Source organism: Solenopsis invicta, chromosome 6 (assembly GCF_016802725.1).
Source record: "Solenopsis invicta isolate M01_SB chromosome 6, UNIL_Sinv_3.0, whole genome shotgun sequence".
Classification (NCBI taxonomy): Eukaryota; Metazoa; Arthropoda; class Insecta; order Hymenoptera; family Formicidae; genus Solenopsis; species Solenopsis invicta.
The window spans coordinates 14,029,973-14,174,151 of record NC_052669.1 but is presented as its reverse complement, the minus strand read 5'-3'; the positions used below and the strand labels follow the sequence as shown (position 1 = coordinate 14,174,151).

Below are 144,179 nucleotides of genomic sequence, written 5' to 3'. Positions count from 1 at the left end.
TAGAAGTTTTAAGCTGTTCATTAGTCTCTAATATTTTTTCTCTTAAGAAAAATATTTGTTCTAGAGAATAGAATAATGAATTCCATCTAGTGAAAATTGGTTTTATTAGTGCTTTTCCTAGATTGTATTAAAATTTCTCTTTTTTTTGGAGAACGTAATTGTTTCCACAATACTTCACATCGAGTAATGGTTTCATTGTGCCGTGCAGCTAGTGTTCTCGTACTTTTTATGCAATTTGTAACATCTGTAGTCGCAATTAAATTTAATGTGTGACTTGTACATCGATAATGTACTGATAACATTGCATTTAATTGAAGATCAGGAAAATCTATTGGTATCGCCGGAATATTATTTAATAATTGATGTTCAATTATTTCTTCATCAGAAACACTTTCATTATCACTATCATCATTGTCGAAATGATCAAGTGTACTTTACCGAACTGTAGAACATTCGATACTGAGGCGTTTACGATATTTTTCGAGAAGTTATGTGAACACATAATATAGAGGAGAAAGAGGTCAAAGTGTTGTTTAACAGATTATAGACTCAAAACACATAAGTAATGTAAACAAGACAACAAAGTAGAGGTCACATGGCACATATTTTGGAGTCTATAATCTGTTAAACAACACTTTGACCTCTTTCTCCTCTATATTATGTGTTCACATAACTTCTCGAAAAATATCGTAAACGCCTCAGTATCGAATGTTCTACAGTTCGGTAAAGACGCTTCTTGCTCGTTCGCTTACAGTAATACGCGAAACATTTCTATAATTTCCCACTCGTTGTAATTGTAGTTGTGAATTCTTGTCCAGGTAAGATTAAAGATTAGAAATAGAGATTAGAAATAATATATTCTATAATTGAGATTGAAATTTTATTGTTTGAGCACAGGTAGTAAATATTTTGGAATATATAAAATGGATAATCCAATTGCTGTTGAAGAAGACTCTATTAATAGTATAGATGCACATGTTGATTCTTTGGATTTGAGTGCATCCGGTTCTACAGCTATGGAAAGCATCAATCAGTTGACAATCTTGAAGATTAAATGTCAGGAGACATCATATCTTGACGGTCAATATTTCGAATTAGATGCTGAAAATTCATCCTTGACAGGAACTGTTACAGGAATATGCAAATTATGCAATTCCGAAAAAAGAATTGAAGGTACGAATATGATACAAAGGACAATTCTTGTATACTTTATAATTATTTTATATATTTTATAATTATTACACGATGACTTCCCATACAATACCGAGCTTTTAGAAAAATTTTGAACTTTTCACATTTCATGTGCAACACTTCTGAAAGATTCTGTTGCAACGAAACGTTTCTGAAATCTATCACGTGCAATAAATTAAAAAATTGAAATTCTTAAATTTTGTTGAATTCAGCAAATTTTTTGCTTGAGTATATCAATATATATGCAAACAGAAAATTTGTTTTAGTGCTTTTGCTGACTGGCTGAGCAAAATATTTTAAGTCCATTCTCGGCGTATTGCTTTTGCTGAGTGGACGAGCGACGTGTGCTAAGTAGTTGGAATATACTTTAAAGTTAAGTATACTTTAGATTTAAAGTACTTCAGAAATAATTTTAAATTAATTATATTCATAGGATTACGATCACCAATATTTTAGAAAGATTTTAGAAAACTTTCAGCAATATTTTTGCAAGATTTTAAAAACGGACATTTTGATATCCTAGAGACATCGTTGTAGAGATATTTCAGGAATTTTTCTGTAACGTTTCATTTTTTCAGGTGAAATATTTATGAAAGATTTTGGTGTTGTATGGGCTGGCGTGGCTCTCATTGTCGTTTATATTCCTTTTTATTAGAATCTTATTTATCTGAGCCTGATATTGAGTTTTTAAAATTAAAGGTACGCTACGTTCACCTTCTAATTTTATTTCTCACTTGAAAAGAACACATCCATTTGTGTATCCAGATGAATATTTAAATTATGTGAAAAATAAGAAACAAAAATTAGATGATGAAAATACACAACAAGAAGACCAAAATTTATCATTACAACATCAATATGAAAAAAATGTAATAAATTATATTTTGGAGAGCATGGCACCTCTCTCAACAGTTGATATGCCTTCCTTTCGCAAAATGTTTGATGATCTCTTATTATCAAAAAGAGGAAACGTCTCTATTAACCATTTGACGAGACGTACTTTAGGAAGAAAAATAGCGAAACAACATTGCCAAAATATGAAAGGATTACAACGCATATTAAATGAAGAAGTTGACTACGTTTGTACAACAGCTGACATCTGGACAAGTAGTACTCGTCGATTTTTAGGAATTACTGTCCACTGGATCGATTCCAAAAGTTTAATTAGAAAATCAGCAGCAATTGCTTGCCGTCGATTTTCAGGAACCCATTCTTATGATCGATTAGCACAATTGATACATGAAATTCATACATCTTTTGGATTAAATACCAACAAAATTGTTGCTACTATTACTGATAACGGAACAAATTTTGTAAAAGCTTTTCGTGACTTTGGTATTCAATCATCTCTAAATTTATTTAACGAAAGTACACTTGATCATTTCGACAATGATGATAGTGATAATGAAAGTGTTTCTGATGAAGAAATAATTGAACATCAATTATTAAATAATATTCCGGCGATACCAATAGATTTTCCTGATCTTCAATTAAATGCAATGTTATCAGTACATTATCGATGTACAAGTCACACATTAAATTTAATTGCGACTACAGATGTTACAAATTGCATAAAAAGTACGAGAACACTAGCTGCACGGCACAATGAAACCATTACTCGATGTGAAGTATTGTGGAAACAATTACGTTCTCCAAAAAAAAAGAGAAATTTTAATACAATCTAGGAAAAGCACTAATAAAACCAATTTTCACTAGATGGAATTCATTATTCTATTCTCTAGAACAAATATTTTTCTTAAGAGAAAAAATATTAGAGACTAATGAACAGCTTAAAACTTCTAATCCCCTAAAAGATACAGATTTTCAATATATCGAGGAATATCTCATATGTTTACGACCAGTTGCAGAAACTATTGATAAACTACAAGGAGAAACATAATGTTCATACGGGTATCTACTTCCATGCTTAGTTTTTCTGCGCCAAAAATTAAGGCGCATTAGCAATCACAGTAATTTGGTTTGTTGTCAACCAATAGCAGAAGGTTTATTAAGCAGCATTGAAAGAAGGTTTACCGATTTTTTCAATATTCAAGGTAACGGATGTTTCGCAGCAATTGCAGCCATTGTACATCCAAAATTCAAAACACAATGGATTGGATGCTTGAGTGATACTGCTCAATCAGAAGCTTATAAAGCTGTGATGCATGCTGCCCGAATTGAAAGTAGAATTCAACCAATTACTGCTTCCAATCAAAATTTAAATGATGATTTTTTTGACTTTGGAGATGAACGAAATAATTCCGTTTCATCATTAGAAACATTTGAAAACTCTGATGCTGAAATGGAAGTACGAAGATACATATACGAGCCATGTACTGAAAATATATTTGCAATTAACGCATATCCAATTGTAAAGAAATTATTTATCAAATATAATACGCCGATACCTTCTTCTGCTCCAGTGGAACGATTATTCTCATATGCAACAATGCATAATTTGCCACGCTACAATAGACTAACGGATGAAAACTTCGAAAGACGAGTTTTAACAGCAAGCAACATAAAACAAAAATGGTAACACACGCGCGCGTATACACACACACACACACACACACACACACACACACACACGCACGCACGCACGCACGCACACGTATACGCACATACACATGTAATAAATATATTATATTAATAATTTTAAAAACTATGTGAACAGATAACATTTTTTTCAAATGATCCTTTACATTCTTGAGTTATCAATAAAATAACTTTAAATTATTATTATATATATCGTCAGTTAATGGTAAGGCAGTTATTTGTTACAAGCAAAATTAGAAGTTAATCTTTATTCGTTATTCAGAATTTATAGAATAAAAATAATAATAATTTCAGTCGTTTATTTTGTTATTCAAAGAGAATTGAATAGGAAAATAAATTTTTGTTCCTTATTCAAGATGTATTAAATAAAGGATAAGTGCTTATTCATTATTTCACAGAATGATTAAATAACTTTTAAATTTTTATTCGTCATTTTTAAGTAGCTTAATAATGATTAAATTTTTATTCATCATTTACAAGTGATTGAATAACGAATAAATTTTTATTCATTATTTATAAGAGGCCGAATAACAAATAAAGTTTTATTCATTATTTACAAGCAACTGAATAACGAATAAATTTTTATTCATTATTTACGAGAGGTTGAATAACGAATAAATTTTTATTCGTCATTAACAAGAGGCTGAATAACGAATAAATTTTCATTCATTATTTATAAGAAGCCGAATAATGAATAAATTTTTATTCATCATTCACAAGTGGTTGAATAACGAATAAATTTTTATTCATTATTTACGAGAAGCTGAATAACGAATAAATTTTTATTCATTATTTATAAGAGGCCGAATAACGAATAAATTTTTATTCATCATTCACAAGTGGTTGAATAACGAATAAATTTTTATTCATTATTTACGAGAGGCTGAATAACGAATAAATTTTTATTCGTCATTTATAAGAGGCCGAATAATGAATAAACTTTTATTCATCAATCGTCAATCGTTGAATGTCAATCATGCCCATCCCTGTATATATATATATATATATATATATATATATATATATATATATATATATATATATATATATGTGGGTTTAGAGATAGTTATCTTGAGTCGAGCTAGGGCGATGTACTCGCTTGTTACGGGCTTGAGCTTAGGTATGTAACGGTATGTAAGGGTTATAACAAAAAAGCAGGCGAAAAAGGAAGCGGGCAGTTGTTAACCGACAGTTGAATATGACGGTCGATGGAGCGTGCGTTCCTGAAATCTTGTAACCATGAGATAGCGAAATACATTTATATTAATTGAAGAAGAGTGTCTCCCTTTTAACCCTACAATATTGGGGGCTCGTCCGTGCCAAAAAACAAGCCAAAGAGAAAGTGCTAATGAGTGTTTAAAAAGAAGCGACGAAAGACGAAGAACGAGGCAATACGAAGAATAGGAAACGACGAAAAGACGAAAGACGAAGGAAAGACGGAAGACGAAGAAAAGACGAAAGACGAAGGAAAGACGAAAGACGAAGAAAAGACGAAAGACGAAGAAAAGACGAAAGACGAAGAAAAGACGAAAGACGAAGAAAAGACGAAAGACGAAGCAAAGACGACAGACGAAAAACGAAAGGACGAAAGACGAAGGAAAGACGAAAAACGTGAAGAAACAGTCAAGAAAACGAGTAAGCAAGAATCGAGAACGTTCGAGAAAATCAGGGAAAAACGCAAGACGAGAGACAAAGAGGAGCAGACGGAGTAGGGAAAAGAGAGACAAACAACGAGTAGGTAAGAATCAAGAACCTTCGAGAAAACGGGGGAAAGACGTGGAAAAAAAAACGGAGTAGGAAAAAAGAGAGACAAACGAATAGGCAAGGATTGAGAACATTCCAGAATCCAAAAAGAGAACATATATACGAACAACGCACGTGTGACCGAGAACATTCCAGAGCCGAACACAAGAACTCCAATTGCCGTTTGTGAAAGTAAAATCGATAGACGAAATTATGGAGCAATTAGGGCAAATACCTACAATAAAACAAAAAATTGCTACAGCATCTCGAGCAGTGATAGTGGTCATGCATAAATTTATTTTCGAGGAAGACGGAGATAGGAATAACCGGCGGCGGTTACGAGAGTTCCGCGGGTTTGAATTTAGCGACGACTCTGCCGAGTTCAGAGCTAAACTTCAATATGCTATGAGATTTTCAATAGGCGATTTAATATCAATTTGCAATATTCTTGACATTGCATACAACGGGAATGCTGAGCAATTAAGAGAGCGGATAGTGAGGGCCCTGATGGATATAGGATCTTTGCAATCGACGAGGACGAGGATGACGAGGAGGACGTTGACAACGAGGGTGATGGAAATAACGTCGAGAATGATACCTACGGGATCAACGATGAAGATAATGACGAGGATGCTGATGCCGACGAAGAGGGAGGAGGCACAGTCAGTGTGGAACGAGGAAACAATCGTCGATCTGAAAGAGATAGGAGACAAAGAAATGCGAATAATGACTCTAAACAATTTACTTTGAGCTATAAAGATGTTGAGGATTCGGTTCGTGCATTCAATGGAACCGATTCGTATCCAATTGAACGATGGATTAATGATTTTGAAGAAGCCGCTACCATGTTTGACTGGGACGACCTACACAAGGTAGTCTTTGCAAAAAGATCGCTAAAAGGCGTAGCCAAATTATTCATACAGAGCGGAGGAATCATTAAGACGTGGAAGAAACTGAAGAACGCGTTAATAGAAGAGTTTGCTACAAAAATCTCCAGCGCCGAGCTGCATAAAATGCTAGAAAAACGAAGAATAAAAAAGGAAGAAACCGTTCAGGAATATTTTTTTAGCAATGAGAGAGCTGGCTTCAAGAGGTGCAGTGGAGGTAGACGCATTGATTCACTATGTGATTAACGGCATCAACGACGAGATAGGTAATAAAATGATACTATATGGAGCGAAAACCGTTCGTGAGTTTAAGGATAAACTCGAGACCTACGAAAAAATAAGGAAAAGTCAAGCGGATAAAACATCGAAGTACACGAAGAATCGAGACGAATGGACGAGGAACGCGGGCAGGAAATTCTCGCGCGAGGACGGAAGAAAGACGACCGACAGCCGGGAGGACGGAGCGCTAATACGGTGCTTTAATTGTGGTATAAGCGGACATCACGCCAGGAACTGCGCTAGGAAAAAAATGTTTCAGTTGCAATAAGTTCGGGCACGAAGCGAAAAATTGTACTGACAAAAGAGTAAGCGGTTCTAATTCGAATGCGGAACAAGCGGTCAATCTGGTAAGCGTGTCCTTGACTAACGTTATCAAGCAAGTTGTTATTAATAATGAGAATTTGAGAGCGCTCATAGATACGGGAAGTCCAGCTAGTCTAATGCGGGAAGACGCGTTTACAAAGTTAAAAAAATTTGAACTGGTTCAATCGACGCGCGTATTTTCTGGATTTGGAGGTGGCGAATCTAAAGCCATGGGCTATTTTCAAGCTGTAGTTCTTATAGACGGTGACGACTTTCCTTTGACGTTCTATGTTGTACCTTATGAGACAATAAGTGTAGAAGTAATTATTGGTAGGGATATAATAGAACAAGCTAATTTGAATTTTAGTCAAGAAGGTGTGACTATTTATAAAAAATTGGAAACTGATTTTCTTGCCCATATTAATATTCCAGAAGATTCGCAAGCGGACATTGAAGCCATTCCGGACGCGGAAACAAAGAATAGAGTTAAAAAATTAATAATCGATTATAGGCCGAAAAAATGTAAAACAACGGGAATTAAACTTAAAATAACGCTTAAAGACGAAAAGCCGATTTTTCAGAGACCACGTAGATTAGCTTTGCCGAAAAAGATAATAGTTGAGAAACAGGTAGAAGAATGGATCCGAGATGGTATAATTGAGCCATGCTCTTCCGAATATGCGAGTCCGGTAGTTGTAGTAAAGAAAAAAGACGGTTCTCCACGAGTGTGCATCGACTATCGGCCACTCAATAGAATAATAGAACGAGATAGGCATCCGTTGCCATTGATCGAGGATCAGGTAGACAAATTAAAGGGTGCACTACTATTTAGTAAGCTTGACCTCAAAAACGGATTTTTTCATGTAGAAGTTGACGAAGAAAGTCGAAAATATACTGCATTTATTACACATGAAGGTCAATATCAATTTTTAAAGGCTCCTTTCGGTTTGTCTAACTCTCCTCCCGTATTCCAAAGATTTATTAGTCAAGTTTTTCGACCACTAGTTAACGACGGAATAATGACGCTGTATTTAGACGACATTATAATTTTTGCGGCCAATTTTAGGCAAGCGGCGGACAGATTAGAAGCCGTGCTAATAACAGCACGCGACTACGGGTTAGAGTTAAATGCTAAAAAATGCGAGTTTATGAAAGAACGTATTGAATTTTTAGGTCAAATAATAGAGAATGGAACGGTATCGCCATCCCCGGAAAAAGTAAAAGCAGTAACACAATTTCCAGAACCAACGACGATTAAAGAGGTTCAAAGCTTCCTTGGTCTTACGGGATATTTTCGTAAATTTGTTAGTGGATATTCAATGACGGCGAAACCTTTAAGCGACCTTCTGCGTAAAGATATAATGTTTCAATTCGGAGAAGTAGAAAAAGAAGCTTTTAATAAATTAAAGCAAATATTAAGCAGTGAGCCTGTGTTACAGATTTTTGATCAGACACTCGAGACAGAGCTGCACACCGACGCCAGTCAGGATGGATTGGGCGCAATATTATTGCAACGATCGCGTATAGACGGTAAATTACATCCGGTACAATATATGAGACGTAAATCGCGACAAGCCGAAAGAAATTATAAAAGTTACGAGTTAGAGGTGTTAGCCGTGATAGAGGCACTCGAGAAATTTCGTATATATCTACTTGGCTTAAAATTTAAGATAGTGACAGACTGCGCAGCGTTTACGCAAACCATGCGGAAGAAAGAAGTCTCTCCAAAAATCTGGCGATGGGCTGAAAAGTTGGAAGATTTTGACTATACATTGGAGCATAGGTCAGGCACTAAAATGAGACATGTCGATGCTTTAAGCAGGAACGCAGTCATAACGATAATCGAAGACGGCATCTTAGCAAGAGTAAAAGCAGCTCAAGCAGATGATTCAGAATTAAGAATGATAATAGAGACATTGAAATTAAAACCCGATAATAAGTATACGTTAATGGGAGGTGTGCTGTATAAATTCGTCGAGGGTAGAGATGTATTGGTAGTTCCAAGTCGTATGCAGAACGAAGTCATTCAAGCAGTTCATCACAGGGGACATTTATCGGTAAAGAGAACAGAAGATGCTATTCGAAAAGAATACTTTATGCCGGATTTAAAGAAGAAAGTGGAGAAGTTAATAGCAAACTGTATCCCTTGTATACTTGCCAATCGAAAGCAAGGCAAACAAGAAGGTGAACTCCATCCGTTACCTAAAGGTGATGTGCCTTTGCATACGTATCACATAGACCATGTAGGTCCCTTGGAATCCACCAGCAAGAAATACAATCACATTTTAGTTGTGATAGACAGCTTCACTAAATTCACTTGGCTGTATCCAACGAAGAGTACGACTTCACAAGAAGCAATTAAGAAATTGGAGTCGCAACAGCAAATATTTGGCAACCCGGCCTGCATCATTTCAGACAGAGGAACAGCATTCTCGTCGAAAGAGTTTCAAGATTATTGCGACAACGAAGGAATTAAACATGTCCTGATTACGACGGGCTTGCCGAGAGCCAACGGATAGGTGGAGAGAATTAATCGAACCATAATCCCAATACTCACGAAGTTGTCACTGGAAGATCCTACCAAGTGGTATCGCCATGTGCGCCAGCTACAGAATATCTTAAATTCTTCTTATCAAAGAAGCATTAATACAAGTCCGTTCGAACTGCTAACAGGAGTGAAAATGCGATGTAAGGAGGATCTACGCTTAAAAGAAATCCTGGAGCAAGCCTTACAAGAACAATTTAATGATGAACGCACTTCTCTTAGAAGCAAAGCTAAAGAGCACATATTAAAAATTCAACAGGAGAACTGTAAAACGTTCAACAAACATCGGAAGGCATCACGGAAATATAAAGTCGGAGAATTAGTTGCGATTAAACGCACTCAAGTGTGTCCAGGACGGAAATTACGCGCGAAGTATCTAGGACCGTACGTAGTAACAAAAGTAAAATATAACGATACATATGACGTTAAACGAGCAAATCCAGGAGAGGATCCAGGTTGCACTAGTACTTGCGCCGAATTTATGAAATCCTGGTCGAGTGTGTAGCAATTACTCGAGGCGAATAATTAATCAAGTAGGCCGAATTTTGGATAAATAATAATAATAACAATAATGATACAGTTAGTAATTATTCGAGGCGAATAATTAGTCAGGAGGGCCGAGTGTGGGTTTAGAGATAGTTATCTTGAGTCGAGCTAGGGCGATGTACTCGCTTGTTACGGGCTTGAGCTTAGGTATGTAACGGTATGTAAGGGTTATAACAAAAAAGCAGGCGAAAAAGGAAGCGGGCAGTTGTTAACCGACAGTTGAATATGACGGTCGATCGAGCGTGCGTTCCCGAAATCTTGTAACCATGAGATAGCGAAATACATTTATATTAATTGAAGAAGAGTGTCTTCCTTTTAACCGTACATATATATATATTTATTTATATACACTACCCAAAAAAAATAGGGAATACTTTCCAGACACCAAAAATTAGGCTATTTTCAAATGACTGTAACTCGGTGAAAAATCATCGTAGGTAAAAAATACAAAAAGCATTTTGAAGCTTGAAGATCGAGCTTTAACGTTCTACTAGCAGATTTTCAAAATTCTTTTAACTTCCTTGTCTTACGCAGTAAAAAAGCACATCTTGTTTTGTTCGTTAAAATTTTGTATCTTTGACACTTTGCAGATCGACCAACAAATTTTGTTCGAATAATTCAAATAAAATTTCATAAACTACAACATTTTACCTACAAAATGCTTTTTTAAAAATTTCTCTATGATTTTTTTTGACCGAGTTACGCAACTTTGAAGCTAAACCTGCATTTTTTACAAATGATATCCGTACTCCGTGAAAAATCATCGTAGATGCTATTAAATCGAACCTGTCGGAACTTTATTTTTATGCAGGACAACGCTCGACCTCATACGGCGAATATAACGCGACGTTTTTTTCAACGACACGCAATTAGACTGTTAAATCATCCCGCCAATAGCCCGGACTTAAATCCAATCAAGCACATTTGGGATGAAATAGAACGACGATTAAGGCGTCGCGAGGAACAGCCGCGAAATTTAGAAGAATTGGGAGAAATTTTAACGGAAATTTGGCACAACATTCCGCAAGATCGTATTGCAAGATGTATAAATATGCGAGAACGCTTGCAAGCAGTAATTGATCAGAAAGGAGGAAATACACACTATTGAACACTCATGCACGCGCACGCACACACACACACACACACACACACACACACACACACAGCAGAGAGGGTTTGGAGTCATTAAATACTGCAGAAGTGACGAACTGCGGGGTCCTTATCTCTGCTGTGATACATACATACACACACACACACACACACACACACACACACACACACACACACACACTCACTCACACACACACACGATGTGCAAAAGTCCGACCGACAACCTCCACGTGGTGCACATTGGGTAATGCTAATGTCGACGGTAAACGTCATTTTTCGGAAAAATGTACTGTAAAAAATGTATATATTCAAAGTCTTGTAACTCGGTCAAAAAAAATCGTAGAAAAAACTTTAAAAAAAGCATTTTGTAGAGAAAATGTCATACTTTATGGCACTTCCATTGGATTTGTCGAAAAAAATTTTTTTATTGAGCTACAGGCTGTTAAAAATACGTTATTTTAAGGAAAAAACAGTGTATCTTTTTTGGAACATAGTACTAAGAAATTGAGAAAATTTTTGAAAACCATTAATAGCACGTTAAAGTTGAAACTTCGAATTTTAAAATGGTTTTTGGATTTTTTGTCTACGATGATTTTTCACGGAGTACGGATATCATTTGTAAAAAATGCAGGTTTATCTTCAAAGTTGCGTAACTCGGTCAAAAAAAATCATAGAGAAATTTTTAAAAAAGCATTTTGTAGGTAAAATGTTGTAGTTTATGAAATTTTATTTGAATTATTCGAACAAAATTTGTTGGTCGATCTGCAAAGTGTCAAAAGTACAAAATTTTAATGAACAAAACAAGGTGTGCTTTTTTACTGCGTAAGACAAGGAAGTTAAAAGAATTTTGAAAATCTGCTAGTAGAACGTTAAAGCTCGATCTTCAAGCTTCAAAATGCTTTTTTTATTTTTTACCTACGATGATTTTTCACCGAGTTACAGTCATTTGAAAATAGCCTAATTTTTGGTGTCTGGAAAGTGTTCCCTATTTTTTTTTGAGTAGTGTATATATATATATGTATATATATATATATATATATATATATATATATATATATATATACTCTGATAGCCACCTGTCTGTGTTGTTGCTGTAATGTTGCCGAAAACAAAGGACATTAGTTTTCAGCAAATTTAGAACAAGGTGTGTGTCTCATTTGCCAACAACATGTGCTGAGTCATAAAGAACATGTCGAAAACGGTTAAATATACGTTTTGTACTTTCTTTTTAAATATATAAAAAATAAATAAGTTAATTCTTCTTTCTGCTAAATTGTCACCACCCTTCTAAAAATGTGTGATAAAACCGATAAAAAAAAAAGTAATCCAAATCGATCGAACTTTCTACACTAAAAATACGGTTTCAAAACCGATTGAAAATAAGATCGGAATCCAGATAGATTTATTAAAACAGAATACATTAATGTAAACGTAATAAATGTTTAGTTTACAAAAAAGTATTTCTTGTATCCTTTTTGTTAAAAAGAATTAAATTTAAATTAAATATTTAATTTATGTACAAAATTAAATAACAATACAAATTGTTATTTACATATAGAAATATAAAATTTTATGTGAACCAATGTTCCACACACACGTCACGTTTGAAAAGAATGAGAGCGAGTATTCGTCTCGAGCTTACAACAAGCAAGTCCTAAAAGCTTACGGAAGTATGAGCTGGGGTGTCCGCCGCGGTGGCACCTAGATATAACGCCTGTGGCCGCACTCGACTCACGAGAAAATCTCCCGCGGCGTGGTCGCCTAGCGGTGACGCCAGCACTCACTTGTTAAATCCATTTCAATCCGATTCAAATAAATAATTAATCCTTTTACTTCTGTTTATTTATTACATTACACACGCTCGCGCAAACACACAATCACATACGCACACGCGCGCACACACACACAAATCATTTTCGACATTTTATTTGGCTACAAGACAATAATTAATATATTTAATGTTTTTAACAAATACACGACAGAAGCACAGCATCATTATCTTTTTTTATTATTGTCACGTTGCTCTTATGTTGTTGAAAATGATTCATAAAGTAAAATGTTTTCCACAAATAGAAGTCATTTTGTTGGCAACAGAATAAGCAACAGTTGCTCTCCGTTTGCTTTGAATTTGCCGACATAAAATGTCTCAAATCTGCTCTCATGTTGTTGAAATGTAAGACTATGCGTTACGTTTTCAGCAAATACACAGCAACTAGTCAAAAATTCATGCTCAGCATTAAGTTGCCTGATTTTGCAAAACATGCATAGCTATCAGGGTAGAAACAACTCATTTTTGCAGTTATATTTATTATTATGTGCTTCCATGGATAATTAATGAAGCAATAAGATATAAAAGATTTATATTCTTTTTCTTTCCTTGTTAAAACATAATTTCCTAGAAATATGTAATGTATATTTTTATCCCAGATAAGATCTTTGGATAAATTTTCTGTAAAGGCAAACAAATTGTTTGGTTTGCTTTTGCTTAGAATTAATTTGAAAAATTTTTGGGATTAAGATGTGCAAGAAGCAAATTAGGTTAAGTGAGATTGATAAAATAGCATCATTGCAGCAATATAACAACACTAATGCTTTACATAATAGCTACATTGCATCAATGTAACAAAGTTACGAACTAGGTTATTGGTATATAATTGGAATATTATTATTACATAACAGCAATATTTTCCCTCAGTTACATGTTACGTTGATATAATGTAACTATAATATTCTATGAGTGGGAAATTATAACTAACATGGACGTTACATATAACAAACACGCTATATTGCGCGTTACCTTTAAGTTTATTGCATCAACATTGCTATTATATAGCTGTGTTTGCTGGGATATAATGTCACTTATACACGTCACAAATAATAAATAAATATATATGCAATAATAGCTATTTATTGCATACAATTTTACAAACATATATTTGGTGTACAACTTAATTCGGTCCGTTTTCTGCTTGAAAAATGCATTTATTTTAACGATAAAATAAATCAATACCTTATTCAAAGTATTGTCTATCGCTAGCAACTACTTTTTCCCATTTCTCTGGCAATTTACGGATTTCATCGCAGAAGAAGCGTCCCAGCAAACACAGTTGCATAACAGCAATGTTAATAGAATAAAATCGGAAATAACACGCAATATAACATGTGCATTACATGTAATGTCCATGTTAGTTGTAATTTCCCACTCATAAGAAAAGTAACAATTACATAACAGTTACATCATATTTTTATATGTATGTTATAAATTGTTATATAATAGTTATATTATTATTACATGAATATTTTCAGTTTGTTATAATTATATTATATGAATGTTTTGAATATGTTATAAATATATTATATAGCTATGATTAATGCTGTTTCTAATTTTGTTATATAACTGTTATTTAATTACTGTTTTATTTAATTACTTAGGTTTTTATATGAGTTCAATAATGTAATAAACTGTTATTATATAACAGTTTATTACATTATTGAACTCATATAAAAACCTATTAGGATGCCAAAATAGTATTTAAAATTCTGAAAAGTCATTGATATTACAATATACTTCCAAAATTTCAAATAATTTATTTTCAATATCCTAATAGATTTTTGCATGGGACAACATTCAATTATAAAACTGATTATATATTGCAACATTTATACTGCATCATCTACATGCGTTGTATATCCTATGTCGTCTTATCTGAAAACGTGCAACGTAAATTGATACTTGTATCTCTCGAAGTTTATTATTGAGACTTTTTTGCTGGTTGGTTCTCCCGCTGTTCTTACTTCATGAGCTACTGTCATCGCGGATATTGCGTTTTGACAGTTCTCGAGAGTTAATACGTACCAAGTAAATTTGTAATTCGTAATATTAAAAGCTGTGTAGCGCGCGTCTATTTTGCCAGTTGTTTTAAAAATAATTATAGATATATACCATACAAAAAACAACTATTTTGGTTTATGATTTACTTTATAAGAATAATCAATACATAATATATTATTATGATATACAACAACATTATAATATACAATACGTTATCACAGTAAAAAATATTGTATCTTTCTCGAAAAAAAAGGAAAACGTAATCAATTTTTAATCGTCTATAGAGTTTTACAAATTTTATAGTAAATTAAAAAAGATATAAGAAAAAATTGGAACATTACAAATTAAAATTTAAATATATTTTATCTTCCTAAAGAAAAACAGAAACGTTTATATTAAATTATAAATATTTCAGCAAATTAAGAAAATAAAGTATTATAAAAAAATTGTATTATTACAAATTAAAATAAAAAAAATTGTACCTTTTTTTAAAAAAATAATGAAAAATAGGAACTTTTAAACTATATAAACTATATAAATGTTTGAACAAATTAAAAAAATCATAAGTTTGCCATTTTTTAATTATTATTTACGGCTTCTTCTGCAGCTAGTGTTGCTGCTGCCTTTTGTGCTTGACGTCCAGCTCGTTGTTTGGCGAATCGAAGCCACTCCGAAGCTACAGCGTCAAATTCTGTTTCCGTAAATGTGCTGTATATTGCATATAATAACCTTGCATATTATTTCTACAAAAAAAAGAATATAGAATATATAAAATAGATACATACTATAATTTTTAAATTAAAACAGTAAAGTCAGTTTTTTTATTTATTTGATTTTCTGCTGCTATAATTATAAATAAAAATTTTCACAATACTTTTAATGATACTTAACATATGTCATTTATTTTTTCTAAGTATTTTTCCATGGTTATCACATATACAATATTATATATATATATATATATATATATATATACACACATAAACAGTTTATGGAGACTATATCTGAATTTTTATTTACAAAGTCTGCATACTAAAATATATGAAATCTGAAACACTGGATTTTAAAATATATGGTTTATGTTCAGAAAGAAAGTTGTTTGAACACGTAGCGATTTATACTGAACAAATATGTGATCAATAAAAGAAATTAACTGACTTTGCACACAAAGAATATTAAAAGATGTATAATACCTTTTATTATTTTCACCAATCTTAAATGGCATACTTTGAAATTGGCCCTCAAACCCTTCCAAGAACAATACATTGCACATTCATTGCATACAGTTCGATCAAAAGCGCGATGGTTACTATCCCTCGATGTCGTGCCTCCTATTTTTGAAATAATCCGTTTCTACAAAAAAAAAACAAACTAACTTTGGAGGAGTGCATAAAAATAATAAGTGTAAATGGAGAAGAAATGTAAGAAAAATGTAAGAATGGGCTTACAGAAAAAGGCATAAAAAAGAATAAAATTGTATATACTAAAATTATATTGTATACTACAGAATGCAAGAGTCAGTAACATAACTCATGAATTATGACATGTATTTTTGAAATAAAACATACTAAATGGAATTAAAATATTATGGAAAATATAAAATAAAAAAAATATACTGTGATAACTTTGTGACAACTTTCATTATTATCGTGAATTTATAAGTTTTAAAATAAATTTACTTTTTTTTTCATCATTATTTAACAATTTATTAAAATAATTTTATTTCTTTTTTGTTGTATGATTTTCAGTAGAAATTGCAAAAATTCTTAAAACGCTTCATGGTTTTCTAAATTACTTTACTGTAGTGATTTAAAAAAATTAAATCAAAAACTGTATTATTTATGTATTTTATGAATATCAATTATATTTATACACAATTTTTATTTAAGAATACATTTTTTTTTAAATAATTTTTATTTAAGAATAACTTTTATTTAATAATAAACATTAACCAAAGCCAATATTTGCACTAAATATATACCTAAATTAAGATAAGTCATATGCTAAAGATAATTACGTAATATGCAGCCAAAAAATAATGGTATTAAATTATTTCAAGTAGATAACTTTAATGATAAGTAAAACTGAGCTGATACGTAAATAATACAAATAGATAGAAAAAAATCTTATTTGATTAAATCAGAATCTTATTAATTAATAATATCTAATCTCTGTGAATTTATATATATTTTCCAATTCTAAAAACTGCAATTACGTTTTGATCGTCAAATACTGTCCTAAACTAAAACTAAATTAATATAATTAAATAATTAATTGGTAATCATTTAATTATTTAATACTGGCAATCAATTTAATATTTGACATATAATTTATAGAAATAAAAATTACACACACGTACACGCACACGCACACATAGTCAATGTAAATGGTACATATATTCACTCAGAAGTTATTAAGTACTAAAGTTTAGTTGCAATTCATTAAGGTTGTCTACTAATTTAAAGTTAACTTTATTTTTCAATATTTTGTTGAACTAGATTTGAATAAAATCTTATTGAAGAAATATTCATAAAAATGTTAAATTCACATCACCATCTTCAATTGTATTCAAACTTTTTCATTAAAATTTATATTGTATTTTGTATTATTTTATTTAAAATACTTATTTCATTTTAAATGCCTTTTATTTATTTATTTTTGTAAGATTATCTATTTTATTTGAAATATATATAAAATTATTTATATTTTAAGTAAAATTTACACGTAGCAAAATCATTATTACAAGAAAGAAAACTTACAAATTGTGATGCTGTTATGGCACTATCTGTGATTATTTTATCAAAATATTTTATTTCAACGATTGTCTTTAATGGTAAAAGTTCCTTCACCAAATCCTCTTCATTTTCATTAGCAACTGGCACGTTCTGTTGCTTGCGTTCTAATTTGGCAAGTCGGCGAGAAATGTTTTGAACTTCGAAATATGTCGCTGTTTGAAGTCTACAAATTTCTTGTAATCTGTCATCTGCTATCAAAAACAAATAATATAATATTTATGTATTTGTAAATAATATTTCATTGCATAATTTATAATATAATTTACTTAAATAGGATATATATATATATATATGTATATATTATTATTATTATTGCAATTTGTATAATTATAAATATTAAAATTAATGTCTCTTAGGCCCGATTGCACCAATGTTATTTTGGCTTAAAGCAAGACTTAAATATATGTCTGTCTTTATTTATTCAGAAAGAGAGACAATAACAAACACATATTTAAATCTCGTTTAAAGCCAAAATAACGTTGGTGCAATTGGGCCTTAAAGAATTAGAAGTTCATTATTAATCAGATTTCTATATTTTACAAAAAATATGTTGGCAAATGTTATTTCTATTTTTTAGAAATACATGTATTATACACATATGTATACGCTCGCACGCACACATATATGTACATTGTACATATGTATCTTAACACAACATGATATCGTACAAATATACATATGATATCATGATATCGTTCGAATTTTCGAAATATTCGTTCGATATTTTATGCTATTACGGTATGTATGTGTGTATTTTGTAATTTTCATTAATAAATTGTTTAGTAGTTATAAATTGTTTCATTAATAAATTGTTTAGTATACATACAATTAAAGTTTATCTTATTAACATTTTCGTTGTCGGTTATAATTATCGGAATATCAGTCAAGTCCAATGGAGTAACATTTAAATCGGCAGAAAAATTATGTATTGCATTTTGTTGTACCTTAAAAATAAAAACAGAACAATGAAAATATGAACGTCAATTTTTTTATAATAAAATAATGACAAATAGAGTTACCGTGTAATACGTCTCTTTTAAATTTTTTTTTCTGGTAGTTTTTTAGGAGTTACAATGCGTTTCTCTTCCTCTTCGCATTCAAAATCAGACTGTTCACGTGGCATCAATTTTTGAAAACTTTTTAATCTCTTTTTCTCTGATAGTTTCTTAGGAGCTTCAACGCGTTTTTCTTCCTCTTCATATTCGGAATCAGACTGTTCACGTGGCATTGGTTTTCGCAAACCTCTGCCTAAGCATCATCATCAGTTGTTAAGTAGTCGGACGCTGCTTTTCGCGCGGTTATGAGTGAAGCTATAAATACAGTAAATAATAATATTAAAGTCTAAAAATTATAAATATATCTTTAAATAATTAAAATACTTGTATTATTCATAACACTTACAGCAGTATTTTTGTATCTCAATATCGTACTTCATCCATGTCTTCTCTCGGTTGTACACGATTTTCAATCAATGTACTGACCTTTTTGTTATAGACCACCAACAAAAATTTGCTACTTCAGCTGAAGTACCGTTATTTTCAATCCAGTTGGTTGGCACTTCAGAAAAACTGTCTTCGCAAAGGAAACGGACTACTGCATACGGAAGAAAGCTACTTGTAGAAGGTATCTCTGACGACGCCATACTTTCACCATGTATTTTTGGACATTATTAACTTGAAAATAAATTTATTTATTGAAGGAAATATACAATATATTTGTTAAAAATAAAACTTGAAAAAGGCTAATAAGAATAAACGCGCAGTAGTTGGTGCGCAATAATTTTAATAACAGTCTTTTTTACATAACATCACCTTCTTCTTAGCCTGAACGTTTTGGTCCCGCTTCAAACTATTCTCTTCAGCATATATTTTTGACTTATTTCCTTTGTAGCATTGTGGACTCACTGAGGGACACTTGACGATTATTCCACAGAGGTAATAAGTCAAAAATTAATATATGCTGAAGATGATCCGAAGTGGGACTGAAACGTTCATGCTAAGAAAGAAGTAACTTATGTAAAAAGGACGTTATTAAAAATTATTGCGCATTAACTACCGCGAGTTTACTCTCATTAGCCCTTTTTAAGTTTTATTTTTGACAGTTTCGAGAGTCTAACATACTTAGTATTTTTAATATCTTTGTGATGTCAATTTTGTAGAAATGTCTGAAAAGTACAACATATTTACTAGAAATATTTTATTAAATATTTTAGAAGAAGTTAGAAGATATAAGATAAATGTATGTTCAATATTTTCTTGTATCCAATATGGCCTACTTGCTGTTTTTAATTAGTTGTATGATAATTTGAACAAATTATCATATAACTAATGATTATTAATCTCCGCAATTCATAGATATTATTGTAGTTCTATATTTATACTTCCAAACATTATATTTAATTTATACATTCATCAAAGTATCCTGTTCATATTCAAACAAAAAAAACTCTTTGTAAGGTACAACTAATATAGTCTACATTAATATTGAATAGACACATTTTCAATGTAATGTTTTTATTCATAGATCAAAAATTTTAATCCATCTACTAAACTCCGATTCATAAGTCAAGGTGTTAAAGTGTAAGAAGTTACGAAAATAGTTTTTTATGTACTTTTGGTATATGTCAATATATATTAGTAAATATAGTAATATGTTAATAAACTTATAAACTTATAAATGTAATTAGGTAACTTTTTTATCTATTTTTCTAGTAGTTTTTGTTAAAAAAAATTATATAATTAATATTTTATATTGTAAAACATTTCAAAATATGTATATTACGTTTTTTTACTAAGATTTAATTATGTCCATGTAATAAAGTAATTATTACATAAGTATCTGAACATGTAGGATGATTTAATTTAATACATTTTCTTTTAATATTTATTGCTGGTACTTTTATGATCTTAAAAGTACTTGTTGTAGAAAATGTGAATATACCAATTTGTCTAGAATCGCAAGATGTAGTGAAAAATGGTTTAACTTTTAGAATTTGTTTAATTTGTACATATAAATTATTATTTTCTTCGATAATCTTTAAAATTGAAGCTATAGTATTATCTTTCAATAAAGTATAATTTTCGCCTTTTTAGTAAACACTTTAAAACTATTAAATTCAAGGTGAGAAATTATTTGATTATTATTGAATTTGGAATAATTTACGATTGGATAGTGTTTCAAATATCGTTGATCTGGCGGAATTTGATTCAGTTCATTTAGTCGATTTGAAAATTCTTGCAATGGTTTACCGGAATTTTTAAGTTGTTTTTTAATTTTTTGCATGTGATTTTCGAATTTAAAACAGCTAAAATTGTCCAAGCATCCGAAAGTTTTAACGTCGTTGCACTACATTATGAACGTTATGCGAAAGATGTTCAGATCCATATAAATTACCATATTCCGACGCAAACCACACTAACAGCGAATGTGCATAATCATTTTTTTCATAACACAGTTCTTGATCAGCTAATATACGGAGAGCTATACTGAGAGCCAAAAAATGATTATAAAAAGTCGCCGGCAGAAATGGCTTTAATATGACCGGTCCAATATAAAGTATGAAAAGACGCATCTCAGTAGCTTTTCATTTGTCAATATGGTCTAAACTTCTGGGCTTTCTCGCAAATTCCAGTATAATAAACTGCTCAGTTTCCAGTAAAAGTTTATTTAAAGCATCTAATTTTTCGGTTGGTAATCTCACATCTTTTGGTCCTCTAATCCAAAATTGGCATAAACGTCTTAATCCTAAACAAATAAGATGCATATAATCTAAAGGTACTTGAGAAATCATGTCAATGTTGAGATTTTCTAACATAGAAGTCCCTGTGTGGTGTTCGGGTTGAGTACGCTGACAAAAAGATTCGTAATGGTGAATTAATTTCAGGATATGTCACTCTGATGCATATAAAATCTCCTTCTTGTATACATTTAGAACATGCAAAATATCCTGTATGACCTTTCGTATATGTTATAAATGATTTTGCGGGTGCGTCATACAATATAGCATTAATAACAACATTGCAACTTTGACCATTAATTAACCCATTTTGTAAAACCACACTAGCTTCTTCGACAAAAGGGCGCAAAAATTCATTTGCATCGTTTGGCTTGGACATGCCATGATACATACCTACTACAAATGGCTCAGTATACATCATATTTGTTTCAATAGAAATAAGAATAGGCCAAAATTGACTACCAGAACTTTTGCTCAATGGCAGACCATCAATATTAATATTAATTTTTATTTCTGTTGGCGGCAGTTTAAAATAGGTTTTCAAACAACGTATCATGCCAGGTACAAAACCGAAATGCTTATATTTTTCACCACTAATTAACTTTATATTTTCAGAAGCATTACGAGGTGTGCTCATCAGAGATCTACAATCGAGAGGTAAATCAGTGTGACCATGTTTGCGTAAAATTTGCAACATATGGTTAACACACAGTTGCCTGTAGAATACATCGTTCTGAAACCATCATTTGTAGATCTTCGTGCATACTAGTTTGTTTGAAATCATTATTAATAAATATTTCATCAATTATTGAATTAGATAAAGAATCGGATGTAGGTTCTGCCGAAAACATGTTATTTAAGAAAGTTAAATCGTTATTATTGTTATTGTCATAATTATCATCATTATCATTATCATTATCATAATTATCATCATTATCATTATCATAATTATCATCATTATTATCATTATTAGGATTTGATTTTGTGTTATTGAATTCGCCAAGAGTATTAATTTTTGTTAATGGTAAATTGTGTGTGCAATCAGCCGATATTCTTACATCATAATCGTTAGAAATTTTAGGAATATTATGATTTTTATCATTATTAATATTTGACAGTTTTAATTTAATTATTTGATTTTTACGTCTTTTTGATAAGTATTGGTAATCCTTAGGCATATTGATAAATAAAATGTGAATAAAATAGAATAAAATAAAAGAACAAGAGAATTAAAAAACAAACACACTGCAAGCATGCAATGAGCATCGAAAAATGAACTTTTCGAGCAATGCTAACGTATTGCCCGAATTTAAAACTATAATTGCTATTGGAGGTTAGGTCTAAGTTTACCTTACTTTCCTGTGTTAAAATAATTTATGTTCAGTCTGTGCGGAATCGAAAGCAGATCCTTATATTTAAAAGATAATTAGGATAATTAATTTCTATTTATCTGAGCTGTAATTCCGATTACTTCGATTCTACGGAGAATGCGTATGTACACGTTTCTTATTGTTAGTTCAATCCAATATATCATTGGTACACGTGCAATGAATAATCCCTGCAATGAATAATCGAAGGCATTATGATTAATCCTCGACAAAAATATACTTGTAAGCTAGATAATTAATTGCTTCTTACAAAAATTCTTTTTGTAGGTTATGCCGATAGTCCGTGCGTTGCGTGATCGTGTCCAGCGCATCCAGCGTTGCAAGCTAACGCGAGTCGTCACGAGCTTGACGAAGATCACGTGATCTTCGGCCAATCCACAAATACCAAGATTGATTCCGATATGTTGTATAATTAGAATATAATTTATTATACAGATAATATAAAAGGATTATATAACCTTATTATATTTGTGAAATAAATATTTTTGTAGAGAATAATTAAAAATTTGAAAATTACAACAATTGATACTCTGATCAAAGTAATATATTTTGCAAGAAATTTTTCGGAGTTAAGGGAGTTTGCAAATGCTAGTTTGCATATATATACATATAATTGAAATTGATCTATTTATAAAATAATTATATGATTAATATACTGTTCTAGTTCATTTTCAAAAGCTGTGTTTGAAACTAAAAGTAATGGCGCACAATTCGAATGAATTGGAAGATATGTGTAAAAATCGCATGAAATATTATTTTAGCACCAAAAGATCTTGTTTATATAATCGTCTTGGTCTATCTTTTATTTTATTTACAAAAAAAGCAGAATTTAAACTAAAAAATTATAAAATTGTAAAAAATATTAAAAACCTAAAATCGAAGAACTGATAGCCGCATGAATATATCGTTTTAAAAAATATATAGCAAGAGTAGTATTAATAATTCAGTTTTATAACAATTATATTACTGAAAGAAAATGTTTGTTATATAAACCTAATAAACGGTCGTTATATGACTGTTATAAATTATGATGTTGTAATATCAACAATTCAATTTTACATAACTGTAACATTGCTAGAATGTAAAAATTTGTTATATAACGTGAAACGCACAAGTTATATAACTGTTATTTTCTGTGTTTGCTGGGGTTCATCTTTTGAAGCTAATAATAAATCGAGCCGATTTTTGATACCCTGTTCTGAAGTGAAGCGTATTCTAGTCAAAGCGTTCTGCATCGATTAAAACAAATGGTAGTCGGAAGGGACAAGGTCTGGGCTATAAGGCGGGTGAGTCAAAACTTTCCATCCGCTATTTTCCAAATAATTTTTAATCGGAACAGCAACATTAGGCCGAGCGTTGTCATGTTGAAAGATTATGAATTTGTGTCTGTTCGCATTCTGGTCGTTTTTTGGCTATAACTTGCTTTAAACGGATCAATTGTTTGTAGAAGTCTCCCGTGATGGTTTAACCAGGTTTTAGCAGCTTATAGTGGATCACACCCTTCTGATCCCACCAAATACAAAGCATTTACCTTGGCACTATGGATATTCGGCTTCGGCGTTGATGTTCCCGGTTGGCTGGTCTTTACATACGATTTTTTGCGTTTCAGATTGTCGTAGTAAATCTATTTTTCGTTTCCGATGCAGAATAATTCGATGCAAAAAAACTTCCCAGCAAACACAGAACATAGCTGCATCATTGCATTGGAATAACATGTAAGGTAACAGGTGTTATTTCACAATCCTGTAAAGGCAATTTAAAATGTTATTGGGGTACAATATAACTATTTTATGCAACTGTTACATTTTTTTGTTATTTTCTTGTAATATTGAAATAACAGCAACATAACAAAACTTATATAACAGATTTTATATTTTATCTACATTGTTATTAAATAAAATGTTAAATAGTATTTATATTGCATCAGATATAACTATTACATTAAAATTATATTTAAATTTTGAATAGCTTTTAGTAGCGCTATTTTGCGACACCCGATTCACCTTTGATATTCGACTTATCCGAAGTACGACAATCCAGAATTTTGTGATACGTTCGGATTCCCCATTTGAATACTCATTGAATATGACTGCTAAGGTGGATTTAGCTTATCTAGAAGATCGAGAGATTATAAAATATCAGAGAGAACGATTGCTGGAAAGCATTTGGCTGTGGAATCAAATTAAATGCACTCAAAGCTCCGCTCGTAGAAGTTATGGCCATTATTTTGTAAATTTTGTTTATCGCGTGCTAACGCAGCTATCCCAGCAAACACATTGCATCAGCATTGCTATATAATAGCAATGCTGATGCAATGAATTTAAAAGTAACACGCAATATAACGTGTTCGTTACATGTAACGTCTATGTTAGTTATAATTTCCCACTCATAGAACATCATGGTTATATTATATCAACGTAACATGTAACTAAGAGAAAACATTGCTATTATGTAACATCAAAATTGCAATTATATACCAATAACCTAGTTCGTCACTTTGTTACATTAATGTAATGTAGCTATTATGTAAAGCTTTAGTGTTGTTATATTGCTGCAATGATGCTATTTTATTAATCTCAATTAACCTAATTTGCTTCTTGCACATCTTAATCCCAGAAAAGTTTTCAAATTAATTCTAAGCAAAAGTGTTACATCCGGAGGATTTCACGATTTCCCTTTTCGCATCCATTATATAAATTATGCTAAGGGATTGTCTGTAAAATTTACAATACTTATACCCGGAACTCCACGATTTCTCTTTTACAAATAACACTATCACCCGGCTATTATAAGAAAAAAAAATCAAACATTGTTCTCGGAATATATATATATATAATGGCCACATATTACATCCGGAGCAATAAATAGAAGCAAAAAAAGGAGAAATTGTGCGACGACAAAATTAGCAACGATGCTTATTTAATAATTCATATGGACGAACAAAGCCTGGACTCGAAAGAGAAAAAATCTAAACGCTATTAAAGTCTGGCAACAATCAGAGATAAGATTGAGTCGCGACGCCGGACGGAAACTATAAAATCAAAATTTACAACCCGGTTTTGTTTGCTCGAACCTATGTTTCATCACGAACGGAAAGATGATTCATATGGAAAGCGAGTCCCAAATAAACGGACGCGGCGATATAAAAAATAGGGACCGAACGTTCCAAGAAGAGGAACCGTAAGATAACGAATCCCTTAAGCGATTGGGTGATGCAACTGCTCGCCCCTCTTAGTGTTAAGAAAAATCGGGAGAAGATGGAAAATTAGCCAACGAGAGATCATCCGAGAAGATGATTGGTAGTGAGCGTTGGTAAACTACCCAACGAATAAGCTCAAAACTTTGACAACAAGGAATCTCCAAGGAAAGGGAAAAAGCTCAAAAGGCTTTACCCAATCAAATCCTCATCTCACCCACTAAACTAACCCCACACCCTTTTCCTAAGCCCTATAAAATGCGCAATTTCGAACGCCTTGGGCATTCAAAAAATTCCAAGTTCGCACTCACATCCACGCATTCAAGTCCGCACTCACATCCACGTGTTGCAAGTATCAAAGCTGTGCGCGTTATTTTCAAAATCGTTTTGAACTTAGAATCTGTGCTTAAGAATCACATACATTAAGACTCCGAGCAGCTCACCATTGAAGCATCCCCAGAGCGGACAGCCTGCGCTGCGTCAAGCACCTTTCAACCCGCAGATTTCCATAGTTCTTCCCTTTCTCTTCTTGTCTAACTAATAAGTAAGTTTTTTCTTTTTTCTCTTTTTCGGTTTTACTTCAATTTTCCATTCAACTCGCCAGGAATCAACCGCTAATGAGCAATCACAGCCGTTCATGTCCCAGCTCCTTGTTCCCAATATTATTATTTTTATTTCGGATTAATACAGCAATTCTCATTTTAGACAATTCCCGACTTTCTCTCTAAATATTTCTTGAATTTCTATGTAAATGTTTTACTTCTATTCTAAATCTTAGGTTTTGATTTGATTCAATAGTTAAAATATGAATCTCAACGCATAATTACGATTATCATAACCGAAATTAATTAATTCCATCTCCTCCTGTGTATATAATAATGCGTATGGCTTAAGTTTTCAAAAATTAATACCTATGTTAATTCAATATATATATATATATATATATATATATATATATATATATATATAGTTTCTAGATCAATTATTCAAAATGCACCGTTTAGCTTTTTTCAATTAAAATAGGTAATTTACACTAACATTAATTCTTAATTATTTGTATTCTTGATTATTAATCATGTTCCATCTTGTAAATCTCAATGTTTTCAACCCTCAAAAATAATGTTAATTTCATATTAAACATTGTACTTAAATTTTAATCTTGAGAATAATCATTACCTAATCGTTTTTATATTTTAAATAAACTAACTGATTACGTACTCCTGTTTGAGTTGATAATGATCACCTTGTTACACTGGTTTCTTTTTCTATTGAGTAACAATAACCGATTATGTATTTATTTGCTAATTCTTTGAACCTTTATGTATGTAAAACTTAAGTATCAGAATATATGTTAAATTTTAGTTAAGAAGAAGCTCCAATGTAAAAATTTTTATTTCATCAACCCATCTCGTACTCACACACTAACCTCCCGACTCGAAAAGATTGCACTCGGTCCGATCCCGAGTTATAGAGATTGAGTTCTCTGACTCAAATTAGGACCAACGATCGCACGATTCTGAAAGGGCGTTAAAGCGTGTCATTACACGTTGACGCATAATTTCGGAATCATCAAAAGTGCGTTCGGCTCGTGCCGCACATCCCACTAGTGCGGTCACGAGAATAAAAGAGTTTTTGTTGCATCCTTCCCTGCCTTCCTTTCCTTAAGGCTGGATGTAACAAAAGCAAACCAAGCAATTCGTTTGCTTTTACATACTATATTGCTTGATACCTTTAAGTTTATTGCATCAACATTGCTATTATATTACTGTGTTTACTGGGTTCTTTTTGTACCATTCAAGCAACATTTCGAACATACAAAATCGTCGTCCGATATCTCTCGGTTTCAATTCGTATGAAACTTAATGAGACTCCCCTCTTGACGAGATTCAATTATTTGAAATTTTGAGAGTCCTTCATCAATTCTAATCGAATAGATTTTCTCCTGGCTGAAGTATTACTTTTTACAATTTTTTTACAGTTTTTTTTAGGGGGGAGGGGAAAGAGTTTTTACATTTTGATGCAAGTTAGCATCATTAATTAGTAAATTGATTTTCAATTTAATAAAGTAATATTACTATTAATTCAACTTGGAGCTATGATCGAAAAATGTATAATTTAGCGTGCAGTTTAGTAAACAGATATATAAAATCACACAATAAATATTATAGTATGCAGCAGTGACCATTACGGCACTTTGTTTATATTGTCTTTCAAATTAATCGATCAAAAATTAGAAGGTCATGTTAATTTCCTTCATCATGTACCGTCATGTGCTTCGCTCTCAATTTGCCGGCGCCTCTTTCACTATTACATATATTAAATAATTGCTTCAGAATGTTTTGATTGGCTAACAGAATATAAGCACCGCCTCTATGTTTTGCACAAGCTGAAACAAAAATACTGAGAAGAAAAAGGACAATTCTAACCTTACTTGAACATAATTGTATATATCACAAGTTATTACACATAAAATTTACATATGTATAATATTTCTTATATTCGTTAATATTTTTATGCTATATTATTTAAAAAAGGAGGACATTACCTTGATAAATACTGCACACTTGAAAAACTGGCACGCAGGAGGCACACTGCACACAGAGGCAATCAAAAGGATGAAATCGTGGTGATCGCATGATGTCGCACGCGCACTATGCGTCAACTTTTGACTTTCGAAATCGACTTTAAGTCGACAATTTGAAGTCGACAAAAATCACCTAGAAATAGTCAGCTAAACGTCGATTTTAATAGCTGTCTTTAAGTCGGCAAAAAGTCAACTATTAGTTGACAGTCATTTGTGCTGTGTGAGATTTATATTATATATTAGGTGTGAACCTTCCCTATCAGCACAAGGACGTCCACGGGACGTCCTAAGGACGTCCTGTTACGTTGAGCAAGATATCGTAGGGAGTACCTGTTATAATCCTACGACGTCCACAGGCCGTCCCGAGGACTATCTAAGTTGCGCCTCACAATTTCCCATAGACATCCCGTGGACATTTCAATCAGGCGTCCCCAGGACGTCCATAAGTAATCATTGGGACATACCTACCTATTTCATGTACACTTCAGGACCGTTCAGGATTATTTCAGGATTATTTCAGGATTTACGAGGATTATTTCAGGATATTTCGGGATTATTTCAGGATATTTCGGGATTATTTCAGGATATTTCGGGATTATTTCAGGATAATTAAGGATTACTTCAGGATGTTCGAGGATTATTTTAGGATATTTGACGATTATTACAGGCCATTAAAATTATTTTTTAAAAATACACATATTGTATCTCAATCTTAATCTTTATTATTTAAATACAAGCTTACTTGTAGTATAAAATTCGCATCTTCAGGATTATCATCGAAGGAGTGCACAACAACAGGCGTCAATTCGCTTTAGTGCTTCCTTAGGATTCGAACGAAGTCGTCGCTGGCAGTGCAGGAACATTGGTAGCTCTAACGTCGAGCACAACAATTGCAGCTCGAAATACTTCTTCTGGATCTCCTTAGGACAGAAATTCAACCTGTCGTAATCCAAGTCCATCTCGCCGATCGCGACGATCTTGTCCTTGTTATTTAACGACAGGTCCGACAACGACTTCAGGTACTCCTCTGGATTGTCGCATTCCTCATATTTATTGCATCGCGTCGGATGACAACCGACCGTCGAATACAGCCTGTCATCAATTCGCGCTACTCCAAGAACCTACTTGCTATTTTTCTACGCTACCAGCGTGATGATGATCTTCGAGAGGTTGTTCTTCCAACTTCGCTCTAAAATAATCTTGTCTAAATCCGGCTGATGCTTCTGGGACCCGTAATAGATATCGAATAGAATATATCAAAAATAACATCAAACAACATGAATATTTGGCTTAATCCGATAAACTAGCGTCATCTTGGTCATCTTGTTCCGAAACATGTTCCACATTTTTCATTTTATTCACACTAAAAGAATTTATACTAATTAAAATTTCACAACAATGACATTATTATATATTTTTATACATTTTTAAATAATACTTTACATAACGTTTTATTCACGTAGAAATGAAAAAAGGAACTTACTTTCTTTCGTTACGTTCTGATGCATGTCTTAACCAAGACTTAACAGGCACTGAAATAATTTGTTCAGTTGCGTCGGGGAAATAAATTCGTACAGCACCTATAACACGTTAATATACAATAATATTTAAAAGTAACATATATTTATAGTTATGTAAGGTATTTTATATATATTGAACATATAAACAATAAGTACATTATTATTTTATAAAAATAATATGATGTAGTTATTGTCTATCTCTTTCTAACATATATAATAAAAAATACCATATATAACTATTTGATCCCTATTGAAAACGCGCTTATAAAAATGTTTGCACACTTTTTTATCATTCTATCCTTGTTTTATGTCTAATGAACAGTTAAGATTACTGAATACGAATCTTATTGTATTAGTTTAAGTAAATATTGGTTTAACTTACCAAATATAATACTTCTTAAATGCAAATCAAAGAAGGAACGTTTTTTTTTCCCACCAACGTAACTAAATAAGCTTGCAACTGGATCACTTAAAGTTCTTCGCAATATATTAAATGTAAGGGATTTGATGTCTGTTCCTCCTATTTGTGATAGTTGAGTAATCTATAAAGAATATAAATGAGATTAAATCTTTTTGTATGTTATTAGTTTAAAAAAATTATTTTTTTTAAATACATACCAACGCTTTACGATTGATTTTGTTCTCCACTATTAATTTGTCCATTTTCTCTAAGCGTTCCACAGTTTTTAACGGAAAAAATTCCGTGTAATCAACTTCCGAAAATTGTTTTTCTGATTCATCTTTTACGGTAAAAATTTTTATCTGGTTTTGTATATCATTTAATGTTGTTGCAATATTTTGTTGGTGAAATATTCTCGAAATTTTGAAATCTATATCTAATAGTTTTCGTACAATAAATTTTTGTACATCTGACGAAGCTGAAAGATTTTATAAAATTAAAGTTCTTTATAAAATATAAATATACAAATTGTTCTGAAATTCATGATTTCAAATATAGCAAGTTGTCGAAAAGATAAATAAAATTGTAATTTGCAAATTTTTATTTTATGCGGTAATTTTTGAGATATAAAGGTTTAAGACTAGCCAGTAACAAACTGCGCTTAGATGGTATGCATATCCATGAATTGCGCGTGTACCAATGATCGTATGACAGGTGACCATCTAAATCATCTAATCTGATTGACCGACTTTAAGCCTTTACATCTTCAAACTACTGTTTGAATTAAAAATTTCTAAATAACTGTTTCACTTTATTTTTCAAAAACTTTCTTGCTATACTATTTTGATTCGTAAATTTTGGAACATCGTCTATTACAAAGCAATATGATTAGTACTTACATGTGTTAACAGTATGAGTTTTAAAATGTTCAAATTCGAATACATCTTTTTCTCCGTCATCTGTGATATGATCAAAATCATATCCTATGAATAAAAATATAAAATGTTCAAATTATATGACTTTAATTCAGACGTAATTTAGTATTATTGTAATATGAAATATGTGTGTGTGTGTGTGTGGTGTGTGCATAAGTGCGCATGTGTGTGTGTGCACGTGTATAAATTTCTTACCTGTATTAATTTTTGAAGAACTAGCTTCTTCTATATAAGGATTTTTGGATTTATTTATCGTTTCATTTATCGTTTCCGACAGTTTTAATACGGGTTTGCCTAATTGAAAGAAAAAATTGCTGCATTATGAATCTTATGAAAATTGCATTGCGAACCAATACACATGTATAATACGAGGTGTGTTCAAAAAGTATCGCGAATTTTGAATTTTCGCGGGTTACGTATATTCGAATTTCGATCTTTTTGTGGCGTTATGTTGGTACTCATGTCTCTCACTTATGCCGACAAGCTCGGCCATTTTGAATGTTCACTTAATTGTTGACAGCTGCTTTGCTTGCACGTGTTTTGGATCGTCTTCGATTTTTACCTATTCAAAAAAATGGATCAAAGAACCTGTATCAAATTTTGTGTGAAAAACGAAATTAAGTGCGCGGATGCATTCCGAATGTTGACTGTGGCATACGGAGAAGCTACCTTGGACCGAAGCAACGTTTATCGGTGGTACAAAATGTTCTCAGAAGGCCGAGAAGATGTGAACGACGAAGAGCGTGCCGGACGCCCGAGCACTTCAACAACAGACGAAAAAATTAATGAAGTGGAGAAAATGGTATTGGCCAATCGTCGAATCACCGTTAGAGAAGTTGCTGAGGACCTAAACATATCGATTGGCTCGTGCCATTCGATTTTTATCAATGATTTGGGCATGAGACGGGTCGCCGCGAAATTCGTACCAAACGCCCCTGCTCACACATCGTTGCTTGTGCGCGACTTTTTGGCCAAAAACAACACACTAATGATGCCGCAACCACCGTATTCCCCAGATCTGGCCCCCTGTGACTTTTTCTTGTTCCGTAAACTGAAGAGGCCCATGAAAGGACGACGTTACGCTACGCTTGACGCGATAAAGACGGCATCGAAGGAGGAGCTGAACAAGATAAAAAAAAAATGATTTTTTGAAGTGCTTCGAAGATTGGAAAAACCGTTGGCACAAGTGTATAATATCTCATGGGGATTACTTTGAAGGGGACAATAGATATTCATGAATAAATAAATAATTTTTGAAAAAACACAAAATTCGCGATACTTTTTGAACACACCTCGTATTCTTAGTCCCATATTCTTAGTCCATCTTTAAGAAATAATTAAGGATTCCTTATTCTTATCTGTTTTTGTCTCGCGTACTACATTTTGCAATACGCGAGACAAAAACCGGACAGAGACGAGGAATCTTGATTTCTCAAGGAAAGATTACGAATACAATCGTGAATATCTTCACTTACTTTTACATGATGACGTTTTACATGATTTTTCAAGTACATTTTCAGATGTAGTAATAGGAATGCTTTTTTGTGGAATTTTTGGATAAGCGGGTACGTGAACTCTTTTTTCTTCTTCGGAGAAGCTTTCTTCGCTACTTTTGACAGTTTTCGCTCTGTTCTTTCTACTTTTTTTGGAAATTTCATTATCCTCACTTTGAGAATTAATATCTGATATATATTCAATTTTTTTTTAAATTTTCATTCCTTTATCATATGTATCTGAATAAAAGAAAATACGGTAAATAGTATTATTACTAGAAAATAATATTAAAACAACAAAAAATATTTTAATTTGTATATAAAAAATATTTGTTAATTATAATTTAGCCAAAAAGTATCATTAATTAATGTTTCTACAAAATTTCTAGAAGTCATATAACAGATACATACTTTATTAATATTTTTATTTTGACGATTATCAAAGAACAGATAGAAGTAAAACATTGTAGTTTATGTAAACGATTATTATCAATGTAATTATGTACTATTCTACAAGTAGATTCTTATACCTACTCGTAGTTGTCCAGAATTTTTTTATTTCATGCTGTGGCCAATCATCCATTTTTGAAACACATTTTTTTACTGCCTTTCTAAACTTTTCATTATTGGAGAAAGTCGGCCAATATGCATGTTTTTTATCTTCGGTTATCCAAGAGGATGATATCATTTGCACTCCATCATTAAATTCTATTACAGCGTATTGCTCCATAATTAAAACTGATAAAAGTAAACACATATATCACATATACTTTAAAAAGTCAAGTACATTTTACTAATGCAATTTGTGAACATAAAACATATTTAACTTCTAATAATGGTAACTTATATTTATTTTTATCATAACTTAGAAATTCTTGTACTTCAAATTCAATATATATTTGAGTTTGATTTGATTCTAATATAAATAAAGATAAAATAGATAAGTGTAGCTTTACCAAATGATACTAGAATTAATGATTCTGATGAAATTAATTTAAGTTAATTTCTATAAAAGATGACATTTATCAAGTAAAAAAGAAAATAGCTTGTATTCTTATTAGAGTAAGTTTCTAAATATAAAACAATAAAAATAAGGACAAAAATAAAAAATCTGTAATTTTTGTAGCATCGAAAATATATATGTAGTCTTTTAATATCAAATATTTTATAATATCATTATTCATTATAAATACATATACCTTTTAATAGAAATGAAAATACGCACGACTACTGTAATACATTTATTACAATAAACTTATTGTTTAAGTCGACAAAGCAGTTATAGAGGTTTGAATAGATTAATAGATTCTACACACAACTTACCCTTCTACTTTAACAATCTTTGAATTTCCAATTCTTGTACAGATCAATACCACGTGTTAAAAAAATCAAGCACTGACCAAGTAACTATCAAAGTACCATATAATGCTAAAAACAGTCTTTCGTTATCTTGCTATTATCCTCAGGTATCATTACAGATATCATTTCCGGTTGACACTTATACAGAAGCAGGCGGTGGGGACAAACAGGAAGAAAATACGTCGTCTGCAGAACTATTGACATTTATTTGGTTAAGATGCTGGTGCATCTGTCGATGATAACGGCATTCGCTGATTACAGATCCTAACCTCTAATATTATTGTAATATACATTATGTTGTTGAATTACCTTAAAAAATCACGCTGTCGAGAACACGCTTGCCACATCGTCTACAAAACGTTTCGCAAGCAGAAAATACATCGAAACCGGAATATACTAATAAAATCCCGCTTAATTAGAATGGAGTGTCTTCTATATTTTCCACGTGTGTTAATAATAATCTATTACTATTGTCCGTGTCCGGCATCCGGTTCTCGAAGTCTCGGTGGCGCTTTCCCCCCATTCCTCTCACCCCGAGCGCCATACGCCACGAGAAGTAGGACCGTTTAAGCGTCGTCTACAATAGAGACTTAAGCCTTTAGCCCTAAGAAATTGACCAATAATAGTTGACTTGTAGAAGAATAATCGATTGTGTTTGGCCAATTTCTTAGGGCTAAAGGCTTAAAGCCTGGTTTATGCAAGCAATAACCGCTAACCAATAGTAATAGATTATTATTAACACACGTGAAAAATATAGAAGACACTCCATTCTAATTATGCGGGATTTCATTAGCATATCCCGGTTTCGATGTATTTTCTGCTTGCGAAACGTTTTGTAGACGATGTGGCAAGCGTGTTCTCGACAGCGTGATTTTTAAAGGTAATTCAACAACATAATGTATATTACAATAATATTAGAGGTTAGGATCTGTAATCAGCGAATGCCGTTATCATTGACAGATGCACCAGCAACTTAACCAAATAAATGTAAATAGTTCTGCAGACGACGTATTTTCTTCCTGTTTGTCCCCACCGCCTGCTTCTGCATAAGTGTCAACCGGAAATGATATCTGTAATGATACCTGAGGAAAAAAGCAAGCTAACGAAAGACAGTGTTTTTAACATTATATGGTACTTTGAGGAATCATCAGCGATTTACGGTGTCACAGGTAAGGTACAAGATAAAAATGTTATTATTTGACTTATTAACGATATTATAGTCTCCTATTTTTTCATACAAACTAGTAACGTGTCATAAAGACATGTAATCGCATGAGCAGAAATAAGATTTTTTTTATTTCTGCTTATTCTTATAACATTTTTTATAAACATATATTCCAAAACATTTATTACGGCAAAGATATAAAACGTGTAATTATCCTTTAATTTTAAACTCTCAAATGTTTGCGAAATAACGCGACAAATTGTAAGGTTAGATATTAATTTACATATATATTTTTTAAGGGAACTAGATATGAACAGTAACTAGATATTTTTATAAAGTTAAAGATGTCACGTGAAAATAGATTTTATACAATTAATTCTGTAAGTCAAAGAAAAATTCGAAAGATAGAAGTTGATGTAATTAGCGAAGCATTAAATACATCATGTAATAATGTAACTGACGTGTCATCAGTATCTAATGAATCTCATATATATCCTTCGACATCTAATGAATCTCATATATATCCTTCGACATCTAATGAATCTCATATATATCCTTCGACATCAGGATTAAACGATAATTTACTTGTCGGAAGAGAGATAGATACCGATTTATCAAATGATACAAACAGTGATTCAGATGAAATTAATTCTGTATCAAGCAGTGAAAATGAGCAACAAATAAGAGACTTTCAGATTAATAATGAGAATGAGGATGTAGATATTGATTTCAAAACATTTCTTGCTAATTGGGCAGTCAAAGAAAATGTTTCGCAACAAGCACTACGTAATCTTGTACATGGTATAAGACAGTATACTTGTGACAATTGTCATTCTAACATACCATCTGATCCTAGAACACTTCTGCGTACTCCAAGAAATACTGATATTAGACAATGTGCTGGAGGAGAATATTACTACTTTGGATTACTAAAGTCAATTGAAAATATTTTGTCATTTAATTCCATAAATCCAACTGATATAAAAATATCCATAAATATTGATGGATTGCCATTATCTAAATCTTCACAACAACAGTTGTGGCCAATTTTAGGTTCCATAGAACAATCAAAGCAAGTTTTCATTATTGGAGCATATTATGGCAAACAAAAACCTTGTAATTTAGAAGACTTTTTACGAGACTTTATAGAGGAAGCAAAATTATTATGTCAGGATGGAATTGTTATTGATAATGAACACATTCAATGCAGTATACATTCTATAATATGTGATACACCAGCTAAAGCGTTTATCTTACAAATTAAAGGACATACTGGTTATTCCAGTTGCACAAAATGTACAACTGAAGGTGATTTCCGTTGTAATAAGGTTTGTTTCCCTGAAATAAATGCTCCATTGAGAACAGATCTCCATTTTAGATCAAAAATCGATGAAAATCATCATATTGGTACATCGATTGTTGAAGAAATTCCAAATTTTGATCTAATAAATAATGTACCACTGGATTATATGCATTTGGTTTGTCTTGGAATTACGCGACGATTGGTATATCTATGGCTATTCGGCGAATTAAAACATCGTTTGGAAAATAGAAAATGTCAAATGATATCATCACATTTAGAAAATGTATTAAAAAAACACGTACCTTCTGAATTTGTACGAAAACCTCGATCACTAACTTTGGTTAAATTATGGAAAGCTACCGAATTTCGACAGTTACTTCTGTATGTAGGACCTGTAGCTTTTAAAGATATTCTTCGTCGTGACATATATGATCACTTTGTAACGTTACATGCAGCTATTAGAATATTATGTTCTACAGAAGCACAAAATTTATTTAATTATTGTCAGGAATTGCTGGAACATTTCGTTACATCATTTGGATTGATTTATGGTACTCACAACGTCTCTCATAATGTACACGGTCTCATCCATCTTGTGCAGAATGTAAAAAAATTTGGTCCACTAGATAATTTTAGTGCATTTAAATACGAAAATTTTTTACAAACATTAAAAAAACTATTGAAAAAGTATGACAAACCATTGCAACAAATTGTTCGAAGATATATTGAATATGAAGAAAATAAAATACCAGAAAAATTAACGATAGAAGAAAATGAAAACTTTAAATTAGATATGAGATCTATTCACACATCTGGGCCATTAATACATGGTTGTTGCAATCCACAATATAAAATAATAACAAAAACAAATATGACATTACGAATAGATGTAACAGGAGATAACTGTTGTGCATTAATCGATGAAACTATTGTGCTAATAAAGAATATAGCATTCAATAGAGATCTTAATGCAAATGTAATTATCGGTCATAAATTTTTACATAAACAAGATTTTTACAAAATTCCATGTCCGTCATCATTATTAAAAATATTTACTGTACATGGTTTAAGCGAATTACAAATATGGCCAATAAAAAATATTCATAAAAAATATGTTAAATTACCATTATCAGAAGATAAATTTGTGATATTTCCATTGTTGCACTGAAAGAAATATTGTCAGCAATTGAAAATTATCATCCAGTGTCCAAAAAAGTAGAAAGAACAGAGCGAAAACTGTCATAAGTACCGAAGAAAGCTTCTCCGAAGAAGAAAAAAGAGTTCACGTACCCTCTTATCCAAAAATTCCACAAAAAAGCATTCCTATTACTACATCTGAAAATGTACTTAAAAAATCATGTAAAACGTCATCATGTAAATAAGTCCAAAAATCTTTATATATTATAGAAGAAGCTAGTTCTTCAAAAATTAATACAGGTAAAAAATGTACTCACGTGCACACATGCACACTTATGCACACACCACACACACATATTCCATATTACAATAATACGAAATTACGTCTGAATTAAAGTCAAATAATTTGAACATTTTATATTTTTATTCATGGGATATGATTTTGATCATATCACAGATGACGGAGAAAAAAATGTATTCGAATTTGAACATTTTCAAACTCATACTGTTAACACATGTAAGTACTAATCATATTGCTTTGTAATAGACGATGTTCCAAAATTTACGAATCAAAATATAGTATAGCAAGAAAGTTTTTGAAAAATAAAGTAAAACAGTTATATAGAAATTTTTAATTCAAACAGTAGTTTGAAGATGTAAAGGCTTAAAGTCGGTCAATCAGATCAGATGATTTAGATGGTCACCTGTCATACGATCATTGGTACACGCGCAATTCATGGATATGCATACCATCTAAGCGCAGTTTGTTACTGGCTAGTCTTAAACCTTTATATCTCAAAAATTACGGCATAAAATAAAAATTTGCAAATTACAATTTTATTTATCTTTTCGACGACTTGCTATATTTGAAATCATGAATTTCAGAACAATTTGTATATTTATATTTTATAAAGAACTTTAATTTTATAAAATCTTTCAGCTTCGTCAGATGTACAAAAATTTATTCTGCGAAAACTATTAGATATAGATTTCAAAATTTCGAGAATATTTCACCAACAAAATATTGCAACGACAACATTAAATGATATACAAAACCAGATAAAAATTTTTACCCTAGAAGATAAATCAGAAAAACGAATTTCGGAAGTTGATTACATGGAATTTTTTCCGTTAAAAACTGTGGAACACTTAGAGAAAATCGCAAAATTAATAATGGAGAACAAAATCAATTGTAAAGCGTTGGTATGTATTTTAAAAAAATAATTTTTTAAACTAATAACATACAAAAAGATTTAATCTCATTTATATTTTTTATAGATTATTGAACTATCACGAATAGGAGGAACAGACATCAAATCCCTTACATTTAATATATTGCGAAGAACTTTAAGTGATCCAGTTGCAAGCTTATTTAGTTACGTTGGTGGGAAAAAAAACGTTCCTTCTTTGATTTGCATTTAAGAAGTATTATAATTGGTAAGTTAAACCAATATTTACTTAAACTAATACAATAAGATTCGTATTCAGTAATCTTAACTGTTCATTAGACATAAAACAAGGATAGAATGATAAAAAAGTGTGCAAACATTTTTATAAGCGCGTTTTCAATAGGGATCAAATAGTTATATATGGTATTTTTTATTATATATGTTAGAAAGAGATAGACAATAACTACATCATATTATTTTTATAAAATAATAATGTACTTATTGTTTATATGTTCAATATATATAAAATACCTTACATAACTATAAATATATGTTACTTTTAAATATTATTGTATATTAACGTGTTATAGGTGCTGTACGAATTTATTTCCCCGACACAACTGAACAAATTATTTCAGTGCCTGTTAAGTCTTGGTTAAGACATGCATCAGAACGTAACGAAAGAAAGTAAGTTCCTTTTTTCATTTCTACGTGAATAAAACGTTATGTAAAGTATTATTTAAAAATGTATAAAAATATATAATAATGTCATTGTTGTGAAATTTTAATTAGTATAAATTCTTTTAGTGTGAATAAAATGAAAAATGTGGAACATGTTTCGGAACAAGATGACCAAGATGACGCTAGTTTATCGGATTAAGCCAAATATTCATGTTGTTTGATGTTATTTTTGATATATTCTATTCGATATCTATTACGGGTCCCAGAAGCATCAGCCGGATTTAGACAAGATTATTTTAGAGCGAAGTTGGAAGAACAACCTCTCGAAGATCATCATCACGCTGGTAGCGTAGAAAAATAGCAAGTAGGTTCTTGGAGTAGCGCGAATTGATGACAGGCTGTATTCGACGGTCGGTTGTCATCCGACGCGATGCAATAAATATGAGGAATGCGACAATCCAGAGGAGTACCTGAAGTCGTTGTCGGACCTGTCGTTAAATAACAAGGACAAGATCGTCGCGATCGGCGAGATGGACTTGGATTACGACAGGTTGAATTTCTGTCCTAAGGAGACCCAGAAGAAGTATTTCGAGCTGCAATTGTTGTGCTCGACGTTAATGCTACTAATGTTCCTGCACTGTCGCAACGCCAGTGACGACTTCATGTAAATCCTGATGAAGCACAAAAACGAATTGACGGCGGGCGTCGTGCACTCCTTCGATGGTAATCCTAAAGATGCGAATTCCATACTACAATTAAGCTTGTATATCGGTATCAATGGATGTTCGTTGAAGACAGAGGAAAATCTTTTCGCGATCACTACCATTTTCGCAAACAGACTCGTGAAAGAGACCGATTGCCCGTGTTGTGAAATCAGAGCGACGCACGCGTTTGCGAATGATGTTATCACGAAATTTTCGTTTGCAAATTGAACTTTATGATTCATGTGTAAGTAAAAGTTTTTGATTGTGATACAACAATATGTATGTAGTCTCTCACTGAAAGTCACAAGCACAACATCTATTCGTGAGATACGATCCAAGAAGAGCACGCATCTTTCCGTTTATTTCTTTTCCCTTCATCTGTGACTGAAAATCTGACCATCTTACAATAATCGTTATTGACAAGGAAATTATTTTTCACATCGGACTTCCTTACATTCTCGCCTATCAACGTAGAACTTGGACACAATAAAAACAAGACACCGTCACAGCATTTTTGTTTAATCTGTCATAACTCTTTTCACTTTTATTTATATTTATATTTTGTTATTTACTCACATTTTTATTTATTTATTCTAACTGCGTGTTCACTTCTTGGATCGAAGGCTCACATGAGGCTCCTGTAATTCGCGATATTATTATTTAATTTATCTATTTTTATTTGCGGTTTCTCGTTTGTTTTTTATAAGAAAATGTTTTTCACTGATGAAGGCTCTGTGTAGCACGAAACGCGTTTGATTTATGTATTAATAATGTTTAAAGGAATTTTTGACTCTTCGTTTGATTATAATAATTTATATGTATTAATCCTATTTTGAATAAACCTGCCCGTTATAGGCCTATTTGTCTTAACTTTCTTGTTTACTCATTGACACGAGCTTGTCACTACCTATTTTATTTAATATGTATTTTGTAAGAATAATTTTAATGGTTCTGTATAATCCTCAAACATCCTAAAGTAATCCTCAAATATCCTGAAATTATTTTTTTCAATGCATAATTCTGTATTTTAAAAAAATTCATAAATGGTTATCACGCACCGACAGCCCACGGATCCCGTTTGTGCGTTGCATTGGTTAGTATATGCTGAAATTATGTGTTGGACGTGTTTATAATCTATACCTCCTGTACAAACCTCCAAGGGGCGTCCAAAGGATGTCTTAAGGACGACCATGGGATGTTCCGAGGACGCCCTAAAGGTGTTTTTGGGATGTTCTTAGGATGCCCATGGGAAGTCCTGGGATGTTATAATGCCCTAAACCCGTCCCATTCACATCCCAGGACATTTAGGACGGATTTAGGATCATCCTGAGGATATCTTGTGCTATTAGGGTTAATTCCTGTCGCTCGCTACTAGAGGGTGCTGGCTTCAACGCTGGCGAGTTTCGACGACGAACTCTATGTCTTTTGTAGTTTAGACATTGCCAAAAATAATTCAATTCTCATAGATTAGATTTCTCGACACCAAAGACATTTTCCAATCGACTGAAAATGAATCGCAATAAGCTGTTTTTCCGACATGTGCTTCTTCACTACTTCGACCTAAAAAAAACCGCAGCTGAAGCACATCGCTTATTATCCAAAGTGTATGGTAACGAAACTCCATCGGAAAGAACTTGTAGAGTTTGGTCGGAACGCTTCCGAAACGAGAGCCGAAAAAATTTGAAAATGTCGAGCTGCAAGAATTGCTCGATGAGAATCCAGCCCAAACGCTTTTAGAGTTGTCGGAACAGTTAAATGTTACTACAATGGCCGTCTCAAAACGCTTGCATGCCATGGAAAAGATTCAGAAAGAAGGAAAATGGCTGCCATATGAGTTGTCAAAAAATGCCATTTTGAAAATGCCTTTTCACTATTGCAACTTCTTTGCTTGCCAGGCAAAGAAAAAAAAGTTTTTTGTGGCGCATCGTGACTGGCGATGAAAAATGGATTTATTTTGATAATCCCAAACGAAAAAATTTATGGGAACCCGGCCAACCATCCGCTTCAACGCCGAAAAGGAATATTCACGGGCATAAGACCTTGTTGTGCGTTTGGTGGAACCAGAAAAGTGTGCTGTATTACGAACTCTTCGGTCCAAATGAAACCCTCACAGCTGATCGCTACCAACAGCAATTATGCCGATTAAGTGACGTATTGATGCAAAAAAGATCATCCGTAGTCAACAATTGATGCAAAGTCATTTTGTTGCATGATAACGCTCGACCGCATGTCGCGAAAAGCATGAAGCTGGGGGTCTATTACGGTTCTCGGATTGGGTGAAAATGACGAAAGTGAGCAACTCACCCAATTACCGTTAATTTCACCTTGTGAAAATACAAAATTATTCACGTGAGCGGGTTCGGCACAAAATTTAGCAGTAAAATGGTGAAATGAGACAGAGATAAAAAGAAACATCTTGAAGAATATAGTAATCCCAGCATACGACGGATTATTTAATAATTGTGGTAAGAAATCGAAGAAATAATGTATTGTTAAGAATACGAAGAAAATTACGAAATGCTTCTAATCCATTTAATATACCGGAAAACGAATTTTGCAGTCTTTACAGGTACATGTAATTTTTTTGTATCTTTAGAGGTTATATTTTCATATAGATGACATACGTACAATAAAAACTAAAAATACAGTTGAGTAAAATAAGCGCATTGTAAACTTTTTTATAATTTTTCAGATTATCCAAAGAAGCTGTGCAATCTCTTATTGAAGATATACCACCTCTACTACCGAATCCAAGACGATGTCATGCAGTTTCTGTTGAATTACAAGTATTAAAATTAGAATATTATTTCAAAGTAATATAATTATTTTTTTTTTAGAAATTTGATATTTATTGTGACAATAACTTTCTAGGTTCTAACTGCATTGAATTTTATAGCTTCTGGTTCATATCAAAAGCGAGTTGGCCAAGATTATTTATCATGAGTCAACCAACAGTTAGTAAAATTCTACGCAATGTAGTCAATGCATTGAATATTATAATGAATGATTGGATTCAATTTCCAATCAAGGATGCAGAAATTCAGCATGTTAAAGAAATGTAACTATATATAAATAAATTTAATAAATTTATTTTATGATGAAATAATAACCCAGCAAACACCAAATATAAATGTAATATAACGTAGGAGCAACACGTAATATAACAGATGTTTTCCTATAATTATATTATAATTATGTAACCTTCCTTTAAATATACAATATAACTTGGTTATAAAACTATTATAAAACTCCGTTATTTACATGTAATACTACCGAATAATAACATAACTGCAATGTTGCGTATTACCTAACAATTATTACATTGACAGTATGATGATGTTATATAATTTGAATTACGCGGGATTCCAACCTAATAGCATTACATTGCACGCTTCCGTTCTTTCCGTTGGTTCTCATCATAGGAGAAGGACGCCTTTGCAACTCCTGAAGATAATCCAAGGAAATCTTGTCACTTTTTTAATCAAACTGTAATTCATTGAACGTAATGTAAAGGTACGAAGTTTTCCCATTTTTATTAATTTATATAATACTTATATGAAATATGAAGAGTACATTAAGATAAAATTTGCATAATTAAAGGTTAGAATCGAAAGTCGCATATACAATCAGAGATTGGCACAATTGTTTTCAAAGTAAAATACATTTTTCCCTTGATGTCCCACGTTAAATTGTTTTAAGTGTGACAATTGCAAAAAATTATACTAATATTTTTTAACATTTAAAATTTATTAATTCTTTAATTAATTTCATTTTCATGTAACATATTTTATTGCATTTGTTCTTCTTCATGTAACATTTAACAAAACTAAATTTATTTTACATATAACGTAGTTTTTATTCAACAGATTTGTGCTATCTTATCATGCCTAAAGATGTACGATTTTTATCTAAGAGATGTTATAATCAATTAATTAAAAACGTATTAGATTCTATCGATGTTTTTCCTTTACAATCAATTGTTTCGACATCTGGTTCAATAAGCGAATCAGCATGTACTTCTGAAAAAAACAATGTGTTACGTACTACATGCAATACATTGGATACAGAATGCCAAGTAAATGACGTAATAGAATCGCTATCAGAAAGCGACAGAGAACATAGTTTTGAATTAGAAAATGCTCTTGATTTGACAAATATTGATAATGCTCTTGACTTGACAAATTCTGATAATGTTCTTGACTTTACAAATATTGATAATACTTTTGGCAAAAATTTAAAAGAAGATTTCCAAACATTAGTTGTTGAGGACAATATTGCTCATAGTACTGTAAATAAGTTACTTAAAATTTTGAAAAAACATGGTCATTCTGATTTATCTACTGATGTTCGGGTTTTAATGGGATCACCGCGAAATGCATCCATAAATATAACATTTTTAGACAAAGGTCATTATGTACATTTTGGCATTTCATCTGGTCTCCAGCGAAGCATAAACATGTATTCTGCATTTATAAAAAGTAATCATTTAAAATTAAATATTAATATAGATGGTTTACTTATTTCCAAAAGTTCCGGTAGTCAATTTTGGCCTATTTTGACGTCTATTGAAGGCATACATGTTTATACATCACCATTTATAATTGGTATATATCATGGTATGTCGTAACCGAATGATGCAAACAAATTTTTAGCTGATTTTGTGAACGAATTTGTCTTTCTTTCTCAATGTGGTTTACTTGTTTCTAATAAGAGATATACTGTTAGTATTAACGCAATAGTATGTGATGCACCAGCCAAATCATTTATAACATGTACGAAAAGGCATACTGGATATTTTTCATGTTCAAAATATACACAAGAGGGTGATTTCAGATGTAATAGAGTAGTTTATCCTGAAACTCGTTGCACTTTACGTTCAAATAATACATTCAAAAATCGAGCTCAACCCGAGCATCATACTGGTAATTCTATACTAGAGAAGATTTCCATTGGTATGGTATCGCAAATTCCGTTAGACTACATGCATCTTGTTTGTTTAGGTGTTGTGAAACGATTGCTACAGTGGGTTAGAGGTAGTAAAAATATCAGATTATCAGCAGAAAATATCAAGAAAGTTTCCGATCATTTAATTGCAATCAAGTCCTGCATACCATCAGAATTCGCAAGAAAACCTAGAAGTTTATATGATATCGATAGATGAAAGGTTACCGAATTTCGCCAATTTTTGCTCTATACTAGCATTATCGTTATGAAATCAGTATTAGCACCTACGTTTTATAATCATTTTCTTTCTTTGAGTATTGCAATAAGAATATTAATTGATCCACAATTATGTATAATATTTAACGATTATGCACATTCATTATTATTGTGGTTTGTGTCAAACTATGGTACTATTTATGGTGATGAATATGTTTCACACAACGTACATAATTTACTCCATCTTTCGAAAGATGTCAAAACGTTTGGTTGTTTAGAAAACTTTAGTTGTTTTAAATTTGAAAATTATATGCAGAAAATAAAAAAAAATTACATAATTCTAGAAAGCCATTGCAGGAATTGTCTAATTGCGTATTCGAAGAATTACTAATTCCAATTCAACCGTGTCGTGTGGAACAGCATCCGATCGTTATTTACAAACCAAAATCGATGAACAATATATCTTGTGTGCAATTTAAAAACTTCAAAATTTCTACTAATGACATAGACAATTGCGTTTTGTTTCATGATGGATCTATAGTATTTATATCAGATATATTTGAAAATAATGACGTATTACTTATTCGAGCACGACGTTTTTTAAATCCAAAATCTGTATTTAGTATTCCATTCGCTTCGGAAAAACTTGGCATATTAGTAATATCAATGAATACTTCGGATATTATTCAAGTTCCAATAACATAAATACAAAAAAAAAATGTTTAAAAATAAAAAGCAATATCGACGCTGATTCGTATTTTGTAATTCCTCTTCAATTTTGTAATAATTAAATCAAATATGTAACAATTGACTTTAACATATTTACGTACATATGTTTCTGAGTATACAATCGTTTTTAAGATGAATAATGTACATTTTTTAGAAGGACAACAAATCTTTATATGGTAAGCAAAAGTTAACGATTTTATTAATATTTTTTAAATATTATATTTTAATTATGTAGTGATGTTATTTATTTTATTTTTTAATTTTTTACTGCTATTAAAAATTTCGAGTATATTTTTACACATTTATATATTAAAACAATTATAAATATTGATATGTATAATGAAAAATATTAAAGCAATATTTTTGAAAAATATATATAAAAATTGGTATTTTTGTTTAAGTAAAACTTATTAGCAATTTGTGTACATTATTGGTTTTTTCTAGATTTGTTATACATACAAAATGACTTCTTGTTCACAAAATAATGAATACGCAGTGGTCCGTTTTTTATCGGACTGTACATACTCAGAAGTGCCAAAAAAATGGCTTATTAAAAATGTCGACAGTTTTATGTGCTGGTGGCCACCACAAAATTCAAACACTGCAACGTTAATCGCTAATTGCGTAAATCCTAATTACGACTTGTGGAATAAATATGAAGTAGAGGTAGTAAAATATTGTTGTAAGTATGTCTTTTACTTCGGAGATACTTTTTTGTAAAATTTCAGTAATGTTATACTAAAATACTCTTTTCAAATTTTAATTGAAACCGCAGTATTGAAAATTATGTAGACTTTTACTGTGTAGAATTGAACACTCTTTACAAAGTATTACTGATTTCTTTTTATTACAGCTTCTCTTGAATCGGCGCGAAAAAACGCTGCAGACGAACTGTACCACACGAGAGATGAGGAACGATTTGGCCGAGGCAAAAGGCAGCACGTTCCTTATCAACCATATACAACAACATCCGACGAAGACTGTGAAAAGCAAAAAGAATACGAGAGTGCTGCAAGAAACAAAAGTACGTATGTGTCTATTAATGTGGTTATGTTTTACATTAAAATATAGTAATATAGTTTAGTAACTTTCAATATTTAGAAATCTAGTGTAAATATAAGCTAATTTTTTTATAATTATGTTAAATCTAACCAATTATTTTAGTCTTATATAAGTTTTTTTTTATAGAAAAACGATTGCAATCAAATTCTATTATGTCGAAAATACCATCATGTCCAGACAATTTTGGATCAATTGTACAAGATGGTACTGGCAAAAGTACACCTACAGAATTAAGTAAGTAATAATTGATACATTAAAATACACAAGTATATGCTGAATGGTTTTGTAGCAATTGAATATTATTGTTGTAATAGGCTTTTGTAGATTATAATTGTATAAAAATTGTAATTATAATTTTATATAATAATTATAATCATTAATACAGCTCCAAAAGAAGTAGATCCACTGATTATTCGTGAATGTTTACCAGACATGCAAGATCTGAACAAGAATTCAATATACCTATAATAATAGAAGGTATATTATATTAAAATCGACAAAACTAAATTTTAGCAGTAATATTACATAAATAAAATTATTTTAGACTCTGTTTCTCAACTTACGCCTGTCAACTTAAAGGAAAGCCTGGGTTTAAAAGGTACATATTTTCTTTATATATATTATTTTACTTATTTGAAATATTTTAATTATTTAGATATATGTATAATTAGATTATTTTAAAATATTTGTATCTTTTATGAGTAAAAATCTGTGTGTGTGTGTGTGTGGGTGTGCGTGTGTGCGTGCGTGCGTGCGTGCGTGCAATTTAATCAAGCTGATTAGAGTTGAATATTCTGAATATTTATTGATTGCCCATAATGTTATAGAAACTCTTAAAGATATAAAACGCATGGTAGCGGGATGCAGCGTGATATTAAGAGATAATAACGAACGGTTAAAAAAACTGGAGGATGCAATTAAAAACCGTACATTACAGGTGGCAAATGAGGAAAATTTTATTGTGCAATGTTTTCCTATCAGCTCAATTGAGAACATAAAAAATATGAAAAATATGTTGACAGATACTAAAGAAACAAATACACAATTCGTAAGTTTTTATATTTATGTGAATTTTATATATTTCCTAATCGTAACTTTACGAATAGTCATATAACAATTATCAGATTCGTATATGCCTTGCTTATATTTTGTTTTTTTTCGTACGTTTTTTGATATCTCAGACCTTACCATTGGAAACGAAAATTTACGTCAAAGTTGACACACATAAAATTCGCATCATACTATTCTAGAATAAGCAGATTAACAATTGCAAATATAAGATTACAATTTAACCCATAACATAATTTAATTTAATTTAATTAATTGTAATTGCAATTGTATTGTATTTGAGTGTACATTTTTACATGCGTCAGTACATTTAATATGAATTACTAATAAAAATGTGTTTTTATAGAAAAGATTTTTACTGAAAATTGGCGGAAGCAATCCACGGGATAACATCCAACGGATTTTAAAGAATATTTTTACAAATAAATGTGCTATGGATTGTTCATGGAAAGAAAGAAAAGAAAATTTAAAAATCTGTAATCTTCAGTTAACCAAGATTATGAAAAGTATGTATTCAGATATATAAAAAAATCTTAAATTAAATTTTATAAATAATTTACTTTAATTATTTTATCTCTTTTCAAGGAGAGGTTTTGTCGCGTCACGTCAGTCTCACGCGGAATTCGATAACATTGTGGCAGAATGGTTTCGATTTGCAATGCAACGCCAACAACGAGAAAATAAGGAAAATGTTGCTGATGCGCATTAATATATTATCGTATTGTACGTATTAATTAGCGTTATATTAAAATAACACTTCTTATTTAAATGTTAAAATGTTTGACATGATAATTAACGTTTTAAAAAATGTTATGTAGTTGATAATGACTACATTCTAACGCATTTTTATTCCTTTATACACATACATTTACAGATGTACATACCAAAGCATTAATTATTAATAATATTGATAAAAGTGTACTTTTTGAAATTAAATATCTTTAAATGGAGCTGCACTTTTTGTACACTTTGTTCGTATGAAGCATTAGTTAATAAAATCTGTATACAAAAGCTGATATCAAAATTATATATCAGAAATTTTGGTGTATGTGTATAAAGGATTATATTATGTTATTGTGACACATTAATTTGTAATTCTTGAGATTCGATTTAAATTTTATTTTTGCTCATAACTGCAAGATTTGCTATGATCTCAGTAGATAAAATATGCATTATACCTACAGCAAAAATAATTATTAACAAATTGTATTTTTGTTCTTTAAGACACTTTTGTTTTAATATAATTTCAGTAGAAAAAATATGCAGTATGTATGCAGTAAATATAATTACTTACACATTACATTTTTCCACGTGTTTCTTTTTATTATATTAATATATATTTTGTTAAAACTTTAATAAACAGAGAAATTTAATATATGTTAAAAAATCTTTTCTCGCAAGTGTTTTCCTAAAATTTCAACTTTTACATATTATTTCTAATACTAAATGCACATAATGATGCACATGTTATTTATATGATATGCACTTTCATAACTTGAATTTTGAATGTTATTGACAGATGCCGTAAAATAAGTCTTATATATAATTTATAACATAAATTATTCCATTTATGTGATAGAATAGATAAAAATTATATGTATACATATTTTTAGCATTCAAATGTGTAAAGCAAAATAATTATTTCACGTTTTATTTTAAAAAATATATATAAACGAGAATGTTAACCTATTACATCAATGATGCAAAAAATATATTAGGAGTACAAATTGAAAACCGCCGTTTTTTGTCAAAATTTGAGGATTGATTGTTGAAAAATGGTTACATACTTATTCTTGAAAGTATTGTCGCTGGCCACTACTTTCTCCCACCTTTCGGCAGCATACGAATCCCGCGTCGAAAAAACTGCTCGTCTTTTGCGGCGATCCACGAATCGACCCAGTTTTGGCCTCTTCGTAATAATGGAAGTGCTGCTCAGCCAGGCCATGCGCCATTGATCGGAACAAGTGGTAATCTGAAAGGGCGATGTCAGGAGAATACGGCGGATGAGGTAAGACGTCCCATTTCAATGTTTCCAGATAGGTTTTAACGACCTGGGCAACATGTGGCCGAGCGTTGTCGTGCAGCAACATCACTTTTTCGTGTCTTTGCTCGTATTGTGGCCGTTTTTCCTGCAATGCTCGGCTCAAACGCATTAGTTGTGTTCGGTAGCGAGCTCTTGTGATGGTTTCACCCGGTTGCAACAGCTCATAATAAATCACGCCGAGCTGGTCCCACCAAATACACAGCATGAGCTTCGAGCCATGGATGTTTGGCTTGGCCGTTGATGTTGATGCATGGCCGTGGTAGCCCCACGATTTTTTTCGCTTTGGATTATCATAATGAATCCACTTTTCATCGCCGGTTACAATACGATGCAGAAAATCCTTCCGTTTTTGCCGTTGGAGCAGCTGTTCGCACGCGAAAAAACGCCGTTCGACGTCTCTCGGCTTTAATTCGTATGGCACCCAGTGTCCATGCTTTTAGATCATTCCCATGGTTTTCAAACGATGTGAAATAGCTTGTTGAGTCACGCCCAATAAATCTGCAAGCTCCTGTTGCGTTTGAGATGAATCTTCATTCAGTAATCTTCATTAAGTAAATAAAATAAAGTTTCCAATTGTGCGTCTTCAAACTTTTTCACCTGTCCGGGACGCTCCTTGTCTTCTATGCCGAAATCACCACTTTTGAAGCGTTGGAACCATTCTCGACACGTTCTTTCACTAATGGAAGCCTCACCATAAGTTTTTACAATCATTCGACGCGCCTCAGCCGCAGATTTTTTCAAATTGAAGACAAAAAGCAAAACTTCTCGCAAATGACGCTTATTGGGCACAAATTTCGACATTTTCGATCACAAAAAAAATATATAACGCCGATAAAAATTCAGAACTGCAATGATAAGGAATTGTTGCCAGATGCCCAACCTTACATTTAAAATTTTTGATCTAACGTTTGGCGCCAGCATTTACCGCTGGCGCCATCTACTGGAAAACGGCGGTTTTCAATTTGTTCTCCTAATATAATATTGTTCTATTAAAGTATAATATATATTGTATACATTAAAGATACGAAATACTGTTTGCCAACTAAAATTAATTTTACTATAAAAATATAATAAAAAAGTATATATTTTTATTTGAGATGGAATGTTAAAAATGCCTTTTTTAATAAAAATAAATTTGTAATATCAATTATTTGTAATAAGTTCTTCGAACGTTTCTTGTTTATTATAGAATAAAAATACACGTGTTGCAGATCCTGATTGTTTTCTACAGATAAGGTCTTTTGCACATACTAATTCTAGAGAAGGTCTTTGAATTATTTCAAAGCAAAAGCAAATTTTTGCTTTCGTTTAAATTAATTCAAAAACATTCTCTAGAATTAGCATATGGAAAAACAAGTAAGTTCATTCAATAACAATAAAAATTACAGTAACATACCAGTAATATGTAACAGCAATATAGCAGCCATTAAAGTTATATTGCAGCAATGTAATACTGCAACAAATATTTGTTTAATTATATTAATGTTATATTACTGTTACGTAACATTTTAAGTACCTTATTATAGTACGTTACTATAGTTTTACAAGATTTTATATTTATGTTATATAACTGTAATATTTTGTGAGTGGGAAATTACAACTAACGTGAATGTTACATGTAATGGTCTTGTTATATTACTTGTTATATTCCGTTTTATAACAATCTAACATTTATATATCCGTGTTTGCTAGGAATCAGCCATAATACACGATAAGTAAATTAGTTTTACTTTAATTGTATAATAAATACATTTTGTTTTAATGTTACAGTTTCTGGACACGTACACAATTCCCTGGTGTTATTGGAGCAATAGATGGAACGCATATAGCAATTGTTCCACCAAATGCTGAGAGAGAACATCTCTATATTAATCGAAAATTATATTATTCATAGAATGTACATATAACATTACCTTTTAATATAACAAAACTATAATATATCAAAATAAATTATAAAATGAATAAGAAAGTTATATTGATATTAAGTATACTTATAGTACACGGTAAATTCTACGAAGTAATTTAATATATTTATAAATTTGTAGGTATCGGATTACGAGGGTAAAATTTTGGCCGTGAATGCTGCACATGGTGGAAGAACACACGATGCCAGAGTTTGGAGAGCATCTCTTCTATCTAATCATTTGCAAGATATGTATGCAAGAGGACGAAAAGATGCTTGGCTTTTAGGTAACAGCAAATTTAATTGTACAGTAGGGTTTCTTTTGTTACAGTCTTATTGTCAGCAATACATTTTTTGATGTAAAATAAAAATATAATAAATTGTATTATATATATGCTTTGTATACAGGTGATAGTGCTTATTTGCTATTGCCGTATTTAATGACACCTAAATTGAATGAACCTGAAGGTACACCATCAGCAAGATATACACAGTGCCATGTCCAAACTCGGTCTTGTGTAGAACGATGCATAGGTATCTTAAAGGGGAGATGGCGATGCCTCAGAAAAGAGAGAACTCTGCATTACACATCAGAAGTTGCAGGTATAGAAAAAGCATTATATATGTTCGTATAAACTTTCTTCATATAACTAATAATTTAAATTGAGCATATGGTTGAAAAAAAAATTCAAAAAGTTAACAGTTTGCACTAAATGATACATAGAATATTTTATATGTATATATATATATATATATATATATTAATTTAAACGTTATATACATATATCTATATAACACATATTTTTAGCTCGAATAGTTAACGCTGCCTGCGTTTTACATAACATCGCTATTCGGTGGAGGCTTCTGGAACCGAACTTGTACTACGATGAAATAGATGAAGAACTTCCAATAATGAATGAAGATGTGGCAATAGAAAATGGGAATGAAGTTCGACAAAAGATCATTAATACGTACTTTCAAAATGATATGCCATTACAATTTTGAAAATATTCACAAGGTTTATAACTTTAATGTATACAGGGTAAATAAAACTTTTAAGAATTTTGTATAATATAATGTATAGTATTTACCAATATTTTCTTATTGATAATAAGAACTATTATACTGCAAGCAGTTTATTGCAAAATCTTCATTATTGTTTATATAAATTAATAAGATTCTGTTCTGTTTGTCTATAATAATTTTATTTCTCTATACTTATGTTTGACAATTTGTAACAAAACATTGCACTATTATTACTTAAAACCGTATTATACTTAAATGTGAAACATAAAGTTTATAACATAAAAGTTAATTATTATTATTTAAACGTTGTAACGTTACGTCCCTCCGCCGCGCCACCACTCCGGTCCGAACGCCGAACGCAACGCGTAAGACCGAGCACGTGCACGCGCTCAGGGGGTCAATCATGTAATTTCACGTGGAACTTTTCACGTTTCACTTTTCACTTTTCACGTTTCACTTTTCACTTTTCATTTTTCATTTTTCACTCATAGAGAGTTCACGTGAATCTTTTCACACATAGCGATTATGTATGAATAATGCGCGGAAGTTTAGTTTAGGATCCGAAATTCACCATTAGAGACTCTATCATTGCAACTATCAAGCGATCGTGAAAAAAGTTTCTACCTGCTTTTACAGTATAACTTCTACTGTAAAAATTTTATTATATAAAAAAAATTGTAAAAAAAATATTCATAAATAAATAGCAATATTTCTTAGTTATATTGCATAAACTTAATTTACAAATATAATATATATTACATTTATTTTTAATGATCCATATATTGTAACAACTATTTTATTATGTAGTAATCTAATACTCAAAATTACATTGTAATTTAATTCAAACATTGTTTTTCAAAATTAATTTTAATTAGTTTTTTATGTGTGCAAATTTTAAAGTAAATTAATTTCATTAGTCATTAAATTTAACTTTGTTTAATTAAAAAATATTGAATAATTTAGAATACGACCTTGATCAAAACTGAATTCTCCGCTCACACATGTATTTTCCAAATTTATAAGTTATAAACACTTACATGATTGATTAATATTCTATTTCACAAGACGCACCTTTCTTATATCATTGTGTATCAAAACGCGTTTAAAGTATATTTTTATCTAAATTTGCATTTGATGAAACCTCATTCTATATAATTATCAAAATATCAATTTGTCAAATATAAATATCAAATCTAATTACATCACAAAAGCATTATTTTTATTTATGTATTTTATCCTATCAACGCAATGCAATACCAAAAAGGTTAACCTCTTCAATAATACCTCTTCAAACTGTTACCACACTTTCATTCTTATTTCAAAATACATACAATTTATTAATTCCCTAAATTTTCACCTTTTCGCCATCACGGCTGATGGCGAAAAAGTTCACGTGAAAAAATTCATATTTCCGCTCATGAGTGAGTTACATGATTCCGTGGAATCGTACATGATCGTGCAGTTCACGTGAAACTTTTCACTTTTCACGTTTCCGCCCTAGGGGAAATGTTACATGATAGACCCCCAGCTAAGCTTGCCGCGATCACGCGCTACCATGCGTGCCGCGCGTCGCGTTCGGCAAGCGTTCCTACTCCGGCCGGCCCAACCGCGCGCGCTGATTGGTACTTGCGACCGCGCGGACCGCTATATAAGCCGGCATCAGGCAGCCGAAATCAGATCGCTCCAAGCCACCGATCTCGAACCTACTCCGCTCCTGCGCCGGGTATTCTCGACGCTCCTTAGCTTGGGCATTCTCAAGCACTTCCTCGGGAATGGGCATACTCGTCGGTCCTAACGGCTGGGAATACTCGGCCGATCCCATCCTCCGTCCGCGACGGGAATACTCGTCGTTTCCGCGGCTGGGTATTCTCGGCCAATAGGAACCGTCCGTCCCGCAATTCCGTTCGCGGGGATTCTCGAGACCAGCACCGTCATCGGGAATGCTCGACGCCGTCCTCTGGCTCATTCCGCAAACCTGTTCCCTACGGGGTGACAACACTCCGCAGGGAGAGACCGCTTAGGTCTCTACCGTCGACCGCTCTCGCGTATCGCGGAACTGTCCGCTGCGCCGCGCACTGCCGATTCCGCGATCGCAACCATCAGTCGCGCGGGCCAATCACGGCCCGTTTAACCGTAAGTTAAGTTAGCCGCTTCACGGCAACTCCAATCATTGCTTCCGAGCGCCTGGCGCATAATGCCTGTCCGTCTGTTGCTATAACTATCCGAGTCCGTTCTTTAATATTAAGTGACACCGCGAATTATATATTCTTGTCCGCGGAACCGATGATTGTTTAACCGAGCAACCCCGATTGCTACCTCCGAGCGCATAGCGCATAACACGTGTCCGTCTGTTTCCAGAGTTTCTAAAATCCGTTTCTTCTAGGCTGCGTTCAGATTCCTCATCCGGGTGCACCCAAGCATCTTTCTATCCTTGTTTAACATTCGGTAAACAACAAAGATAAAACGACATTTAGGTGCACCCGGGTGGGGAATTTGAACGCACCCCTAAGTGTTTAGATCTTAAGTACGCCGCGAATAAATTGTGTCTGTTCCTTTTAGTTTCACGCGGGTCGAACTATCGCGCAACCGAGCACTCCGGTGCCGCATTCATACGCGTGTATTTCAGTGTTATCCAATAACGATATCGGGACTGTATAATTATTTTGTATTAAACCAACGTCTCAAAATATATTCAAACTATTTCGTTTCCACTACCAAACCACGGCGTTATCATTTGACACGAACCCGGACATCCGGCGAGCACATCCGAGCAACCGATCCTGAACCTAAATCCCGTAACCAACACCGAGAAACTACCAGCGTTACAACGTGTATTTCTAAAATGTGGAACATAAAGTTCATAACATAAAAATTAAATTATTATTAATTAAACGTGTATTTCTTAAATGTGATATAGGTATAAAGTTTATAACATAAAAGTTAAATAAAGGTAAAATAAAAATTTGTACTTTATCTTATTTATCACACCTTATCACATTCAATATTGATAATAAAGCATAACAAAAATAGATGTTTTAATAAGAATAGAAATCTTTGATCATATTTAGATTACGTAAAATATGAAAGCGCTATTTTTTCAACTTCTTCTCTTAAACGTAAAATATTAAAATCAACATCATGTAAAATATCTTTATAAGTAGAATGAATGCTTTTTAGAAATTCAAATTTTTCTTTTTTTAAAAGTAATTTTTCTTTCAAGAGTTTCAATTTTTCTTGTTTTATTTGCATGTTTTCACGCATTAATTGTATTGCTGTACTGGAAGTATTTTCTTTCTTACTGATAGCTAAAAAAATTAAAAAATTTAAATGTAATATATTTATAAAATTTTATATTTTACTTTATTCTTTACAATAACTTAAAAAAAAATAAAAGTAATCAATAATGATTAATACCTTTGTCTTGCACTTTACGTTTAGAAGTAACCTGTTCATGTGGTATATTTGTATTGTCTTTCAAAACAACTTCTTCATTGTCAGACTCAAAAATATAGTCAAATATATTATTAGTATTGCTTTCCACTTCCTGCAAATATTCATTTGTATTTAATTATCATTAGCATAGAAACATTCTATTTGTTAACAAAAATATACATATACAATATACAAGATACATAGACAACACAAACAAATTATACAATAATATTTTACTTACATGTGGAAAAAAACCTGTGTTGTTAAGAACTTCACTTGTTGAGGTTGACAACGGCACAGATCTCTCACGGACATCCATGGGATGCCCGGAGGACGTCTCGAGGACGTCCGTACGTCCTAAGGATGTCCTTGGACGTCTCCTAGATGAAGTGTGCTGCTAGGGGAATACCTGGGTATATCATCCATCTTGTACATTTTTTTGGAAGCCGATGTAGAAGTACATTTCTAAAAATATTATTATAATTACTAATTTATATGAAATAATTAAATTTATATAAAAATAATTTATTTGATTAATTGCATTATCTATTATTTATATTAAAAATAAATGTATTATTTTTATTTATTTTCCTATAAATAATAACGTGCTCTTAATCAAATAAATTGTTTTAATATACAAATTCAATACACACGCACACATACACACACACCTTTTTCATTTGTATAGATGGGAATTGTTCTTTCAATTCAACTTCTTGCTCAATTGCCTCACATAATTCATCGTATGTATAAGAGAATCCTCTCTTTACGATTGTATTGTTAGTGAATGTGGTAAGTTCTCTTTGTATAGTCCTGTTAAAATTTCCTCCTTCAGGTATGCCTTCTAAACCAGCAGCTTCTGGATCTATAATTTGTAATAAACTTTCTTGCAATTCCGTTAGCTCAATTACTTTTGGCGGTTCTCCTCCTGTTCCACCAGCATAACTTTTGTGCACACTTTTTCAGCACATTTGATTTCCAATCTCTCCACGTCTATGTTTAAAATATATCATTTTTTTATAATTGTATCAAAAAAAGAAACATGTAATAATTCTTCTTATAACTTATATACCTTTTGCCATTCCTTAGCTTGTTTCTGGGGTCCACTTCCTGTAGCATTTAAAGATGTGGTGATACAAGTCCACATTTCATCCTGCGTAAACAAAATTAATTTATTTGTCATTATTACATCACATTCATCTATTATTATAATAGAAATAAAATATTATAAAAAATTATTAAAAAATATATAATTTTAATGTATTATGATACATAATGTATAAGAGAAAAAGTATTTACTAAAATTTTTTTATTCCCACTGTTGTATCGTAAGCGACTTCTTGCAAAATCTTCGTTGTCCTTCATATAATTTAACAATATTCTTTTTTGTTTATCAGTAATGTTCATTTTCTTCTTTTCTCTTTTTCTTTTTTAATACCAAATTTTAATGTCGAAACGCTAAACGTGGATGCAAGCAATCCTAACTGCGCTGACTGCGCTTTTTCACGGTATTTCAATCACCGGTACGCGGTCGACCAATGACATCGAAATGTTTTGTGAAAATGTGAGATTACTATCTGGAAATGGCTAGTGACTTCATATTTTCACTCGACTTCCATAATTAGGTGACTAAAGTCACGTGAAATGAAAATGTCAAAAGTGAGTATGTTCACTCAAAAACCGTAATAGACCCCCAGGTACTCGCGAGCTTACGAGGTGTGTTCAAAAAGTATCGCGAATTTGGAATTTTCGCGGGTTACGTATATTCGAATTTCGATCTTTTTGTGGCGTTATGTTGGTACTCATGTCTCTTACTTATGCCGACAAGCTCGGCCATTTTGAATGTTCACTTAATTGTTGACAGCTGCTTTGCTTGCACGTGTTTTGGATCGTCTTCGATTTTTACCTATTCAAAAAAATGGATCAAAGAACCTGTATCAAATTTTGTGTGAAAAACGAAATTAAGTGCGCGGATGCATTCCGAATGTTGACTGTGGCATACGGAGAAGCTACCTTGGACCGAAGCAACGTTTATCGGTGGTACAAAATGTTCTCAGAAGGCCGAGAAGATGTGAACGACGAAGAGCGTGCCAGACGCCCGAGCACTTCAACAACAGACGAAAAAATTAATGAAGTGGAGAAAATGTTATTGGCCAATCGTCGAATCACCGTTAGAGAAGTTGCTGAGGACCTAAACATATCGATTGGCTCGTGCCATTCGATTTTTATCAATGATTTGGGCATGAGACGGGTCGCCGCGAAATTCGTACCAAAATTGCTCAATTGCGACCAAAAACACCATCGCATGAACATTGCTAATGAGATGTTGGACTCTGTCCGCGACGACCCAAATTTGCTCCAGAGGGTCATAACTGGTGACGAATCGTGGGTTTATGGTTATGACGTGGAAACCAAAGCTCAATCATCTCAATGGAAGCTGCCGCACGAACCAAGACCGAAAAAAGCGCGCCAAGTTCGGTCGAATGTGAAAGTTTTGCTGACAGTTTTCTTCGATTGCAGGGGCGTGGTGCATCATGAGTTCTTGCCACAGGGTAGAACGGTCAATAAGGAATATTACCTGCAAGTTATGCGCAATTTGCGCGAAGCAATCCGCCAGAAACGCCCGGATTTGTGGAAGAACAAAAATTGGCTTTTGCACCACGATAACGCCCCTGCTCACACATCGTTGCTTGTGCGCGACTTTTTGGCCAAAAACAACACACTAATGATGCCGCAGCCACCGTATTCCCCAGATCTGGCCCCCTGTGCCTTTTTCTTGTTCCCTAAACTGAAGAGGCCCATGAAAGGACGACGTTACGCTACGCTTGACGAGATAAAGACGGCATCGAAGGAGGAGCTGAACAAGATGAAAAAAAATGATTTTTTGAAGTGCTTCGAAGATTGGAAAAACCGTTGGCACAAGTGTATAATATCTCATGGGGATTACTTTGAAGGGGACAAAATAGATATTCATGAATAAATAAATAATTTTTGAAAAAACACAAAATTCGCGATACTTTTTGAACACACCTCGTAAATGGGAAGTTCTGCCGCACCCAGCGTACTCCCCAGACTTGGACGTCGGATTATCATCTCTTCCGATCGATGCAACACGCACTTACGGACACACACTTCTCCAGTTACAACGAAGTCCAAAAATGAGTGGATGAATGGTTCGCCTTGAAAGACACCGCGTTCTACCGTCATGGGATGGCCCTGTTGCCGGAGAGATGGGAAAAAGTAGTAGAAAATGAAGGAAATTACTTTGATTAAGGTATTCATTTATTTGACGAAAATACGGCAGGAATTAAATTTATCACCTAATATTTATGAAATATTTATTTAATCAAATTTATATTATTCTTGTATTTTTTATACAAAAATATTTTGCTGCTTTATTTGAAGAAAATATTTAAAACTTCTAAATAATATAACAAAAATTTTAAGTTTTTATATTTGCAATAATATTTTCAATATCTCTGCTCATATTATATATATATATATATATATATATATATATATATATATATATATATATAAATAAAATTAATTATGAGCATCATCCAGTAATATCTGCCTGTAATTCGTACTCTCAGTAGTTATTACACATACAGTAGTTGTTCGTTATTTGAACAAATTTAAAAATGTCGCAAGATTCCTGCCGTATTCGTACGGCTCTGTCTACTTCCTCGGCTTCGTCGTCGTTCTCGGTGGATCGAGGAGCTGGGAACGACGGGGAGACGCGGGAGCAGAGCTTCGCGGCTTTTCGCGCTCTCGTTAGCCGACGCTCGCGCTCTCGTTCGAGGACTGTGTTACGGAAAGCACGCGACTAACGACCGCGATCCATTTTGACTCCGTTCCGAGAACTACGATTCTTATATCGTACAGAGCGTCTTGTATTGCGTAGGCCCAGAGATCGTTGAGCTCTGTGCCGCAGTGAAATAAAGTGATATTGACAAGTTACTCCAATGCGTGTCTCTTAAGATACCTCCTTGTAATTTTCGTTTAAGCGCTCTAAGTCCAGAGAGTTTTTCTGGACCGAGGCGATATGCGAACAGTAGTCTTTCTAGTGATACCCAACAGGCGAGTAATATCCGTTTGTATTCTGTTGCTAGTAATTATTATAGAGGCAATAATATGCGTCTTGATCATTACAGAGCCACCAGTAATAATTACACAGCCGCAAGTAATAATCACACGGCCGACAATAGTTCTTTTTTGTAAGGGTATCATACCAGACTATATGTCATCGTTTACACCATCGAATTAAATTAATTTAGTACCAATATAATACTTGGTACGCGTATCAAACATCTAGTGTAAACTAGGTCTATCTGCTGTAGCTAGATAAAAACTCAAATTTTTCGTTTGTTTCGCAGTGTCCGTACTCTTCAATTAATTCAAATAACAGTGTCTGTACTCTCAGATCATTCAATTATCGTGTCATGACAGCAGCAGATAACAGCTACGTCACGGCAGTACCATGTCGTTTTTGACACTTAAGGCACCGTTTTGATTGGTCAAAGAGCAATCACCATGTTCAACTGCGCATTCTCGAGAATGGAATGATTTTGTTTTTATACCATGCTGTTTATTTTAGTTTAGTTTAGTTTCTTTTTACTGTAACGGACAACAACGCGAAAAGTGATAAAATCCAGTCTTTAAATAAAGATTATTTATTTGTTTATTATACATACGCTCTGAAGTTTTATGATATTCCTAACTGCTCACCATTCTTACCGTTATTGAACAATTGTTCAATAAAAAAAAAAAAAAAAAAATTTACATTCTTCAACCAGATCTTGCTCATTTTTTACTTTTCTTGATTTTTGCTATACCATCTATAGTTGCTTACAATTTGACCGCTTTTCTTCTACATTAAAGTTAACTTTATTATTAGGCTCTCAACTTTTTAACTGTTCAATTCTAATTAAAATGCATGTTTTATATATCGTATAATTGCATAATAGTTTTACGATAATGATAATTATTGGAATGTATATGATATAATGATTTTTATGGACTTTGTAAACGCACATACAAATAAACATTATACATTATTACAAAAAAGCAATATGACAAATCAAGCTTATATTTGATTATATTTAACTTACAAAAGGCATATAATGAAATATAAAAGCACATTTATTATGTTTTGCGCTGTATAACAAATAAAAAATGGCGTCGTAGAAGTGTATAACATTATTATCGACGTTGTAAATCATCATTCATTAATCGCATCCAGGGACGAGATGTTTATAATTGCAACCGTTGATTGTGGTATCGAAAGCTAATCCACTTGGACAATTGAATTTTTGTATGATGTAATCACCGTTGACATTTTGGCACAGATAAAATATGCTGCAATCTTCTTCATCGCGGACGTAACCATCTTTTTTGCAAATACCCTTGGGAGGTGCAGTAACCGGTGGTTGCGTCGTTTGCGGTGCTTGCGTCGTTTGCGGTGCTTGCGTTGTTTGCGGAGGTTGCTTTGTTGGTTTAGGCGGTTCTCCTCCCCTCAATCCAGCATTCAATGTTTTTAACAGAGGATATTTTTCACCACAATTGCCGAAAAAGTCGTCAGTCTCAATACTCCACAACATCGCGCCACCGAGACCCTTGGAGTTGATGTAAGCGGTTTTCTCAGTAAGAGAACTATGAACGCATGTGAAATGATTATATTATTATCACATAAACTCCAGTGAGAAATGACTTATCAAATCGATGTCGAATCGACTCATTAAATCAATATCAAAAATTTTTAAATTTACGTAAAATTTTGAAAAATTACTAGAGAAATGACACATTTTTTGTTTCATTATTTTTAACACGTTTTTTTTTTTAATTTTACTAACAACACTACGATCTGTACGATAAACCCGGGAAAAATTTTTCTCAAAATTTTCATACAAATTGAATACTTTTAAAAAATACTGAAAAAGTCTATATATCTTTCAATAAAATTGCTCATATTTGTAAATTCTGAAATACTCTAAGATTTGTATAAAATATCTGAGAACTTTTCTAAAAAATCATGAAATTATACACAAATTTCGAAAAATTTTAAAAAATAGTATGGAAAATTCTCCAGGGTTATAAAATTTTTCTCAGAATTTGCAAGTATTTATTAAGTATTTATTAAATATTTATAAATATTTATCAACTAAAACAATTAAAAACACAATTTAATTGAACTCTATAGAGTTGAATCATGTAATATACAACCAATTTGATAATTTATTATATTTTACTGGGAAATGCAGATTCAAAAACACAATTCAATCTTACTAGACCGAAGTTTTCTAGTAGTTTTCTAGTAGTTTCAATGAAACATTTTCAGCAAGTATGTCAAAATCTTGGCTGTGTTATTTTTGCAATAATTTCTTTACAATTTTTTTTCTGGAAGTGCACGGGATTTTACAAATGCTTGTTAGCATCAAAGTTATTAAATTGCTCGATAGTCAATTTAATTTCTTAATTGACTATTCTAGCTTCATGTAAGAATTATATTTCGAGGCCGACGAAAATACAGCGCGCAATTCGCATTACTTACATTTACTTACAAAATATGGTTTTTATTCTGCAAATTGCCTTGACCAATTTTTAATATAATCATACATACGTGGAAAAATCTTACTGAAGTGCTAGTTTCAGATTTTCTTTAGGTTCCCCATTTTAATAACTATTCAAATATTCAATCTTTTTATAATTTTTGAAAGCTTATAAAAAAAAGTGGGAGACAAAACATCTCAAATTTGTTGCTATATTTTTTTGTTATCTGATTCCCCACTATTCACATAAAAAAAATAATTGAGATATTTTGTCCCCTACGTGATAAAATTTTGGCTTAAACATAAGAAAAAAATAAAATTATTACCTTGGAAAAAATCTAAAATAACATAAAAATTCTTAATATTCAAGGAAAAAATTATAACAAAGAAAAAGTAATGAAAGAACTTAAAAGAAACAACCTTAAAAGAACAACATTTTAAGTTGAAAAGAATGGCTTTTTTTTTCATTAAAATTAAACTAATAGAGTATGAGTTATAGCAATTAACATCAATAATTTGGTTCTTAAGTCCATTTTTGGTAACATTGTAAATTGATAGAACACATTTAAATTTGTTTGTAACTTTTTTATTTTTGTAATATATTTTATATTTATAAAAGTTATAGCAATTTTAAAACACAGTCGGGCGTCTGATCATTTGAACGCTCCGGAATTACCCGAAAATATCCGAACTCGAAAATGACGTCACGATCATGGTGTAAAAATACAAGGTGAAACGTTCCCATGGATGCGCAATCGTCTAAAGTAATGGTGGGGGCTTTGACCAATCAGATGTTTGCCCCAAACTGTAGAGTTAAGTTAGTTACATTGATGCATATGTCATATTTTTTTTTACGTAAACCTGATATAAACTTTTTTTTATTTCTTTTTAATTCTCTGTGTTATCTAGAAATACTTTCAGTTCATTTTTATCAATAAATGTGCTTTTAAACAAATAAAGTTGTAAATGATGTTACAATTATTATATGCTTAAAAGCACATTGCAATAAAAATTAATTGAAAATATGGATCATAACGTATTCTAGTTCGTGTTAATTAACGTAAGTCTTTATTCTTTTATATTGATGTTACAAATGTTTATTAGTTATCAAGTTTTTTTATAAAAACTTTACATATTAATAAATTTATCTGTATTTTTACTATACATATTTAATATTGTGTCCAATACAAAATTTGAATTTCGCGCTAATTTTGGGGCAAACTTTGGATTAGTTTTTGATGCGTTGAGCCATCATTATGCGCAGCGTTTCACATTGTATTTTTATATGGTCACGATATTGTTGCCGAAAGCGCATAGTTGTACATACACCCATGGAATTTGATTCTGTCCATAGGAAAATTTTCCAAACTAAAAAGTCGCTATCTTTCTACATACTTACAGTTTATGATTAACGTAACGACCAATAAGCTCTACCCATAGAGAAATTATAAGTCGAATCGACGTCAATTTGACGTCGATGGCGTCTAAAACGTTTCCAAGTCGAGACACCAACGTCAATTTGACGTTTTGATAAAATAACATTGTAAATCATTTTACCTAATTTGTAAAATTGTTTGGAAACTATTTTTTTTCTTGACAGTTGTTTATTAACTGCAAAAAGAAAGCATAGCCTTCGGACAATTTTACAAATTTGTTAATGTGATTTATAGTGTTGTCATCAAAATATCTCTTTATTTAAAAATGGCATACAAGAATTGTCAGTGTCTTACATCACATGAAAATTCAATTTAATCATAATTTATGAAATCCTGTAATTTTGGATTGAAATAATGAATTTAATAAGTGAGTGCTGGAGCCATTGCTAGGCGGCCACGTTGCAATGGATGTTTTTGTAAGTGAAATGAGATTTTATATCTAGGCACCATCGCAGCTGACTCTCCAGCTCATACTTCAGTAAAACTTTTAGAAGCTACTTATTGTAACTTTGAGACGAATACTCGCTCTCGTTCTTTTTATACGTGACGTGTGTGTGGAATACTGTTCAACATAAAATTTTATATTTTTACATGTAAATAATAATTTGTATTGTTATTTAATTTTGTACATGAATTAAATGTTTGATTCAAATTTAATCTTTCTTTAATCTTTTTTAACAAAAAGAATACAAGAAATACTTTATTTGTAAATTAAACATTTATTACGTTTACATTAATGTATTCTGTTTTAATAAATCTATCTGGGTTTCGATCTTATTTTTAATCTTAATACCGTATTTTTAATCTTAATACCGTATTTTTGGTTCAGAAATTTCAATCAATTTAAATTACTTTTTTTTCAATCGGTTGTAATCGCACATTTTCGGCATATTGAATTTTTTAATCAAATGTTTTAACTTTTGGCATGATTTTTTCCATCCTTCCAGTTCATTAAACGATTTCTAGGAAATGATAATGGAATCGATGTTAACATCATTTTGACGTTGAAATTATTTTGATATAATTCGATATAGGTCATTTCTCGTTGAGTTATAGTACCAAAAAGATGTTAATATCATTTATTAACTGTTTTATACACGTTGATATTGACATCAAAATCGAAATTTGAACATTTTAACATCGATATCGACGTAAAATTTGATCTCATTTCTATCGTCAAAATGACGTCAATTTGACATCGATCTGACCTATCATTTCTCCCTGGGTAGTCGTTACATTAATCATAAACTGCAAGTATGTAGAAAGTGGTGACTTCTTAGTTTAAAAAAATTTCCCCATGGACAGAATCAAATTCCATGGATGTATGTATGTACATACAATGTCCCATGGACGTCCATAGGATATCCGTGTGCTATCTGGGGAATTATGCCACATATTTTTTCCTGTCAACTCGATAAAGAACAAACTGCAAATCATTCCTTTCATCTTACTGAGAAACGAAAACGTAAAGCAGAAGTTACTGATACTTTGGCTACAGAATGCTCTTCGTCTAATATTAGAAATAAATGAACTTACATTGCAGCTTTCGCATTCTTAACTTCAGCAGCGTTGAATTTGTCACTTGCCTTAATAAACTCACAAACCATAAATGCATCTATTTTAGGCAAATTTCTTGAGTCAACCTTAATAAAACCTGATTCTAAATTATTTGCGATATTTGAAGCTACTTTTTGTTTATAATTTGATAATAATTGTGCAAAACTATCACACAGCAGAAGGTTGAAGCGCGCGGAAAAGGAATAACATCGTAACACCAATAGCGTTGCGTTTTTAACCATTTAAACTTCTATGAATATTTGAACTTTATTATTAAATAAATATAAATAAAATAACTGATTTTATTTTAATAAATCGTTATCATAGTACTTATATTTTGATAAAATAATTAAATTTTTCAATATAAAAACTTATTTACGAACCCAATTGAAAATTGAAAAATCAATATACGCTGATTTAAAATGATCACCGCAGTCAAATATAAAATTTAAAAAATTTTTTTTAATTGATTTTAAACTCAAAATATATTTAAATAAATAATTACAACATTCAAATTTTTTAATTTATGAAGTAATTAATTAATTCTAAAGTGGTTCAAATAGAGTGAAATAAACCTATAAAGAATTTTTGAAGAATACTTCAAGACAAACTAATTATGATTAATTCTTTAAAAAATTCTTCAAATATTCATTTTTCTAATTTGGTATGTATTGTTTAAAATAAATTCTCAATGAACTACTCATCTCTGTGCTGCCTGGTTAATATGCAGAACACATTCACAATTGGTTGATATTTTTATGATGCATTATGATTATTCATAACACAGTTGCACAATAAATTTTGAAACATTATCTAATAATGTACGGAATGTTAATTATACATTAGCTTACAGAAAATTTAGCTTATGTATACTTGCAATTAACTCTTCGCGTCATAGTGTAGCCCTGGGACCACACATACCATCCAAGATTATTTTATCAATAAATCAATTATTTTATGTATTTCTTTAGCATGTTTGATATTGCTGGATAGCTAAAGATTTCCTCTAACTAATATAATAAGTTTTAGAATGATATTTTAAATAAATAATTTGTTGTTAATAAATATATAACAAAAAATTACCGTTTTTCCAGAATAATTTGTTTGTATAAAATGTTACCCAATAATCTATACCTCAAAATTACTATCTGGGGGTTTTTGAGGTCGCTGATTATAAATCCGATGTCAAAAATTCAAAACTTAAAATTCAAAATGGCTAATCCAATATAACGGACAAAATTATTAATAAATTATAGCGGACGAATTTTGCTATTTAGAAATTTTCGAGAGGGCGACACCCGTTTGGACACAGCTCAATTAGACACCAACCAATCATCTTGAATTATCTAACCTAACCAACGGAAAAACTCTATGCACCGGCCGCTGTGAGTGATGGTGTCCAATCGATGCTGTTTTTAAACGGGATCCTCCCTTTTCGAGATCGCTGATTATGAATTTTATGTCAAAAATTAAACATTTAAAATGGCGGATTTAATATAGCGGACAAAATTATCAAAATCAATTGAATTTGCTTTAAATTTGCTGTTTAGGGGTTTTTGAAATTTCTGATTACGAATCTAATGTCAAAAATTCAAAATGGAGGCTCTAATAGTGGCGGGCAAAGTTATGAAAATCAACCGATTTTGCTTGAAACTTATTATTCAGATGTTTTTGAGATCTCTGATGACAAATTTGATCTCAAAAATGCAAAATTCAAAATGACAGATGTAATATTGCAGACTTATATAAGAAATATATTTTTTAAAGTTTTAAGTAAATTTGGTTAATTTAGGAAAATTTAGTCCACCATATTGAAACCATTTTGAATTTTGAATTTTTGAAATCGGTTTCGTAATCAGCAACCCCAAAAACCACCGCATACCATATTTCAAAAAATTATATTCACTAGAAAAAAAGTGACGAAAAGAATTAATTCACATTCATTTAATTTATTCCTATATACACTGTCCACCGAAAAAACGGTACACTAAAAATTTAGAAAAAATTTACCAAATTTAAACGCTTGTAAAACAGGAAATATTTATGATACAGGGGTGTTTCAAAACAAGAATTAAAGCTTGAAACCAGTACTTAAGAAACTTTTAATGCCGATTAAGTGGCATGATTAATTTGCTAATAGCCGATGATAAAACAAAAACTTGCAAAATCGATAAATAGAACGTGCAGTTTTTAGAGTTGTGTGGAGTGAAACAGTTGACGTAACTTAATAAGGTAAAAAGCGCGTGAAAATTCGAATTTTTCCCTTCAAAATGCGCTTTTCGGAACTCGATACGATAATTTTTCGCTAAATTATGCCAATTTGAAGAAAAATTGATTTTTACGAGATAATAATGAATTATGAATTGTAATGTCGCCGTTATCAATGCAAATCACTACAATTCTGTCCAAGACATGTTGTTGGTTAAAAACATATCCGCGCGCGCGCGTGCGTGTGTGTGTGTGAGGTGGTGTCTCTCTCTCTCTCTCTCTCTGTGTGTGTGTGTGTGTGTGTGTGTGTGTGTGTGTGTGTGTGTGTGTGTGTGTGTGTGTGTGTGTGTGTGTGTGTGTGTGTGTGTGTGTGTGTGTGTGTGTGTGTAAACCATGGGATCCTTATCCTGGTTTCTAGTTTTAATTCCTTTTTTGAAACACCCCTGTATCATAAATATTTCTTGTTTCAAGCGTTTAAAGTTTGGTCAATTTTTCTTAAATTTTTAGTGTATCGCTTTTTTTGGTGGGCAGTGTATAATTATATATAATTATATACAATTATATTTGATTGTATAAAGTTATATACAAAAATCATACATGAATGTGTATAATTATATATAAAAATTTTTTACTGGGAAGGAATAGAGAGAAAATAAATTGAAATTAAAGACGCAGCGCAATTGAAATCATATAGAAAATTACTATACAAAAGAAAGAAAGAGAAGTTGTAAAATCAACAGTAAACAATACTTACGTTACATCATCGTATCCAACCCACTGATCACCCTTATAAGCATATGGAATACGATGTTCTTCATGACGAACAACGGTCCAACCACCTTGCTTAAGGAATTCGCAAATTTCGTTGTATCCAAGCATTCCACCTTCGCGTGTGTACGGACCAGCAGTAGCAGGTCCGGTGGTAGGGGCTCCAAGACCGTTCTGATTCTTATCAGCGAGAGTGAAGGCTCTACCATAGAATGGCACTCCAAGAATCAATTTTTCAGGTGGACAACCTTTATCCAACCAGTAGCTTACACATGCATCCTAATATAAATATATAAGTGTGCTCTTTTTCATTTGTTTCCAAAGATAGTAACTGCTAATACCTTATCTGAAAAGAAATGTAGAAAATACTTACGACATTAAGCTTAAGATCGTTTCCAGATTCGCCCTTACGCGAGTAAAGTGGAGCATTGAGACCAGTTGTTTTCTCCCAGGCACCGTGCAAATCGTACGCCATAACGTTGATAAAGTCAAGATATTTGGACATGGCAGAAATATCGTAGGACAGAGAGGCGGAAGACTCGGCAGCAGCAACGGCAGCCGTAAGAAGCAGTCCATGTTTATCAAATTCGGTTCTGAGTTCCTTAGTCAGTTGTACGTAGTTTTGTACGTCCTCCGGTTTTCCACCACGTTGATTTGGGTACTCCCAATCGAGGTCGAAACCATCGAAATTGTGTTTCTTAACAAACTCTACAACATTCTTGACAAATTTCGCACGAGTAGTCGGATTGCTGACGACAGTCGAATATTTGGCGGATCCCTCGTTCCATCCACCAATTGCGATAAGAGTTTTAGTCTCTGGGCTCTGCTCACGAAGCTTATTGAATCTGCCAAAACCGTCCTTACCCCAATTGTCGGGAAGATCTTGCCACGAGTCCAAAACTCGGACCTCGCCGTCCGTACTAATGCCAACAAAGGTATAAATCAGATGGGTGCAAAGATGCGGTGGAATGTAAGAGATGTCAAATTTCCCACCAGGGGGTCGGTAAACGGCCCAGCTACCGAAGTAACATACGATCTTCTCTGAAAAAGATAAAAGTCAGAAAAGTCTCACAGTTTCTTATTATGAATAAAGCGCTCACAGGGTACATGTCTTATCCTGTGAACGGAGCTACAGAAACGACTTCGTCTCTTTTTTTTATTGTTTTTCTTGATCAATACTTACTTCCCGTGTCGCCAGCCGAAGCCAAAGCAGCTAATGCTGCGAATACGAGTATCCAATGATTCATCTGCAAATTTATCATACAAATATGTACATGCAATAATTGTAATTAATAGATAAGTAATGCAGTAATTGTAATTAATAGATAAGTAAAAATGTCTATATGGTAACGTCGGTATTTACGCTGATTGAGGATTTACGCAGAATTTAGTCAGAAAAGAAAGAATAAGAGTAGTGAACAACTCATTTCTTGCATGCCTTTATAACATATTAGTAGAGGAAAAAAAAGATAATATGGCACTTATTTTTATTTTATTAAATAACTTTGTTTATAATCAATATTTTATATTAACACTTGAACAATTGTATTCGTCAAAGTGATGTTTAACAGATTCTAGAATCAAAGTAATGAAATATTTATTAATTAGGATGTGATTTATAAAAATGTGACGAATTGCATAATTGTTGGAAAAAAAAGTAATGGTAATATGGCTTAATAACCCAAAATAACCCCAAAAAAATTTGTAAAAATCAGTTTAGTTAAAAAAAAACCCACAATATTTTGTTACAAGATCATATATTTTTAATTTTCTATCGTTCAAAATTTTCTTGTGCTTAAAGATTTTAGAGATATTATATCCATGTTTAATATTAAATATTTTATCCATGTTTAATATTAAACAACAAACATAAAGTGACATTTCTAAATGACATGTTTTTGAACATCGTCCTTTAGAATAACAATCGAAGAAACATTACAATATAAAAATTTTTAGAAACTATATTAATAAAATCCTATGTTATTGTTCAACTTTGAATAACTCAAAATGTATATAGCTAAATGAAAAATTAAATAACAAAAGAACAATTGAGTATATATACAGTCGTGCAGTAATATGATCACACATTTAAAAACAATGAGAAAGTATGTGTAATCAAGTGCTAAAATAAACTTTGAAAAAGTTTAAAAGTGCTCAAAAGTAAAAATGTCTTATAACAATTGTCAGTTATTATGTTTTGGCATGTTAGCCTCAATAAAAAACGGCGAGTTACTAATTGAATAATTCCATAAACAATTTTTGGAATTCGTCACCTAATAACGAAAATAATGGGGATAACCATAATATCCACAGTAGCCATAATATCTTCTTCTCCTCTATTATATTATAATTTTAGTTTTTTGCTATCAATCTTAACAAAAACATGTTGAATCGATTTATTAACGTAGTATGTAGCGCAATCATGTAGTGTAACCTATGAATAATAAATTATTGCAAAAAGTGTAAAAAGCTAGGTTATGCGTTCACGCGTAATAAATATTCATTACGTGTTAACAATGTAAGCTTTGTAGGCTACATAATCTATATAAAATGTCATTTATATAAACTATAATATATGAATCATAGAAGATTTGAACTTGATAAGAAAAATAATGAAAATTTGATATAGGGCTATTCCGCCTAAAGGGATCAGGATCAGTCATATCTCAGAAATTTTTTAAATTTTATACATTTATAGTACTCTGAGAGATAAAATTTTATGCGAAAAGATTTTTTTAGTTGCAAAATTAAGAGATATAAGCAATTAAAAATTTGATTACCATTTTGCTAAAAAATTCTACATCCATGAGTTAAATATGAATACTTCAAAAACGTATGTTATTCAACGTAAAAATATATTTACATTTGAACATTTTTAAAATGTTCATCTTATGCAAATAATTTTCTAAGTCTGTATTGCTTTATTAACTGACATGATGCAAAATTTTTTTTGTGGCCGCATGAGAAGTTTTGTTTTCGTAGAAAGCGCGCGCGCAAATTTAATAAATTTTTGTTACCTGAGAGAATGAAATAGAATCCTTCATAATAATTATCTCACTCTGTTTAAATTACAAACTTCAGATTCACTTCGTATACAGAATATTTGATCGAGTTATATCCCAATGAGAAATAACTTATTGAATCAATATCAAAACGATATCAGTTTAATGATTTCGACGTTGAATCAATGTCGAATCGACATAGATTTCATTATCATTTCTAACTGGGACTGAAACAACAAGCGTTCAAAATATCACAAGTAATCTTCCAGACCCCCTAGTATGTTTAAGGGTTCATCACGTTTTAACCGAATAGATGTAGATTAGTTCTACATTTTGTCTAGCAAGTATTTTATGTACATAATACTCAAACTTAAATTCTTAAAACCTAATTTCTCAAAATTAATCGATTATTTCTATTAGAAATTTAGTTATAGCAACGTATCAATCACGTTTCGAACTAGTTGAGATGTCGCTACGATGTAAAATCCTACGAGTTAGCACGTCACAGTGACATGTTTGTTTTGCCTGATACAGGTAAAGTGATTATTTATAAATTATTTACGTGTCACATTTTCCACATATGAATGACCGTTTCTTTTTTTTCAAACATAAAGAAATAAATATTTCATATATCTAATTTTTTATAGCAGTAAATGGTATAAAGTTTTTATTGATATTATATTATTATTATATATAATTCCTTAAATATAATAACTAATATTTGATACATAAAGTTTTAAAGTTAATTGCACCGTTATTCTACATTATAAAAATGTTGTTGACTTGACTAAATTTTAAACTAGATTAATATTTTTCAGATCAAGTATTTATGTATTTGACTTAAATATATAAAATACTTGCACTTAAGTTTAAGCATTTATATATTTAATTTAACTGCATATACTATATATTTAACTTAACTGCATAAACACTTAGGACATTATACTAGGATAAAAATTTCAGGATTTCCCAAGAAATGTTAAATAAACTAAAGGAATTCTATATACAGTCTACATTCTAGCCACTGGACGTAATTTTAAGTCGCTCACATAGCACACTGTATCCAAAAGACGTCCTTGGGACGTCTAAGTCCTAAGCCGAGCTTAAGAACGTCCTTAGGTCGTCCAAATCCTAAGTCGATTCTAAGGACGTTCTTTGACCGTCTCTCTGTGTCATATGGCACAAACTAGGAAAGCTAAGGGAAAATAGAAAAATTCACGGTTATAATATTTTTCCACATTCCTACATTATCAAATAACTAACTCGTTTAATGTTAAAACTTTTATTTAATAAACATTTGAATTTGAACAAAGAAATTTGAGATTAAGAGATATTTTGCTTTAAACAAAAAAGACTGAAACTGCCTATGGAGGGTTAATCCAGAATATATATAATATGCAAATATGTATATAAAGAATTTAAGAAAGTTTTTATTATAAATCATATTTAAACTTATAAGATTATTCTAATAAAAGAAAAAAACATTTATATTGTATCAGAAAATTAAGTATATGTAAAATTTGTTTTTTATTGCTGCATTGGACTGCACTAGCTTTTTCTTCTTGCTTTCATCAAACAAACATACATCTAAATATTATTTTTAACGCAGAATGTGCACTACTTCAGCAATAAAAGCCAGGCCTATAATACATATGACAGCTACTCTGAATCATAAAGATCAACTTAAAATTATACATTGTTTTTAAATATTTAATCACATATTTAATCCCTTATGAATAAAAATAAAATAGAAAAATTTCTTTAATATATAATAGTTAAATTCTAATTTTACAATTTCATTTCAATTTTACAATTTTACAAAAACATATAGAAATTTAGAGCCGCTGCTCATATATCATCAAAAATTGGTTGCATTTAACGGAAAGTACAGCTTTGCAATTGTTGTAAAATTCTTCGATATAAATGGTTATATATTCAAACAGGAAAAGTAAGGGCAAATATTAATCGTATCAAAGAATTTTACAACTATCAATAGACAAAATTGATCTATGAATGAAGAAACCTCTATTTACATCCCAATAAGCAAACAATATTTTTTAAATGTTTTTTAAATGTTTTTTTAATAAAAATGTTTTCATACTTCATTTAATTATTGTATTATATTGATATATTTTCTAGTTGCATTCTTATTTAAACAAATAATAATAGAAAAATTATTACAGATGGTAATCCGCATTTGTAAAAATCAATAGAAAAACTATAATTTTATATATATTTATATAAATAATATGGTTCAATTATACATAATTCATCTTTTCGATAATATATACTTACTTAATCTATCAGTTATATATACATATTAGCATAAAGTGTTCACAGATCATTACGAAGGATCCAGTTCAAAGCGATCACAGAGGTCGAGCAACGTTCACTCGAGTTGCGACTTGGATGGGTAACCGTTTGGGAATTTCCGAGAAAAAATTCCCGATTTTTTTTGCAAAAAATGTTTTTAAAATGTTATTAAAATATTGTTTTGCTCATTGGAATTATGTAGTGTAATAGTATAATATATTTATGCGGATATTCTTTAAATCTCCTAATGGTTCTGAAATGCGTATGTATATCTCGAGGATTGCCAATGGACATCTTTAGGACTTCCGATCGGATGTCCATGGGCAAGAATGAGGCGCTCATTTGCTAGTGGACGTCCCGAGATTATAACCTGTTATATCCCTTAGGGACTATCCCTAGGATATCCCGCCCGTCCCGACAGGTCGTCCTTAGGACGTCCCGTGGACGTCCCTGTGTTATTAGGAAAGTTAAAAAATTTAGTCAAAGTAACAACTTTTTTTCAATGTATAAATTCAACATTAATTATGATGCATCAGTCAGTATATTGAATCAATTTTTATAAAATCAAATCAATGTATAAAGACGACCAATAAGACGGTGTACCAGTGCACAAATTATATTTCCAAATTCTCAACTTTGGACATCGACTCGCACGTATCGGCCGAACAAGAAATATGAAACGGGTTTCTTATTAAATTTTCATATTAGTAACGTTCCAGAACTTGAATGATTTATAAAGCGTTGAAGATAGTTCAAAAAAGAGCTAAAACGTACGTGAATCGCATGATGGATTAATTTTGATTGTAACATATGAAATATAATTTGTGCACTGGTACCCGCGCTTGACTCTTATTTGCTATTTTTTATTGATTTGATTTTGAATGTCAAGTGTTTTCTGTTGCGTTTTCAATTTTTATAATTATAAATAAGTACGCATAGTTATTAATAAATGGAAACACAAGTTAAATTAATACAGTATGATCAAAAATATAATGAAACCCATACGTTTTAACCCGTGACCTCTCACTAACACATAAAAATATTTTTACATATAATTATATATAATTAATACCGGTAGCGCGCAACATGTTTATTCAGTACAACAAAAGCTTGTAACAAAGTGGGGAAATCAGCCGTTTTTATAAAAATTTGTTGTAAATTTAAGAAATATACATTATTTTATGATTTATTACAACATATTATAATATTATTTGACTTTCTAACTGTAGAAAAAAACAAATTATATATATATATATATATATATATATATATATATAGATAGATAGATTTTTGGAATTATTATACTTTTTTATAAATAATGTATTACTTAATAAGACCCACTTATACATTTATTGTTATAGCCATTGCCATTTGTTTATAGTATGTATGTGGCTTACAACAGAGAATAATGATTTTTAATGACGCTAATTTTTCATAAGCTAAAACTGTACTAAATAGCCAGAATTTCTTAAAGTTAAAATATTAATTATAGATAAAATTAAAAATAATTGTGATGTTTTACAGTAAAATAGATCTTAAAGTATTTCGTATTTATGATTAATAATCATTTTAACAGTGAATTGGAAAATATTTTAATTAAATATGTTTAATTCCTCTGTTATTTTCAATTTATTTTTAATTTGGGCCTTATTAAAAGCACAAGAATTTAATGAGGTCCAATGTCAGAGTTTTAAAAAAATTTTTTTTTTTATTTATTTTTTTATTTAAAAACGTTTTATATAGATTATAATTTTATTTTGGTTGAAATAAACATTTTATTCTTATTTATTTCATTTTAATATCGTTGTAAATAAAATTTATAAAAAATAAAATAAGTTAGGTGAGCCTTCGACTTGGGTACCTTATATAAAAATATTTTATAAATAATCATACATAATTATATATAAAATATATATGTAAATTATATGATAATTATAGATTATTAGATTATAGATTACATAAAAATTGTTTCCAATGTGACTGAGTTTTCCTTCAGTTTCTTTTCCATAATATACAACTTATTCCAAAAAACTATGCGACATTTACATTAATTTCGACTTTCACTATGAGTATATCTGAATCCAATTTTTTTGGCATTATGGAGTAACTGCCGTACATTATTGTGTTTTGCCAAATTTTTGATACCCAAGCATTGAAGAGATTCCACTGTCGGAATGTATGCGTACTATTAAATTAATTTAATTTGCGACTTGATTTATTTATGACTTATTCATTTTTATTTATTTATTTATGCAAATTTATTTGTTAAAAAATGATTTAATATATTAAATACAAAATCATTATTCGCATTTAACTCACATAGGCATTCTCACTTATTAATATTGTAATTAATTTATCATTTTATCGCTTAATTATAATTAGTATCCTCGACAATATTTATTAAGTTATATAATGAAAGCTTACATAAAAAATTACAATTATATAGGTATATTTACAAAAATAGATGTAAAAGCATTGATCTTTTATAAAATATTAATAAGTATTAGCACAATTGATTTTGAATTTTGATATTTTATCAAAACTTTATAGAAATACATCTTACAATTAGTGATATATTTACATAATTAAATTTAGAAAAAAATATTGTTTAATGATCGAGGGAAAAAACTTTAATCGTATTTCTAAATGTTTTATACATAATACAGTAAAATAGCTATTTTAACTGTATAATGTATAAAATATTTAGAAATATAATTAATCTATATATTTATATGTTTATAAAAATGTGTAATTATTTTAAAATTATCATGTAGAAATATATTGCAACATGAAAAATTACTCATTCAACTTAGCAATATTTAAAATAAAAAAATCAAACGGTTAGTTAAAATCATTGTAAAATATTAATATCTCAAACTTAGATTTTCTCATTTTGGCAAATATTATTTAAAAATTTTATTTCTTAACTGCTACGTTAGGTCGTATTACTTTAGCACAATTATTGTGAAATTTTCCTCATGATGCTATTATTGTGCAATATTTGCACAATGTGCCTTTCGAGAATGTTGTGTATAATTAAGTATATGTTTTACATCCCAATCTTATGTACTTCTATCTTTACTTGCCAAAAATTACCATCAAAGTTGTGTCAATTTTTTCGAAATTAATCCAATTAATTATAATGTCCTTACCTTATAACTATAAACAATTTCTTCGATAGACCTTGGCACTGTGATACCAAAATTTTATTCGCGCTCGCGTTATATATACCCTATTAAAAGAACGATGCAATTTTTATCTGTTTGATTATGATAATGCTGATAAATATGAATGCAATTCACTTGTACATACGTTTAATTATTACCATGAACTTGGAAAAACATGCAGGTGCGTCACGCGCAACGTCATTATATAATTTTATTCGACACTTGATTCTACAATTTTTGATTCCGCAGATCTGATCTGAACACCTGTGCCATTCGTCAAGTTCAATTTGCCTGTGTTCTAAGAATAATTATTGGAATCTGGTCCAATTGAATTTGTTACGAGTAATGTATAATTAAAAAATAAAGAGACATTGATGAAAGCAACACTTAGCTCATTTTTACAGAAGAACATTGTTAACACATCAGCATTTGCTCAACATTTTCTACTGCTTCCTACTTCTTTTAAATAACGCTTTTACAACGCGTCTTGCTATTAAAATTTTACTATGTTATATTGTATCGTCTACATTATGTCGCTATGTCACGCAAATATCTCACAAGTGCAAAACATTAATTATCTGATATCATTGTATAAATTTACATTTGGTCTCTCAGCAAGTAATAGCAATCAAGATCGATAAATATAACGGCTGTAACAACAGGATTGGGAAGTAACGTGTTACTTTTTTCGATAACAATCATTATTTTCTTCTGTCTGTAACGGTAACGGTGACATATTTACACTTTTACAGAAACGATAACAAAGTTAATTGTTACTTTATCATTACTTCATTTCTTTATTAAACTGTTAGAAATGTTTTTAGTAATAACATTTTAACTATACATGAATTTAGTATTATGCGGATACCTGGAAAAAGGATACCTGGGATTTGGGTAAGGCAAAAGAAAACACAACAAAAATTTTTCTGGTGGCCGTACTAGAAGGACATGCGTTACGAGTCGTGCGTTTTAGTAACTCTGCAATATGGATCAGCGTGTAATATTAAGCGCTATAACACCTGTTTCCAGGAGTCGTGCAATCATCGGTCTGAATTTGAGTCAGAGGATCTAATCTCTTTAACTCGGGATTTGACCAAACGCGATCTGATTCGGAGGAAAAAGCGACGTGGGTTATTTTAAAAGATAAATTGTAAAAATTTTTCTAAATAAATTGTAAATGTTTTTCTGTAAATATTAATAAATATTTATTATAAATGTTTTTGATAAAAGGTATAAAAATATTTTATACATATGTTATTACAAAAATAAATATAAAAATCTTTATCCAAAATGTTATTAAAATGAGTTTTTCCTCCAAGTGATCACTACAACTATTCATTATTTCATGGCTCACACTATTTCCTTTCATAGTTTGAACATCATATTCGAGCTGAACAACTTGTTTTATATTAATTGTTACATCTTCTTAACAAGGAAGCTCTCTATCTCAATATCAGCAGCCACGATTATTACAACACCAATTTATTTTGAAGTTATTGTTATACTAAAGATTGCTCGAAATAAGAGCTAAAACGTCAAGATTTCAATAAGTTACTTATGTGATTATACTATTGATTTGAGATTGCTTCTCATTGCGCACTGTTTACCGCGCTCGACTCGTATTGGCCGCGTTATTTTCTGTTATTATATATTGACATTTTTACAAGTTTTAATTTTTTTATTTATGTTATTAAAAAATTTATTAATATTTTCTTAAATATTTATATTAAATAAAAAATAAATATTTACGAAAACATTTTATAAAATATTTCTGTAAATAAATATGATAAACAAAAAACAAATATTTATAGTAATATTTTATAAACATTTTCTATAAATATTTTGTTTATTTAAATTTTTGATCAGTACGCAGCACTGCCTCTAGGTGAACATGGGAGTTTTATAATTAAAAAAATCTTGTAATTAAAAAAATCATAGAACAGAGTAAAAGACCCCTGATAGTCAAGCGTTATTTCGCCTGTTAAGTAAACTAATACACTTTACGAGTTGTAAAGTTGCCGTCAATTTGCTGACACCGAAGTTCTGTGCAAACTGAGTTAGCAACATGAGAACAAATAGCCATCAATAGTTTATGAAATTTTAAGAGCAAATAGTGAGGATTAATAACGTGTCATGTTGATAGCAAGATGACAACATGCGATGATCTCGCATTTCATATACAGTATCGTGCTAACCTTTGACTATATACCTCTGGACTGTTAACGGCAGCCATTAGTGGAATCTAAGATCTCAGCGCCCCCGGGTCCGGAAGTTGGTCAAATTAAGAATTACCTAGCTACATTTCAAGTAATAATCGGTACAATCCTTTGACTCTTTGAGACTGTATAGTCAAAGGTACATACATACAACCGAGACGTGTTGAGGTTATTATTATTTGACCTATTTATGTTATAGGAACAAAAATATAAAATATAAAAATGGTTCGTTGTTGTTCTGCGGAAATGTGCAATAATAAAAACATGTAATACAATCCTGCAGAAGCAGCTTCAATAAAATCTAAAAATGTGTTATTTTACAAGTAAGTTAGATTTTATGAGATGTGACCTTACATCTCAAACACATTACTTTTTTTTGTTCAAGTAATAATAATTTAAAGAATTATGCTTCTGTAGGATTCTAATCTTACATTCATATTCATTTTATATTTATTATTATTATAGAGAATATTCTTTATTATTACATATTTATATTATATATATATATACACTACTCAAAAGAAAATAGGGAACACTTTCCAGACACCAAAAATTAGGCTATTTTCAAATGACTGTAACTCGGTGAAAAATCATCGTAGATAAAAAATAAAAAAAGCATTTTGAAGCTTGAAGATCCAACTTTAACGCTCTATCAGCAGATTTTCAAAATTCTTTTAACTTCCTTGTCTTATGCAGTAAAAAAGCACACCCTGTTTTGTTCCTTAAAATTTCGTATTTTTGACACTTTGCAGCTCGACCAACAAATTTTTTTCGAACAATTCAAGTAAAGCTTCATAAACTACAACATTTTGCCTACAAAATGCTTTTTTTAAAATTTCTCTACGATTTTTTTTGACCGAGTTACGCTACTTTGAAGCTAAACCTGCATTTTTTACAAATGATATCCGTACTCCGTGAAAAATCATCGTAGACAAAAAATCAAAAAACCATTTTAAAGCTCGAAGTTCCAGCTTTAACATGCTGTTAATGGTTTTCAAAAATTTTCTCAATTTCTTAGTACTATGCCCCAAAAAGATACACTGTTTTTTCCTTAAAATAACGTATTTTTAACAGCCTGTAGCTCAATAAAAAAATTTTTCTCGACAAATCCAATGCAAGTGCCATAAAGTATGACATTTTCTCTACAAAATGCTTTTTTTAAAGTTTTCTCTACGATTTTTTTTGACCGAGTTACAAGACTTTGAAGATATACATTTTTTACAGTACATTTTTCCGAAAAATGACGTCTACCGCCGACATTAGCATTACCCAATGTGCACCACGTGGAGGTTGTCGGTCGGATTTTTGCACATCGTGTGTGTGTGTGTGTGTGAGTGTGTGTGTGTGTGTGTGTGTGTGTGTGTGTGTGTGTGTGTGTGTGTGTGTGTGTGTGTGTGTGTGTGTGTGTGTGTGTGTGTGTTATGTATCACAGCAGAGATAAGGACCCCGCAGTTCGTCACTTCTGCAGTATTTAATGACTCCAAACCCTCTCTGCTGTGTGTGTGCGCGCGATCACATAAATTGGACCGCTAGGGAATGGAGAAATGTATATTTCTCCGACGAATCACGTTTTTGCCTTTATGGCAATGATGCTCGTATACGTACTTGGCATCGACGAAATGAACGCTATGATCGACGTTGCGTTATGCCAATACGATCCTACAACGGCGGTTCCGTGATGGTGTGGGGGTGTATATCACTTACAAGACGAAGTGATCTAGTGATCCTGCCACCTCCGGCAATGACGGGTGTTCGTTATATCAACGATATTCTACGACCACACGTTTTGCTATTAAATCGAACCTGTCGGAACTTTATTTTTATGCAGGACAACGCTCGAACTCATACGGCGAATATAACGCGACGTTTTTTTCAACGACACGCAATTAGACTGTTAAATCATCCCGCCAATAGCCCGGACTTAAATCCAATCGAGCACATTTGGGATGAAATGGAACGACGATTAAGGCGTCGCGAGGAACAGCCGCGAAATTTAGAAGAATTGGGAGAAATTTTAACGGAAATTTGGCACAACATTCCGCAAGATCGTATTGCAAGATGTATAAATATGCGAGAACGCTTGCAAGCAGTAATTGATCAGAGAGGAGGAAATACACACTATTGAACTCTCATGCGCGCGAGCGCATACACACACAGCAGAGAGGGTTTGGAGTCATTAAATACTGCAGAAGTGACGAACTGCGGGGTCCTTATCTCTGCTGTGATACATACACACACACACACACACACACACACACACACACACACACACACACACACACACTCACACACACACACACACACGATGTGCAAAAATCCGACCGACAACCTCCACGTGGTGCACATTGGGTAATGCTAATGTCGGCGGTAGACGTCATTTTTCGGAAAAATGTACTGTAAAAAATGTATATCTTCAAAGTCTTGTAACTCGGTCAAAAAAAATCGTAGAGAAAACTTTAAAAAAAGCATTTTGTAGAGAAAATGTCATACTTTATGGCACTTGCATTGGATTTGTCGAGAAAAATTTTTTTATTGAGCTACAGGCTGTTAAAAATACGTTATTTTAAGGAAAAAACAGTGTATCTTTGTTGGGGTATAGTACTAAGAAATTGAGAAAATTTTTGAAAACCATTAACAGTATGTTAAAGCTGGAACTTCGAGCTTTAAAATGGTTTTTTGATTTTTTGTCTACGATGATTTTTCACGGAGTACGGATATCATTTGTAAAAAATGCAGGTTTAGCTTCAAAGTAGCGTAACTCGGTCAAAAAAAATCGTAGAGAAATTTTAAAAAAGCATTTTGTAGGCAAAATGTTGTAGTTTATGAAGCTTTACTTGAATTGTTCGAAAAAAATTTGTTGGTCGAGCTGCAAAGTGTCAAAAATACGAAATTTTAAGGAACAAAACAGGGTGTGCTTTTTACTGCATAAGACAAGGAAGTTAAAAGAATTTTGAAAATCTGCTGATAGAACGTTAAAGTTGGATCTTCAAGCTTCAAAATGCTTTTTTTATTTTTTATCTACGATGATTTTTCACCGAGTTACAGTCATTTGAAAATAGCCTAATTTTTGGTGTCTGGAAAGTGTTCCCTATTTTCTTTTGAGTAGTGATATATATATATATATATAGTGTATATATATATATATATATTTATTTATTTGTGTATATATGTGTGTTTATATAGATTTCCAAGCGATCCAAAACTACGACAAAAATGGATACATGCATTAATTAATTTAAACAAACAGGAAAATGCATTGAACTTGCCGAAAACAGCATCATTATGTGCAGAACATTTTGAACCAAATTGTTTTGAAAAGATTGGCTTATTGCCTATTCATCTGAAGCTTCATTCCGTTCCAACAATATTTCCACATAGAAAATAAAAGGTTAATAGAAAAACATTATATAATAAAATACAATAATAGATTTAAAATGTTTTAATATTCTCCATTTTCTTTTATTTTTCGAATATATGTGAAAATTAATTTTTTTTAATTGCACGTTTGCATCATGGTTCTACATATTGAATTTGTTTCCTTTGCAGCCCAGTATCAGTACAGTTTTTAAATGAGACGATAATCACGCCTTCGCCTTCGCCTTTATCTTCAGATGAGATAATTATAACGCCTACGACTTCAAAAAGAAAAATAAGATATCCAGGCGATATCACAGATGATATTTTAGAAGAAATGACTCCGAGGAGATTGAAAGAATGTGTTCGATTGTTGAAGGAAACTTGTAAAAAAAAAGATCATGCAATCAAGCGATTACAAACTGAGAAAACCCGACAGAAAAAGAAGATTAAATCATTACAAGAACTTTTATCGGATTTAAACAAAAAGAATTTGCTTTCTTCAAATACTTGCAATTTGATTGAGGTATAGTTTTTTATTTTTGTCTTCCCTGAGGATTATTGTTCGAATATTGTACAATAATAGTATTACAAATTGACGAAAATTTTGAATAATTACGCTAAGATGATACGTTAGAACAAAGTAATTTTATATATATGATTAATCTCTAAATAATATTTATCAAAAATTAGACAAATCCAAATTTCAGATTTAAATAATTTACAATTATTTCAAAAACTATTTGATTCCTTATTAAAAATGTTACCATGCTGAATATGTAACCCAGCAAACACAGTTGCATAATAGCAATGTTAATAGAATAAAATCGGAAATAACACGCAATATAACATGCGCGTTACATGTAATGTCCATGTTAGTTGTAATTTCTCACTCATAAGAAAAATAACAGTTACATAACAGTTGTATCATATTTGTTATACAGGAGTCATATTAATAATTCAGTTTTATAACAGTTATATTATTAAAATAAAATGTTTGTTATATAAACCTAATAAATGGCAGTTATATGACTGTTATAAGTTGTGATGTTGTAATATCAAGAATTCAATTTTACATAACTATAATATTGTTAGGATGTAAAAATTCGTTATATAACGTGACACACACAAATTATATAACTATTATTTTCTGTGTTTGCTGGGAATATTTCTTACAGCATTGTTCCTACTTTAAAATTTAAGAATAATTGTACATTTCTGTAAACATTTATTTAGATTAATTATATTTCTAAATGTTTTACTTATAACGCAGCTAAAAATATTATTTTCAGTTTGAATGGGTCAGAATTGTAATCTTAAATATAACATATAAATTGTCTAAATACATTTGTTTACATTTTCTTCTATTTCTTTGTTTAAAATAAATGAAGCAGAAGAAAGTGTGAGTAAATATATGTATATAATTTACATGTTAAATTTAAGATTACGATCTTGATCAATTCAAACTAAAAATAAGATTTTTATCTTAATTCAATATGGTTAATAAAAAATTGTGTTATTTAGATATAAATATTTAATCAATTGTACATACTTAATCTTTAAGTAGTTGCGCCATCGTCATGGGTTTTAATGAACGTGAGTACTTAAAGGTATAATACAGAATCAATGTTTTAGGCAACATCAATTTTTTATATATTTTTAATGTATTATCTTATAAATTATTATTATGTACAAAATGTTAATTGCAAATAATTGTGAAATTTAATAATATTAAAAATGTACTTTTTTGTAATAAAATTTACCAATATAGGTAATACCTTAATTTATTTTTTTCCTTCTATAGTGTATTTTTATTTATGTTTTTATTATAGTGTCTGCCCGAAGAAAACTGTATCATTAATGAGATAGAAAAAGGGAAAGTTAACGGACAGTATTCTCCACAGTTACGATCTTTTGCGTTAACTTTACATTTTTACAGTCCAAAAGCATACAATTATGTACGAGAGGTATATAAAAATCAATTACCAGCCCCATCTACTATACGATCTTGGTATTCTAATACGAATAGATCACCTGGTTTTACACAAGAAGCTATCAATATTTTGAAAAAAAGAAGTGATACTGCTGGAAAAAAAAAATATACGCTACTTTGATGATGGATGAAATGGCAATAAGAAAGCAACTTGAATGGAGTCATTGTGAAAAAAAGTTTGTTGGCTATGTAGATTGTGGAGCCGTCATATCAGAACCCGACAATATGCCTTTGGCAAAAGAAGCACTGGTGTCTTTGCTAACGGGCATTAATGAAAGATGGAAAATTCCAGTCGCTTATTTTTATATACATGGACTAACATCACAAGAACGAACTGAAATTACCTTACAAGTTCTGAGGTTTGTAGCTACATCAGGAGTTGAAGTTATTGCTTTAACATCCATTCGATGGACTTCTAGCGAACATTAAAATGTGTACTGATGAGTTTAGTGCAGACGTGTACGACAAGCCATATTTTCGACATCCAACGCATGATCACTATATTGTGATATTTTTTGACGCTGCGCATATGCTCAAGCTCATAAGAACAACTTGGGCCATTAAAGGAATTTTATATGATAGCGACGAAAATCCTATAAAATGGGAATTTATTGAAAACCTGGTATGTCTACAAGAACACGACTATTTCCATTTAGCTAATAAAGTAAATAGCAAGCATATCCAGTGGCAAAAAAATAAAATGAGCGTAAAGTTAGCAGCCCAAACATTAAGCGAAAGCTGTGCGACTGCTTTGCAAACATTAATGGAAGACGGACATCCGGACTTTTTAGATTGCACTCCAACTATTAAATTTTTAAGAATGGTCAATAATGCATTTGATTGCTTAAATTCTCGAAGTCTGTTTTCTCATGGTTTCAAACGACCATTGCGGGCAGACACAGCTTCTCAAACGTTTGCATTTTTAAATGAAGTTATAGAATATTTTTCTGGTTTAAAATTACAACCCGATGGAAAATATATAATAGAAACAAAATCAAAGACCGGTTTTCTAGGATTTATCATCGATATAAAAAATTTGAAAAAAATATATCAAGAATATGTTGAAACAGAATATTTAAAATACATATTAACATATAAATTTTCTCAGGATCATCTTGAAATATTTTTTTCATGCATTCGAACAATAGGAGGATACAATAACAATCCAAATTGTATCCAATTTACTTCAGCGTACAAGAAGCTTTTACATCACAATGAAGTTAAATCATCAGTTGCAGCAAATTGTCTGCCGCTTGATAACACAAGCATCTTAACGATATCTCCAAAAAGAATCAAGAAGAGCCCCGAAGAACTTGACGAAGAAGATATTGAAGATGTAAGGGTTGACAACATTCCACTTCAATTAATAAATTCAACAGTACATCACGCTGTATTATACATCTCAGGTTTTATTGAAATGCGCATGCTTAAAAAACTTACTTGTGAGACATGCATCCAACTCGTGAATGAGTCGAAAGACGCTACTTCAATTTTTATTAAAAATAAAAGTCTTGGTAGTTTACGTTATCCAAGACAAGATACCTATTTTATAACGACTGTAGCAGAAAAAGTTTTTAATATCTACAGGATAAATAATAAATTACAAAGCAAAAACGCATTTCAAAAAATGACAATAAATGTTATGCGAAATTTAGAATTAAATAACATTTATAAAAATTTTAATAAGCACGTATTAGACAATGACATATTGAACAATCACAAGTATGATATAATCAAAACAATTATAGAATTATATTTAAAAGTAAAATTATATTATTATGGAAAAGAATTTACGCGGAAGTCCCATTTAACATATGTCAGAAAAGATCTGACTAAAACAATTTTACTTAAGGGACAATAAAAGGTATATATACTGCGCACACACACACACGCACGCACGCACGCACGCACGCACGCACGCCCGCCCGCCCCGCCCGCCCGCCCGCCCGCCCGCCCACCCACCCGCCCGCCCGCACGCACGCACGCACGCACGCACGCACGCACGCACGCACGCACGCACGCACGCACACACACAATTATTAGCTTATAGTTTCTTCAGATATTTTAGTTACATTTATTACTACCATGTTTTATTTTACATATATTTTATTTTATTGTATTATTTACTATGTACATACTTTATTTTATTATTAATTGGCCATTATTAAATTTGTTAATTTTTTTCGAATTAATATTAAATCAATTTATATTTTTCCCGGATTACATTTCATTACTCCTACAACTTTTTATCTCGTATTATTACATAATTTAGCGAAACAAGAACAAATTATTTTTTTATTTAGTAATACTTCTGGATCATTCAATTATTTATTCGGGGTTATTCGTACCGATCGTACCGATTCTTACTTGAAATGTAGCTAAGTAGTTCTCGATTTGGCCAATTTCCGAACCCGGGGGCGCTGAGATCTTAGATTCTCGGACCTCTCCTTCTATCTTATGGAAAAGTGGAGGTATTAGCAGTCCAGAGGTATATAGTCAAAGGTGCTAACAACATAGTAGCTAACTGATGGCATACAAGCGAGTGCTCGCATCGCCGTTATGCCCGAATTACACTAGCAATTGGCGATTGCGTCTGCGTTTGCGTTTGCGCTTGCGATTATTTCTGGACCAATCAGAAAGAAACGACTGACGATTGCGATTCGCGATTACTATTTAGCCGTCCATTTTTCATAATCGCAAACGCAAACGCAACCAATCACAGAACGTGCTAGTTGTCACGTGACCAAGTGTTTATGTTCGGAAGGCTTGGAAGAAAAATCAACACTTAAAATATTTGCAAATATTTGTTATCATGCCACCGAAGAAAGCTGCTGATATATTTTCGAAAGACATTGAATTTACGTTAATTGACTTAATTGAGTGTAGACCTATTCTTTGGGATTCTACTTCTGAACTCTACAAAAGAGCAGATTTGAAAGATGCAACTTGGGAAGAATTAGTTTGTTCCTTAGGACTTAATTTCTCAGGTATATATTAAATGTATTATGAAAAAGAAACCGATAGAGAATTTATTTTTATCAATAGCTAATATATGATATGATATATATAATTTATAATTGTGCATGAATGAAAATTAAGAGAGGTTATGTGTACAAATAAACTGCACCTTTTTAAAGTAAAGTTCTTTTTCTTTGTAGTTTCTATTGTAGCAAGTAGATTTAAAAGTATGAGAGATACTTTCATGTCAAATTTGAGGAGAGTAAAAGAATCCAAGCGCAGTGGAAAGGGCACAGCCGATATGTACATTCCAAAATGGTATTTGTACGATCGTTTAAAGTTTTTACAGAAGACACTAGTTCAAAGTGCTTCCATCTCTAATATCACTACTTCCTCGAAAAAATTTGATGATTGCATGTCACAAACAAAACAGATTTCAAGTGAATTATTGACACAATGTCTACCAGAACAAGAAGTTATTGAGGAACCTCCAGTCTTAAATATTTATTACAATGATTCTATGAAAGTAAGTTATTATTGAAATAGCCTCTGCTTTGAGTATATTTGTATATTTTATATGAGTAATTAGTACAATAAAATTATTTGTAATATTTCTTTATTAAATTTTATTCCTGAAATTTATTACAGAAATTTATGATTCAATCAACGGAAGAGTCGACTGATAATTTTACAGATTTATCGGGATCCTCTGTAAATGTTAGCACAGTAAGTTTTAAATAGTTGTTAATAGTTAGTAAATAGTTGTTAAATAGTTGTTATAAACTTCCAGAATATTAACTTTTTTTCATTTTAATCAGCATCTTTTGTGCTTTAATTTTTTTAGCCTGTGTCTACTCCTATCGAAACAACTTTGCAAAATCTAACTTCTATCTCAACAACATCAACTTCTACGAAAGCTTCTATCTCAACAACATCAACAAATTCAGTATTTACATCATGTTCCAAAGTGCAAGATAACGGGAATCAAATGTACACAAAACGAGGATCAGCTAAAAGAAAGAATAATGATCATTTATTAATGGAAGAAGCAGTTGGTGCTATTAAAAATTTGTGTCAACAAGATCCACTTCATTCACTTGAATCTAACTCATCTACTGACTCTGCACATACATTGGCGATGTTTATTGCAACAAGACTGCGTGAAATGATGCCTGATCAACGTAGACAATGTGAAAATGAATTACTAAAATTGTTGTCTCAGTTTTAATACGTATAATAATATTTTTATTATAACATAATTTTTATATTTGTATAACTTTATATACATATTACTCATACTGAACTTTTCATTTTCCAAAGACAAAATCCAAAGAAAATTAGAATCCAAATATTACATTTTATTTTTGTTTGCAATAACATTAAACATTTAATGCTTAATTATTTACTAGATTTAATATAATTAGATATTTTTATGTGTAAATATTTATACAAAAACATTTTAATATATTTAGTTAAAAAATATTTAATTATAATAAATCTTGTAAGTAACTATATTTCTAATATATATAAAATGTTATTTTTAGGTTTTGAATTTATAACATAGATTTTATTTGTTTAGGTTTGCAGAAAGATATAATTAGATTGAAAGATAGAAAAACTCTTTAAACATAGAAGTTTTTACTCATGTAAATTGTTTTACCGATATTTTTGTATCTAAAAGAATAATAAATTACTTTTTTATTCAAACGATAACAATATTATTTATTTATATGTATTTAATTTCAAAATACATAAACTATATGAAATAAAAGATGGAAAAAAATTCTACAAAACATATTTGCTACTGAATGGCCTGATCTTGCCATGGTACTCTTCCAACATTATTAAAATAATTGCATAAAGTTTCTCGCATTTGTATGGCAGCAGAAGTATGACGATTGCCTCCTTGATGTTGGAAGTTCAATAAACTGTGTCCTTGTTCCCGCCATTCTCCGTGTTGAATTTGACCTGTCATTTCACTTTCCATATCAATGTATCCTGGTGGAGTATACATTGCACGGCCTACACTGTGAGATCTCAGCATATTATGGAGACAACAAATTGCTAGTACAATGTTACGAGCATCATCTGGGTCATATCTCATAGGGGATCTAAGTATATTGAATCTGCTAGCCATAACTCCAAATGCATTTTCCGCGCATCGTCTAGCTCTAGATAATCTGCAATTATTGAATATAAATGCAATTAAGAATATAAAATGCACTTAATTTATAACAAAAAAATTCATTTCTTTACTTCTATTTACCTATAATTATAAATTCTTCTCTCCCTTCTACCTGTACATTGTTCCTTAGGAAAAGGTATAAGCACATTTGTAGATAGAGCAAATCCTTCATCTCCTACAATCACATAAGGAAAATCCTGATCGGTATCTGGTAGAGGATTTGGTGGAGGTACATGAATATCATTTTTTTCCAAATGCTGTTTTAGATCACATTTGTTCCATATTCCTTTATCAGATACTCGTCCATTTGTGCCCACATCAACATATATAAATCTGAGTTGAGCATCCACAAGCCCCAAAAGCACAATACTAAATTGTTCCTTATAATTAAAGTATGAGGAACCAGACTTAAGTGGAGGATCAATCAGACAATGTTTGCCATCCATGGCACCCAAGCAATTTGGAAAATTCCATCTGTCCATATAATCATGGGCAATTACTTTCCAAGACAATTCATTATCGGGAAATTTAAGATATTGTTCTTGTAAAACAGAAATTAGAGCATGAGAAGTATCCTTTATAATTCCTGATATAGTACTTTGTCCAAGGCGAAAAGTATAAGATAGTGATTCTTGAGTTTCGCCTACAAATGATAATAAAATTGTTACATAAAAAAAATAGGAAAAAACGGGAAAATAAACTAAAATATTACACTAGAATAAAATATTAATACTAAAATAATTTGTTTGAAATAGACTTGCTTAACAACCTGTTGCCAAGTGACGTAGTGTTACAGCAAGTCTTTCTGCAGGTGAAATGCTGTCCCGAAGATGAGTGTCTTGTTTTTTAATTAATGAACTCAATTTTTTCACGAGATTTTCAAACATTTCGGAATTCATACGAAGACACCTGAAAACATTTGTATTATTCATTGAAAGTGATTACTTAATAAAATATAGTAAATTTACATTCTTCTATTCTATTAATTAAATATAGTCAGAAGGAAAGCCTATTTTCCTTTATGTAACAATTCATATCTACCTTCGATATTTATCTGGATCTTCTAATTGTAACTCCGTAAAAAGGTTACGGAAACAACCTTGTTGTTGTCTTCTAGCTCTCCATGGTTTAATCCACAGTCTCTTTTGAGAAATCTTTTTTTTCCATAATGTAATTTCAAAATTACAAACATAAGAATAGGACACTTTTTTTTCCTTATGTATCAATCCATGTTTAAAAAAAACTCAATCGTTTGACGTTTGCAATAGCTAGTGTGATTGAAAAACGTCTAATCGCAAGCGCAAACGCAAACGCAGACGCAATCGTCAATCGCTAGTGTGATTCGGGCATTAGACGGTCCCGCCGTGCGTGGAAGGCCCCACGCGAACAAATAAGTGCTTGCGCTATCGCTAGGCGGCCACGTCGTGGGGGATCTTCTCATGAGTCGAGTGCGGCCACAGGCGTTATATCTAGACGCTATCGTGGCCGACTCACCAGCTCACACTTCAGTGAGATTTTTAGGAAAATTACTGCTTGTAACCTTGAGACGAATCCTCGCTCTCATTCTTTTCAAATATTACATGCGTGGAACGATGTTCCACATAAAATTTTATATTTTTACATGTAAATAATAATTTGTACTGTTATTTAATCTTGTACAATAAATTAAAAGTTTGATTCAAATTCAATTTTTTTTCAATCTTTTTTAACAAAAGATGCCGTCAATATGCTGTCAATATGCTGTCAATATGCTGTTAAACGCGGACAGCAAATCAATGGCAACAGTTGCCATCATCAAATTTAGAATTTATGTAAGGGCAAGATTTCACACATAGTGAGGAAGCACCTTGTCCCTAGTTTATTGATATCAGTTGCTGAAACGGTTAACAGTAACATAACGGCATTTTGAACTCACTTGGCTATCTAAGGCGTAGCATTATGTGACTTTTCACTTTTGTTTTAACAAGAATATTTTTTAAAGATGATTCTCCAACATTGGATTTCGGATTCAAAAAAAGACAATTTGAGCAATTTCATTGAAATTTAATTGAATGACCATCTTGGGTATTATGAAACTGGTCGGAATAAATTCCGATTAGAATTATTTGGTACTAAAAAATATTGTAAAATTTAGACAAAACAGGCGCACGCTACGCGCGCGCTATAATATGAATTATAAATTTAATGTTACACTATTAATTTCTTAATACACATAATTAAAATATGCTATCTCCAAGATGACAGCCGCTCACAAAGTAACCATTGAATGAGAACCAATCAGCATATCACATCAGACTAGTTAGTCCCCCTACTTAACGAAAATTTAATAAAAAAATTATATAATAATACGCTATTTATGCGCTTTATAAATTCACAAAAAAATAATTTTGTGCTTATGTCGTTTAGCCAAGAAAAATATTGTTTGTGAGGGGCTTAGTAGGCTGCTAGTGAGCCCCCTCCCCCACGGGTTAACAATAACAATTCTAGAAAATGAAATGTACAGGATTTATGCGCTATTTATGCACTCTCATATTAGAGTAATTTGGATTTTTGCGCTGCAACTCCTAAGGGACTCCTCTCTTGACATCAAAGACAAAATTGCTATAAAATGTCTTTAAAATTAAAGGACCGTTAGAACAATTATGTACGATTAATCTACGATTTATGCGCTTCTGTATCCACACTGTTTTGATTTTTGCGGTGCCATCCTTAAAGGACTTCTCTCTTGATGTCAGAAACAAAATCGCCATAAAATGTCTCTAAAATTAGAAGAACCGTTATAACAGTAACAGTTTGGAAGTGGAATCGCGATGATGTGTGAAGATTGACAAAATAGATGTTTGATTTGTATATATATTGTGACGTGACATCCCGTTTGGCTGTCCGTCACAGGGATCGTAAGATCCGAGCGAGGAGCGCACGCTGCGGCTTTACGTCCTCTCGGCTCGGAGACGGACGTGTCGGCGAGTGCGCTTATAATTCCGCGTTTTTGTTTTGTGTGCGTGTGTCCGTCCGTTAATTTTAGCGACGTTTGGCGGATCGGCGGCTAGCGCATATTCCTTTTTTTTGTATCGACAAGATCTCACCCGACGAGCAGACTAGAAGAAGGAGGAGGCTGCCGCCACTGGAGACCTTCCGGACCGTGCGCAGGATCGCAGTAGCGCGCACGACAGGTGATCTCTCTTCATTTAATTATGTTACTTCTTACCGTCGCGCCTGTACGCAACAGTGAAGCCGCTGAAATTGCAGGACGCAAAGAGGAAAGGTCCGGCGTAGGAGATGTCGACACTCCGCGCAGATCATCGCGGATCATCGTTCCGGACGTGTTCCCGAGCGCGGGGGCACCGGACGTCGAAGAGTCCGTAGGGATAGCCGTCCGGCCTCGGGGAAACCACGGGAAGAGTCGCAAGCTGCCCGAAGACACCGACCTACCTCGAATTGCGCGCCGCGGCGCGACAGCCTGATTAGAGGGTCGCGAGGACCGCGTTATCAGGCGGAACCAATAGCGCGGCGCGACGAACCCCCGTGCGTGGGGGCGAGAGATCCTGCGTGCCGCCTGCCGGATTTCCTCGCGCTATCGATCACTTCGCTGTGGATCGTCACCGGTGCGACATTAGGAGCCGAGACGACAGGAGCCGCTTTCGAGGCCAAGTCACATTCCCGCACGAGGACGAGTTCGGGCCCGGCCAGCGTCGTGGTGAGACGAACGACCTAGTGTAAAGCCACCGATTTCGCCGGCCGGATGAGTCGCGCGTGCGAGAGTCGTCTTTAGAGTTCACGTTCGCCGTACAATCCTCCGCCGGAACGGGAACACGCTAGTGCTCGCGTTCGGTCCGCGTGCTCAACCGCCATGCGCCTCATCCGACCAAGTCGCGTCTTCATCCTTTCGGTTCCGTTTATTGAGAGCGTCGCCGACACCACAGCCAAGTCGCGTTAATTGTGATGCATTCTTGTATGTCGTCTGTAGTATGTATGCGTTTCTGTCGGGCGATGCCCGTTTTGTTCGGCGTACTTCCGAACGCTTGCTTCGTACCGAATCGCCATCATTTTGCGTGAATTGAGAGTGCGTGTGTAGAGTGACGAGAGTGCACGGTGTTTGTCTGCCGCCGCTCGGAATGGAATTGTGCCTCTCTCCGTTCGGTGAGCTCGTACCGACGACCGCGTGATATTTTCCGCTCGCGTCCGGGTCGCGAAACACCGTCGCAGAACCTTGTGAGTAGCGTGATCTATCGGAAATATATTGTTCATTTCTATCGGACTGAAGCGTTGTCTCTAAGTTCCCTCGCTCTCCTCTGTCTCCTCGTCCGTCGCGAACCACCCCCTCCGCCAATTCCGTGGCTGAGCTGCCGGTTAAAAGAGCCCGTTATTGCCCGTGACGAAGTAGAGTATTTTCGCGTTTCCTTTTCCGGTATGAATCGAGAGATCGGTCACGTTCCGATCTAAGAGTGGCACGCTCGCTCGTGCCTGGCGCCCAATCGTATCGACTAACTTCGCGCTTTTGATATGAGCGACTTCGCGATTACCGTGGCTGCCTAACTAGCGTCATGAGCAATTAACGCAGTTGCACCACGCTCGTGAGTGCGGTCGCAATATATATATATATATATATATATATATATATATATATATATATATATATATCATATATATATATATACAGGGTGTCCCAGAAAGCTCGCATCCCATTTTAAGAGCAGATTCTTTAGAAAATTCTAAGAAAAAAATCCTAATACAAAAATGTTGAGGGTATAATGGTTTTCAAATTATTCGCGATTAAAATTTACGAATCACTGAGCTGACATTTCGCGCGCTCAGGCATGGTGACATGACAAAGGTACCACAAGAGTACCTCTTGATATTAAGATTGTCATATAAATACACAGTGACATTTATATTAAGAAATTACTACTATAGGACACATATTTGTACATTACATATGCACAATTAATGTTTTCAACAAAATATCAATTCAATAACAAGATGTTACGATAGCCGTTGGGTTAGCTGTCAAAATAAATTCATTATCATGTTCATATGATACGAACTTTTATGGTAACATATCGATAATATCAATAATTTATTTACATTTTTAACTATTAAAAATGTAAATCGCTAATTTAATTGATATAAACGCGATAATGTCAAATAGACATAATTTGATATGTTTGAATTCTACTTTATGAACATATTCAATCTTTTTCATATCATTGCATAAATTATCGATATTATCAATATGTTACCATAAAAGTTCTTATCATATGAACATGGTAATAAATTTATTTTGACAGCTGACCCAACGGTTATCGTAACATCTTGTTATTAAATTGATATTTTGTTGAAAACATTAATTGTGCATATGTAATGTACAAATATATTTCCTATAGTAGTAATTTCTTAATATAAATGTCACTTTGTATTTATATGACAATCTCAGTATCAAGAGGTACCCTTGTGGTACCTTTGTCATGTCACCATGCCTGAGCGCGCGAAATGTCAGCTCAGTGATTCGTAAATTTTAATCGCAAATAATTTGAAAACCATTATACCCTCGACATTTTTGTATTAGGAACTTTTTCTTAGAATTTTCCAAAGAATCCGTTCTTAAAATGAGATGCGAGCTTTCTGGGATACCCTGTATATAAGGGTGATTCAAAATAACCTATTGGTCCCGAAGCTTGCATATTCGTAATCGAATTCTGAGACGATTTTTCCTTTTGCAAAAATTTGTCCGAAGATTAGTTTTCAAGTTACAAGAGTTGGTTAACTAAGAATTAGTTAGCGTATGACGGGTCAGGTACAAGTGGTAGACAGGGGCGGCACGATTCACTGTTACACGCGGGTGTTTCCGTGGGGCATCTCCTGTGCTCAAATGACTGACAAAAGTACATGGACAGCACATTTCTATTTAAACTGTCTTTCTCTCTCTCTTTCTCTCTCTCTCTCTCTCTCTCTCTCTCTCTTTCTCTCTGTCACTTTAATTATGTTACATTTAACTTGTCAAATTTCGATCTGTCATCCGGTCGTCAAATATCGGGATGACCGTAAAATCTTCAAGTAAGTTTACATTATTATAATAAATGTACGCCCGAGAATAATAAAATTTAATGCAAATTAGATTACTTAAATGTACACTTGCAAGTTAAAAGTAGCACTTTTAAAACGCACAAAAAGGAAAGGAGAAAGAGAGAGAGAGAGAGAGTGAGACGGGGGTGAAGGGGGGCTTTAAACAAGTTAAAGCACGGTCATTCACGCACACGGCAATCAGTTTATTGTTTCCACGATGTGACAGTTCAATTTAAATTTGTCTTTTATCCATATCTATCCCTCGAAGTTGTTTCATATTTTACCACATTTACACTATTTACTCTGCACTTGATCGATAAACGCGGAACTACGCGACGAACCGATCGATCAACTTTATTAATTACTGCTCTAATCACTACAATCATTCGATTGCGTTAAAATTACTCAAAGAAACACGTGTTTACGTTACGATCACACAACACGTGTTCACTCGACGATATGAAGCAGTCGACTGGATGTTATTGGTTATGTTGTTATAAGAGTGTCGAACGATTGGTTAAAGCCATAAGTCAAAACACGGCAATTTAAAATGAAAATATTGGTTAATACGATTTACATCAATACAATTTATTAGAAAAATGTTGCAAATGCATGTTTATCAATATTTGCTAAAACTTGCATGATAGTGATTTTATCAAGATAATTATTATTCATTCTAAATATTCAAGAAATAATTTTATCAAAATCAATTTTTTCTAAACATTTTTTTTTTATTTCTTTTTGAATATTTGCGAAAACTGTAAAAATATTCCTCGAAATAAAATATTTGGTTGCCCTGAAAAGGGCAGATTATCCGTTGCTGCAAGGAGATTTCAAGAATTATATCCTTGAAGTTTTTTTTATAATAAACATTCTAAATAATTATCTTGATAAAGTCACTTACAATTTTTAACAAGTAATAATAAACATGCATTTGCTACATTTTTCTAATAAATTGTATCGATGTAAATCGTATTAATCAATATTTTCATTTTGAATTACCGCGTTTTGATTATGGCTTTAACCAATCGTTCGACACTCTTATAACGACATAACCAATAACATTCAGTCGACTGCTTCATATCGTCGAGTGAACACGTGTTGTGTGATCGTAACGTCAATATGTGTTTCTTCGTGTAATTTTAACGCATCAAATGATTGTAGTGTCTACAGTAGTGATTAATAGTAATTAATAAAGTCGATCGATCGGTTCGTCGCGTAGTTCCGCGTTTATCAATCAAATGCAGAGTAAATAGTGTAAATGTGGTGAACTATGAAACAACTTCGAGGGATAGATCTGGATAAAGGACAAATTTAAATTGAACTGTCGTATCGTGAAAACAATAAGCTGATCGCCGTGTGCGTAAGTAAACGGGCTTAAACTTGTTCAAAGCCCCCCCCCCCCAACGGTCTCTCTCTCTCTCTCTTCTTTCTATCCCTTTTTGTGTGTTTTAAAAGTGCTACTTTTAACTTGCAAGTGCACATTTAAGTAATCTAATTTGCATTAATTTTTATTATTCGCGGGCGTACATTTATTATAATAATGTAAACTTACTTGAAGATTTCACGGTTATCCCGATATTTGACGGCCGGATGACAGATCGAAATTTGACAAGTTAAATGTAACATAATTAAAGTGACACACAGAGAGAGAGAGAGAGAGAGAGAGAGAGAGAGAGAGAGAGAGAGAGAGAGTTTAAATAGGAATGTGCTGTCCATGTACTTTTGTTAGTCATTTGAGCGCAGGAGGTGCCCCACAGAAATACCCGCGTGTAACAGTGAGTCGCGCCGCCCCTGTCTACCACTTGTACCTGACCCGTCATACGCTAACTAATTCTTAGTGCAACTTGAAAACTAAACTCCGGACAAATTTTTGCAAAAGGAAAAATCGTCTTAGAATTCGATTACGGATATGCCAGCTTCGGGACCAATAGGTTATTTTGAATCACCCTGTATATATATATATATATATATATATATATATATATACACAGGATGTCAGAAAAAAAGGGTCACATATTTTGATAGCAAGTAGTATTGTTCAAAACAAAAAGAAAAGGTCTATTTAACATGGGTCTTAAAACTAATATCTTCAAAGATACAAGCTATTTTGTTATTCGAGCTCTTTGTCATTTTCTTATTAGTCGTGTCATCTTTAGAATGTCTCCTGATATTTACATTTGCAATAGATACTACAAGTCAAACGACATTGCGTAGGTCTTGACGAATGTGAGCAGCCCTAGTAAACAAAAGAGTGTTTACTACTGTTGCTATACGAGAGTTCGTCAGTACGAGATTAATCGTCTCAGTCAGCATTAAAATTCTTTGTTTTTAAAATTTTTTGTTTATAAAAAAAGGAGTTTTTATTTTGTTATCATATGTACATACATTTAGTTTCTTTTTTTCAGTTTTTTTATAGAAGATTAATGATTATATTTTATATTAAAATAAAAATTATTTTTTCATCTTTTTTTGTTTATTTTTTATTTTTTAAGGCACCTAGAAAAAAGATATCCCCATTGTACCCCACTCTTCCCTACTCCTTTGTTCATTACATTCTAAAGATGACCCAACTAATAAAAAAATGACAAAGAGCTTGAATATCAAAACAGCTTGTATCTTTGAAGATATGAGTTTTAGGACCCATGTTAATTAGACCTTTTCTTTTTGTTTTGATCAATACTACTTGCTATCAAAATATGTGACACTTTTTTTTGACACCCTGTATATATAATTTTACTTGCTCAACAATTATTTTCGTGGATTACAATATCAATATGCGACGGTGATGTGCTCCCGACCGTAGTTTAGAAAGATCTACTTTGCCTGGGTCAACGATTTCAATTTTAAACCGTTGCAGATCGAATGGGTTTGAATATGCTTTAACCCGAGAAATGTTAGAAAAATTTTATGACTAACAAATATAACCCACATAGAACAAAGACATCCAATGGACGTCTAATGGACGTCTGCCGTGGAGGTTCGGACATTCCAGTGGGCGTCCTATGGACATCCAATGGACGGCCACTAGGCATCCATAGTTCTGCATTGCACACGTCCATTGGACGTCCATTAGACGTTAACAATGGATGTCCAAGGACGTTACGTGGATCATTAATTAAGGGTTCATCGAGCTTTAGTGGATGACAAACTTACGTCACGTGGATCATTAGTAGAGGCTTTATGGAGTCTCAGCAAACGTTACATGGATTATTAATGAATGTTTGCCGTGAAGGTTCGGACCTTCTAGTGGACGTCCAATGGACAGTAAAAAAATTTTTTTTTTAAACAAATTTTATTATTTTTATAGCTTAATCTGCATTTACTGTTTCACATATAACATTTTAATTTACTAATTACAATTATGTATTATTTTATAAATTTTTGAAACGCATCGGCACGGGATTTAAACCTAAGATCTTTGGAACGATAACCTAGTATCTTAACATTGAGCTAAATGTACACTTATGAGATGGTTAATAAAAAGTTATATTTGAAGTAAAACTGATTTGAACAAGAAGAAACTGGCGTCTTGAGTATCGCGCGAACACTTTTACTAACTCTTTGTTTATTTAGCCTTAGATATTTTTAATATAAATTATATAAATAATTGAAACCTGTTTCTGCCCAAGGCCAAGTCAGTCAAAAAACAACAATTAAAAATAGTATCGGAGCATGAAAAAACATTAATGACATAAAAAGCCCGTTGCCAAAGTTAATTTTACAATTAATTGTTATACAAATTGTCAAAAATGACTGTAGAGGAGAACTGATTGCGCCAATCGATTCACCGGAAAAAATTACTAAAGAAACATATATGACGCTTTTTTAATTGTCATAGTTGTTATAATTGTTATAAATAAATTAGTTGCATAATTGTTTTGATAAAGAGATAATGACCAAATTCCATAAAGAGATCGCATGATGTACGTAATATAACATTTTATTCATATTTAACTTTCGGTGATCAACAAGGATTACGTCATGTGCATTATACGCTTTACGGAATCTATCTGACTTCTATGATGGAAATAAAATCTCATAAAGCTATAGAGATTTTATGGACTTCTAATGGACGTCCATCTGACTTCCATGATGGAAATAAAATCCCATGGAGCTATGAAGGTTTCATGGACTTCTAACGGAGGTCTGTTGGCCTTCCATGATGAAAGTAAAATTCCATGGAGCTGGGGGTTTCATGGATTTCTAATTGACGTCCATTTGACTCACATAATGGAAGTAAAATCTCATGGAACTATGGACGTTTCATGGACTTCTAATGGACGTCCATCTGACTTCCATGATGGAAATAAAATTCCCTGGAGATATAAAAGTTGGATGGACGTTTAATGGAGGTCTGTCTTACTTTCACGATGAAAGTAAAATCCCATGGAGCTATGGAGATTAAATGGATGTCTAAAGACATCCAAGTCAGAGATCTATCCGACTTCCATGATGGAAGTAAAATCCCATAAAGCTATGGATGTTTCATGGACTTCCAATGGATGTCCATCTGACTTCCACCATAAAGATAGACCTCCTTCCATGGAACTATGGAAGGGTAATGGACATCCAATGGAGGTCAATTTCTATGTGGGAAGAAATTTTATAACTTACATCTGGAAGTCATTCGCCCGGCTAAGGTAACTTGCTAACGTGTAAAAAATCTTTTTTTGTTCTTGGCGCCGAGTCGCGACTACGTATCTTGAAATTCTTTTTGACCGAGTGTCGTGGCAATTTGTCACAACAAAAGCAATCCAGTAACGCACAAAACCATAAGAAAAGCATATATGATCTTTTTTGTTCTTCAGTCGGTTTGGCTTGACAACTGTTCCAAAAAACAAATGAAACAGCTACTTAAAACACGTAACTTAAAACAAATATAAAATCAGTTAGTCGTGAAACTTGGTCTGAAATTTATCAATGTAACGGTACGCGTTTTCGGTCGGTTCGGTGCGGTGCGGGAACTTCGGGATCGGACCGGATAAGGCTCGTCGGTTGGTCAAGTGTCCGTAATGACTATACTCAGCGTTTTAAGTAGAAAAAGATAGCGAATGCTTTATTGAGAACATGATGGCAGTGGTGACAACATAATAATTGCGAAAAAAGAATTAACAAAATGAAAGAGAGAAGAAATAAAAGAGATAACAAAAAGAAAGAGAGCTCGTCGGCGTCCAGCCAATCGCCGGTATCGGATTGCTAGTTGCGCGGCGGAATGACTTCGGAGACTAAAGGTTTATTCACGCGGTTTACATTTAAACAAAAGAACTTAACTACTTATTTACAGATGTAGGCCAAACTAGTATGTAGTCGGATGCTATGCGGTGAGCTATGCGGGCTGCTCGCCCGTACGCTTTGAGAGTCGCGGAGCGTGGCGGGATTGGCTAACGCGGTGGTGTAAGCGCGTGCGCAAGTGCGGGTCGTTGCCGGCGCGGTCGCCTCCGCGATTCGCCCGAGCGCGCCCCGTGCAAGTGGGACGCTCGATCGACAGGTTGCTTATGCCCTGCTGATGAACAGGTTACGAAACGTGGCCGTATGTCGGTGCGGCAGTGAAGGTACTCGAGGACGACGGTTGGTCGAGAATGCTCGGCCGGTGATGATGACAAGAATGCTCGTCGAGGATCTCGGACGTGATTGGTCGAGAATGCTCGGCCGGTGATGATGACGAGAATGCTCGTCGAGGATATCGGAGTCGACTGGTCGAGGATACTCGGCCGAGGATAGCGACGGGAATGCCCGTCGAGGATATTGGAGTGCGACGAGAATGCTCGTCTTAAGGAGCGATCGAGAATGCTCGGTCTGTGGACGGGTCGGATAGTCGGACGGATCTGCCTTGTGCGTTTCCACTGCCGTTTATATATCCGAATGCGCGGCTGGGCAAGCCAATCCGCGCGCTCGGTCTGCCAAGCCGGAGTGGGAGCGTTATGGAACGCCACAGTCGGCGTGCGTGTCGCCGCGTGGTCGCACGGCAAAGTTCGGTCGTGCGTGCACGTGGTCCCCTGCTACGCTCGGCGTTTGTCGTTCGGTGGACTGAACGGAGGCTTACGGACGGTGGAGCGGCGTATCGTTACATCACCCCTCCCCGTTTAAGTGGCAAACTTTGGCCACTACACCGGGAATTCCCGCACGTAGTTGCAACGACCGGTGCGATCGAAGCGCAGCGTGTAGTGGCGTGTCGCCAACCGCACTTTATAGACTCGCGACACTCTTGCGGCGTGGTACGGCACGTGTATAACTAGGTCGTCACTAACGCGCACCGGTACGGACGGAAGGTATCGCTGTGCGGTGGTCACGGGAGTACGGACTATGGGTGTTGGTGTGTCCTTTGGAGCGGCTGGTGTTTGTGATGCTTCTTCGGCTGTCTCGGTAGCGGCGGGTGTTTGTGATGCTCCCTTGTTTGTGTCGACAGCGGCGGCTGGCTGGATTGACGGGGCGGATGGTGAAGTCACTTGTTCGGTGATCGCAGGTCTCGTTGCACTGGCTAATTGCGTGGTTATGGAGTCGGTGGCGGGTGCGTGGTCTTCCTCCTTTAGATTGGAGAGGGTCCCGCCGAACACGGCCAGTAGGGTTGCCCTAGCTTTTTGTCGTGCTGTCGGGTGATGTGGAGGTGGTACCGGTTTCTTCGGCCGGCCATGGTCTTTCGGCGCGGTGTCCGCGGGGTACTCCACCTTCCTGCCGATGGGGTCGTCGGTTGGCGTGGCCGAGATAGCTGCCGGCGCCGTTTTTCTGCCCGTCGGTGGTGCGCGGGGTCGGCTTAGCGGCGACGGTCAGTCAAGAGTGCCGCCAGCTTCCTCGCGTTGACAGCAGAGGATCGCTGCACTCGTATTCCGACGACCGGTGTGCTCTTCCGCCCGTTGGTGCGGCAGGCCGGTTGGGCCGGCTGCGGGCGGGGCTCCGTTTTCCTTGCTGCCTCGATGAGGGCATACGGCGGTACTCGTACGCTAGCGACTGGTTTCCTGTGCCTTTGGATTGGAGCTGCTCCGGATGATCGTACGGGTACTCCGTACGAGCTGGCGGTCGGCAGCGGTGCGGCTCTGGGCGCTCGGTGGTTGGGGGTCGGTGGAAATAGGTCTGGCTGTCGCGTAGCTGTGGCCATGGCTTGCGCCCACAGTTTTTCAAACTCCTCGTCGTCGTCGGCTGGTGCTGATAGTAACGCGTTTAGTTGCTCCATTGCTAGAGGTAACTTTCTGCGATTTCCTGGTTTGTCGGTCCGCCTTATATACCTCTCCGGGTCTGGGAGAGGGTGCTCCTTCCCTCGGGACAGCATGATTCCTGGACGTGATCTTCACGTGCTCAACTCCTGGCAGGGTCATCGGCATCGGATTCTGCCGTCTCATGGTCGCCGTGGGTATCGTCTGTTCGGTCGTCGTCTGCCCGGTCGTCATCCGCATGGTCGTCGTCTGCTCGGTCGTCGTCTGTTCGGTCGTCTGTTGCTTCGGTGTGATCGTTTTGTCCGTCTTCGTCATCCTCGGCATCGGTTTGTTCGGCAGCGGTTTCTCGTGTGCCAGGCTTAAGGTCTTGCACGTGGACTCAACGGTGCCATTTGCCTCGCGGGTCTCGGATGTCCACGATCACGGGTGAATGTATCTTGCGGACTTCGAACGGTCTTACGGCCATACTTAGGGGCTAGCTTGGCGTTAAACCCCTGGCCCTTATTAGATAGAAAATGTTCTCGCTTCCATACAATGTCCCCTAATGCCGGTTTCCATGCGCGCCTTCGTAGATTGTTATGTCGTTCTTGTCGGTTGAAGGCGCGGGCCAAGTTGGTGCGCACGACTTCGTAAGCCTCCTCTAGTCGTTGTTGATTGGCGGTTGGTGTTGTTGCCAGTACTGGTCGTTGATCGCGGAGTCCGGTTGGCTCCTCCAATTCGCGTCCGTGGTTTAAATAGGCGGGCGAGTATCCGGTGGCGTCGTGCGGGGCCGTATTGTAGGCGAACTGTAGTGCGCCTAGTTGTTGGTCTCACAGGCGGTGGTTGTTCCCCACGAACTGTGCTACCATCGTTTTAATCGTCCTGTTGGTCCGTTTAACGGGGTTACAATGGGGTGCGTAGGCTAGTGTGGTACGGTGCTCTATCCCTCTAGCTCCTGTAACAGGGCTTTCATCGGTCGCCCGATGAACGGCCTTCCGTTACCCGAAATGACTTGCCGGGGACACCCGTGCCGGTAGACGATACGGTTGGCGACGTTGCGCAATGGTCGCTGCGGTCGCTCGCCGGAGTGGGCTTAGTTCGACCCACTTCGTGAAGCGGTCTTGCATCACTAGTAACCACGTATGGCCACAAGTGGACCGCGGAAGGGGTCCCACTAAGTCCATCGTGACTTGTGCCCATGGTGCGTCGACGTGGGACGTGTGTAATAGTCCGGCTGGCCGTGTTTGGGCGTGTTTGTACCTTAGACAATTCCGACAGTTTTGGACGTACCGGGCGATGTCGGCGAACATCCCCGGTCAATAGTAGCGTCGCGCGGCTCGCGCAATGGTTTTCGCAATTCCCAGGTGCCCGACGGTGGGGGCGTCGTGCACCTGGGTCAGTATGGTCGGTCGCTCAGGTCGTGGGATGCACCTCTTCCACTGAGCCTCGGCCGGTTCGTCTTTGAAATCGGTCGAGTGAAGGATACGACGGTAGAGTCGCCCCCCCCCGAATCTCGTAGTCGGGAAAGTGTTCAAGGCGTCCACGTACGTGACGGAACTGTCGGCGGTACCAGGTACACGCGGGCAGTGTTCGGTTGCAACACACGGAAGGCAGGCGTGAGAGCGCGTCGGCTACGCGATTGAGCTTTCCGGCTTGGTAACGGACGTCAAAGGAGTATTGTTGGAGCTCGAATACTCAACATCCGAGTCGTCCAGTGGGAGAATCCATGCGGCGTAGCCACTGGAGGGCCTGGTGGTCGGTGATGACCGTGAATTCGTAGCCCGCCAAGTAGTCCCGCAGGTGTCGGATTCCCCACACTACGGTCAGGCACTCGAGCTCGGTGGCGCTATAGTTTTTGTCGGTTCCGTTCAGTGAACGGCTCGCGTAGGCGATGACGCGTTTGCCGTCTTCGAAGTACTGAGACAAGACGGCGCCCAGCCCGTGATGGCTGGCGTCCGTTTGCAGCAGAAACCGTCGCGAGAAGTCCGGACACGCGAAGGTGGGTGCGGTAGTTAACGCCTCTTTTAAAGTTTGGAAGGCGAGCTCTTCCTCTGGACCCCTTCCTCGGCCACCGAGCGTTTTTCCTCGTGAGTTGGGTAAGGGGTGCCGCGATGGTGGCGAAGTTCGGCGTGAATCGTCGGTACCATGAGGCCAGCCCTACGAATTGGCGGATCTGGCGGATGTTGGTGGTGGTTGGCCATTCGGTGACGGCCCGGACCTTGTCCGGATCAGTGCAGATACCTCGTCGGTCTACAATGTGCCCGAGGTACTTGAGTTCGGTGCGGCAGAAGTGGCATTTTTCTGGGTTTAGTTTCACGCAGGCGACGGAACACCTCCTCTAGGTGTTTTAGGTGGTCTGCAAAGGTCGGACTGGCGATGATAACGTCGTCCAAATATACGAGTTCGGGCCCCAAAATCCGGTCGAGAAGTCGTTGGAAGCTGGCCGGGGCGGAGTGTAAGCCGAATGGCATTACAGTAAATTGCATCAGGCCGCGACCCGGTACGGTGAAGACTGTGATAGGACGGCTCTCCGGCGTGAGGAAGATTTGCCAGTACCCCTTTTCTAAATCGAGAGTCGAGAGGTACTTGGCCTTGCGCAACTTGTCCAGCGTGGGTGTAATGTGCGGCAAGGGGTAAGCGTCCCGCTCGGTCACCTCGTTGACTTTTCTAAAGTCGATGCAGAAGCGGTGCCGGCCATCCTTCTTCCTGACTATGACCACCGGGGAGCTCCACGCGCTGTTGGAAAGTTCGATCACCCCGGCGGCCTCCATTGTGCGGACTTCTTCGTCGATGATCCGCTGCACCGTCGGGTTCCTCGATCGGTATCTTTGTTTGATTGGTTGTTCGGTTTTCACTCGGATATGATGCACGGCCTGGTCGGTGGGTCCCTGAACTCGCTCGAACTTGGCGAGCTCGGTTGCCAGAAACGCCTGTAACTCCTGTTCCTCTTGCGATGTGTTCCTCTCGGTGTCGTTGGGCTCGAGGTGGCGGCGGTGATGGGATGGTGAGACCGAGCTCGGACCACAAATCCGTCCCGATTAGCAGATCGCTCTCCAGGGACGGGAGGAGCTGGAAAGTGTGTTCCAACCTCCGCCCGGCGAGGTGCAGCGGGAGGCGGACTCATCCGGGCGTGGTAACGGTGGTCCCATCGGCCAGGCGAATGGTCTCGTCCTGGACCTCCGGCCAGATGTGCAAGGTCTTGGCGTGTTCGGCGACCTGGCGGTTAATCATTGAAATCTCGGCCCCGGTGTCCAGCAGGGCCGAAAATCGGCGCGGTCCGACGCGCACCGTGATGTGCGGTCGCGGCTGGTAACTTAAACGGATCCGGGCCGAGGGGTGGACGCGTCCTCGGCCGGTGGCGCGTTTCCCGCTCGGGGATGGCACTCCCTAGTCAGGACTCCATCCTTGCCGCACTGCGAGCAGAACTTTCGGGCCGGTCGCTTGCAGTCGAAGCGGCTATGGCCGCGCTGCTTACATCGCCAACAGGCGATGTTTCGGTCGTAGGGCTCGGCGCTGGTGACGGTGGCCGTGGTGACCTTGCATTTCTCCGCCCGGTTCTCGCTCTCCTGGGCTTTGGTGATCTCCTCGAACTCGGCGGCCTGCTCTGCCAGGTCGGTGAGGTCGGTGGCGTCGGTGAGGCGCACGTAAAGTTTGTACTCCGCCCTCAAATTCTTGTATAGCCTGTCGACCTTCTCGGCCTGTGTGAACCCGCCTGCGCGCTGCATCATAGTTTGGAGGGCGGTCGCGTATTTGGCGTAAGGCTCCCTCGGTTATTGCCGGCGCTCCTGGATCTCTCGGGCGAGCTTTGCCTGGTATCGCCGAGGCAGGTATTGCCGTCTGAGCGCATTAGTAAAGTCTGACTACGTGTCCCAGCCGTCCCGCTCGTTCTGGTACCAGGCCAGCGCGTCGCCATTCAGGAGTTCGGGTAGGCCAACCTTCATCTGGTCGTCGGTATAACGATACTCCTCTTGTAATTTGGCCACTCGCTCGAAGAAGGACAGCGGGTCCCAGCCGTCAAAGTGACAACCCCATTTTCTCATTTAGTTCATCACCTTGCTATGGGAGCCGTGGTCGGTCACGTTCGTTAATTCGGGGCTCTGCGGTGGTACGGAAGGACTTGGCATTGCGACGAAATGGTTTTTCACGCGGTGGCCGTGGAGTTCCTCGGCGGTACCGGAGGTTTCAATTTGATATAATTGAGCCAAAACTTCGAGTTGCTCTCTCTGCAAGCGATCTATCCATTCTGTTAACGGCATTCTTGTATCTGAGTATAATCAGTCGGTGTTTAAAACGGTCCCTGTTCGGGCGCCATGTAACGGTACACGGTTTCGGTCGGTTCGGTGCGTTGCGGGAACTTCGGGATCGGACCGGATAAGGCTCGTCGATTGGTCAAGTGTCCGCAATGATTATACCCAGTGTTTTAAGTAAAAAAAGATAGAGAATGATTTATTGCTAAAAAGAGTTAACAAAATGGAAGAGAGAAAATAAAAGAGATAACAAAATAAAGAGAGTTCGTCGGCGTCCAGCCAATCGCTGGTATCGGATTGCTAGTTGCGCGGCGGAGTGACTTCGGAGACTAAAGGTTTATTCACGCGGTTTACATTTAAACAAAAGAACTAAACTACTTATTTACAGATGTAGGCCAAACTAGTGTGTAGTCGGATACTATGCGGTGAGCTATGCGGGCTGCTCGCCCGTACGCTCGGGGAGTCGCGGGGCGTGGCGGGATTGGCTAACGCGGTGGTGTAAGAGCGTGCGCAAGTGTGAGTCGTTGCCGGCGCGGTCGCCTCCGCGATTCGCCTGAGCGCGCCCCGTGCAAGTGGGGCGCTCGATCGACAGGTTGCTTATGCCCTGCCGATAAATAATTGCGGCTGGGCAAGCCAATCCGCGCGCTCGATCGGCTAAGCCGGAGTGGGAGCGTTATGGAACGCCACGGTCGTCGCGCGTGTCATCGCGTGGTCGCACGGCGAAGTTCGGTCGTGCGCGCACGTGGTCCCCTGCTACGCTCGGCGTTTGTTATTCGGTGGACCGAACGGAGGCTCACGGACGGGCTTATCGTTACACAGTCTTCATTCAAACCTAATCTATTATTAAGTGAAAAATTTGTTAGTTCCTTATATTAATAATTAATTGCAAAGGTAAATATATAAATAATATTCATATATTAAATAGAAAGGTAGAAGAGAAAAGGGTATTACGGCTACTGTCCACAATATGATCACCCCTATTATTTCCGTTATTAGGTGACATATTCTAACAATTGCTTATGGAGTTATTCATTTAGTAGCCCGCCGTTTTTTAGTAATGCTTATATGACAATACATAATAAGTGACAATTGTAATAAGGCATTTTTATTTTTGAGCACTTCTAAACATTTTCGAGGTACACTTTTAACCTTTAATTACTCATACTTTTTCATTATTCTTAACCTTTAAACACAGCGATCCTGTAAAATACGGGAACACATTTTTGGATCTGAGAGACTTTTTCAACTTTGAGAAACTATAACTTTGATTACAATCAATATTTTTTCACGATTTTTTTTTAAAAAGTTCAAAATCTCAGGAGTATGACTGCACAATCGGCATTGGCAAAAAATAATTTATTGTGAAGTTATAAAAACAAATCGTTAAGCAAAAATGAGAAATTGGTCAAAAATCTACTTTTCCTTCAAAAAATCATATCTTCGCAACAAAAAACTTTAAAGAATTTTACAATACGGCGTTTTAAAACTAAAGATTCATACTTTCAATAAAAAATTATATTGTTGTCATTTCTATTAAAAAATATACTTATGTAACAAGGCGAATATGAGGTTTTTTTGATTAAATCCTGTCTAAAATTGAAAATTGTTGTGTTTCATGATATATTTCGGAAAAACTCTTTTCTATACCATTTTATAGTATTCCAATTTTAGACAGAGTATATGCGAGTAACATCCGCAAACCGACCTGTTTGAACGTATTTTGTCCAGTTTTTTTATGTAAAATACTTACAAAAAAAGTTTCACTTACTCACTATATGGGTCGCATTGATCCTAACAAAACTTTGCTGCCGTGCCGTTCGAATTTTAGTTGACCAAAAAAATTGATCAACCATATTAATTAAAAGAGGAAACTTTAAACTTTTTTTACGTCTTGGTCCGAACCGCTTATCTCATTCCGTCTTCACATAGCAAGCGTTCAAAACTTCATATGGGGTCTCTCAGACCCACTTACGTGTTTAAGGATTAAACTTGAGTGTTTAATCACACAAATGTACATACACTTGTGTGCTTTTTGTTATTTACCTTTTTATTCGCTATACACATTACAATTTATACAAAATGAGAACAATAACATGGAATTTCATTTATGACTATTTAAGCAAAATTTTTATGTCAAAATATTTCTTCGATAAATCGATTGTCATTCTAGAGAGCGGTGTCTAGAAACATTAAAGACATCATTTTATGTTTGTTGTTTCATGTTAAGCAGGGATAAAATGATATTTCTAATTAAATTTCTAATGGTATTTCTAAAGTTTCTGAATACAGGAAAATTCTAAATCAAGAAAATTCTAAACAATAAAAAATTAAAAATAATTTGTAACAAGATGCTGTGTTTCTTTTAAACTAAACTAAATTTTTAAATTATTTTTATAGATAACCATATTACAACCACTTTTTTTCTGCCACCGATTACGCAGAGCATTAGATTTTTATAAATCACGTCCTAAATAATAAATATCTCATTACTTTGAGCCTAGAATCTGTTAAACAACGCTTCAACGAATGTAATTTTTCAAGTTTCAATAGAAAATATTAATTATAAACAAAATTATTCAATAAAATGAAAATGGGTGCTATATTACCCTTTTCTCCTCTATATAAATCTATTTTAAATAAAAAAATGTGATTTTACAGGTAGCAAGTAGAATACGTACTTGTAACGGAATTTGCAATAGAATATCTTATATTACGAGTTCAAAACGTGGAAAATCTTGTGTGCATGATGAACAGTTAATTGTATCTACAATTTTGCATCATAAAGAGAGTTTGGTAAATGATTCTAATAAAATAATTTCAAAACAGAGCAAGATATAGACAGATATATCTGTTCAATTAAATAATGTAATATCACTATACGCTTTATACACATTAACGGTAAAAAACCGTTTTGGATTAAAGGAGCAGATACTGAGTAAATGTAATAATAATACTAATAATACTAAAATAAATAAACAAAATTTTTCATGCAGTTTAAACTCAAGTAATTCTTCAAACATCAGCACACCAAATGTTTGCAATACATTAAATGAGAGCAATGACGACACAGACACTGTTATTAAAATAACTTTTGAAAAACATGAATTAGACAATTTACTTGTTACAAAACAATATGCTCGATCAGAAAAATGTCGACCACACATTCTATTTCGCAAATACGAAGTATTGCAACCAGGTTTATGGCAACAACTTTTGAGAGAAAAATTATGGACTGCATACAAAATTAAATGTGCATATAATTTTCAACGTAGTAAAGTATATAATAACACAATTACAATTGAAGGAAAATGGAATTGTGATTTGACCATTAATGGTATTATTAATAATTTTAAACTCAAAAGCGAAAATGTTATGTTTTGTAATCGTACTAAAAGTACGAGGACGTGCGGAAAACGGTTTCTAAGAAATCCTGAGCAATTGCAAGTAGGTAAAATTTTGTGGAACAAGCACTTAACTGCAGAAGTGCATAGAGCTAAGCGGGCAGAAGAATTAATGGAAGTTAATGATCCTGAACCATCACATTTGTATGAAGTAAAAACGTTAAGAAATGTAAAAGAAGAATACAGTCGATATTTATGCTTCGACAAAAATCCAGTTAAATCATTATTGATAGCGCAAGAGAGTACATACCAAAATATGATACATAATTTAGGATTAAATCCTTTCTTCGTTCATTATTGATCTACACATCAAATTGTTGTATATAGAAAATATGCAGCACAAGGTAACCCTTCAATCGCTATCGATGCCACCGGCAGTATAATTAGAAAACTTAACAGACCGAATAATAACAAATCAAAACACATCTTTTTATATACATACATCTTTTTATATACATATGTTAAATACAGAAAATTGCTCTAATTTCGCGATAACTCAAATGGCATCAGAAAGCCAAACAACAAATTCAATATCTTTTTGATTGATGGAATAGTTGCGAGCAAAAGTACTTGTTCTAAAAGAAGTAATATGCAATTCATCTAAGGCTTTACTTATAGCAATTATACAAATTTTTTCTAAAAATCAAGGAATAGATGAATATATTATGAAATGTGGGACAATAATATGCCGATGTGCTACGTTCGCATAGATGTAACTTATTTTATAAAAGGTTATTCTAATTTTTTAAGTTCATCAAATCGGAGAGTAAAGACGTTTTTTTAAAAATGTATTGGAAAATTGATTCTTTCACAAACATTACAAAAAGCTGAAGATATTCTTAGTGCAATAATAGTAATAGCGAAAAATGAGACTGAAGGTTCTCTTCCTGATGGAACACCAATTTTATGTGAAAAATACAAACAGAAAATGAAACATCTCACATAACACGAAGACGACTGAGCCGACTTTAAGCTGACTGTAAAAGGCAAGAGTTGACTTTTAAGTCAATCTGTCAGTCGACTGTGAGTCGACTGACAGTAGACAAATGTCCCAAAAGTAGTTGACTGTGAGTCGACTTTTCAAGTTGACAATATGTTGGCAATATGTTGACAATATGTTGACAATGTGTTGACAATAAATTGACAATGTGTTGACTCTAAAATGATAATACGTTGACAATAAGTTGACTCTAAATGACAATAAGTTGACTGTGAGTCGACTAACCAAACTAACAAAAATTGACAGGTTACCAAATACTCAGCTGTTGGGTGGTTTACGTTCCACTTTTTTGACTTATTGAACATTTATAACTACAAGATATAATTATCAGTGCTCAATGAGTTAAAAAAGTGAGACGTAAACCATCCAACAGCTGAATATTTGGCAACTTGTCAATTTTGGTTAGTTGGAGATTTATAATAAATTTTAGTTTTTAGAATAGCACAATAAATACGTTTAAAGAATTAATGCATTTAAATAAATAATTATCCAAAAATCGTTTAACTTGTGTGTAAATTTTTAATTTGTCACAATAGTAATTTTATATAAACTTTTCAAAATTTTCCATTTTTAATTTTAATGTGATTTATTGTGCTACATATATGTTTATAAGGATAGGAATAAATAAATCATATGTAAACTTTATTAATGGAATTATATATTAAATTAGAGAAAAGTGAGCTCAAGAGCGCAGGATGTCGGGTGCAAATAAATAACAAATAATACAGATGTAACATCCCATCTCAAGGCTGTGACACGAGTTTTGGTGCTTACAATTAGAGCAACCAATCTATGTGGTTTCACAAAACTCTTGTCTCGGCACACCTTCTGTGAGGTCTTTCATAATATTATTATTCTACGACGTTGTAGTAAGATGTAATCTCTATCTTCGACTTGTATTATCACTGAGGAAGACCGTCATTAAAGGTCGAAACGTTTGCCTAACATTGGAGTTATTTGTTATTTATTTGCACCCGACATCCTGCGTTGCTCTTGAGCTCACTTTTCTCTAATTTAATTTAGTTATAAGAGCCTTAACTTTTGTTTCGTTTTGTTTGGGAATTATATATATTATTTTATCTTATGTATATATTATTTATGCTGAGCGCAGATGGTATAATAAAGTCTTTCGCATCCAATCAGAACAGTATCAGAATGGGGCACAAATGTGCCCATAGATGCAAAATCTGTAACATAAATTCACAGTAAAAAAAAAAAAATACAAATAAATAGATATAAAAATATATTAATCTTTTATAAAATCTGTTTGCACAATCAATTTCTAAAAACTATTTGGGCAAAACCATAACGTTGATGAATTATTTTATGTATAACAAGTATATTTGCAAAATTAAATTTAGAAATTGTTCAATAACTGAAAAAAACATTTTAATTACATTATACGTATTTATATTGTAACTAGAAAATCAAAATGAACAGAGTGCAATTGAAAAAGAGTATAAAAAACTTTATACTATAAATCTTAACTTTTTAAAATTGGTATTTTTTATATAATGTTATGTTTTACTGTCCTGGGGTCGATTGTGTATCTTTAAAGAAGAATGAAAATGTAAAAAATGAGCAGTATTAATTGGTGATATCGTTAGATCTAAAAGTCCACCATGCAATCAATGCTCCACTTTTCACATTTTTACTCCTTCAAAAATACACAATCGACCCCCTGAAAGAGTAATTCTTTAATTACTTTAATTTTAAAAAAATTAACAAAACATTACGTATAATTACATCTTTTCTCAAACACGACCACATTTCTTAAACATAACCTCTGTGATTTTAGGTCTTAAAAGACACTCGCGAAAGGCTCTCGTGCTTAGTGGCTAAATTTAGTACGAAAAATTGTACCGTGTACCGTCGGTTTTACCAGGTGTATGCATAAGTTTTTTCCGGTTTTTTGGTAAAAAAAGAACACGTAATTTTCAAGGGAAATTAATTTTTTTTTATTCAAAATATTGGCAATCGGCTTCTACACATTTCGCTCATCTTTCAGATAATTTATGAATACTATGCCAGAAAAACTGCTTGTCTTTTACGGCAAACCATTTGTCGAGCCATTTTCCAACTTCCTCGAAATTGCTGAAGTGCTGCTCTGCAAGCGCGTGCCCCATTAATGCGAAGAGGTGATAGTCAGATGGCGCCAGGTCTGGGGAGTACGGCGGGTGCGGAAGGATGTCCTATCCAAGAGATTTTAAGGTGTTTTTCACTGGTTTTGCTGTGTGAGACGGCGCATTGTCGTGTAACAAAATCACTTTGCCATGTCTTCTGGCCCATTCCGGTCGTCTTTCGATTAATGCATGGTTTAAATTAATCATTTGTTGGCGATAGCGTTGTGTATTAACGGTTTCGCCGGGCTTCAAGAGTTCATAATACACAATACCGCTTTGGTCCCAGACACAGAGCATGGTCTTCTTACCGAAGCGATTTGGCCTTGGTGTTGATGGGCCGGCTTCGCCAGATGAAAGCCACGATTTTTTCCGTTTCGGGTTTTTAAAATAAATCCATTTTTCGTCACCCGTCACAATTCGATACAAAAATGATTTCCTTTCGTGGCATTGAAGCAGCATTTCACAAGTGACTTTGCGATTTTTCATTTGACGTTCATTCAAATTATGTCGGACCCATTTACCGAGTTTATTGATCTTTCTCATTGCTCGTAAACGTCTGCTAATTGTTTCTTGTGATACATGTAACGCTTCTGCTAATTGTCGTTGAGTTTGAGTTGGGTCATCATCCAATAATTCCTGCAATTGCTTGTCTTCGCATTTTTGTGGTCTACCAGAGCGCTCACTGTCTTTCACATTGAAATCACCACTTTTAAATTGTCGAAACCATGTCTCACATGTTCTAATCGATGGAGCGTGTTCACCATATGTTTCTACCAGCAAACGATGACTTTCAACAGCCTTTTTCTTTTGATTAAATAAAAAAGCAATGCGTGCCGCAAATGTTGTTTTTTAGGCACAAAACTCGACATGATCACTAAACAATAAAACAAAGACGCTAGTTTTTGGCGGACTCAACTTGTGTGTGTTTGTAGTTCTATGTCAGACGAACAAAATGACGTATGTGTCAAATTAATACGCTATGTACTTTTCGCTGGCGCCATGTCTTAGTGAAACCGGAAAAAACTTATGCATACACCTGGTACTCTTAAAATAGATGATTTTTATCACACTTACCTCGTAGATACCAAAGCACATGGAAGCAGGAAGAACAGAACATAACACACGCAACACAGAGACCAGCGGCGAGAGAGGCCCGGGAGAGCTGCGCAGCAAATCGCAGTGCAGCTCTGTTGCTACGCTAACGGGCTATGAGCGAATTAAAACTAAGATTTAATTTTATGTTATTTGTCTTTTCGACAAGATAAAATATCTATCATTTATATCTTTTTGCTTTATCAAAAAGATATAAATAACTTAAAAGAGTATAAGATCTTTTGTCGTAAAAAGAACAGAGTTTTCTTCGACTTTGAGTCATATTTCAATTGACTATTTATTAACCATTTGTCGACTTTCAAAAATCGACAAATAGTCAACAAATAGTCAATTGCTGTCGAGTTATAGTCGACTGTTAAAAATTGCTTTTAAGTCAACTGAGAAAAGTCGGTTACCAGTCGACTAACAGTCACGCGTGTTGTGTGGGATATATTAATTAAATTACTACCTTAGGAAGATATTGAGTCTTGTAATAATAATGAAATAAATTTAGATGTTTCCGATAAAAAAAAATACGTATGGAAAATGGGCTAATGATATCTATATTAAAATTTTGGCTTAATTAGTTGATAATAGAGATCGCGCTAATGCACACTTTATCCAATTTTTATCAATCGTTTAATGCGTAATATAAAATGGTTTCCTTTACAATCTTCCGTATGCTAAACAAAATTTGGATATGAAAAAAAATCCCTGCATCCAGTGCAGCCATAGAGGCTAAATTTAATAATACAAAATGCCGATTATTTTTTAATGCATTGCCAACAAGAGCTGATTTATTTATATTTCGACATATAGATTACATTAACGAACGCCTGAAAATTATTGATGCGCAAAATGTGAAGATTCCATCTGATACGAAAGAAAATCGAGAAATTAAAATAGAAAGAGAGGCAAATATTGTAAAAAAAATTTAACAATAAATAAACATTTTTTTCCAATATGCTTGATATGCAAATCGAGTCAGAAGCTAAGTAATCGCATTTGTATTGTATGCAATTGATCTGTACATGCAATTGATACATGTTTTAAAACTTTTAAAAGTGAAGACGCAGACGGTATTCAAAGAATATGTATTTTATGTCAAAATATATCTAAGAACGATATATTACACGCTATAGCTAGTAACGAGGTTGAAAATTGGCGTAATTTAACAAAGTCGACGAAAAAAAATAATAAGATATTTAGACAAAAGTAATGTGTGTTTTGATTTAGAAAAAACAAAATTAAAAGATATTCCTATTTTACGGAATGGAAATAATAATTTAAAACCAATAAATATTAAAGGCAAAAAATATTCATTAATTCAAACATGCGCTTTTGATAGTATATTTCAAATATTTTTGGTATCATTATTTCAAAGTGAAGATTTTAAAACCAAAATTACAAGCTATAGCAATAAAAACATGTTTTTTAGATTAATTTCTGATACCTTTCGCAAGGTTTATTGAAAAACACATATTATTTGAGAGCAGTTACTTTATCTAATATTTTTGAAGCCAAAGAAACTTTTGATAATTGCTTCCTTATTAATTATGAAGTTACTGTAGGATATTTATGTAAACAATTGTTTAATGATGTTCCTTGTTTTAAAGAACTTACTTCATGCAACAAATGTGGTGATATGCGAGACAAAATATTTCCTACAATCCAAGTTAAAATAGAGGATTTATTGCATGCAGAATTTCCTAAAACAACAACACAAAAAATTTTATTTTAAAATCAAGACGTTGTCATAAAAAAATATGAAATTTGAAAATGATGAATGTACGGGAACATAAATATAAGAAATTTCAGATATTGGTAAGTTGCGAAATATTTGAAAAATATCATGAGAATACAAATACGAATCTTTATGCTATTTAATTATTTATATTAATATTATTTTATAATTAATAGAGGAGAAGGTAGTATTATCGCTACTGCAAGTATTACGGTTATCCCTAATATTATCCCAAATATGTACACTCAAATCTTTTTTTCTGTTATTTAACTTTTTATTCGGTTATACACATTTCGAATTATGCAAATTTTCTTTTTGTTATATATTAATATATATTTAATAATTTTTTTGCAGGTTTATTCATAATATTAGAAGTGTATGACACTTACAACACTGATATTGATGTGGAATTGAGGTAAATACCTAAAACCATGCAATGCTTATTTATGCCAATAAATTTTACTCTAGGAGGAGTAATTATTTTCAAGCTACTAATACAAACAAGAAAACTAAAAAAAAAGGTTGTAAGACATTTCACAGCTGTGAGTTTTCAAGACAATGTTTGGATAGAGTACGACGACTGTAGAGTAAAACCAAAGGAGTTTCCAACAAATTATAAAGAAAACATACAAGTTGTAATATACAGCATATAATAATAAACTACTTTATGTCCAAAAAATACATAAAGATACACACATATATAAATATAGTAACAGAAAACTACTTTTATACATAAAATGTATTACTTTTTCTTTATTATTAAGTATGAAAACTGACAGACTGTTCTGATATCTTTTCAAGAAAAATAAAAAAGAATGTTTGAAAAATGTTTATCAGAATGCTACAAAATATTAATGTACAATTTTTTTATAATAAAACATTATTAAATGTAGAGTAAATATTTAATTTAATAAATTCTTTAATGTTAGATTAATTAGACGAGGATACCTCCATTTACGTTGAGAATAAAGTTTCAAGGTTGCAGTTAAAAAAATCACCTAAAAATTATAGCATGTAAAATGACAGCATGTTAAATTCTACAATTTTGGGTTAAATAGCAAAGAAGCCTCCATTTACCTCAATCCTCTATAGACCACATTGTCTTGTCGTTATTAATAACAATTTCTTTTAACTGACTCTTTTAATTTACACAAAAATAACTTTTAAGTAAAGAATCTATAGATATCTCATTTTATTTATTTAGATTTTTCTCGACATCTAGTATTTTAAGTATATTTGAATGGCCAATGCTACACACATTTCCATCTTTAATTTTTAAATAAACTATATAGATCGCAAAACTGATATGTATTTATGCATAGAAAATGAGCGTCGTGAACATACAAAACTGGCTACTGGAGGGTAAAGAAATTAGAGGGATTGAAGTTGTTGAAGAGCTTCAGAGCAAAAATCGAAACAGTGTAGATATAGAAGCGCATAAATCATAGATTAATTGTACATAATCGTTCTAACAGTCCTTTTAATTTAAGAAGCATTTTATGGCAATTTTGTTTCTGATATCAAGAGAAAAGTCCTTTAAAGATGGCAGCGCAAAAATCGAAACAGCGTGGATATAGAAGCGCATAAATCGTAGATTAATCGCACATAATTGCTCTAACGGTCCTTTTAATTTTAGAGACATTTTATGGCGATCTTGTCTCTGACGTCAAGAGAGAAGTTCCTTAAAGGTTGCAGCGCAAAAATCCAAATTATTCTAATATGACAGCACATAAATAGCGCACAAATCCTGTATATTCCATGTTTTAGAATTGTTATTATTAACCCGTAGGGGGGCTCACTAGCAGCCTACTGAGCCCCCCCACAAAGAATATTTTTTTTTGGCTAAACGGAATAAACGCAAAATTTTTTTCTTGTGGATTTATAAAGCGCATAAATTACGCATTATCATATCATTTTTTAATTAAATTTTCGTTAAGTGGGGACGCTAGCTAGGCTGACGTCAGCACATTAAATAAGCGACAACAATAAACTTCAAGAAATTGAGTATCAATGCAATGCACTTTGTCCCATAAAAAAATAAAAATAGTTTTAAAAATCTTTATCATAACGGTTAATAAACATTTTCAAAATAATTTTTGTAGCGATTTACACACGGCACAAAACGCGGGCGCCTATCAAAAGACAGCCCGCCACACATCAAAGGATGCGTTCAGAAAATCGTCTAGGTGCGCCTAGACGTCGTTTTATCTTTGTTATTTACCGAATGTTAAACAAGGATAGAACAATGCCTGGGTGCACCTAGATGTTCATTCTGAACGCAAAGACGCCTACCAAACGGCAGTCCTCCACAGCCAGACACCACGGGCACTTACCGGCCGAACAAGCGCGTCCGCAAAGCACACGGTCTAGCACGCGCACTGCGCGTGATAGATTCCGAAGCAAGTAAACAGGTGGCCAGGACAATAAAATGTTACTCGTGCTTAAAATCCAGCAAAGTAGAAATATAAGGCATGCAGTAACAAACGAAAATCACTTCTCCCAGCTCTCACAGGGCGATGACTACACTCGTGGAGAAAAATGCATTTTCGGACTTCTCTCTCACATGAGAAGAGAACACCAACTCAGAACTGTCGCCGTAGTTGCTAACCTGGAGCCGCCGCCGTAAAGATTAATTCCACTAACGCTTTTGCCGCCTTTCTTTATGTCATCTAGGGTATTTTTATCTATCGAGAATCGCAGGATTTGGAGATATACATCTCTGCGATTCAGAGAAATACCGCGGTCGTGCTCTCCGCCACTGTCACCAGGCAAGCGGCACCTAGACGACGTGGCCCAGACAGAGAGAGGCACCAAGGTTTACAGAGGCACCCAGATCGAGATCACCGAGGTAAACTTCTCAGTGGAAGCAAGTGGAAGCCTATAGGAGCAACATCACCAACGCTCGAGTGCCGTCCTGAAATCAGGAAACACAAGCTCGACCTGCAGCGGTTGACGCAGCCACACAGGCAGATCTTCCATTCCTCGCAGCTTCCTCCCGCCACAAAATCGTAGCAGAGAACGCCAAAACCGGTCCCGGGGACGCCATCGTCCAAAACTATCTCATCGGGATTCCCGCCACACCGCAACGCCAAGAAACGCACGACAGGAATCCCGCCGTTCACCGGAGTCACCAAAACACACAGCGACATCTACGCGCTCCTTGTCAAAATCGAAGCAAGCGGCAGGCGAGCGGATTAAGCCGCGTTCACACAACACGAGGGGGATGCGGCTGGACAAGCGCTAAGACCAGTGTTCATAAACGGCCCTTGTCAAGACCAATACAATATTCAAAGAAAATACTCCCGTGCGATCTTGTTAGCGGACAAAAATAAGAGACTGGTGAGCGTGTCCGCGCGCCACCAACGTATAATTTTTATAATATTTATCATAAATATTTTTGAAACGTTTGTGACAAAAAATATAAAACAAGAAGAACAATGAAAGTCTAAGCGGCTGTTGGTGCGTGTCCATGAATCTTCTGGTTATTTAAAGAAGAACGTTTTGATTTGATTTTAGGTCATCCTCAGGAAATTACATCACAAGAAAACTTCTCCCTATCACATAGCGTAGTAAAAAGCAAAAGGTCTGTCACAATCAGGTGGTAATCCGAGTGAATAATGCTAAATTATGACGACAAACATCAGTGCATTGTTAACAATAGTGTGAAGTTTTTACTTACCATGTTAAGCAAAGAGAAGAAAAATATAATAATAATTTCACATCAACAAGTAAGTTAAATAATTAAATAAATAAATAATAAATTAATAACGTCATTAATAATAGTTCAATAGGACACTGATTTCAAGTAATACAGTACTCAATGTACGGTCAAAACCATATTGATCCCCTTAGGTTATAAGCTATATGGAAAATTGAGCGGATAAAAAACGGATTTCTAAATATTATCGAAAATTAAAATCTATCGAAAATACACGTATAGACATGATGTAAATATTCAGTGTCTGCCTGTCTATTGAGGTCATTGTCTCGGCGCTTTATATGTAACATTTCTGAAATTAGGCATTTCCTCAAAAATGTTTATGATAAATATTTATGATGTGTCAAATCTAAACCATAAAAACATTTATTAAATGTTTATTATAAATGGTTCTAAAATATTAAAATAAATATATTATAAATATTTAGTAAATGTTTTATAAATATTTTGTGCTATTTGGGATATACAGAGTGATTCAGAATAATCTTATGTTTTTAAAGAGACATATTTCTGAGGTTATTCTGAAACAACTTTTTCTTTAGCAAAAACTTGTCCAAAGCTTAATTTTTGATAGAAAGAAAGCCTTCCTCGGTCACAGCTAGGTTTTAGTGCTTATATTCATTTGTGTGATTTTATATACTTTTCCGAATTCAGCAAGAATGTGCGCCAAATTAATTTTCGGTCGTAACACAGTATGTCGAATAAAAATTAGTAATATCACTATTTATATTAAATTGATTAATTTAATATAATAATTGATACTAATTTGCATCTATATACCCATTCCCCCCTAAAAAATCTATAAAAAATTTATTGCGAAAAATAACACCCTACCCAGGGTTCGAACCTGGCACCTCCGGAATTTCCGGTTCCGGTGTCTTACCATCTCGACCACTAGGGCACGGTGATATTTCTCGCAATATTTGTATATGAGTGACAACGCATTTGAGGCGCGTGATTCAAATTACAAACATGTTATTGGACCGATAGTGTAACAACACAATGATAGAAAAAAAGCCTTCTTCGATCACAGCTATATTAATCAATTTAATATAAATAGTGATATTACTAATTCTTATTCGACATACTTTGTTACGACCAAAAATTAATTCGGCGCACATTTTTGTTGAATTCGGAGAAGTATATAAAATCACACAAATAAATATAAGCACTAAAACCTAACTGTAACCAAAGAAGGCTTTCTTTCTATCATTGTGTTATTACACTATCGGTCCAATAACATGTTTGTAATTTGAATCACGCGCCTCGAATGCGTTGTCACTCATATACAAATATTGCGAGAAATATCAATGTGTCCCAGTGATCGAGGTGGTAAGACACCGGAACCGGAGATTCCGGAGGTGCCAGGTTCGAACCCTGGGTAGGGTGTTACTTTTTGCAATAAATTTCTTACAGTTTTTTCAGGGGGAAATGGGTATATAGACGGAAATCAGCATCAATTATTATATTAAATTAATTAATTAAACATAATTAATGATATTACTAATTCTTATTCGACATACTGTGTTACGACCGAAAATTAATTCGGCGCACATTTTTGTTGAATTTGGAAAAGTATATAAAATCACACAAATAAATATAAGCACTAAAACCTAGCTGTGACCGAAGAAGGCTTTCTTTCTATTATTGTGTTGTTACACTATCGGTCCAATAACATGTTTGTAATCTTAATTTTTGAATTTTAAGAAGAAATAGTTATGCAATAACCGGGCGCGTATAGCGAAGAGGCCGGCGCATCCCTCTCCACGTCACTCTCCGCAAATCAGGTTGACCAATACATGACACATGCATCGATTCGCGGAGAGGGACGTGGAGAGTATCGACCCCCCGCAAAGATCGTATAAATGCGGTGCGCAATCCATACGTGAATCAATAATTGCTCAATTATTAGAAGCGAATCAAGACAATATTAGTAGAAGAATTAACAGGAAGAAATGACCAGATACACAAACAAAGAATATTACAACATGATAATGGCACTTGAAGAGTGCCAGGAACAGCCTTACGTTGCTGCAAGAAGATGCGCGGAATTATATCCGCATCGAGCAAGAGGTCCGTCAGCAAACGTTATACTTGTGACAACACAACGATTGTACGATAGCGGAAGCATCCTGCTAAAAAAAAGAAAAAAGATTGTGGTAGACAACGCAATCAGGGAAACGTTCGTACTGTGAAAACAGTTCTTTGTGCTGTTGAACAAGAGCCCGAAATTAGTATTGGGGCTCTTATTATTATTGCTCAAGAGTATAATTTGTCTTACTCCATAATATAAAGAATTTTAAAAGAAGAAAAAAATGCACGTTTACCATTACACTTGCGTGCAAAATTTACGAAAGGAAGATTATCAACAAAGAAGAAAATTTTGTGAAAATTTTTGAAACAGAATAAACGAGGATTCGCAATTTCCTTGTCGTGTGATATTTAGCAATAAATCGTTGTTCACACGAGAAGGAATTGTTAATTTGCGCAACATGCATATGTGGAGCGATAAAGATCCTCGAGTTACTCTACTTAGAAGTTTTCAAGTCCGATCAAAAATTAACGTCTAGGCAGGAATTATGGGTACGAATATTATTACGTCCAACCCGAATAAGTGAATAGAATCTGGGTGAGGAAGATAAAGACGCCACGACTTGAGAAGGTGCACACTTGACTAGGACAAGCGGCACATCAGAGCGCGTTGACAACCCGGGATATATGGGTCAGTGGGGGCCATAGCGGGAGCCCAACGACAAAATATCCGGGCGTTCCGCGTCCCTCGGTTCTATTTTGAGTCAAAAAATCTAATAGTTTTACCTTGGGATCGGACCTAGTGCTTGCCTTATTAAGAGCAAAGTACGGTGGTCGTGGTTAAGAAATCAGAGTAAATTAGTTATTATAGGTAATTTGCTCTAAATTAATAATAATGAAAAATACAATGTCATCTAACTTAATGCATAATTTAACGTTTTTTTTTTATAATTATACTACTTAAAACAAAATGAGGAAGAATTTCAGTAATGTTGTTTAATAGATTGAATTACGTTCTCCGTTTTTTTTTATATTATTTAAATTAAAGAAAACCCTGAATTAAACTAAATTTGTTTAGCAAAAAACAGATTGGTGATATAGTTATATTATTTAAACAAAGGAAGAGAAAGAGTTAAACATTATATTGATTAATAAAGAGCGGTTTAAACTAAAAATTTCATTATTATAACTATATTAATTAAATTAATAATTACGATGTCAAATACAATTAGTTTATAATTATAGCGGATAATACAATTTCCTTATAATATTAAATGTCCACGTTACACTTTCTAATTTTGTTTAAGTGTATATGCATGGGTGCAAGTGTGTGGTTACGTTAAAACTTTATTTAACACGGCAGTGATAGGGCGAAAGTGGTTCAAAAATATTAACTTGGGGACTAAGTAGTAATTTGGGTATATATGGGGAACATACACAGGTACAGGCATCGGGGGAAAAACGAGAAAGAAAAGCACGAACCGCTTTGAGATCGAATACATCAGGCCCAATCGCGAACGCGCCAGGAGGGAGAGGGACAGAGAATGTTGGAAGCACTAACAAAATTGATTCCAAGGATTAAAGAGGACCAGGGGCAAAATAGTAACGCGGGAAAAGTGGTGGTAGCTCCTTTAAAAACTCTACACTAGGGACGGGTGAAGAAGAAGAATCCTCGTCCTCGAGATTGTGCGAACCTAAAATCGGAAGATCTAGAGGATTGTGCACCTTTTCCACATAGTGGACCTCAAGAGTCGGAGATCGGGGAGGAGGAAAAAGAGAGAGAGAGACAGGGGAATCTGGGAAAATTCTATACGTTAGTTGACTACTTACAGAGTCCGGCAAGTTGGGGCGAGGTGAATTAATGTGAAACTCGCAAGGAGATGGGCTCTCTTCTTGTTCGTGAACAATGGGCAAATATAAAACAGGGGGGTAAATCAGATCGACTTGGGCTGCAAGGGTTTCGATTTTTTCTTTTAACGCTTTAAGCCTGCGGGTTTTCCGGTTCCTGCGGTTCCGGCGACGTTTCGCGGCTGCTCGGGATTTATTCTTGTACACTTTGGAGACTTTTGCATTATTCACTGAAATAACCATTCCGTTTCTCTCTGTTCTTGCAAAGATAAAATTAGAATTTGCGCACTTTTTCGGGTTAACTCGAACAGGGTTCGAATGAAACCAGAGAAAGAGATTGAAAGTCTAACAAGTTCGAGTGAATCTAGAGGGAGGAAGAAAATAAAATAAAAGATTCTTCCGGATTAACTGTTAGTGAGAGTGAATCCAAAGAGAAAGGAAGAAAATAAAATAAAAGATTTTTCCGGATCAACTGTTAACGCAGTGCGAGTGAATCCAAAGAAAGGAAGAGAAATGTTGGAGAAGAAGAAAATAGAGAGAGAGAGAGAGAGAGTATGAGAGGGAAAGAGTAATTGATTTAATAAATATATTATATTTATAACAAAGTTGTTTGCAAGAAATAGAAAAGGTGGTCGGGAAACAAGAGGGAAATAAGTGATAACGGATAATTTGGCACTTACTACTTGATGGCTGTATTGTTAGTGTCGATGATAGTAATTATGTGTATGGTGACCCTCGGTCTTGGAGGTATCCGGTCGATGGAGTGTCCCAGTGGAGAACGTCGGCTTTGATCGTGGAGGAGGCAGGCGTGGTCAATGCCTTTGCGAACTGAAATCGAACGGGTAGTTGATGCGAAACCTACTAACGGGTCGATTGGCCAACTTGATCGAGACACTTCGCGACCAAACATCTACGAGGTATAATTGCGGGTACGGCGTCACAGACTCGAACAACACAACTGTCACGGACTGTGCCACCGATAGTACAAGAATGCCTTCTCTGCTCCGGAGTTCTGGCTTATATACCAATTTTGGCCCATAATTCTTACTTTTTTTTTAAGGGCCGGGTATTTTTTGGTAAGTCGGCCCACGCACTCCCAGAATCTCGGTTCTCAGTGTCCCATTATTTCTAATGTTTGCCAAGGAGACGCGCTTCCGCATAATACCGCAAAGCGCTACTTTTTGGAGCAATCTCATAATTGATTTTATTTTCATTTAGACAATGTAGGCAACTCTTAGAGGATTGCCAATTCGATACTTGTGACATGTTTATTTATACCATGTGCACTGATTCTTAGCATCAAGTGAGTAGCGGTCATGAGAATTACGATTTCTGGGTATCAAATTTTTTAGCGTCCCCAGATGTTGCCCACTTAAGTTCTACCTTACGTTGGGCTCTATTCTTTCAAGAGGCTTCACGTTTCAATTTTAACGTTTGTTTAACTAATGCAGGCAACCTTTAGAAAATTACTTACTGCGCCGAAAATCTATGTGTATGGCGCAATGAACATGCTAACCCTTACTACTAGTAAGGGTTAGCATGTTCATTGCGCCATACACATAGATTTTCGGCGCAGAGAGAAAGTCGCGGTCGTGGGGGATTCGGTGTCCTGCCCTTTCCTATCTTTGGCGCTCGCCTATACAGCCTACCCGTCTCCGGTGTCAAAAGGGTCATGTTCTTAAGACTCCTCGTATTTTAATTTATCCATTTGGCTAGTGCACATAACCTGTCGGCGAACCTCGGAAGCAGTTTTAAATACTTTATGTTGCACACCGATTTTTATAATTATGGTTTGCATGTATTTTTCGGTTGCCCCCTTTCTTGTCTTAAGCGCTTTCTGGTCAACCCTGCACATGCGTCGGGCAACGGTGTATCTATTTTTGAAAGGAAAGAATTGTTACTCCGCAGGATGTAACAATATACTGGGCACAATTATTCTGCCAGAGATCTCGAATGGAGCATCGTATAAGGACATCATGGCAAAAAATATTCCATTTCTTTCTAGAAGAAACACCATTTGCTGAAAGGAATAAAATTATATTTCAACAAGTCGATGTTGAATCTCACAATGCCAGTTGTTACGGACTATTTAAACAAACAATTTCCTGGCCGTTGAATGGGCCGGTATGGCCGAATACCTTGGCTTGCAAAATTGCCGAATCTGAATTCATTGGACTTTTTCTTATGAGGATACTGCAAAGAAGTCATTTATAAGAAGCTTCCTAAAGATTTAGAAAATTTAAATAACGAGCTCCATTATGCCATTTGGGACATCGACAACGATATTCTACAAAAGACTCAAAGAAATTTATTGAGACGCGTAAGAGCTTGTGTCGCAATGAACGGCGGCCACTTTGAATATCTATTGTAAGAAAAAAAAAATGAAATAAATAATTAATCTGCCTTTTCAGGGCAACCAAATATTTCATATGTGGAACATTTTCTTACACACAATTCGCAAGGTATTATAAAAAATGAATAAAATATTCAAAAAAATTGTATGATATATTTTACAATTTTTATACAATTTTTAACAAAAAATAATGAGAAATGAGTAATGAAGAATCAACATAATTTATTTAAAAATATTACATTTGCAACATTTTTAAATAAATTATGTTAATTCTTTATTACTCCTTAATACACATAACTTTTTTAAAAATGTTGCATTTGCAATATTTTTTAATAAATTACATGTATTGATAAAAAACTATTTATACTTTTTCGCGCACGTGTCGCGAATATGACCGTAAACTCGAAGATTTCAAGATCATCCCGATTTTTGACGGCTGAAAGACTAAGTTTGGAATGAGACAAGAGACAGTCGCTCGAGAAACGTAAACGCGCCGCGAGTGCAACGTTTGGGGGCTCGTCCGGGATGACCGTGAAATCTTCGAGTTCACGATCACAGTCGCGATAACCGGGCGCAACAATATTTGTAACTTTTAATTACCGCGTTCTAATTTTTAAAACGTCAATCACGCAGGATTACGCAAACAATAAAACTAGTCGACTGCTCTCTCGTAAAGCAAAGAGGATATAACCTAACCACTTTGTTGTAAACACGTGTTTTGTGTCGTTGTGTAAACACGTGGTTCTTTTTTTGAGTAATTCTCACGCGTGATTAGTAATGATTAATAGTAATTGACGACAGAGATTGTATAAAATGACGATAGTGATTTGTATGCATTAGTATTTTTTGACCAAAAGACTGATTGAATGTGACAAGTGATGTGATTTAAGAAAAAAAGAGGAAAATTGCAAATTTCATGAGGATATTTATTTTTCGTGAAGATAAAGACCGATTGCTGTGCAGGATGATAAGTGAGTATAAACGTTCAAACTTGATTGGACACGTCTCTCTCTCTCTCTCTCTGTCTCTCTCTCTCTAGTAGTATGTCTATGCCGGTTCTAACTCAGGTGCTCCGAGGCGGGGTTCAGTGCGCGGAGAAAATGTGGGTGCGGGGTAATGACCCCCGGGACTTACCGTTATCTGTTTACATAAACAGTGATAACCGTTATCTGTTTATATAAATAGAGATAAAAGTTACCTGTTTATGTAAATAGATAGCCGCGGGGGTGGATGGGGGATTCCTCGGTGCCTGAGTTAGAATCGGCACAATATATATTTGCGTCGCGAGTCTGATCGTGGAACAAATTCCTTGAAGAAGATGTTCATCCACGTGCCCCACGACATTTTTTCTCACTCACAATGTTTACTAATCGAGAGCACGGCTATAACTGAGGAACAAAGGGCTGTGCGACAGTATCCTCTGTCGCACAGTGTATTTATAATTAATTGCATGTATATAGAATGACGAGTATTTTTTATACGTTTTGGACTTCCCTAATATGTGTGGAGTAGATTTTCATGAAACGATGATTCAAGGGATCGACCGCCGCTGGATGACGCAAGCTTAGACAAAGAAGTCGCGGATAAATAATGCTGATGCGAGGACTTACTGAGAGGTGGGGTTACCCGCGCGATACTGACCGCGCGTGGGAGTGGGATGCCGCGGTAATGGTCGAGAGGTGAGGGTCACCCGCGCGGTACAGCGGTATGTATCCGTTGCGGGGAGGGAGGATGCTGGGAGAGGGAAAGCTAGAACCAGTGTATATAATATTTTATAATGTGGAAATGGTGAGAGAAAATAATTTCAGAGCGTATGTTTTAAAATGCATTTATTTTATTCAGTATGCAATGCATCGTGTACAATAATATCAATAGCGTAAGTAATTAATTCACACTCGATCTGCGAACTCTTATCGTAAGATTTGCGCAACATATGTATAGCTTCGCGTTTATTCACGACACAGTTTTGACGCAAAAGTTTACGAAATATTTAAATTTCTCAGTCACGTTAGCAATGCTTTTATACAATGTAAAATATACATGCAATGCTCTAGCTCGTAGAGCACGGTTGCAGGCTTGAGATAAATACATCGTGCAACGTTAATTTAACAATACTCTGATCGTTCAGGTTAACAAGTTGCATATTAAGGTCGTGTATCGTTAACGATGATGATGTCTCCGTTGACTGGACAAATCGTGATGCTTGCACGACGATATAGAATTAACTCGCCGTCAAACATACATATGTTCAAAGTTACATGAGGTGTATACTATTAATGAGAAGAAGGTTGCGCTTAATTCAAAAGACGATAAGCGATACGTTATCCCTTATTCAACAAAAACATTACCGTGGGGACATTGGCGTATACTATTGTAATATATTTAACGTGTCACGTTTTCTTATAAGTTGTATCAGTATTATGTGATGTATTTTTTATATTTATAATTAGTTTAATAAATTCGTATGTATGTTTTTTTCATATTATATAAGAATATTTTACATCTAATGTATGCTTTTATATATTATTAGTATGTTTTGTTTTATATATATATATATATATATTTATATATATATATATATATATATATATATATACAGGGTGTCAGGTAACTACCGCCCGTGGTTTCGTGGATTGATAGATCAAGTAAAACTGAGCAGAAAAGTCCTGTACCATTTTTTAATATTTGCTATAGTTAACGAAAAAAAAATTAATAAAATCTGCGAATAAGCGTATCACTGCGCGCAAGGACCGCCCGCCGGTCGCCGAGACGTAGGCAGCTGCGGCTGTAGGCGTGGCGCTGTGCGGTGAGGAGGGAAAAGTAGCTGTTGTAAAAGACTTTTCTGCTCAGTTTTACTTGATCTATCAATCCACGAAACCACGGGCGGTAGTTACCTGACACCCTGTATATACTCTAGTAGCATTTTCTGGCATTTTCTGCAGGACAGAATCTGCGTGCAGTTAATTGCAGTAGAATTGGGTCAGATGTGCAGAAGATTATTCCTAAAAGAGCCATGCTGGCAGATTGCTAGCAGACTGCTTCAATATTCGTGCACTGTACTTGTATATGAACTGCTTGCAGAAACTTGGTACAGATATTGAGCTATCTTGAAGCAGATTCTTCCCGCAACTGCAGTCTGTAAGCAGTCTAGCAAAGTTCTTCAGCAGAATGACATAAGATTCTTTTAACAGAAGTATCGCGCAGATCTTGTGCAAATATTGCACAAATATGATCTGCAGATTTCTGTAAGTTTCTTCCCACAGAAATAACGCGCAGATATTGTACAGATTCTGCTTAATCAGCAGCAGAAAGATCTGCTACCACCGCTAGGTGGCCACGCCGCGAAAGATCTTCTTGTGAGTCGAGTGCGGCCACAGGCGTTATATCTAGGCGCCACCGCGGTCGACTTCTCAGCTCATACTCCAGTGAGATTTTTATGAGCTCTGTGTTGTAACCTCGAGACGAATACTCGCTCTTATTTTTCTTAAATATAACGTGTATGAGGAACGCTGTTCCACATATTAATTTTATATTTTTACATGTAAATAACAATTTATATTGTTATTTAATCTTGTACATAAATGAGATGTTTAATTTAAATTTAATCCGTTTTTAATCCATTTTAAGACTATACTAAAATATTCTGGTGAAAGAATTTTACAAATCATGCAGCAGATATATATACAAATTTCTTGCAAGAATTTGACTGGCAGAATCTTTAAGAATTTACTGCAAGATTTACAGCAGTCTTGCAGAAAATTGCTACTAAGGTATGTAGGAAATATCTTGAAAGACTGTTGCTAGATTTACAGCAGATACATTCAAGTTTCTTGCAAGAATCTGCCAACAAAGATATGTGCAAGTTTCTTGCAAGAATCTGACTGTAGAATCTTTCAAAAGAATTGAACAGAATGAGGAAGCAGATCATAACGTCTTGTTGGCAGAATCTTTCAAGAATCTGCTGCAAGATGTACAGCAGTCTTGCAGAAAATTGCTACTAGGGTACATATATATATATATATATATATATATATATATATAACAGGATGTCCCAAACCAATGTATAAAGATTACTACGATGAGGTAGAAGAGATTGAGATAAATCAAAAAGTCTAATAGCAGTTTGCGATATTTGCAATAATCGTCGTGTAATAAAATATTAAAGTCAGCTGAATAAGAGCGCGCGGAGAGGCAAACGGTTGGTCGCCTGAGCCGTAAGACCGCCCGGTTCGACGCGGTGCGGTGCCAAGCTATCCTTTCGCCGCGCGCCACTTACCGTCGCCTACAATCGGGCCGCAGTGGGCGGTCCTACGGCTCTGACGAGCGACCGCTTGTCTCTCCGCGCGCTCTTATTTGGCTCACCTTAATGTTTTATTACTCCAAAATTATTGCAAATATTGCAAAATGCTATTAGATTTTTTCATTTATCTCGGTCCCTTCCACCTCATCGTGATAATTTTCATACATTGGTCTGGGACACCCTGTATATATTTATATATATTAGAAGTAGTAGTATTTACTATATTCTTTTCATTAAACCTATTTTAATACGTTTCTTTTTATTGAATGTATGTATGTCTCACGTTGCATGTGTGTGATATCTTCTGATTCATGTGTAATAATTGTATTAAATGAGGACAAAGAGAGAAAATAAAAAAGTATAATTGTAAGATTAAACGAACTTACCAAGTGAAGTTCGATCTTAATTATGCTCTGGCTCGTCCGGATGGATTACTATGTAGTCACGTTTTTGTGCTGCATTACCAATAGAATTTAGAGCACCTAAAAAAGATAAAGTGGGGCGCCTCTAAACCGCCCGCGCTCACCGCGTTGCCCGCTCCGTCGCCATGTTTCATTAGTTTAAAGCACAAAAGCAAATCACCTAACTGGGCGGGAAAAGCGTACAATTTGCTTAGGCCGCGGAAGATCCATCCGGACGAACTAGGGCATAATTAGGATCGAACTTTACTTGGTAAGTTCGTTTAATTACAATTATAATTATGCCTCTGTCTCGTCCGAATGGATTACTATGTAGTTGTTTAGAGCGCGATTTGCGGTTAGTCGTACTCTCCTGTAGGTATTCCTATAATTGCAAAAATAAATTCCTATAAAATGTTGCAACAGAAAAGTTTATAAAATTACATACAGTCAATTTGAAACAAAAATATCCAAGTATGACATGGAGTAACTCCAATCTGTTGCAAACATATTATAATTCTTTAGAAATATTTCGCTTTCTAATAAAAACAATATTCTTTAGGTACCTTTGAGAAAATCCAATACTGTATGGGCTTGCATTATATTATACTTGAAAATTTGAACATTATTTCTATTGCTTAACCTAAAGTTTTAAAAAAGATGGAACCTAATTTATATACTCCAAAATTATAGATTATTTTCTAATTCAGCAAGTACAAGAGAAAAACTTTAGCATATTTTATGTATATATGTATATATATATATATATATATATATATATATATATATATATATATATATATATATATATATATCGAATAGATACTGTCGCTAAGAAGTTATATAATGTTGGCTCACTAGTACCAAAGATAAGAGTCAGATAATTTCTGACAACTATGATCTGGTAATCCAACAAGACTACAATGACATCTAAAAATCTTAATTTACATGAAAAGTGCCGAGCATGATATATAGAAAATATGTTTCTCTGGTAAATTCATGTTTGTGTTTCTGAATAATTATTTACAAGATATTTTCCTTGAGAAGTTTTAGAAAGCTCGATGGAAAAATCTCGAGAGAAAGTACGATAGTAATCGCATTAATTTTGAGTCTTTAGAAACTTGCCAAATATTAGCCAAGAGCTTCGAGAAGTAGCTTGCCACTTGTTTCACAATGAATTTTTCCTTAAAATCTTATCTTATTCATTGAGATTCCTAAAATTTAGGCAACTGTTACTAATTTTAAAAATATCGTACTCAACTTTAAAAGGAAACCGTATCAAGAATTCTGCGGCTTTATAACGTTAATAGCCTTACTAAACTCCTTAATTGGAGACTGACTATCAATCAGTCTCTCCAAAATAAGAAAAAATGTTTAAACGATTCTTGTTAAACGTAGAATAGGAATCGGTATCTCTTAATCATGAGATAAGAATTTTAGATCTTTGATAAACTTTGGCGAGTATCAGGGAATCTAATATGTTTGCCAAAAAAGTCAGCAGGATCTTTGTATATCGTTTGGTCGTAGCTGCAGACAAGAATGTCAGCCTGTCGTGATAAGTTTGTTTGTCCAAAACTACTCTGATCCACCAGATACAAACCTCCTCTAAAGATGCAGAAATTGCCGTCTATCTGGAGTAGTCTTTCAAATGCAACTCCACGCTAGTAACTCAACTGACGTGGTATGGAGGGCTATATTGCATTGCTAGAAAGAAGTGAAACATGTGATGAATTAAACCTGCAACTTTTGCAATGGCACAACGTGACATCTGCGCAAAGGTTCTAATTAGTGAAATTTGATTTTCTCCTTTATCAAAAGGAGTCAATACTGAATGTAGAACATTCCTCCTGTTTCATATCTGTGGTCGCCAGATCTAGAGCAAAATTGTCTATTCTCGACAACGAATCAGATAAGAGCTTTACGAAGTCGTCTAGCGATTTGTTGGAGACGAAGTGGTGAGATTTCGTGATCCTTCAAGTTCCATAAAGCTCGATCTTACATTAATCGAGTTTGATAGTCCTTGCGGATCTATTCACTTTCACTGGTATAATCGCTTTCTCTGTCCTCAAACTCTTTTTTTTTTGTAGCCACAACAAATCGAGTAACGTAAAACTACATGCGCCGTCTCGTCGCAACACGTGGCAATTTTAGGACGACTAGGACGAGGCCAATGTTTCGGCGAGTTATCTCGCTCTGTGGATCTACTGCTTCAAGCGAGTATCGCTAATGGATGCACCTGGTAGTGTGCGAGCTACGAGGTCAGGGCAATGGACATTGATGACTCACTAACAAGCCGGTCCATCTTACGTTTTTGTTGTCGTCGTTGGTAAAAGACACGCGCTCAAGGTCCACAACCTAAGAGTGCATTTGCTCAGCTGCACGGTTGCCGGCATTCTAGAAGATAATCTCTTGGAACAAGCACACGAGGCGCAAGCACGCGCTTGCCGTCGTCTCCTAGAGGACGAGCAAGCGGGCGTGAGATCGTCGAGCGCGAGTGAAGATCGCTGCGCTCCGGTGTCCATACTCTGCTGTCGGCGCTATGCGAACCGGTCGGCAACACTCTAATAATAGCAAAAAAGTTGGCAACAAATAACCAGCAATACACTAATGCGACGACATCCTGAGCAATCTTTTAGTAAAAAACAAACAAGATAGTGTAAGCCGAGATTGTATAAGTCGACGTGATAATCGCATTCCGTTAGATCACTGGCTAGAATGACCCCTTTAATAAGCGATATTACGAGTATTCTGATCATGTACACATCAGACATAATATCTCTGTAAAGATGTATGAATGGTCCAAAAAGCCAGAAGGGCAAGGAAACAAACTCGTACCCCCTGTTCTTCCATTAAAAATGGAGAAATTTACTGAACAAGGAGTTCATGGGTAACAGAAGCTACGCATCTGCCAGATAGTAGCCATTTTGTAATTCGGAAGCAAAAGCCGAGAGACCGTACGCTAGTCCTTTAGTTTGCAATATGAGTACAAAGTTCAGAACGGAAATTGTCGTTTTGTCTGCCGATTGTGATGCAATCTGAAGGTCTAAGTGAATCATCGGTACACTGCAGTGGTCTGAAGATGGCAATAGGCCTGATCAGATGAGGCAATCGGTTATGCTCCTTCTTTACCGTAATGAAGGAACATACCTGGTTTGCCGCCCCGGTTCCGAAGAACCGTCTGCCCATTTGTCTGCGCAGCAACTACTGTATGAAAGATTTCTGTATCCCTCCTCAGAAAAAAATCAACCTCCTCTGCTTGCTACGATGTCTTCTGCTGCTACGATGTTCATGTTGCAATAAAGGAGCAGAAAAGCTCGAGCGTACTATGCAAGCTAGCCTCTATCAAGGCTGGCTCGAGACCCGACTGACATACGGCCTGAATTTCTGGATAAAGTCCTGGAATGTCGTTCCGGAGCTCCTCTATTAAAGCCATAACTATTACTGGCGCTGCAAACTCTGAGCATGCGCGAGTACGGTGCCTCTCTGGCATCACTGTACCAGAGAGATGGCCGTAACATTCCTTGTTTGTTAGAGAGGGAACGAATGCCAATAATCACTACGAACAAGAAGAATTTTATGTATCGCGTACGATAATTACCTGAAGATTGGCGAGCGAAACGCTATCCATGCTCTCGGGGTTAGGTGAGTTGACGGAAGAGGCCATTGCAGATGAGACAGTCGGTTACGTCCCCTCTTTGCCGCGTAGAGCCACGGGTCGACAAAGGGATATACCTGGTACGCCGCCTCGATCCTTGCCTTGGATCATCTGCTCATCTGCCTGACAGTCAACAGCCCATTTCATGGTGCAAGCACACAAAGTGCTAGCACGCGCCCGTTGTCGACGTCGTCGTCCAAAGGACGGGCAAGCGGGCGCAAGGTCGAGCGAGCAAGGATTGCTGCTCGGGTGTCATTATTGCCTCCGGTGCTATACAAACCGTTCAACGACATTGACCTCTGACTACGCTTCTGCTGAAGCTACAGCACCCTCGGATAAGATTTGCCTGGATGTTGCCTCTGCATGTCCCTGGTCAGCTGCTGAGGAAAAAACCACTGAGCTTCACAAATCCTAAAAACTTGGATAAGACTCATGTTAATTTCTCGCGAGAAAACGACCAAGATCCGGATGTGCATGTTGATCTATCGTCTATCAGGCTTGTAGAGAGGTTAGGTTTAACGCCTGAACCCATTTCGTGCAAGTGATGACGATGCTTACACCGTTCTGTCACTGTCTCTTCACTAAAGCCCGGCACGTAATGCTTGTTACGTTTAGGCCTACCTTCTATACGGACGAAATCACTTTTTGCAATACAGCCTACAAAAACTCTGTTGGTTCTGCAAAAACAGAAAACGTAATGAAACATGGCGATGGCGCGAGCAGCGCGGTGAGCGCGGGCGGGTCAGAGGCGCCCCACTTTATCTTTTGTAGGTGCTCTAAATTTTGTTGGTAATGCAGCACGAAAACGTGACTACATAGTAATTTATCCGGACGAGACAGAGGCATAATCATATATTTTTCATGTATTTATTGTTTACAATATATGTTTTTTACAAAATCAAATAACATCATTATTATTTATTTACGAATTATGTGATGCATCGAATCCCAGCCACTTCACGTAAACTTTGTTTCCTTTCTTCTTTAAAATTTTCTGAACTAAATAAACATCAGGATATTTCGCTTGATGTAATTCATGTTCATAAAATGCACCTGCGACACTTTTCCTGCGATAATCTTTCAATAAATACATGACGGGATTTGTATGCTGCACTTTGCCGATTGTAAACACCTCGGTTGTCCAATTTGGAGTATAGCTTTTTTCAAAAATTGTCTTGTGTTTGCTTACGCGTACCTTAGCTTCAACCTTAAATTTCGCAGGCGCAGCGATCTTAACGTGGCTATATACCGTGTCGAGGAGCTTTTTAATCAATTCTGGCGTTATATCCACGGGTCGCATACTTATCATACGATGCAACGCGCGGTTGTAATCTAAAACCAGACGCGGTAGCTCGACCCACTTGTAAGATCCTTTCAACGTAAACATTTTCCAAATCTTCTCTTTCAAAGTTCTATTAAAACGTTCGATTATCGATGCTTTCATCACCGAATACGTGGAATAATGATTACTGTTGTGCTTTTTCAAAGTTTCTGCACATTGACGTTGTAAAACTCCTTGCCCATATCCGTTTGCAAGTTGCGTGGACATCTTCCGCTCTTTTGAATTATTTCGGCGATGACGTCAGCCGTCTCTTTTCCGCTTTTGCTCTTCATCGCTACTGCCCATGCAAATTTGCTCAACACATCAATGACCGTTAGTATATAATGATGACCTTTATTAACATTCGAATATGGGAGCATCTCGACGATATCAGCTTGCCACAGATCGTCGAATCTTTTAATTATAACACGTCTTCTTGGAAAATGTTGTCTTGCTGGAGCGTGTAATTCCTCGACGAGACGTCGTCTCTCGGAGCTAGTTTTCTTTGATGAACTCATGTTTTCGGTGCGTAAACTCGCAATGTAATGTATATCAGCTTTGTTTATTTTTTATCATCCTTCAGTTACCATTCTTTGTCCTTCGGTTTCTGTCGATTATATAATTTTTCATACACATTCTTCACCCGATTTACGACCGTTTGATAACCATCTAATACTCGATCTCAAGATTTTTCATAGCGATCCTGAGTGATAATTATCCGTCAATCGTTCCCCAACCGTTCGTTGTTTACTTAAGAACCGTTCAAAGTTATTCGTTAGACGTTCGTACCCGTTTTTTCGACGTTTATTGCCGCTCATTTTTATCGCATGTCCTTTTCAAACAAAGTCAGCCTCCTGTCTGATTCGTTTCGCGGGATATGCGATTAATTTATAATTATACCGGCTTCGCGAAGTTCCTCGATGATGGATAACATCTCGTTGCCGTGAGCATCGTTGCCGGCTCTATATGAAGCTTCAAGCAATCGGAGTCAATCCACCAACTTATTGGGATCGTCCCAGCGCACGTAATCAATCTTGTTATAGGTCAATCTCATGACAGATGGTATCATGCCTTTGCCACGTTTATGCGTAGATACGAGCGGACTAATAATGTATCTGTACTCGTATCCTCTGTTTCCTCTGACTTGGACTGTCGGCTATGTAACCACGGCTATAAGCATTTGTTGCCAGCAATATATTTTTATACTGCTGTTTGTCATCTTTGGTGTATACTCTCATTTGGATCTCATCGGGGAGTTTCTTGAAAATGAATTTGTACAATCCAGGCGTACCGACGTATCGCACATTGTCAATGAATATGGAATTGTCTTTGCCAATGTCGAATCTTTTATCACCAAGTTTCACGCTATCCTTATCAAAATAGACGCCGTACATTTTATCAATAGCAGTGGCATCACGGTCACCGAAGAGCTGGCCTATATACTTTTCTCCCAATAGTCCAAGCTGGCCAAACAACGCTTCGTGACTTTTTCACGTTTGCACAACTTCTCTGACAGACGTTTCGAACTCTGATTCATCGTCGAAAGTTAACTTCTTCCGCGCTGTTACTGTCGGTGTTTCCATTGACGATTCTATCGTTATAGAATGAAACATAGGTAAATCCAACGTAACGTTCAAACGTTACCTTTTTCCCGATGTTACTTTCGGCAATTTGTATGAATCGTCATCGTCGTCGCTCAGTCTTTTCTTAATTATTCTTTCTTCCTTGATTTTTTCTTCTCTTTTAATCGGTTAAGATTCCTCGACAATCTGTTTCAGAGGTTCAACGATAGGCTTGAAACGTCTCTCCATCGCGATCTTTTCCTCGATTCGACCGAGTTTTCAGAGCGCGATGTTTTTTGCGGATTGCCTCGCTTGTTTTTTCAATCTCTTTCGCGAGTTTTTCGCGATTACGCACATTAGCCATGATGAACGTCTCTGTTCAAGGTATCGAGAACGACTAATCGTTTTACGGTACCGCGAACTTGTTAAATTTCCTTTTCTGTATTGTCCATTAGTGAGCGAACTATCCTTGTCTACCACTAGAAATCCGTACTCGCGCTGCCAACAAGCACGACATAATGCGCAAAATTTGTCGTACTACATGTCGTTATTCACGTGTCGTTATTCTTCGTTGTAAATATGCTTCAGTTTAATACTATCCTGTTTAAACAGGATTAGGAGATTGGCATTATCGTGTAACAAATGTTTCGGTATCCTCGCGTACGTTTGACACAGGTAAAAGCAGTCGACATTCGAATGACGGCCCATCGAAAAGTATTCTCTGATCGCATCCTGCTTATTGCATGCAACGTCGTCAAAGACAAAAATCGAATTTGGACGCGACTCGCTCGGCGGAACAACGTCGCTATTATTTGAAAATGTAAAGTATCCGATTTCATCAATCGATGTCAACAGATTTTCGAGATATTGATATTTTGGTTGCATTAGTGACTTGGAATAAATATAAACATTTTCAAAACGTACATCGTGCGGACTCTTAATCAAGTTTATAAGAACATTAGTCTTGCCGCACGAGGATGGTCCCGCAATTATAGCGCGGATGGTACTCGGCAACATTTCACCGTGCTTCCGCAACGGCGCTCTGCCCACCATCATTTGCAATTTTTTGTCACAGTTTGTGACGCGTATTGTACGCGACTGCCGCACGAATTTCATGATTCACACTAAACTCGTGTGAGACGTTGAGCGCCTATTTATAGGCGCGCGGAACCGCAAGTTGCTCAACAGTAAAAATGTTTCTCACGCTGTCACATTCCTGTGATATTTTATCTGAGCGCTGAGCAGTTGGAATATATACCGAAAGTCGTACTGTTACACGTATACGGCAACTACATCGACCACGTGTGGGACAGGCTTCCGAGGCATATAAGAGCGGATCCGGAGGTTGGAACGTATCGTTGCTGAGACAAGCATCACAATCAGCGTGGCAGAGGACGCACATTGATGGTCCCGCCCCGAGAATTAAAAATTGCAGCAAATGCCAGCGTCAAGCGAAGGCTGCGTCGGAGGTCTGCTGAATCGAGCGATAAACGCGCTTCCTTTTGAATTACATATTCCCGGCTATCAGTTTTGCGATCCGGGCACTCGGTTGAAGAAACGATTAGCTAGAGGCGACAGAGGCGTAAATCTATTGGACGCAGCGTGTCGCGAACACGATATTGCGTACTCTCTTAGCAACAAACTCGTCGATAGACACGCGGCCGACAAGGTTCTCGTTGATAAAGCGCTGGGACGCGTCATTGCAGAAGATTTGACTGTTGGTGAGAGAGCCGCCGCAGCAGCCGTTTGGGCAGCAATGAAATCCAAGACCAAAATCGGCATGGGTGTAAAAACAAAGACAAAAAAAAAGAAAACGACGAAGAGAAAACGAATACTTCCGTCGGCAAAACGAGGCGGTGTGTTACCGATCCTGCCAATGTTAGGCGTTCTCGGATCTTTGATCGGTGGAGCGGCAGGTGTAGCGAAAGCGGTAAACGCCGGCAAAGCCGCGCGACATCAGCTTGAGGAGTTGCAACGTCACAATCGCGCAGTGGAACAAGGTCGCGGGCTTTATCTTGGTCCGTACAAGCGTGGACAAGGATTGTAACTTGGACCAAATAAACGCGGACAAGAAGTATCGGCGAAAAAAAACAAACGTCGAAAAAACGATAAAAATGCCCGAAGGAGTGACCACCGATGTGCAATTAAACTATTTGACGAAACGTATGCGCATACCATATTTTAGAGGACTATACATGCGTAATGCTTTACTGACCAGTGGCGTACGAAGAAACGAAAGCGATTTTGTCAATCTAGACAATATCGCGGGCCCTGGGACGCACTGGGTCGCATACGTAAAAAGGAGCAACCGCATAATTTATTTCGATTATTTATTTATTTAATTTTTTATTGATTTTTCTTTTATTCATTGTTTTCAATTAATTAATTTTTAAGGCTGTTTGCCACAAGTTTTACAGTCATCATTTTAATATCTTTCTCTTATTTATTTATTTATTTGTTAGCAACCAACTATCTGGTTTCACAAAACTCTTGTCTCGGCACACGCTCTGTGAGGTCTTTCATAATATTTTTATTCTAAGACTCTGTAATAAGATGTACACCGTGGTTTTGGACAATCTCTATCTATTCGGTAACTTGTTTTCATTTCTCATTTCTGTTCTTTATTTGTTTATTGTAATAAATTCATATTATAAACAGTACGATTGTTGTTTTATAGAATTGTATTATCACTGAGGAAGACCGTCATTAAAGGTCGAAACGTTTAACATTAAAGAATTTTATTATTTATTTGCACCCGACATCCTGCGTGGCTCTTGAACTCACTTTTCTCTAAATTAATTCACTTATAAGAGCCTTAATTTTTATTTTATTTTTTGTTTGTTAATTAACCCGAGCGTTACCATGGGTTCTCAAGCATTTATATTTTTGCCTAAATTTTTTATTTTTATCAGAAATTGTTTCGGAAACCGCACATGTTTTCTCTTAAATCAGTTTATTAAACTCAGCCGATCTTTGACATTGGTACACAAGCGAATTCGTTTCGTCAAAGCGTGTATAAAATATAATCTTACTCCAACACATTTGAATATTTATAGAAGACACAAATATTGTATTGTTCCAAAAGACCTCGTCAAATAGTCTGGACAGAATTAGTAATAACTTTATTAACATTGTACTAAAGTTAGAACTTAGAGATGCGTACAAACATTTACATTTTCTAAGGGACCGTTTTATAGGACCTCCAGAAGCGTGTCGAACGTCCTCTCCCCATTGATCGAAAGTGATTTTTTCACATTTCAAGAAAAAATGAACGGTTGGTTGTGGCGGAGGGAGATCTCCAGGATCGATAAAAAGATTGATTAGTTGAAACAAAAAAAGCGTCAGTTTTGGATTAACAAGATAAGACACATTACATATGTCGCCAAGACTTCTGACGTGTCTAACGAAAAAACAACTTTTTCTTTCTAACGGCTTACGCTTAGTGTAAATGAGATAATACACCAAATCCATGTGTCTCCCTCCAAATTTAATTCTGAGATTCCTCTAGACACTTTGCATAGCGATTGGTTTACTAATCTGAGCAGTACTAATATCACGAAGGTCGTCCAATATCTTTTACAACTGGGGGACCGCTTTGGGTTACCGTTGTTGGATAGTGACAGAGGAAGAACATTATTAGAATTTATCAAACACATAGAACATAACATCTCAAAATACCGAGAAAACATACATGCAGCAATTAAGAATCGTTCTGTGTCGATCTTGGAGAGCTTGTTCCGCAGCGACCGTCCGTCAAAGATCAATGACCAGCTAATTAAAGACTGATTACGAACCACGGGGAGATTCGTTAGAGAGCATCCCAATATTTTGTTTACCAGAGCGGACAAGGGTAATATAACAGTTGCCCTCGACAAGAATGATTACATCTTGAAAATGGAAAGCATGTTCTCTGACGACTCTACTTATGTCAAATTATTAAAAGATCCGATTCAAAAATTAACCAAAGAGGCTCGTTCTCTTCTCTCTCGGTGGAAAGAAACAGGTTTCATTGAACAACATACATATAGAAGTATATTAACAACGGACGGTATTTTGCCGAGAGCCTACGGTTTGCCGAAGATCCATAAACCTAACAATCTCTTAAGAATTATAATTTCTTCCATAAATAGCCCTGTATACTCTTTGGCTTATTTTTTACATAACATAATTCATAACAGTATACCAGAGGCAGATAGTTTCGTTAAAAATAGTTTCCATTTGGTTAATAAACTCAATGGTCTTCACGTGGAATCAGATCACGTCTTAGTGTCATTGGACGTCGTGTCTCTTTTCACCAATGTCCCAAAAAACTTAGCGGTGGAAAGCGTCACGACCAGATGGGATCTGATTTCAAAAAACACTACTATTCCGGTCAATGAATTTCTTAAAGCTTTAAATTTAATAATAGATTCCACGTATTTTAAATTTAATAACACTTGTTATAAACAAATCTTCGGTCTGCCGATGGGATCACCGTTGTCTCCTATTTTGGCGGATTTGGTCATGCAGGATCTGGAGTGCAAGGCGTTAAAACTTCTTTCTTTTCATCTACCTTTTTACTGCAGATATGTAGATGACATTATATTAGCAGCCCCGGCTAACTCGCTATCGGACATCCTTGACACGTTTAATTCCGTGCATGACCGTTTACAATTCACCATGGAGAGAGAGTTCGAGGGAAAAATCAGTTTTCTTGATGTTATGCTTATAAATGTGAATAATAGAATTATTTTTGATCAATACCGCAAACCAACTTTCTCAGGAAGATACTTAAATTTTTTCTCACACCATCCCCTGTGTCATAAAAAGGGTGTTATTTTTAGTTTGGTTGACAAAGTACTGTTATTATCATATCCTCAATTCCACCGAAAGAACTTCATAATTTTAGTTAACATTTTATTGGAAAATAACTATCCTTTAAATTTTATCTTCGCTATGATAAATTTCAGACTCAAACACCTTTTTTATAAAGATGACACCTGCGTGGATGATAAACGTGTGAGAAGATTTTTTACGATCCCTTACATTGAGTCCGTATCAGAAAAATTTTCGTCTTTCTCATGTAAGTTCGACTGCAATGTTGCGTTCACAATCCTTTCCAAACTGAACAAATTTATAACGACTGGCAAAGACCATACAGAGCGTCTTTCTTGTAATGACGTAGTTTATAAAATTAACTGTAAAGACTGCGATTCTTCTTACGTGGGACAGACGAAACGCCAACTAAAAACAAGAGTTAGCGAACATAAAGCAAACATTAAAAAGGCCAGTTCTCCTTCAGTTATTTCGTTACACCGCATCGGAGAAAATCACGAATTCGATTGGGAGAACGTGGAAATTTTAGACAAGGAATCATCATATGTCAAAAGATCCATATCTGAGATGCTACACATCAAAAATCAAATGCACGGACTCAATAAACAAAGCGACACGGAACTTCTCTCGGATGCGTATCTTTCTATCCTCGAGCGTATTCCCCCTTCTTAGGTTCATCACCCCTC

General features: G+C 34.4%; 7 protein-coding genes, 1 long non-coding RNA gene and 3 pseudogenes across 18 annotated transcripts; 5 read left to right on the top strand and 6 right to left on the bottom strand.

Annotated features, from left to right (window-relative positions):
* Positions 1–5,257: 5,257 nt before the first annotated feature.
* Positions 5,258–6,268, top strand: LOC113004129. Its single transcript, XM_026136461.2, has one exon. It carries the CDS (start codon positions 5,707–5,709, stop codon positions 6,241–6,243), a length of 537 nt encoding a protein of 178 aa, XP_025992246.2. The 5' UTR covers positions 5,258–5,706; the 3' UTR covers positions 6,244–6,268.
* Positions 6,269–15,526: 9,258 nt separating this feature from the next.
* Positions 15,527–23,242, bottom strand: LOC105206609. 4 transcript variants are annotated; one of them, XR_005574987.1, is made up of 8 exons: positions 23,165–23,241; positions 19,911–23,084; positions 19,192–19,463; positions 18,810–19,100; positions 18,617–18,734; positions 17,755–17,981; positions 16,189–16,348; positions 15,528–15,738 (listed from the first exon to the last, which is right to left on the bottom strand). It is a non-coding gene; the product is annotated as an uncharacterized LOC105206609 (long non-coding RNA). The 4 variants fall into 4 exon arrangements; XR_005574988.1 differs by having other exon boundaries at positions 15,527–15,738; positions 17,755–17,978; positions 19,192–23,084; positions 23,165–23,242; XR_005574985.1 differs by having other exon boundaries at positions 15,529–15,738; positions 19,192–23,084; positions 23,165–23,240.
* A 6,151-nt stretch (positions 23,243–29,393) lies between these two features.
* Positions 29,394–29,947, bottom strand: LOC105207279 (annotated as a pseudogene).
* A 3,159-nt stretch (positions 29,948–33,106) lies between these two features.
* LOC120358006 lies at positions 33,107–37,524 on the bottom strand. Of its 2 annotated transcripts, none has more exons than XM_039450353.1 (4): positions 37,429–37,524; positions 37,172–37,342; positions 33,573–33,780; positions 33,107–33,282 (listed from the first exon to the last, which is right to left on the bottom strand). In XM_039450353.1, the coding sequence occupies exons 2-4, from the start codon at positions 37,293–37,295 to the stop codon at positions 33,273–33,275; spliced, it is 342 nt and encodes a 113-aa protein (XP_039306287.1). In that variant the 5' UTR covers positions 37,296–37,342; positions 37,429–37,524; the 3' UTR covers positions 33,107–33,272. The 2 variants fall into 2 exon arrangements, with proteins under 2 accessions (XP_039306287.1, XP_039306286.1); XM_039450352.1 differs by having other exon boundaries at positions 33,577–33,780.
* A 538-nt stretch (positions 37,525–38,062) lies between these two features.
* LOC120358094 lies at positions 38,063–41,430 on the top strand (annotated as a pseudogene).
* Positions 40,090–41,430, top strand: LOC120358093 (annotated as a pseudogene).
* Positions 41,431–44,286: 2,856 nt separating this feature from the next.
* Positions 44,287–52,814, top strand: LOC113005292. Of its 5 annotated transcripts, none has more exons than XM_039450350.1 (8): positions 47,638–47,745; positions 47,897–47,988; positions 48,056–48,109; positions 48,339–48,559; positions 48,926–49,085; positions 49,165–49,302; positions 52,394–52,520; positions 52,669–52,814. In XM_039450350.1, exons 2-7 carry the CDS (start codon positions 47,931–47,933, stop codon positions 52,435–52,437), a joined length of 675 nt encoding a protein of 224 aa, XP_039306284.1. In that variant the 5' UTR covers positions 47,638–47,745; positions 47,897–47,930; the 3' UTR covers positions 52,438–52,520; positions 52,669–52,814. The 5 variants fall into 5 exon arrangements, with proteins under 5 accessions (XP_039306282.1, XP_025996428.1, XP_025996429.1 ...); XM_039450349.1 differs by lacking the exon at positions 52,669–52,814 and adding an exon at positions 51,835–51,979; XM_026140643.2 differs by lacking the exons at positions 48,926–49,085; positions 49,165–49,302; positions 52,394–52,520; positions 52,669–52,814 and adding exons at positions 44,313–46,625; positions 46,894–47,131; positions 47,303–47,473 and having other exon boundaries at positions 48,339–48,425.
* Positions 52,815–62,062: 9,248 nt separating this feature from the next.
* LOC105204966 (chitinase-3-like protein 1) lies at positions 62,063–78,063 on the bottom strand. Of its 2 annotated transcripts, none has more exons than XM_011174251.3 (5): positions 77,972–78,063; positions 70,688–70,751; positions 69,878–70,545; positions 69,491–69,783; positions 62,063–62,639 (listed from the first exon to the last, which is right to left on the bottom strand). In XM_011174251.3, the coding sequence occupies exons 2-5, from the start codon at positions 70,749–70,751 to the stop codon at positions 62,216–62,218; spliced, it is 1,449 nt and encodes a 482-aa protein (XP_011172553.1). In that variant the 5' UTR covers positions 77,972–78,063; the 3' UTR covers positions 62,063–62,215. The 2 variants fall into 2 exon arrangements, with proteins under 2 accessions (XP_011172553.1, XP_039306601.1); XM_039450667.1 differs by lacking the exon at positions 77,972–78,063 and adding an exon at positions 72,522–72,563.
* Positions 78,064–87,672: 9,609 nt separating this feature from the next.
* Positions 87,673–89,929, top strand: LOC113004060. The gene is made up of 4 exons (XM_039450666.1): positions 87,673–88,536; positions 88,708–89,033; positions 89,156–89,233; positions 89,352–89,929. Exons 1-4 carry the CDS (start codon positions 88,362–88,364, stop codon positions 89,733–89,735), a joined length of 963 nt encoding a protein of 320 aa, XP_039306600.1. The 5' UTR covers positions 87,673–88,361; the 3' UTR covers positions 89,736–89,929.
* Positions 89,930–89,993: 64 nt separating this feature from the next.
* LOC105203207 (protein ANTAGONIST OF LIKE HETEROCHROMATIN PROTEIN 1) lies at positions 89,994–92,043 on the bottom strand. Of its 2 annotated transcripts, XM_011171977.3 has the most exons (4): positions 91,734–92,043; positions 91,462–91,601; positions 90,774–91,335; positions 89,994–90,687 (listed from the first exon to the last, which is right to left on the bottom strand). In XM_011171977.3, the coding sequence occupies exons 2-4, from the start codon at positions 91,589–91,591 to the stop codon at positions 90,309–90,311; spliced, it is 1,071 nt and encodes a 356-aa protein (XP_011170279.3). In that variant the 5' UTR covers positions 91,592–91,601; positions 91,734–92,043; the 3' UTR covers positions 89,994–90,308. The 2 variants fall into 2 exon arrangements, with proteins under 2 accessions (XP_011170279.3, XP_039306599.1); XM_039450665.1 differs by having other exon boundaries at positions 91,462–92,043.
* Positions 92,044–102,862: 10,819 nt separating this feature from the next.
* LOC120358092 (nascent polypeptide-associated complex subunit alpha, muscle-specific form-like) lies at positions 102,863–103,851 on the bottom strand. Its single transcript, XM_039450812.1, has 2 exons — positions 103,521–103,851; positions 102,863–103,464 (listed from the first exon to the last, which is right to left on the bottom strand). Exons 1-2 carry the CDS (start codon positions 103,849–103,851, stop codon positions 102,863–102,865), a joined length of 933 nt encoding a protein of 310 aa, XP_039306746.1.
* Positions 103,852–144,179: the final 40,328 nt, after the last annotated feature.

What these genes read in the sequence shown, in the direction of transcription:
- LOC120358092 (XM_039450812.1), bottom strand. Translation starts at nt 103,851, where the DNA reads ATGGCCACAGCTACGCGACAGCCAGACCTATTTCCACCGACCCCCAAC. An exon ending in GGCGGCACTCTTGACTGACC is followed by an intron (nt 103,465 to 103,520) that starts GTCGCCGCTAAG and finishes CGGCGCCGGCAG; the next exon opens with CTATCTCGGCCACGCCAACC.
- LOC113005292 (XM_039450348.1), top strand. Translation starts at nt 44,444, where the DNA reads ATGCCTAAAGATGTACGATTTTTATCTAAGAGATGTTATAATCAATTA.
- LOC120358006 (XM_039450352.1), bottom strand. Translation starts at nt 37,295, where the DNA reads ATGTCACGACGAAGAATATCTTTAAAAGCTACAGGTCCTACATACAGA. An exon ending in TTTTCGTACAAATTCAGAAG is followed by an intron (nt 33,781 to 37,171) that starts GTACGTGTTTTT and finishes TACTTTTATCAG; the next exon opens with TTTTAATTATGGAGCAATAC. An exon ending in AAAATTCTGGACAACTACGA is followed by an intron (nt 33,283 to 33,576) that starts GTAGGTATAAGA and finishes TCTTTTATTCAG; the next exon opens with ATACATATGATAAAGGAATG.
- LOC105204966 (XM_039450667.1), bottom strand. Translation starts at nt 72,548, where the DNA reads ATGAAGGATTCTATTTCATTCTCTCAG. An exon ending in TTCGGCTGGCGACACGGGAA is followed by an intron (nt 70,546 to 70,687) that starts GTAAGTATTGAT and finishes TATCTTTTTCAG; the next exon opens with AGAAGATCGTATGTTACTTC. An exon ending in GTTGGATACGATGATGTAAC is followed by an intron (nt 62,640 to 69,490) that starts GTAAGTATTGTT and finishes ATGCGTTCATAG; the next exon opens with TTCTCTTACTGAGAAAACCG.
- LOC105203207 (XM_039450665.1), bottom strand. Translation starts at nt 91,624, where the DNA reads ATGAATAATACAAATGTTTTCAGGTGTCTTCGTATGAATTCCGAAATG. An exon ending in ACTACGTCACTTGGCAACAG is followed by an intron (nt 91,336 to 91,461) that starts GTTGTTAAGCAA and finishes TATCATTTGTAG; the next exon opens with GCGAAACTCAAGAATCACTA. An exon ending in AGAAGAATTTATAATTATAG is followed by an intron (nt 90,688 to 90,773) that starts GTAAATAGAAGT and finishes CAATAATTGCAG; the next exon opens with ATTATCTAGAGCTAGACGAT.
- LOC113004060 (XM_039450666.1), top strand. Translation starts at nt 88,362, where the DNA reads ATGCCACCGAAGAAAGCTGCTGATATATTTTCGAAAGACATTGAATTT. An exon ending in CTTAGGACTTAATTTCTCAG is followed by an intron (nt 88,537 to 88,707) that starts GTATATATTAAA and finishes TTTTCTTTGTAG; the next exon opens with TTTCTATTGTAGCAAGTAGA. An exon ending in ATTACAATGATTCTATGAAA is followed by an intron (nt 89,034 to 89,155) that starts GTAAGTTATTAT and finishes AATTTATTACAG; the next exon opens with AAATTTATGATTCAATCAAC.
- LOC113004129 (XM_026136461.2), top strand. Translation starts at nt 5,707, where the DNA reads ATGGAGCAATTAGGGCAAATACCTACAATAAAACAAAAAATTGCTACA.